General features: G+C 38.4%; 13 protein-coding genes and 2 non-coding genes across 19 annotated transcripts; 9 read left to right on the top strand and 6 right to left on the bottom strand.

The window, feature by feature from the left end:
• Positions 1–16,553: 16,553 nt before the first annotated feature.
• On the bottom strand, positions 16,554–19,894 carry LOC103025073 (dynein light chain roadblock-type 2). Its single transcript, XM_007228165.3, has 4 exons — positions 19,730–19,894; positions 19,037–19,112; positions 16,909–17,076; positions 16,554–16,791 (listed from the first exon to the last, which is right to left on the bottom strand). The coding sequence occupies exons 1-4, from the start codon at positions 19,877–19,879 to the stop codon at positions 16,748–16,750; spliced, it is 438 nt and encodes a 145-aa protein (XP_007228227.1). The 5' UTR covers positions 19,880–19,894; the 3' UTR covers positions 16,554–16,747.
• Positions 19,895–21,158: 1,264 nt separating this feature from the next.
• Positions 21,159–25,461, top strand: LOC103040546 (RCC1 domain-containing protein 1). Its single transcript, XM_022672169.2, has 8 exons — positions 21,159–21,513; positions 21,638–21,859; positions 22,558–22,723; positions 22,987–23,108; positions 23,672–23,770; positions 23,863–24,003; positions 24,115–24,144; positions 25,178–25,461. Exons 1-8 carry the CDS (start codon positions 21,285–21,287, stop codon positions 25,333–25,335), a joined length of 1,167 nt encoding a protein of 388 aa, XP_022527890.2. The 5' UTR covers positions 21,159–21,284; the 3' UTR covers positions 25,336–25,461.
• cib1 (calcium and integrin binding 1 (calmyrin)) lies at positions 25,415–29,492 on the bottom strand. The gene is made up of 7 exons (XM_007228164.4): positions 29,290–29,492; positions 28,978–29,012; positions 28,101–28,203; positions 27,199–27,352; positions 25,948–26,066; positions 25,771–25,859; positions 25,415–25,674 (listed from the first exon to the last, which is right to left on the bottom strand). The coding sequence occupies exons 1-7, from the start codon at positions 29,338–29,340 to the stop codon at positions 25,653–25,655; spliced, it is 573 nt and encodes a 190-aa protein (XP_007228226.1). The 5' UTR covers positions 29,341–29,492; the 3' UTR covers positions 25,415–25,652.
• A 1,535-nt stretch (positions 29,493–31,027) lies between these two features.
• On the top strand, positions 31,028–37,360 carry metap2b (methionyl aminopeptidase 2b). 2 transcript variants are annotated; one of them, XM_007228168.4, is made up of 11 exons: positions 31,028–31,229; positions 32,507–32,608; positions 32,747–32,806; positions 32,905–33,007; positions 33,170–33,331; positions 33,449–33,630; positions 34,395–34,489; positions 34,680–34,776; positions 34,879–34,982; positions 35,848–35,963; positions 36,374–37,360. In XM_007228168.4, exons 1-11 carry the CDS (start codon positions 31,076–31,078, stop codon positions 36,624–36,626), a joined length of 1,428 nt encoding a protein of 475 aa, XP_007228230.1. In that variant the 5' UTR covers positions 31,028–31,075; the 3' UTR covers positions 36,627–37,360. The 2 variants fall into 2 exon arrangements, with proteins under 2 accessions (XP_007228230.1, XP_007228229.1); XM_007228167.4 differs by having other exon boundaries at positions 32,504–32,608.
• A 7,152-nt stretch (positions 37,361–44,512) lies between these two features.
• On the bottom strand, positions 44,513–48,456 carry LOC103040849 (galanin receptor 2a). Its single transcript, XM_022672170.2, has 2 exons — positions 48,219–48,456; positions 44,513–46,059 (listed from the first exon to the last, which is right to left on the bottom strand). Exons 1-2 carry the CDS (start codon positions 48,219–48,221, stop codon positions 45,142–45,144), a joined length of 921 nt encoding a protein of 306 aa, XP_022527891.1. The 5' UTR covers positions 48,222–48,456; the 3' UTR covers positions 44,513–45,141.
• A 571-nt stretch (positions 48,457–49,027) lies between these two features.
• On the bottom strand, positions 49,028–52,485 carry pthlhb (parathyroid hormone-like hormone b). Its single transcript, XM_007228304.3, has 3 exons — positions 52,068–52,485; positions 51,495–51,614; positions 49,028–50,651 (listed from the first exon to the last, which is right to left on the bottom strand). The coding sequence occupies exons 1-3, from the start codon at positions 52,127–52,129 to the stop codon at positions 50,258–50,260; spliced, it is 576 nt and encodes a 191-aa protein (XP_007228366.3). The 5' UTR covers positions 52,130–52,485; the 3' UTR covers positions 49,028–50,257.
• A 12,160-nt stretch (positions 52,486–64,645) lies between these two features.
• tmpob (thymopoietin b) lies at positions 64,646–69,952 on the top strand. Its single transcript, XM_007228169.4, has 6 exons — positions 64,646–65,591; positions 66,350–66,467; positions 66,995–67,171; positions 67,459–67,562; positions 67,939–68,033; positions 68,224–69,952. Exons 1-6 carry the CDS (start codon positions 65,361–65,363, stop codon positions 68,585–68,587), a joined length of 1,089 nt encoding a protein of 362 aa, XP_007228231.3. The 5' UTR covers positions 64,646–65,360; the 3' UTR covers positions 68,588–69,952.
• A 2,017-nt stretch (positions 69,953–71,969) lies between these two features.
• slc25a3b (solute carrier family 25 member 3b) lies at positions 71,970–78,108 on the top strand. Of its 2 annotated transcripts, none has more exons than XM_007228170.4 (8): positions 71,970–72,085; positions 72,661–72,813; positions 74,866–74,993; positions 75,736–75,915; positions 76,259–76,440; positions 76,860–77,032; positions 77,151–77,261; positions 77,717–78,108. In XM_007228170.4, exons 2-8 carry the CDS (start codon positions 72,672–72,674, stop codon positions 77,875–77,877), a joined length of 1,077 nt encoding a protein of 358 aa, XP_007228232.1. In that variant the 5' UTR covers positions 71,970–72,085; positions 72,661–72,671; the 3' UTR covers positions 77,878–78,108. The 2 variants fall into 2 exon arrangements, with proteins under 2 accessions (XP_007228232.1, XP_007228233.1); XM_007228171.4 differs by lacking the exon at positions 74,866–74,993 and adding an exon at positions 74,621–74,745.
• LOC125799223 (small nucleolar RNA SNORA53) lies at positions 76,518–76,726 on the top strand. The gene has a single exon (XR_007438051.1). It is a non-coding gene; the product is annotated as a small nucleolar RNA SNORA53 (small nucleolar RNA).
• LOC125799222 (small nucleolar RNA SNORA53) lies at positions 77,411–77,643 on the top strand. Its single transcript, XR_007438050.1, has one exon. It is a non-coding gene; the product is annotated as a small nucleolar RNA SNORA53 (small nucleolar RNA).
• Positions 78,109–79,933: 1,825 nt separating the features above from the next.
• On the top strand, positions 79,934–86,593 carry ldhbb (lactate dehydrogenase Bb). 2 transcript variants are annotated; one of them, XM_007228177.4, is made up of 8 exons: positions 79,934–80,157; positions 81,240–81,376; positions 81,755–81,872; positions 83,113–83,286; positions 83,413–83,586; positions 84,312–84,429; positions 84,522–84,645; positions 85,811–86,593. In XM_007228177.4, exons 1-8 carry the CDS (start codon positions 80,103–80,105, stop codon positions 85,976–85,978), a joined length of 1,068 nt encoding a protein of 355 aa, XP_007228239.1. In that variant the 5' UTR covers positions 79,934–80,102; the 3' UTR covers positions 85,979–86,593. The 2 variants fall into 2 exon arrangements, with proteins under 2 accessions (XP_007228239.1, XP_007228240.1); XM_007228178.4 differs by lacking the exon at positions 79,934–80,157 and adding an exon at positions 80,456–80,568.
• On the bottom strand, positions 86,594–90,309 carry golt1bb (golgi transport 1Bb). The gene is made up of 5 exons (XM_007228175.3): positions 90,175–90,309; positions 89,770–89,861; positions 88,737–88,915; positions 87,465–87,546; positions 86,594–87,310 (listed from the first exon to the last, which is right to left on the bottom strand). The coding sequence occupies exons 1-5, from the start codon at positions 90,197–90,199 to the stop codon at positions 87,272–87,274; spliced, it is 417 nt and encodes a 138-aa protein (XP_007228237.2). The 5' UTR covers positions 90,200–90,309; the 3' UTR covers positions 86,594–87,271.
• A 1,057-nt stretch (positions 90,310–91,366) lies between these two features.
• Positions 91,367–96,901, top strand: slc35b4 (solute carrier family 35 member B4). The gene is made up of 10 exons (XM_007228174.4): positions 91,367–91,585; positions 91,850–91,963; positions 92,768–92,870; positions 92,982–93,031; positions 93,232–93,313; positions 94,102–94,162; positions 94,368–94,477; positions 94,574–94,649; positions 95,222–95,297; positions 95,460–96,901. Exons 1-10 carry the CDS (start codon positions 91,509–91,511, stop codon positions 95,704–95,706), a joined length of 996 nt encoding a protein of 331 aa, XP_007228236.3. The 5' UTR covers positions 91,367–91,508; the 3' UTR covers positions 95,707–96,901.
• A 1,545-nt stretch (positions 96,902–98,446) lies between these two features.
• chchd3b (coiled-coil-helix-coiled-coil-helix domain containing 3b) lies at positions 98,447–108,991 on the top strand. 2 transcript variants are annotated; one of them, XM_007228173.4, is made up of 9 exons: positions 98,447–98,644; positions 100,586–101,351; positions 102,996–103,089; positions 104,249–104,429; positions 104,828–104,842; positions 105,052–105,135; positions 105,320–105,390; positions 106,607–106,742; positions 107,706–108,991. In XM_007228173.4, the coding sequence occupies exons 1-9, from the start codon at positions 98,579–98,581 to the stop codon at positions 107,730–107,732; spliced, it is 1,440 nt and encodes a 479-aa protein (XP_007228235.3). In that variant the 5' UTR covers positions 98,447–98,578; the 3' UTR covers positions 107,733–108,991. The 2 variants fall into 2 exon arrangements, with proteins under 2 accessions (XP_007228235.3, XP_022527893.2); XM_022672172.2 differs by lacking the exon at positions 104,828–104,842 and having other exon boundaries at positions 98,448–98,644.
• Positions 108,992–111,104: 2,113 nt separating this feature from the next.
• On the bottom strand, positions 111,105–120,516 carry gpr22b (G protein-coupled receptor 22b). Its single transcript, XM_007228172.4, has 3 exons — positions 119,915–120,516; positions 117,563–118,637; positions 111,105–115,056 (listed from the first exon to the last, which is right to left on the bottom strand). Exons 2-3 carry the CDS (start codon positions 117,643–117,645, stop codon positions 113,706–113,708), a joined length of 1,434 nt encoding a protein of 477 aa, XP_007228234.2. The 5' UTR covers positions 117,646–118,637; positions 119,915–120,516; the 3' UTR covers positions 111,105–113,705.
• Positions 120,517–140,951: the final 20,435 nt, after the last annotated feature.

Raw genomic sequence — 140,951 nt, 5'->3', positions numbered from 1 at the left:
CTGAGAGGACGTCTGGGTATTTGGCATTTTCCTCCAAGCACATTTGTTGTCTGGTGATTCTGTACTAATGACATTTTCGAGAAGATTCATGCGCTAATCCTCATCTGCTTATCCTTATATAGTCCTAGTAAGCTACATTCGATATAAAATTGAAAAAAAAAAAGAAATGCATATAATTAAGTGTATATTGCATACATAGCATGCATAGTGTATCAGAGTTTACAGAGTGTATTGAGAATGGAGTGTCTAAAGTGTGAACTGTATATAGAACAAAGAGTGCATAGAGTGTGCAGACTATACAGAGTGTGCAGAGGGTACCAAGAGTGTAGTAGAGGGTATAGTGTAAGGAGAGAGAGAGAGAGAGAGAGAGAGAGAGAGAGAGAGAGAGAGAGAGAAAGAGAGAGAGAGAGGTAGAGAATTGCAAAGCTGCACTATTCTGTTTCCATCTAAATGTGCTGACGAGTAGCAACACAGGGACAAACACACATGCAGGCCCCTGAGGAGCGAGAGAGCAGGGCATGGAGGGGGGATAGAGCGAGAGAGAGAGAGAGAGAGAGAGAGAGAGAGAGAGAGAGAGAGAGAGAGAGAGAGAGAGAGAGAGAGAGAGAGGTGGAGGAAGACCTGGGCATAATTAGGATTACCCCAAAAGCTGAAACACCACACAGAAGAACATTCATCTGTCATGTGTTTTGTGTTCTCTCACAACACAGACTGGACATGTTCCTGCAGCACACTGCACTGAGGAGGAGCTAGAGGGGATTTTACTGCTTCAGGGTTGAATAGCAAACTGGTAACAAGCCTCTGTGTCATCAGAGTCCCATAGTAGTTTACACATGCCCTTAGCAGCCCACACACACATATACACACACATTCACATACACACACACACTGATGTTGTACTTACATGCAGTAAGACATAGAGCAATGGACCAGAGACTAAATTAAATCACATAATTAGACACATGTGCACATGCTCACACATTGCACACACACACACACACACACACATTCAGATACACTGATCATTAGAGCAGCTATTTTTCAAGGTGCTCTAATTGGAAAGATCACTGGCTATGACCTTAAACTGGAGATGCATTTCAGTAGGCTAATGATATGACCCATGTCTTGTTTTTAAGTTACTGAATGGCGCAATCTTCAAATGTTTTGCAGAGACATACTGTAACAGTGAGGAATTCTTTATGGCTTTATGTTTGAAGGACCATAAAAGAAATAAAATAATTATTAAAAAAACAAATAAATTACAAAAAAGGAAAAGATTTCCAGGGTTTGAACATGAAATGAAAATGAATAAACAAATAAACCTTATATTAACCAATAAATCAATTTTAAAATCACGTTTTAAATCTATGTACAGAAAAGATAAAGATAGTTACAAATAATACAGTAATAAATAAATTAATTAATATATATAAATGCAGAAAAACTGAAACCTATTCATTTATTTATTTATGTGTTTCTTTTATTTATGAATTTTTGAATTTGTTTATGCTTTATTAATAATGATTAATTATTCATGTATTAGTCTTTTTATACAATTAATTTATTTTTCCTTTTTTGTTCTGTTTTGTTTTGTTTTGTCAGGCTTAGTCCTTCATATTTATGTTTCTTTAAGAAGGTCTCATAATTTATTTGATTGGAGGCATAGTTTACCTAAAATCATTTTCATTAAGAGCAGTGGTGGATGCCTATTACAGGTTAGTGGAGCAGGTTAATGTTGGTATAAAGGTATAAAATGGTTGGAGAATTTACTGATACCCCAGGGTCAGAATGGTGCTACCTGCATTATTTAACTCTGGTAATTCAATTTAATTCAATATTTGTATAAAATCTTCTCTCTATCTTAACAGTCTGCAATCTTCATTTATTTTGGTTATAGTTTTGTATTCCACAACTTGTCCGAAATAGCATGTGTAAAGTGAGTCTTTTATGCTCAAAGCATGAATTCTTAACTCTAGACGGTGCCTAGAAGCAAGAAATGCCAATACTTGCATAAGACTGCTTTAAACCAATGACTAAAAAAATGTATACAGTCATTGCTTTAAATTGTTTATTGAACAATGTATTTTATCACATTTTGCCTGCTTTGCTACTTAGAACATGCACAGCTATACGGATGCTAAAGTAACAGAAGCTTTTCCCGTATCTTGTGGCTTTAAAAGATGATGAAAGGAAGTGTATGAGACACTGTGTGTTCCTTATATCCTTTTTGCTTGTATACAACAGGCAGCATTACTGAGCCTCACAAGTGGAAATAGACAGAGAACAAACCGCTCACACATTCAGATCAATACAAGCACTCTCTGTCTGAAAATCCCTTCACACACACACACTCACACACACACACGCTCGCTCTCAGGCATTTACATCCTTTGTAACAGCTGAAGAGTGAACCTGTGGTCTCTGGGGGCACTGAGGCTGAATATTGATTAAAGGAGGTAGAAAAGAGGAGGGGAGGTGAAGCCATGTGTGTTTGAATAGGTAGATAATTGACAGTAGTGTGTGTGTGTGTGTGTGTGTGTGTGTGTACTCCTTGACTGTATCCTTACAAAAAGGAGGTTTATGCATCTGTAAAGCCAGTGTGTGGTTGATTGTGTGTGTGTGTGTGTGTGTGTGTGTGTGTGAGGCTTACAGAAGGCCAGGTTAACAGAGCTGAGGCCTCAGTGTGGCTACTGGTATGGAAGAGCTCCAGGCTGACCTGGGTTATTCTCTCTCTTTATCATCCACACACTAACAGCCTCTGGAGCACAGCGAGCAGGAAAAGGAAGAAGAGTCAGAGTCATAGAGCAGCTCTACAACTAACACCCTGTCTTTTATTAAACGCTCATGTATCCCTATAGACAGTGGGATACCAGTTAAAATACAGCATACAAATAATTTACTCGTTCCAGGAGTAATAGTGATACTAGCAGCATTGGCGATAGTAGTGCCTGTAGTAGCCTGTAGTGTAGTAGTAGCAGTAATAGAAGCATTAGTAGTAGCAGTATTGGTTATAGCATATATAATATATAGTAATAGTAGCAGAGGCAATAGTAATATAATAAGAACATGCCTTTTGCTATCATTTTGTCCCCTGTGGTCAAAGCTGACATCACTATTACAAACTGTACAGTGGGCAAGACTTAATTTTTTTTTTACTTTTACCAGACATGGATATACTTTAGAGAATTTAGAGTTTTGAATGCATCCTGTCCTGGAGAGGAAAAAGAACACTGCCAGCCTACACTAAAAACTGATTGGCTGACTCGTGCACATGACAGGAGCTTCTTTCTCTTACTCTCCCTCTCCCTCCCTTTTCCAAAAGTGATTAGAGAAAAAAGTCTGTATCACCTGCATGTGCTTTCTGGCTCATTATAGATTCCAGGAGATTTTATTTAACTTGTGGGCATCAGGAGTAAACTCTGTAAACTCACGTAACTTCCAGGAGACTTGGGAAGTCTGAGTAGCAGTAGTGATAATGGCAATAGCTGAGGTACTTGCAATAGCAGCAATCATTTTATCAGTTACAAAGGTAGTGAGTTTAGTCTGTTGACAGATTCTTTTCCACTGACTACTGATACCATCAATTTGCAATTTCAGTGCGTCCCCCACTTTCTGACATTCTTTCTCACTGTCAGTGTGTAGTCATTTCCCCCAGGGCACCTCAGCTAAACTTGTAGATTATAGATTTGAATTAGCAACATGAAAACAAACCAAGAATCATAAGCAAACATTAGTTAAAAGTTTTGAGGCAAAAGGTCTCCAGGTTTAAATTATTTAGGAAAATTAGGCCTATCTAGACTTGGCTTTCCTTTCTTGGGGAAAATAACGTAGTGATCAAGCATCGGCTCTCGCACTTTATGATTTATTTTCTAATGCTTTACACATATTGCTGGATTGATCTATTATTGATGAAAGGACAGAAAAGCAGAAGAACTGTCAGTGACCTGCACATTACAACAATGTCCACAGGTCAGATCATCCCTTGTGATTTTCTGACCTCTATGACCTGATCTCTTTCGAATGCCTGGTAGCAGCTGTGTGTGTATATATATGTGTGTGTGTGTATATATATATATATGTGTGTGTGTATGTGCGTTCACTCTCACTCAAGGAACCTGAGTGATCATTGGCTCAGCTGCTGAATCGAAACACTGACCTAGCACACAGGTGCCCACTCACTCAAAAAGATTTACCCTTTCAAAAGCATCTTTCTACCCTGCTAGTGCTTCTGTCATCACCTGTTTCCATATTCACGTCACTCAAGGAGCACGAGGATCTGCGTGATGTTTGTGTTAGAGCGCAGGTAAGAGACAGACCCTCCCAGACATGGCATTAGTAATGTATTGTGGCTATTGACCGAAGTGTTTAATCCTGTTTTAGATAAGCCAGTGTAGAATATCCTGGACGTCTATCACCTGTTCCCCTGACAGCTGGTGACCCTGCGCCACTCTAAAGCTGAAGCACTCAGCTCTTCACTTGGTGCAGAGACACTATTGTGGTCTACACAAACAGAAACGGGGGTGAAGAATGGGATAGATCCTTTACAAAGAAACCTCCACCTGGAATGAATGATTTGAAGTGTGACCAGAACAGAATCAGGCTGTTTGTAATTTAGTTGACTCATTCCACAGAACGGGGTTCACAATGGTTAATGACAAAAGTTTAAGCAAAAAATAAAAATAAAATACACATGTACCAGCACATGATAAGCTTTTGCTGGAAGCATGTTTCAGATGATCTAACCTGGTCTAAAGATGGTTAAGATGGTTGAAAAGATGGTTGGTTATCAAGACAAAAACATACCACACACTGCTAAGCTAGCTAGATAACCAGCCATTGACCAGCACAATCTTTGTTGCATATACTGTTTGGTTGGTAACCCCACTGCCTGCCAGTGAGCTACAATGTGTGAAGCTGGGGTTCAATTCCAGGTCTGAGTGACTATGGGTGACTTGGGCAAGACTCCTAATGCTACATTGGCCCACCCCTGTAATAGGAATAACCCTATAGTAAGTCACTCTGGATAAGAGCCTCAACTAAATGCCTTGTTAATGTAAATTGTTGACTAGTATGGTCAAGCTAGATCAGGCAGGCTTGTTTCTTTTACTTTGTTTAGGTTGATCATGCTTGTAGACAAGCTAAGCCTTTAAACCGAAACACAAGCTTGTCTAATGCTGATGTTAAGGTGCTAAGCTGCAAAACCACCTTAACCAGCTTTACCAGACTAAGCCGGGTCCAAAGCCTAAATCTACTAATTCAAGTGTTTTTGTTAACTTGATATATGTGTCAATAAAAAATGTAATCTGTATTTTTTTGTCTGTAATCTGTAATCTGGCATGTTTACAGCCAGAATCAATAAATTCAAATAATCTATTCTTGAGAAATGGAGGTGAATATGCTGGGATATAAGAGATTGATTAGAAAACATGACATGAGGCAGTATGTTTTTTTTTTTTAAACATATATATATCGGTGTGTTTGTGTATATGTATAGGTAGCAATGTACTGTACGTACAGGAAAGGGGATGGGTGGATGGACCAGTGGAATTGGGAGGTATGGTAAGGGAAAGGGTTTAAATTTTGCAATGTTGTGTTGGATAACATCCAAGACACAGTATAGACATATTACAGTTTTTTCCAACCGCTAAAACACAATTTTGTAAACTTGGGTGGTTTTATTAATATACTTAACACAATTCACAAAACCACCATCTACACCCAACCTGCAAAATACCTCATATATACTGCAAAATTAAGCACTGCAACCAAAACTACATATAGCACCATGGGCGTGGTAGTGGGGGGAAAAGTGGACCTGACTACCCAGGGCCCGAGTAGGGAGAGGGGCCCATGAAAATCCTGATTTTATTTTCGCTCACTTTCCTTTGTTTACTGGCATGGATAGGGGCCCATTAACATAGAGGGTGTACAGGGCCCAGAATTTGCTGCTACGCCCCTGTATAGCACTATCAAAATCAAACTTTTACACCAAATAGCTCACACTTCATTCATATTACCAGATTTTGGCCTAACAAACTACACATTTTAGGGCATAATGAAACGCCTCTGTTATGCGGGCATTAAGACTGTAAATATATATGCTGCAAATATGTTGTATTGACTTATTTGGTGAAAAATAAAAAAATACAGCAGATACACGAACACACACATGCTGCTGTATTTTTTTTCACCAAACAAATCAGTTGAACATATGTGCAGCAGATATATTGGCAGTCTAAAAGCCCGGATGACAGAGGTCCAGCCTCTCGCATTGTCAGCCCGTAGTTGATGACATGATCAACTAAGGTTGCTCTAACTTAATTTGAAAGTTAATCCTCTTTGGCTATGAACTTCTCTACACACTCTACCCTCTGGATCCCCCTCTCTCTTCCTCTATCAGTGTTTGGTCTTTGGTCTTTTTATAGTGCTTAATTTTCTTATTGAAGTGTCAGTTAATCATTGAGGTGTCCAGGTGACGCATATATGGACTAATTAGCCCATGTTGTGTAATTTTGAATAGCAGTGTTTTGATATGGCAAACATGTGACTTTATGTCAGATTGTCGTTTCTTATGCAGAGAATCGTGTTCAGTGCATTTAAAAAGTGTCAAATGTGTATAAAATGTGCAGAAAATTTGTTAGGGGTTATACTCTCTGAATGTCAGTTTAAATTCTTGTGATTAGTATGTCATTTGTGTGTGTTAAAAAAAGACAATCCAGGTGAAACCTGGACAAGTGTCAACCCTAATTACAGGGACTAATACATGCAATTGTTCCCATACACCTCTCATTACTAAACCCTGCTATCTCAAAAACACTCTTAACCTTAATTTAGATTCATGTAAACAGTTCATGGAACATCACTTCATGATGGACCATTTCTTTTGTTCTATCCATCATTATTTTTTTCACACAATGTAAACAAAAGAATGGCAAGATATAGTACATTTTATTCTTTATTTCCTGAATATACTATTAAAAAATCAAAACAGCACCTCACCTTTTCTCCAGGCTACATTATCCAGGCTCTTAGTGAGCAGCTGAAACAGCACATATTGAGTGTGGGTAGGTGGCCATACTTTTTGCCATATGTGTGTTTTGTAAGAAAGGTTTGCACAGGACCTGAATCAATGGCAGATCCTGGTGGATCCAGCAGAAGGAGAGCAGCTTAGTGCCCTTGCAGCAAACCACACAGCTAAACAAACAGCACAGCTAACCAGAGCGGCAAACTGAGAGTGAGCCTGCCACAAAGAAAGAGCTGGGTTTAGTCTAACCAAAACAAAGCTTAGCTTGCTGCTAATCATGGCTAGGCTAATCACTGTTGTTTCAGTTAATTAGCAATGAAAAATGAATCATCATTTTCATATCTGGTAGGCTTTTTAACACAGCTAATTTGTAAGGTAACATAGAGCTTAGGGAGCAAAGATAAAGATCAATGGTTTAGAATGATTTCTTCCATTTAGACTGGTCCATTCAGCTCATCAGTTGTACAGACATCCGCAAACATTACAATGCCAGTGTTCGTGTGGCCGGTGTGTTCTGGCTTTAAATCTGAATACCTCTGTCCCAAACATACAGCACCTCACTCCCAGACCGAATACAGACACCATATTTTCAATATCTCTCTGTCTCTTTTTCACACACACACACACACACACACAGCCTCAGGCGTTGTAGCCGACAGCTTCTTGAGGTGATCTTTACTAAGCAAGCTCTACACGGAGATTAAATATTTAACAACTGTCTCTTCACACGATGTATGGACAGAGCCCATGCCATTACAGTGATGTGTTCATTGAAGCATTCTCAGGACACACTTAAACACCACATACACACACACACTCGCTCTCACACACACTCACACAGACACACACTCATGCATGCACAAACACCATCTGTGTTGCGGTAATGCGATGCAGGAAAAATACCTGAGGCATACTCACTTATTTATAATTTACACTCTCACACACTCACTCACTCGCTCACTATCACACACACACACACAAATGTGATAATGGTTAATAGATTCCCATGAGCCAGAAAGGCAGACACACACACACACACACACACACAGACAGGTTAGAGTGAATAAAAGACCATTCCAGTGCAGTAGTGTTACTGCATTTGGTTTTATTGCACTCTAAAGGTGCCTTGGCCCCATTAGTAGCCCACTCTGCCCTCTGTGTACAGCAGTGCTCCACAGCATTCAGCAGTCAGCTAATGTGCACTGCTATAAAAACACCTCATGCATGTACGGGCCTCGGGCCATTTCAGGAAAATAACGATGTCTCCAGCAACACTATACATTTAGTCTGACAAGTCGCTCTATTTTCCATGCAGGGGTGAAGCAAGCGCAATGCAACAAATAGTACTCTCAACATTATTATTATAATGTTCAATAAATGAACAATGAACATTATAGTCTAGTTTTGAATGGCCTGGGTATGAAAGCTCATACACTGCTCAGTCTAGCAACTATGCTTCAATACAGCATCACAGTATTGATCTGGGGGAGTTTTCCATGCTTCTGTTGCCACTGGCTTGTTCAAAAGAGGCTAAAACCCAGGTCTCTATAATGTTGCTCAAGGCACAGCTTTCCAGCTTTGCTTTTTGCTTTACAGAAATAGCTTGCTCTTTATTTTTTTATGTATTTTATCACATTTTACTTTGTCCAGTTTATTGTTGTTATTAAGTGTAGTGCATTTATTGCTGCAGCATCCAGGAAGCAGGGAGAGTTAAGGGTCTTGTTCAAGGGCCCAACAGTGGTGGCCTGTCAAACTTAAGTATCAAACCCACAACCTTGCTGTTGATGTCCCAGTGCCCAAACGGCCACTGACCAATGTTAGATGTGGCCCAGGTCCGTTCCACATTACAGTTGTGATCAGGGTTGGGCTGCTGAGGGTAAATCAAGCTGATTATATTATATTATATTTAAGCCACCTTGACCATCAAGGATCTACCTTTCTACTTTATTTTTTTGGAATTTGCCTTCAACTTTAATCATTTTTGCAGGGAATACACATACACACTAGGGAGCACACTCAGAACACACACAGTGATTTTGTGAGAACACATGCTCAAAGCAGTGGGCAGACACTGCAATGTCTGGAGAGCAGTGAGGGTTAAGGGCCTTGATCAACTGCCCAAAAAAGGCAGCCTGACAAACCTCTGTAATAAACCCACAACCTTGTTGTTGATGGCCCATAGATCTAAGATTCTCTGCCCGAACCCGATCCCAGGCCCGAACTCGGGCCAGGTCAGGGCAAGGTTTCCCACCAAATTCCTTGGGCCAGGTCGGGCCCAAGAAAATAGTCTATTGTAGGCGTCTGTCTTTTAATGCTATTTTTATTTTATATAAAGCTATTACATGATAATCACAATACAGTAAAGTAACAATTTAAATTGTGTTTTTTTTTTAAGTACAGCGCACAGTTGAGCTTCTCCGCTTTTCTGCATTACGTGTTTACTACTATATGCTTAAAATAAAAATAATTAGTTTGTTCTGAAAGTATTTTATATTTTAAAACATTGTTCATTACATTAGAGTAGACAGGGATATCATTTCCTAATAAACGTCTATGCTTCTTTAGTGTTGCAATGTTAGTTAACATCTTTCAGAACGGATTTCGCTGATTCAAACAGCCCAAAAATGGTAGTAAGCTCTACTTACTAAAAATGTCAAGTTTAAACTGGGCTCTGTCTCACAGAGACAGTTTATGGGGCGGATCGGGTTGGTCTGGATTTTTTGGGCCCAATCTAAGCTCTAGCCCAGTGCTCTAACCACTGAGCCACCACTGTCCAATGTCAGATGTGATGAGCCACTTAAAGGAAGATGTTATTTCGTTAAACATTCAGTAAACTGTGTAGTACCTTGAACCTCTGAGAGCGTGTAAACACTATTTCACAGGACAGTTCATAAAGTTGTATACATTCTATGAAAGTGAAAAGTGGGATTTTAAACCTGAGAAAGAGGCAGTATAGGAATAAATGGCTGAGTGACAAATGAAGTGTAGCAGTCTCATCTGTAAGCTGCCTGGCAGATTGCTCTCTGTCACAACTGTTTGAGTAACACTCCTCATCTCTCACCTTAAGATAAGCATTAAAGAGAGAGGGAGAGAGAGGAAGAGAAAGAGAGAGACAGAGCTCCTCAGTCACTGAGGCACATTACAGGTGATTTGCTGCTTTCACTGTCACCTTTAAAGTTATTTATACACTTAAGAGGGACAAACCTTGCGCAATGTAATACATTTTTATAACACCGCTCTCTCTCACACACACCCACACACTCTCTCACTCTCTCTGCACTCAGGTAGCATGTTTGCCAAAACCACTTGCGCCCTTAATTCCACTAATCGACCTGGTTGTTAATTATTTGCTTAATTGCTTTGCAGTGACAGTGCCTTTCTAAGGTTGTGGCGCCAGAACCAGAGGACCAGCGAACCTGAGAGCCCCACTGCCACCTGCCAACAGCACACACACAACAAACACACACACACACTGGCAGAGAGGTGTGCAAAGAGCAGATGGCATTCGTTCAGGGTTCAGCGCAGCACAACAGCACGACCATAGAGCAGTAAGACAGAGGAGGCTACAGTGGCTAAACTAGAAGTGTACGATTCAGGTTTTGGAGGCCTGGAATCCAACACATCCTGCCAACCTGCTCATGTGGGGCTCCCATGGGTGAATCATGGGCTGAGGGGGTTCCAGTTGGGCATGGTCTCTCAGTTGGTTTGTGGTTGCTGTCACTGGGATCCAGTTGGCCTTCCCAAATGGGCCCACCCAATTGTTACAGCCTGCCTTAATCTCAAATGGTTCCATATTGGCTGTGTGTGCAGTCTTCAATGCAGATTGGGCCCATGTTTAACCCCACATGGTCCTATCACTGACCACTGATCCTGAGAGGATTACTGATATCCATATGTGGGGTCAACATGGAACCCACAGGCAAGACTTCTGGGTCCAAAAAGCAAGACATTTCTAATGTTAATGTGTTAACAGATGCATTTAATCAGCAAATTGCAATCTTTTAAACTTTTAATCATTTTCTTTTATTGTAGATAAAAGCTGGACTACACAGCTGGACTACACAGCTACACATACTAGGGCCTGTATCTCTTGCCCTAGTGCATGGGACCCAGAAAGTTGTATCCATAAATTCCATGGTGGTCACATATGAATATCCTTAGGATGGTTCTGACAACATACAGCTCTGGAAAAAATAAGAGACCATTTAAAAATGATGAGTTTCTTTGATTTTACCCAATTGAAAACCATCACAAGCCATCAAACCAAGCTGAACTGCTTGAATTTTAGCCCCAGGAGTGGCATAAAATTATCCAAAAGCAGTGTGTAAGACTAGTGGAGGAGAACATGCCAAGATGCATGAAAACTGTAATTAAAAAACAGAGTTATTCCACCAAATATTGATTTCTGAACTCTTATAACTTTATGAATATGAACTTGTTTTCTTTGCATTATTTGAAATATGAAAGCATCTTTTTTGTTATTTCAGCCATTTCTTATTTTCTGCAAATAATTGCTCTAAATGACAAAATTTTTATTTGGAATTTGGGAGAAATGTTGTCCGTAGTTTATAGAATAAAACAACAATGTTCATTTTACTCAAACATACATTTTTAAATAGCAAAATCAGAGAAACTGATTTAAACTGGCTCTTAATATTTTCCAGAGCTGTAAATACAGCAGTTAAAAAGAGTTGTTTTCAGTAAAGTTACTGATACACAATTATATATATATATAGTATTGCTAACTGATATTTAAGTAGTTAGCTAGTTCCTGACGTTTTTTGCGCAGTAGCAAATAAAACTAGGCTCAAAATAAAAAGGCCTCAGGGAAGCCTTTATCAATAAATGAACAAATGAATGAATAAATGAATGAACGAATGAACAAATAAATAATTCAGAAAGAGGGTTTGTATATATGTATGGCATATAATTCACTGAAGAATGTGCTATTGATGTAATGAGGGGATATGAAAGAGAGGGAGAGAAAGGGAGGGGTGGAATGAAAAGATGAAAGATGACTCAATTAGAGCAGAAAAGATGAAGCCACCCTCTTCCGCTCATTTAAGAGACAACACACCTCCCTCAGGCGAACAGGCACGCATCTCAGTAAAGCGTGTGTCCCACTTTAATTCACTGTGTTAACACTCTCAGTGGAGTGTTATCACGATCCGCGCTGTGATATCAGCAGAGTGAGAGGCTGAGTAAGAGTGTGTGTTCAGTACTACAGAGCATTACACCAGCATTAACTTAATCAGAAATGACACCAAAACTGCATTTAATCAACAAAACCTACAGCTGCCAGGCTTCACAGTAACCCTAATGAACCTTTAATTAAGCAACGAGCACCACGTGATGCCAGCCAGCATGAGAGGAGCAACGGCAACTGGCTAACTAGCTATGTTTGCAGAGTTTGTAGCTGGTATGTTTGTTTCTTTAACCCTTGTGTTGCCTTGCGGGTCAAAAGTGACCCACTACCAAGTTTAGCTGTAAAAAAAAATACCTTAAACTATCTTTTTTCCAACTTGAAATTTTATGACTTTTCATAAAATGAGTGATTCTTTGTTTTTGTTTATGTTTTCATGTGGGCCACTAGGGTACAAAGATTGTCTTATGGGTCATTTTTGACCTATGTACCTTATAAAAGCATTCAAACACCAGAAAAAAGTATAAAGGCCACACAAAAACTCTTTCTAATACATACAGCATCAAACATCATAAGGATGACTCATGATGTCCAGCACATTTCATCCCATCTATCTTTCTCCTGTTCATCACACAAGCCATTGAAAAACTCATCCGGGAGAATTTAATTAGGCTGCTTTGTTTTGGGGCTTTGGTAGGGCGGGCCATTTTTGACCTATAGGACAAGCGGAGTAAACAGAATGTTAAGATCGCATAAGGGTTAACAGCGTTTAAATTATGGCGGAATTATGGAAAACCTCATTCAAATTTTCTTGTTAAAGAAGGGGCGAGACGAAGAGCTTACGTCCTCCATGTCTTCGAATATTCTTAGGCGAGTGAGCTGGATCCCAGTCCCACCATACATGACTAGAAACCAGTGGATGAAAGTAAGGAGTAATGTTTAGCTTTGTAAATTTCCGCCTTGCTGCACATGTTGCGCAATATGTACTTAAACATTCTGATTGGGGATCTAATCAGGTACAGGTATTTACAAGGCTATTATTATAGTATTTAACAGATTATTTAAAGGATTATCCACCTTGTTCGATCGGATAGAAATTGATTTTGGAATGAATAGAGCACATCCATGTAAACACCTCAGTCGGATTAAAGTATTCCAATTACATGTTTACATGAACGTGCTCTATTCAGATTGAGCTATTAGTCCGATTATTTTACGAATTATTAGGCTGCATGTAAACGTAGCCACTGACATGGTGGTGGTGCATGGGGTGTCAGTGTGTGTTGTGCTGGTATGAGTGAATCAGACACAGCAGTACTGCTTGAGTTTTTAAACACTTGTTTTTCACTCACTGTTTTTACTGTGTTAGACACACGTACTTAGCTGTCTCACCTTGTCAATGTAAAATAAGAGACAGAAGCTCTGTAATCTGTTTTTGAACAGTTTGCATTGGCCCTTTATTGGTGGACTATTCTCAGTCCAGCAGTGAAACTGAGGTGTTTAAAAACTCAAGCAGTACTGCTGTGTCCGATCCACTCATACCAGCACAACACACACTGACACCTCATACACCACCACCATGTCAGTGGCTACGCTAACATGCAGCTTAATAATACGTGTTAATTGGACTAATACCTCAATCGGAATAGAATAGTCCACATCAGTGTCACTGCAAAGCTGAGAATGACCGACCCACCACCCAAATAATAGCTGCTCTGTGGTGCTCCTGTTGGGTCCACCTACATAACATGAGTCATGGTTGGGTAAAAACCTGAAACATTATTGTACAGGATTATTCAGCATGCTTCTCTTACTTTTGCTTCATTCAGTGATGATTCAGATTCTCTGCCTCAGCTTGTCCAGAAATGCATGTGTTAAGTGTGTCCATTTTTTTTTCAATTCCTGCTTGTAGGGGGATCCCATGAGCAATATATATTCTCACATAATGGTGCTTTAATTCAAACAACTGTTTAAAACCTTTGAGTACTGAAATTACATTAAAACATTTATCTACAGTTATAATATATTTTTGTTGTTTGTTTTCAAAGTATCTTTATTCTCTGTTGAAATCTGCTGGTGTAGTGAGTAGAATAACAGCTTTATGAAGCTCCATTGCTGAACCTAGGCTGGTGGAACTCCGAGGAAAAGCAAATCAGTCGTACGAGTCTGAGGCCTGAGCAAGGCCAGGTTTCAGATGTCGTTTGCCCTGGCCAAGGCTGTGTCACCAGAGTGCTCTGTACTGCCACACACCACAGCTGCTGGATATGAACTCTGATATTGAATGTACCCCTCACCGATCAAATTATAGCAGGCATTTAATTTATTAATCTACCATCCGTCTGTGAAATCTGTCTGTGTGGAGTCTTTCAGGGGGCAAAACAAAAGAGGGGGTCTCCCTTACACCCTCACACACGGAGCCTTAATACATAAGAGAGGAGGCTTTAATGTACTAATGTCAACAGATTGAGATCACAAACTGGTGGACCCAGCCCCACTAGGGACCACCTCATTAATAAAGCAAATGACAGAGATAAAAGAAGCAGTGGATCCAGCACTGCTACAGAGCTCCTGCTCATTAATAAAGAAGAAATTATACGTACAAATTAGGTGTGAATTAAATCATTTTGTAGAGCTGGATATACAGATGAATGAGGTGCATTAATGTAGTATAGAGTAGTTATTATTATTATTACTATTATTATTATTATTATTATTATTATTAATAATAATAATAATAATAATAATAATAATAATAATAATAAAAACGTCCACAGACTTTGGCTTAATTATGCATACCAAACAGGGTGGGGAGGCTACAGAAACGTGGTGTTTTTGAAATACAGTATCAGGTGGTGTTCATTGGCTATGTTCACATTACAAGCCTCATTAAACAATTTAGATTATTCGTTCAGATCAGATTTGGCCATCTTGATGGTTCACGTTCATGAACCAAATGTAAGTGAACTGTATCCGTCTGTAATGTGAACATATCTGTCACTAATGCAGCACACATGCACACATCGATATAGGTTTATGCACATCAGCTCTTTCACCAACTGGTGCTGACTGACGATGACAAAACTAAGCTCATTCATACAGGCAAAAAAACACTGAACTGAACAGTCAACTGATTTGACTGGTAACATTAATACTCTGTGAAACATTTAATTGGGATTTTATCTGGGTTGTTGTTAACTTGCAGTTTCTGAGGCTGGTAACTTAGCTGGTAATTAATCCTTTGCAACAGAAATTACTCTAGGTCATCCATTTTCTGGTCTGATGAGATCCAGTTTGATCATAACATTTTATAGTCTTTTTATAGAACTTGAGGATGTTTTCTAAGTTCTTGGATTTTTTTTTGTTATTGACTGACCTTCATTTCTTAGAGTATTTTTTTCTTTACTTAATTAAGTAGTAGACATAATATGGAACACGTAAATAGGGCTATTAACTGTATACAAACTCTACTTCTTCACAACTGTACAACTGATGCTCTCAAACACATTAAGAGGCCAAGAAATTTAAGCAATCAACTCTTGTTCAGCACAGCTCTTAACTGAAAGCCATTTCACGTGACTCTACATTATAAAGCTGAAATGCAGAGATGTGCAAAGCTGTAATTTAAGCTTGAGGTGCTATTTTGAAGAATCTAAAATATATAACATATTCAGATTTGTTTTACACATTTTTGTTTACTAAATAATTTCATATTTTTATTCATAGTTCGAGTGAATTAGAATTACCCTACAATACAGAAAATTTCATACTAATTAAAAAAAAATAATAATTTAAGATGTGTCCAAACTTTTGACTGGAACTGCATCTTCAGTAGTTGATTTAATGAATTCATTAATTTACTCCTATTGCATATACCTTTATTTACATTTTGTTTTTTTACTGTATATTTTATATTTGATGTTTTTATTTTCTGTTCATAGAAAGTGTATATTTCTCTATAATTTAATTGAATTTATTTTAATTAAAGTTTGGGTTTGGCATCTGCACCAAGGGAAATTACTTGTACACCTGGTTATTTGGTGTATAAAGATTTTGATTCTAATGAAGACACTCCACTGCCACAGACCTGCTAATATCAACATACAAGCCAATTACCAAATTATATATACTAACCATTTCATTTTATAATCCATCCTTCTACAGGAATTCTGACCGTGTGGAATTCCTGTATGGGAAAGTTATGTTTACATCCTGGGCCTTGATTATTCGCATTTATGGAGCAATAGCTCCCTCTAGTGGGGGGTTAAGTGGTCTACACCAACCCTGATCACTCCATTTAACAAAGTCAAGAAAGCATGCTGCAATAAACACTATAAGCCCTCGAAGATCTTATAATTCAGTTATCTTCAACGACAGATACAACAAGTGTTAATTCTCATGAGATTTATTAAATTAAAATGCATTTTCTATAGGAAAACATAAGGCAAATACAAGTGTGTGACTGACAGGAACGTGACAGTTCAATTCAAGAGGCAAAAGACATGGAAAAAAGGCAACTCAAAAGACAGATGACAAATGTAAGGTATGTATGGAATGTGCAAAGCTGGTACAGTCCCAGAATACTATTCACTCGGGTTCTGAATGACGATCAGTAGGTATTCTTTATCTGTGAATAAAAATAGATAAAGAAAACTGCTATTAGAGTTCATTTCATTCTTCTCTGTGTCAAAATCAAAATAAAAACAATGTTTATCACATACGACATGCAAACTGATTCACATACCAGGTGCAACCATGATCTCATGCTTCTTGGATCTGATGCGTAGGAATGTCAAGTCATTCTGAGGGTCTATGTCCCTGACTGTGCTCCTGGCTTTCATAGTAAGCTGATGAAGCAGTCCAGCGTACTGTACTGTGGTGGAATTGTCCAGGGTTGTTCTAATGGGAATACCTTGAAGATCCGAAGAAAATATCACTTTTAAAGCCACATGATGATAGTTTTTAATGCAAAAGGATTTAATCAGCAATACCATTCAGCTTGTTTTTGCCATTAGGGCTGTATGATAAATCATATTTTTTCTTTATCAACATTTTTAAGTTTTTAATAAAGTTTTCAAGACAAACAAATGGAAAGATCTGCAACAACCCTTAAATAAGACAATTACAATGTATTACTCATGTGCAGCAACAGAGGGAGCTATACAGGTTACAGACTGTGCTTATGTAGGCTAGTAGGCTGAAGACAGAGTGAGGTACAGGACATGGTGAATCTCACAGCAAACTATTGTTGCACATCAGATTTTTTTCATATTAGGCACCCCTAATATATTACATAGGCATGTAATATCTTGCAAATAAAATTTTGTAAAAACTACATTTGTAAATTAATGCAGTGGTAAGTGGAAACATTGCTCTGAGTATTTGATTGCAATTAAAATGGATGATTAGTTCTGGATCACCCTCAAAGTGTATACAATCTTATCTGCAAAGGGCAAATGTGGCTGCAAGTTTTTATTTTAAACAATTAGCAGCACAGCTGATTCCAACTGTTTATTCAGATGGCCAGTCATTAAACAACCGATCACTTGATCACAACTGTATTAGACAGAGCTCCATATCGATTGCTTTAGGCTTAAGATTATGCAAGATGTGTGTGCACAACATACAACATATAGCTTTTAAAAAGCTGAATACTTTAACAAAACTGTGTGGATAGTTTGAAATATAATAGGTGACAGGAGATACCCTTTACTTTTAGAATATACTGCTGCTGTCCAATGAAATACAAGTACTTCCATTTTAGTCTAGTTTTAGTTTACTACATAATCTGAATGCACAATCTGTTACTTAAGCAATATCCAGACAGGATTAGTTTCTCAGTAGGTTTCTCAGTAGGGGTAATTTTCTCTTTTACGTGTTGTTCCTTGTGATTTTATTCTCGTCCAGAATAACCATGTATGTGTTTTTCTCAGACGTCCTCTGAGAAAATTACAGGCTGAATTACCTACTGTTTTTCACTGAACTCTGTGGTCCTCCGGTAATTTTAGTCCCATCTACACTCACACCTCACGTCACTTTGTGTTTAATAAAATAGCTATTTGTCCACTGCCACACACCGTAATTACACTTTAGATGTGTTTCCACGGAGAGGCAGGTAAACACAACAGCGAGTGGACATGAAGGGGCTACTGAACGCAATGTCATGTGACCGAGAAAGACAAATGAAACTCACTGGTCCTCCTGAGAAACTAATCCCATCCAGATAAGGCTTTATACTGTTTCAAACATATCCTGAGGAATGGACCAATACAAATTTTAAAAAAATTACATGAATTAAACTCTTAACTTTTTGAACGTCTTAACTAGCTTCTGTAAAGGAGATACAGGTCCTTATCAAATAATGAGAATATCAATAAAAAGTTACTTTATTTTAGTAATTCAATTCAAAATGTATCACTGAACTGACTTTGGACTTGTAAGAACACAGTGGATCAACACCAGCAGATGACATGTCTCTCCAAACCATCACTGATCATCAGTAAATTTTACATTTCATTTGGAAATCAAAGCATTAGAGTCTGGAGGAAGAGTGGAGAGACACACAGTCCAAGCTGCTTGAGGTCTTAGTGTGAAGTTTCCATAATCAGTGATGGTTTGGAGAGACATTTCATCTGCTGGTTTTGGTCACTGTGTTATATTAAGTCCAAAATTAGTGCAACGTTTTTCCAGAAAATTATACAGCACTTTGTGCTTTCCTAGGCTGACAACATTTATTTCAATTATATTTTAAGTCTTTGAGATGCACCTGCACATGTTTTTCATTGGACAGCTATGATACCCAGCTCCACTGCAGGCTGTCCATCAGTGATGTTCCCAGCCATATGCATGATGAAAAATACACACGTGTTTACCTTCAGCATTTACTACTATTGTCCCTATGACCCCTTTGTGGGTCTGGATTCTCTTCAGTGTGTCTTCTACTTCAGCCTGGAGTACGACATGATAGGAAAGGTTTGGAAGACATAAGAAACAATGTCATTTAGAGACAACCAGCACAACACACTTCCTTACTTCCTTCCTTACTTACTTATTTATTTTTTTTACTATTTTTTAATTGTCTGTTTGCTAGGAAATTACTGGTATATTAAGCTAGAACTCCTGTTTTTTTATTTTTATAAAGGACCTTGCTCATCACCTTAAATACAACCCAATTTTAGCTATGTATAAGCTACTCCTGAACTAATATTTCTTTTGTTACTCAAGGAAAACGAGATTAACATCATATGTGGACAACAATGTAGCTAGCTCAGCTAAAATAATTACATACACACTAAGGTAACATAGTTAACTAGCGTAATGTTAGCTAGCTCATAGACATATAATTTATACATACATTTATAAATGTCTATGAAATCGCTGGTTAACTAGCTAGCTACCAAGCTAAGCTACATAGAGAAGAGAAGGCTATGCTAAGGGTGATATCAGCTATCAGTTATTATATCCGAAGTATTAAAAACAACAATTCAGACTGTATCCTAACAGAACTCTCTCTCTCTCGCTCTCTGTTATAAAGAAGACTGAAATATGTATAACAGATATTTCACCATAGCTCCTCCGCTCTGTTTCCTCCGTTGCTGTTTCTCTGATGTGCTTTCCGTTGCTATGTGGAGACGGAAGTGTGAAGCCAGTAGTAGTGTAGAAAGATTTACCACAGCTGGTTTATGGAGAGACTGCCCACTTTTTAAATCCACCATTATAATCGGAAAATGACCAAGACCGCTAGAGGGCGCCCGCCAGTGAATCCGAAATGAATGCGGGCGAATGGAGCTAAACGGTTAAAGGCTCAATTTAAAAATAGTAACTATCAACTTGTCAAGAACATTAATTTCTAGAACATAGAATGATGCATTTTGCTCTGAAAGCAAAGAAACCCTACCTATGTATTCCGTTTTTTCTTCATTGAACGAATTGTATGCCGTAAAGGCGCTAGCATTACTGCCACTGTGAGCTGAGTGATTTCTGATCTGATGCTGAGCTGAGTTACAGTTTAAAAGCTTTAAAATATGTATGTGGTGCTAAACCATTTAAAACTGTTCTGTGTTGAGAAAATCAGTAGAATTCTCAGTATAAAATGATCTTACATTTATAAACACTGATTTTGCTCAGTTGCTCCATTTGAACTTTAATTTTGGACTCACTCGGGAGCGCCCTCTGGTGGACTAACGAACACGGGAGACTTTATTATTAATTGGGCATCCTCCTTTCTATTATTGATTCTCTAGTATTACCAAAGAACTACAGAGGAGAATACCCATTTAATAATGTTTTAATAATATGTTTGTTAGGCCACCAGAGAGCGCTCCCGAGTGAGTCGAAAATGAATAGGTTCCTAAGAAGTGATATTTGATTATTTTTTTATATATAAAGCATGTACTTATTTCCTTAACGCAGAACAATTTAAAATTGTTCAGGAACACAGACATACATTTTAAAGCTTTTACACTCCAGACACGCCTTTTAAACTCAGTGCTCTGGCTGTAACTCCAACATTAGCTCACTCACCAGTCAAGCAGCACATGGTAGCAGTAATGCTAGCGCCTGTACTGCGTAAACCCCTTTACTGTAGAACAATTAAAACATACAAGTAGGTTGTCTTTGCTTGTTTAGAGAAATGCTAAATTTACTTTAAATTAAAGGAATCTTCTGAACAGGTAGTTACCTACTATTTGTAATTTGAGTTTTTAGCCATTAGCTCAATTCAGCCCTATTAATTGGGCACTCCCTCGCGGGCTCCCTCTAGCGGTGTGCAGCCGTTTACTGATATAAGTGGTCAGACTCTCTCTAAACCGGCTCTGATTTTACATTTTTAAGAAAATAAACATTTTCCTTAATTTAGTCTAAATGTTTATATTATTAAAATAATAAATATACATACACATATGCAGACGATTCAGAGATTGTATTATAATTATCATATATATATCATACATAAATATCATTAAGAATGACTTTTATTCTGTAATACTGTTTGCTGCTTGTTTCTTTGACGCCGACAGTTTACTAAATTTAACTTGTCAATTTCAGTGTTATTTCTGCTATACATCAGCAAGTAAGGCCTTTAAAATAAACATATGTTGTGTTTTATAAGATAATAAGTCAATGAAGTGGTTTGGTTTTGGTTTTAATGGCTTTGGGCAAATATTTCCCAGAGTAAAAAGTGAATATAGTGGAGACAGCTCTAAAGTGTTGAGTCCAGCTGCAGTGCTGAGTTTGTGCTCCTGTGGAGAAAAAACAAGCTTCAGCCCCAAAACCAAGAAAACAGAACCAGAGGACCAAAACATCAGGATTACTGCAGCTTGGAGCCGAAAAGCTGCCATCCACATACATGGTGAGATTTATTTTACTTTAGTTATGCTTTGTTTAACTTTGTTTAGTTTTATTAAGTGATTTCCCGCTTATTACCTCAAGTTCTATTATAGTAAATCACTAATTGTGTGTGTTATAAACTGCAGGTGGTAAACACGTGTGTGTATCAGGGCTGAGAGGTGATTCAGAGCAGCAGGATGAGGAGTTCAGAGGGCTGGTTGTGGAGAGTGAAGGGTGTGAGGACGCTCTGATCACTGAGAGGTATCTAATCCTCAGATTTGCTGACAGAGTGGAGTGCTGGAGCCAACTGACGCCTGCTGGAAAAGCTCTGGCCTGGAGCAGGGTGTGGGATAGCCCTGATAATACTGGTGATGGAGCTACACTGTACACTGAATCACTGCTATAACCCCTAGATACATTTCATTAGTCTCAGCACCACATTTATTCTAGGTTTAATCAGTGGTGGACAAAGTGCCCAATGTATCATGAAGTTGAGTTATTATTGAAGCTCATTCTCCCCACCTAAAATAAAAAAAAAAAAATCCAGCACATTTTATTCCTTATTATTAAGTAAACCGCTATCTCATTATTTTAGGATACTAATTCATTATTTTGAGATATTAAGTCATTATTTTATGATAATAATTCATTATTTTGATATAGTAAGTCATTATTTTTATATACTATCTCATCTCATGAGTCTTTTAAAGGTGTAGGAAACAGTTCTCACCACTCCATGGCTTCATCTGTAATTTTACCAAAGAAAATACTTATTTTTATTATTTTTAAAAATACATTTCCAGGGCTCAGTTTATTTCCATTGCTACATTTTTTTACAGTATGCATTATTTAGTTTTTCTTTCATTTATTTGCCCTGCCAGTTTACAAATATATAAAAGGGTAAATTTGGGGTGTTTATTTCTTAAACAACACTGCACCAATAAGAGTCTTTTGGCAAGACTCAAATAGCTATATTCACCTACATATCCAATATGATTCAAATGTTGTTCTAGATAAGACCATCAACCAGTTGCAAATGACTATTTTTGTCTCTTTTCTCATAAAGGTGATACTGTAACATTACCACTGGTGCCAGGAGGATACATAGAATCCAAACCTCCGTTCTTCAGACCCCTCTCTACCGAGCTGTGTGCCGTTAGCTTGGCGCTGGGCACTGAACATGCTGTTCTTCTGACAACATCTGGAACTGTCTACACCTGGGGATCTGGCAGGTAATAGCCAAAAACAATCCTCAAATGAATGATGTCCTATCACTGATATTTGTGTGTTTTGGAATTTCTGACAAATTATAGATTAATAAACAGTCTGTCTGATGTATAAGGATTACTGTGCTGTGATGTGTGGTATTGTTGCTAATCCACATTAAGATTAACATAGATGGATAAATGGTGGCCCTGATTACAGGATAAGATACCCCATACATTGTGCCTTCTTTATGTTTTTTATAACCATGTTGTTGTGTTTGGTTTGGCAGTCATGGTCAGCTTGGTCAAGGCAGTGTGGTTTCAGAGGATGAGCCTCGAGCAGTAGAAGCTCTGTGGGGTGTCCCTATGAACCATGTGAGTGCAGGGGGCTGGCACTCGGCATGCATCAGCGGTAAGATTATAACAAATTATCAAATTCAGCATTTAAGCAGCCGTCCTTAAGATTTCTGAAGACAGTAATATTCATAAGTTCAGAGGAGTCAAAATATTTTAATGAATAATGTTAGGGTCCTGGCATTGCCACCCCTGCAATGCCTAATATATTCATTTTAAATAGAGAGTGGCCTGGTAGGTTTGTTGGATGTAATTGCTCTCTACATTTTGACAGTATTTTATAAATGGACAAAATGAATGAAACATTGTACTCAACTTTTTATTGTTGTCAGGACTACCAAACTAGATATACCAAAAATCAGATTTAGGCTGGCCGGCTGAACATAACCTATGATTATAAGCTAAATTACTTTAGAATAAATGGGTATTTGAAAAAAAGGTTTATTTTTGAATGGCATTTCAGTCCAGTATCTTGAATTTTACGGGTCAGAAAAAGCTATGTCATTTCAGATGTTATATAAGCTTATAATGGATTACGTAACATCTATGCAACATCAGCAAATAAAACGAATGAATGGTTTTGACTTGAGCATTTGATATATGATATGTTAATGTGTGCAGCTGGTGGAGACCTCTATATATGGGGCTGGAACGAGAGTGGACAGATAGGCCTGCCATCAAAAGGTCTTAACGATGAGAGTCAAAAAGGACAAAGCACTGGTGAGTCCATCTTAGAATTTTGAATAAATGCTTGAAATACTATCTCTCCATGTGTTCATGTCCTTCTATTTTTGACACTTGTTTACCATTAGGTAAAGATAAACGAACTATGAATAAAGGAGAAGATGATATATTCATTTCAATTCAAGCCTTCCCTGCCCTTGTGGATGTTCCGGAAATGTGTGAAATCAGGAAGGTGAGCTGTGGATCCCGCCATACAGCCGCTACCACAAGTAAGATTCGTCAGTGCTTGTTATTTTATTAGTAGTAATAGGTTAATGAAAAACAGTAGTATGGAGAAAGAAGGATGTGACTGATAATTTAATTGTTTAACTTCTTTTTAGGCACTGGAAATCTGTACACCTGGGGATGGGGTAAAAACTTCACTTCCCTTTTGTTCACTGATAAATGTATACACAATTGTTAGCTACCTTGATCAGCTGAAAATTGACACCACCTTTGTGTTTCAACACTCATTGCCATTTTTATTAGGTCAACTGACCATATACTGTAGAAGCACTCTTTATTTCTGTAATCACAGACAGTAGTCCTTTGTCTTTCTGCATACATTATTATCCTTCTTTTACCCTGAGAGCAGGTATTATTTTGGTGATGGGTCATTCTCAGCACCGCAGTGACACTGGCATTATGGTGGTATATTAGTGTGTATTGTGCTGGTAGAATCTGATCAGACACAGCAGTACTGCTGGAGTTTTTAAACAATGCAGTATTACTGTTAAACTGAGAATATTCTACCATTCAAAAATATCCAGCCACGGGGGGCTCCGAGTGGTCCAGCGGCCTAATGCACTGCCACTATGAGCGGGAGGTCGCAGGTTCGAACCCCCGCTCATGCAGCTTTGCCATCAAGCTGCCGGTGCTTAGAGGGAGCAAAATTGGCGCTTCAAGCTGCCGGTGCTTAGAGGGAGCAAAATTGGCTCTGCTCCCTCTGGGGTGGGTAGATGGCGCTCTCTCTCCACATCACACATAAGGTGGCGCTGGGTGACACAAGGCGTCTGTGAGCGGATGAATTGGAACCTGGCCGCTGTGCTTTCCTCCGAGCGCGCTAGCTGCTCAGGCAATGATTCATCAGCAGCAGCTCGAAAAAAGGGGTGATTGACTTCACACGTGTCGGAGGAGGCGTGTGCTCGTCCACATCCTCCAAGGGTCACGGGCGTCACCGGTGATGGGGACGCACAAAGGGGTGGGACAATTGGATATTCAAATTGGGAGAAAATGGGGAAAAATCTGAAATAAATTTATAAAAAAAAAATATCCAGCCACCAGCATCATATATGGTCAGCTGATCTGATTAAATAGACAATGACTGTAGAAACAAAGAGGGGATGTTAAAGTTATGGTTCATTGATTTATATTCTAACACTTTGCATTTTTTCTCTGTAACAGGTCACTATGGCCAGTTGGGTCATGGCTCAAAATGCAGTTCAGATCAACCCAAAGCCGTGGAGTACTTCTCAAAAAATGGGATGTTTGTAGAAGATGTTGTCTGTGGGCTGTGGAATACATTTGTGTCTGCTGTTCCAAAAGAGCATCGCTTCTCATGACCCCCAAACAAAGGGATCTATTTTCTACTGGAGTCCTTTCAATTGTGATGGACGATCATCAAGACAGCCATAATAAATGTAGGGAAACAACATGCGTTTATTAAATATAAAATATCTCCAAAAATACAGGTTTAGAGTAAAGAAAGGTTGTGCAGAAAATATGTACAGATTTCTTTATAAATTAGAAAAGCATAGAAATACTGATAAGAGTATATGTCAATTAACACCTACATTAGGACTGTTAAGAAAAGAGGAAAGTACTGTTGTCCTGTCGTGAATGCATCGGACCACAAAATGTTTTCAGTGCTTCTGACGCTTCACAGCACAATCTTGAATGAACTGCAAAATATGAGATGATTAGTCAACAAATGTCATTATTACTACAAACAAGAATTAATATTACGTTTAATAGTGTTCAATTATAGCATCTCCTACCTGACAAAGTCAGGAGATCTGGAAATGACGTGCTGAAACTCAGAAAGGTTTACTGTTCCATCTTTGTCGATGTCTGACTCCTCAAGAATCTGCAGAAACACAAAATTAGTTCATTTCAATTCATATTTTTGAAGTTTACTTTATTTCGATTTTTTTTGGTGTGTGCAGTTTTCTCACATTGTTTATAAGTTGCTTCATTTCCTCAGAAGTGAGTCGTGTGTCCTCTGTCTCTCCAGTCAGGCAGTTCACCAATTTCTCAAGATCTCCAGAATCAAGGGTCCCATCATCATCGAAGTCTGGTACATTTAAATAGGAAATAAAATCTTAATCTATTAGCAATGGCGTGTACATAATTCCACTTCTACCCACTGAACCTTATTGACATTTCAGATCAAATTTCTTTGTAAATACAATTAAACAATAGTACATGTAATGTGAGATACTGGTGCTGGCAGACAAGTGTTGAAGATCAATATGCCAGTGTCAATATCTTTCGTTATAGCATGAATTGAGATTATTACTGCAATAATATCAGTTCCGTTATCACAGTTTACTGGTAGATTTTAAAAGAAAAAGAACGGTAAATAGTTTATGAATATTCCACAAGGTAAAATAGTTCCATTCCATCAGACACCCCAGTGCACTGCCAGAACAGCATCACCACACTATGTCCTTTACTCACAATAGTCAAGGAACAGTTCATTATGCTTTGTTACAGGTTATGTTAATCCCATGGATCACAAACTGAAAAGGCTGTTGAATATTAATAAGCTGATCTTTGTTTTGTTCTTTCCCACTTTGTATTCCAAATATCCAGTCAACCTTAAATGGTGCAGCAGATCATGTTCCCTCAGATTTGCTGATCCAATTCTGTGTGTCAAACCTACCTACCCAGCAATAGTGTTGCTCTGTTTTAAACCCACATACTTGCTGTTTTTAGTTTATTTCAATGTGAAATCCAAGATTAAGCTTTAGTTTAGTTAACTATAGTAATGACACTAACATTTTGCTAGTCTTTTACTTGTATAATTATAACAGTACTGCTTTGTTATAGCTGGTGTTTTTGAAAGTGCTGGCATTAGAGTCATAATAAGATGGCCAGTCAGGATGCCATTATTGTGCAATATGTGCACTCCAAGAATGTATACTTAGCAGAAGATAAACATTCTAGCTGTGCTACACCTTTACCTAAATTACATTCTTAACAACTAAATATATTATGTTCTCTTTTTATTTTCCCTAACCCCTAAAAAGTTTTTATTCAATCCTTACTCTGATCCTAAACTAAGTCCCAGACCAAAACTGAACCAGATTTTAAAACATTAGAACATAGATTATTATATATGGGGGGCTAATAATAAAAATAAAGTGCAATCAAAAGAGGTAATATTTTAATTTTAAAGTAATGATTAACTTTGGGGTCCTTACCAAAGATTCTAAACGCATAGTGAGATTTGATTTCAAGCGTTGCTGAATCGCTGAAGGCACTTAGGAGATCCAAGAAGTCTTCAAAGGACAAGCTCCCATCCTTTACATCAGACGTTGAGAAAACATTGCAGATCCTTTTTCGGAAGGGATTGGACTGGAGTGAAGGAAAAGAATTAAAGGGATAGTGTTACAGATTGTATATTTTTTCATGAGAGACTATGAGATCGCAGGAATACAAACACATTAGGCATGCTATTCTATTTAAAAGTGGACAAAAGCAGAATTTCCACCTTGTGTTAATGTTTTCACCACTCTTAGAGCATGCCCTACTAATAAGCTAAATAATAAAATCCTTATTAAGTTAAAGTAGATGTATAAATGCAGAAAAATACAGTACAGGATTAGGAATCTATAGTCTGGAGCATTGGAGCCAACCCTGATCCTGCAGGCCTGCTGCTCTGCACATTTTTGTGTGGTTTTCAGTCCTCCTCCTAGAGCTCTACCTTCTTGAAGGTTTTAACCCCATCACAAATTTACTACAACAAATTCAGCCACTATGAGAATACTGAATCAGTAACCAATAGAGGTGGATTTAGGATGAATCCAGAAGTTGTTGGATCCAAAATAGCTCTACAGGAGCAGGTTTGGTGACCAAGTAGCCACAGGCGGAGAGGGTTGAAACCTGAGCTGTTGAATAGTCTAAAGCCTTTTGACAATAAAGCCAACTGATCATAATTCGAAAAGGTACAAGTCAATCAACCTTTATTTTTACTATTCATACTCAGAATACACTGAGGGTGACTCCTATTTACAACATGATATATTACACTGAAGCTAAAAGCAGTTTTTCCTTGTTTATGGGAAAAATAATTAATAAAGTCTATTATATTTGTGTTACTTACCTTGAGCTCAGGTAAAGTAAGAACTTTAGTCATGGGTACACGAGAGTTGAAAGCCTGCTGTCTGTCTCCTCGATCCAGGAGTTCAGTGAATCTCTTATGTGCCCTGGACAATGGTTATACAGTGATGCACAGAGATACAGTCATAAGGAAATATAAAAACCACTGTCAGTATGTCACTCTTGTAGTTATTAAACCTAGCTATTTACACTCACTGCTGGGTGGTGCTATAAATCAAAGTTCACTTTTCTAACTAATTAACCCGTAAGAGTTTAGGCCCATGTCTGAATATTGAAACCAAATTTTTAAAAAATGATAAATTCAGTGAGCAGCTCAATAATGTTTTTTTTGGCACAAAACAAAACAGTTTAAGGCTTACGTCCTGATGTAACACAAATGACAACAGCAATTTTATAACTCAACAATTTTTAACATTTTGTTCTAAAATTTGTTTCAGAACTAGCTATATAGAGAGTAAATCATTTAATTAAATCATTTCAATTGTTAAATGGTTGAAACAGACCTGTTGAAGCTAAAATAAACTTTTAAAATGAGCTAGGTTTATCTCCAGCACGCACACAATCTGTAAATAAGGTTAAATAAAGGTATACACATTCACACGCAGTCCTGTGGTGCTCTTAGGATGTTCAGTATGTGTCACTTAGGAACTTCATAAGTTAAAATGCTGTAGGGCACTTTATACAGCTTTTAAAGGGTCTGTGACATATGTCAACATGGGCTCTTTTGGTTTAAATAAATGCCAGGGTCGTTAGCTACCAGATATAGCTAGCTTAGTTAATCTAGCTATTTATTAAACTAGACACAACACACCTAGTTAGTGAGGTACCTGTTACCTGGTGACATTATTTGTTTTACTTACAGGAGAATTTCTTGCTTCGTGAGAAACGTGAGCTCCTGGAAACAAGCAAACAGTTAAGTTACCTGACTAAAACATGGAAGCCAACACTTCTAGTTAGTTACAGTACGAATAGCGACGTTAGTGAATACAAAATGGTCCTTTATTAAATATTTCCTAAGTGAGTAAGTTAACTATGTACTAGTAACACACAGAGTAACCCCAGAAGACATTCAGTACTGTTTTTACCCAGAAAGGATCTATATAGTTATCTATCTATACAATAACAGCCGTTAGCAGTGTAAGCGCTCTATAGAAATGTCGGGTTTAACTTACCTGATACTCGGACAACAGATCTTTCGGTAATTTACTGGCTGCTGTACCCATGGTGTTGTTTGTCGGGTAGTGTCCGTGCTGGCGGTCAGCTAATCGATAAGTATCGATTACTGAACTTACTTTGTGTTTTGGACTAAAAAAAACTTCTCAAACACGACCTACACTTCCTCTTCCTGCTCGACGTGCTAGTTTCTATAGAAACGAATTTGCATATTAGTGCGAAGTCCAGTAAAACTCTAACACCAGTAAACAGGGGGCGATATTTCCCCAGTTAACAACCCCATTAAACGTTTTTGCATTAATGATGTATAAAATACTACCGGTGTTCTGTCGAATTCTGCTACCTTGTCGAACCGTGCTGCCCCAATGTATATTTAACTGTAAAAATACAAAAGAAGCACTATTTTAGGGCATGTACCCAGTGATATTCCAGTAGATGTACGTTATTAGATTTGGATTGCATAATTCATTGTACCATGGCAAAGTTATAGTAAATATAGCTCATTACAAACTGCTTTTGTATTTATTTATGATAATAAGTGTAATTTTTAGTTTCCATTTACACTTTTGTGCAATGACAGTGCGTCCAGGTCGTTTAATGCATATAAACCCCCCTAAACCCCAGTAATTATACATAAAACTCGAGAAATAATTAAATTGTGTAGGTCGGCGCATGCGCAGTACCTTTGGGAAGCATGTATCGATGGGTAGGAAAATTCGACAGAACACCGGCTTTATAGTGCTGAAATGTTTGAAGCCCCCCAGATTTTACTGTTTATCAGAATTGGGAGTGTTGGAGGAAGGTAAAACAGGACATGTGCAGGACATAAAGGTTTATAGATATATAAACCACTCTCAATTTAAGAAATCATTCTCTTAATTCAAGTTAATTGTCACTGCAGTTAAACCTTTATAATTAATTTCCTCAGTTTAGAGGGAACAATTTAGCAAAATTGATGGAACGATTTATAAAACTGAGGGAACAATTTATTTAAAAATTGAGGGAATGGATTGTTAAATTAACGGAGTAATTTATTCAATTAAGCTATTAAACTATTAAAGTACATTATTAAATTAGTAAATAAACTTATTAAAAATATCACTTAATATATATATATATATATATATATATATATATATATATATATATATATATATATATATATATATATATATATTTTTTTTTTTTTTTTTAGACATTCTAAAACTACTATATGCACTAAATTGATACACAAATATTTATACGCAGAATATAGTAAATTACCATTACCACAGGGTTTTATGCGTCTTTATTAAAAATGGTGTTGTCTACATTTACGGGGTAAAACAGTGCCATAGCTCTAAAATATAAAGCTAATTTTAAACTTTTCTGTTTTGATATGAAGTCCATTTATGCATAGAGAATATGAAAATGTTTTCAAAAGTATAATTACTAAATCCTATTATTCTTATCTCAAATGTATTAATAATATTATATTATAATTATATATTTATTGCTTATTAAACATAAATAAAATAAAATACATTACATATTTGGTTACCTAAACCTAACCTGGACTGTTCTCAGTAGATACATCACACCTACATCTTATGTCTCTAAATTAAACAGTACTAAAAAAAAAACATATAGTTAGTCTGTAAACCCTGCAGTGTTTAAAACTACACGTGGTGTTGTGCCAGAACGTGTGTTGGTGGTTCCGGTGTTAGGGGAAAAAGTCACAGGGCTAATTTGGGCAGACATTTCCCACAAGTCTGTGCTGCGGGGCGGCCCTGCTGCTGGTGGATCATGGCGGATGAGGAGTTGACAGAGAAGGGAACTCCGAAAGTGGAGATTCTTCAGAACGGAGATGCGCACAAGTTAAAGGAGGAGGGGGAGCAGGTGGAGGAGGCTTCTAAGAAGAAGAGGAAAAAGAAGAAGAAGAGTAAAGCGGCGGCTGAAGGTAAGGAGGCACGCGGCACTCCGGCTGCGGTGGTGAGGCAGATCCCACGCCGCTCAGCTCCTCCACACCTGCAGCCGCGCTCTACGGATTAACCCACAGACCCCGACTATAACCCAGCAGATGTTTAAGCAGACCCGCTGTCTGTATCCTGCTGACGGGCTCCAGTAGCTGGAGTTTTACTGTGGGGTGATTGCGTGTGCCGTTAGCTGCAGTAACATTAGCTGGCTCACTGTTTGCCTGTGTTATGTGAGTGTAGCCCGCTCGGCTAGCTCACCTAGCTTTAGCTCGCTGCCTGTGTGTTACAGTGAGGAGCCTGGGCTGTAGGCCTCAGTACGCAGCGCCAGGCTGATCACCTCATGCTCCTCGTTTCTCCGTTTTTACCAGCAACTATTTTACAGTAACAGTGTGTCGTTTAATAGCTAACTATTCATAAACACGGGGATACAAGGTGCTGAAACTCTTCTTTTATAAGATTGTTTCAGTTTGATGTTAAATATTGCGTTAAATTAGTCCAATGAGTAGAAAAATTATTTACTGCTGATTTGTAATTCTAAGAGGAGGGTTCGGATGGTCATGAAAAACCTGGTAAAAGTAATGTAATTTGAAATTGCAATTTCGAAGTTTTGGAAAAACTGAAATACCCAGAAAGTTTTATTAAAATCATAACAATTTGCAATCTACAAATGTATTTTTCTTTTATCAACTGGGAAAAGCAATTTTAAGTTAACGGGTACATCAGCTCAGAGTTAGTTTAGTAATATAGCCCTACACAACCTTTAAGTTTAAGACTGTAGATTCGGGTAAATTGGGCACAAATAATCAATTAAAGTTAGAAAATATATAATATGAATATTATACCTATGCACACATTGATTTCAGAAATAGAGCTTAACAGGTAGCTTTAAACTATTGATATTATTGTGCAGAGGAGCCATGTCAATAAAGTGTGTAGTATTGAGTTAACAGCATTGATAAAGTGGCCATCTTTAGGCAGAAAAAAAAACTACTAAAAGTTTAGCTAAAACTCAGTTTTAGGCCAAAAATGCTTTGAATCAACCAGGACACATTTGGTGTTTTCCACAGGAGTTGTAAAAGTCATCCCTTTAAACCTGTAATGCAGCTCCTGGAGCTGATAGAGCTGCCATATTCTTTATGGAAGTACAAAGATGTTTTCCTGCTGTTAAACTTAGTAACAGACTGTATCCTGTAAAAAACATACTGACTGGCTCAAAGGATCATGAGTTATCAAATGTTTTTTGTGTGTGTTCTGTCAGCAGTGAACAATGATGCTGAAGAAGCAGCTGACATCAATAAGGTGACGAAACAGTTGGAGCAGCAGGCCTTGGATGACCAAGAAAAGGAAGATGACGGCGAGGATGGTGTGTTTCTTCATTTTTTTTCATACCCAATAATTGAATACAAGCATTCTGAATGTGATAAATTGATTATAGGCTAATGTGCTTGTTTTTATGGCATTTAAACAAATTTGTGAATTTGTTCTTCACATATTTTGTCAGATGGAGAGGAAGGAGATTCAGCTGGAAAGAAGAAGAAAAAGAAGAAGAAAAAGAAAGGATGTGAGTTGTTAATTAGACTACTTTGCATACGTTCAGGTTTCGCAAGTTAATCTACAGCTTTTGTAATTCAAGTTTTTTTTTTTTTTTTCCCTTTTCAGCCAAGGGACAGACAGATCCTCCATCTATTCCTATATGTGAGCTTTATCCAAGTGGAGTTTTCACCAAGGGACAAGAATGTGAATATCCAACTGTGCAAGACGGGTACAGACCACATTCTTTCTTTTGTATTTTTTGATCATTTAGCAGAACCTTGTAGTGATAACAGTAAAATGTATGTTTGATATTTGTTCACACACATTAATTTTGTCTAAATGGTTTGATGTTAGGATTTATTTTATTTTAAATGTTTTTGTGCCCTCTCAGCCGTAGTGCTACATGGAGAACAAGCATTGAGGAGAGGAGGGTGTTGGACAAGGCCAATGAGGAAATGTGGAATGACTTCAGGCAGGCAGCAGAAGCTCACCGGCAAGTCAGGAAGTACGTCATGAGCTGGATTAAACCAGGCATGACTATGATTGAGATTTGGTAAGTTTGGTAACTTCTTTTTTGATGTCTGTATTTGTTTTATTACAGTTTAAAAAGGTTTAAACTGTAACTGTAAACTGTTTGTTTTTCTGGGTTTTTTAAATTGTATCATTACAGTGAGAAACTGGAGGACTGCTCTAGAAAACTAATCAAAGAGAATCGTCTAAATGCTGGTCTTGCTTTTCCTACTGGTTGTTCCCTCAACCACTGTGCTGCACACTACACCCCCAACGCTGGGGATCCCACGGTGCTCCAGTATGATGATGTCTGCAAGATTGACTTCGGCACGCACATTAATGGTGTGTATTTTAATCCTCTTATTATGTTCATTTGTCAGGAGCAGGAGTAATGTTTCAGGGTCATTTTGAACCGGTGCATGTTTAATTATCAAAAAGATGTCTGGAAAAAAGGCTTACAAGCAGTGTAATTATATATTTTTTACTAACTCCATTACTAATTATTCTGTCAATATTTAGTGCAATGTTGTTACTTACCTCTAACAGGTAGTGGTTCAATTAGGATAATTCACTCGTTTTCAAAAAACAAAATACATGTTCAAACATTTTTGATGTTTCACTACTTTATTACTTTTGAAAGACCAACATATAAAATAATAGTTTTACATAACACTAAAATATAACGTTGCAATTTTGTTTTAGCTTTAGTTTTTGCAGGGGTGGTTGCAAATATGTGAAATGAACCATTTTCATATTATATGTTGTTTACACTAATTGAGGCAAGCCGAAGAAGTTTCATACTAAAAAAATGCTTTCATTAATTTTCATAGATCTTCATACTTTAAAACGGGTCAAATTTACCCGGAACATAACATGTTGGTCTTTCAAAAGTAATAAAGTAGTGAAACATCAAAAATGTGTGAACATGTATTTTGTTTTTTGAAAACGAGTGAATTATCCTAATTGAACCACTACCTGTTAGAGGTAAGTTAGAGGCTGAGGCTAGAGTACTGAATTATACATCCACACATGAGGTGCTACTTTCCTGTACCTTTCACTTTTTCTATTTAATTCAATAATTGCTTAATTTGATTTTTGTCTTGCAGGAAGAATCATTGACTGTGCCTTTACTGTCACCTTCAACCCAAAGTATGATAAACTGCTAGAAGCTGTTAAAGATGCTACAAATACTGGAATTAAGGTAGATTTTACCCCAGTGTTACACCAGTTGTTTATAGGCTGCGTCCCTGTTTAATTACTTTAAGCACATAGTTGCAGCTTCCCAAACAGGGATTATCATCATTGTCTGGGAAGCTGCTTCATAAAGTTGAGAAATATGTGGAATTTTTTGTATTAATATTAACAATAATTTAAATTATTTTGTTTGCCAGTGTGCAGGAATAGATGTCCGTTTGTGTGATATTGGGGAATCCATTCAGGAAGTCATGGAGTCTTACGAGGTTGAGCTAGATGGCAAAACGTATCAAGGTATGCTGCCATTTCTGTTCTGCATTCTATCGTTCCTGACTAAAAGAATATACAGTTGGGATGGTTGCTTGTAATATTTTGTTTCTACATTATTTCCTGTAGTGAAGCCAATCCGGAATCTCAATGGCCACTCTATTGGACAGTACAGAATACATGCTGGCAAGACTGTCCCCATTGTTAAGGGTGGTGAGGCAACCAGAATGGAGGTTAGTTGCACGTTCAATTCATGTCTCTCATTTTTTCAGTGGTTTGTATTATTACTTGATTAAATTACGATTTTGTTGTTTGCCGTCATAGGTCTGTGTAGTCCCAGACTAAGGTTTATTTATAACCAGATTTGTTTAATAAAATTATTAATGTTGTCATTAGTTCAGTCATGGGTGTGCAGGTGGGTGTGCCTAATAACATTATCATTACAGCCATACTGGGACAATAAGCTATCAGTAACTAACAGCTCCAGAAGGCAGAGGTGTGGTTAAAATGACTGACCTAGCAGGCCCCTGGGTTTGGCTGTGCTTACAGTCTGACCTGTCACTGGCCAAAATATGAATGGCTGTTTTTGTAACACTGTGTGGTGTCCATTTACAGATGAAGTGCCGCACTTTAATCAAACAGAGCCAGTCATTTTCTGATCAGATTGATAATCCATAAACAGATTATGATAGCATTATACAGTAGTGCTAGTGGGGAAAGCTCCAACTTGATAAAGAGAGCTGTGCAAGCACAGTAGCCAGAGCAAGCTAACAATCATGGCTTTGTGCATTTATTAAGTCAAATACTTAAACCTAATGTTTTATCAGATGTTATTTTAAACATTCCTTAGAAAAGATCCTTTGACCTTTTTTGATTTGATTATTCAGTTTTCCCCCCATTTATAGAGATCAGACTCTAGTTTTAAGTGACTGGAAATAGTTGGTGTTACTGATCTAGCTCTAAAGTATGTTGCTGTGTAAATTCCTTATGGGCAAAAGCATCTTCTTTTTTGGCATTAGAATTTTCTTACATTTACCACATATGCTATACATTTTTGTATACCCGAGTTTGACTGTTCTTTTTTTTTTTTTTTTGCAGGAGGGAGAGGTGTATGCCATCGAGACCTTTGGAAGCACCGGAAAAGGCATGGTGCATGATGACATGGAGTGCTCACATTACATGAAAAACTTTGAAGTCGGACATGTGCCAATCAGGCAAGTTTCTAACCTTTATAAACCTATCAGGCAAGATTGTTTCCCTTTTAGACCAGAAGAGGTGTGGCTAATGTACTGATTAACCAAAAATATGAATCAACAGCCCTAATTCTTATTTTTGAACGAATTTTCTGAAATTTGTTCTTGAGAAAACTTTTAAGAAAAATCTACAGTATATTCCTTTTCAATCCTTGTAAAATGAACAAATCCTATATACAAGATGTGAATCTTTGCAGAGTCTTAAATTTGTTTTGTCTAAAAATAATACCTTAATTTAAAAAGTGGTTAAACAGCTTAAGTGGCTTTAAAGAACAGTTTGTGAATGAGGCCCATATTACATAATAATGGGCCATGGAATAGTACTGTTAAACCTTGTTCTTAATTTCCATCCTTCCTTTTTTCTCTTACAGACTCCCAAGGGCCAAGCACCTCCTGAATGTTGTTAATGAGAATTTCGGCACATTGGCATTTTGCCGCCGCTGGCTAGACCGTCTGGGTGAAACAAAATACCTGATGGCACTAAAGAACCTGTGCGACCTGGGCATCATTGACCCCTACCCGCCTCTGTGTGACACCAAAGGCTGCTACACTGCTCAATTTGAGCACACCATCCTACTGAGGCCAACCTGCAAGGAGGTGGTCAGCCGTGGCGATGATTATTAGAGCTTATGCTCACCAATTTCTCAAAATTACGGACGCACTTGTGTGTTGAGTTGGGTGGGAGGTAAATGCTTGGCTAGCCTGTGCCTGTCATGTTGACATTTATGGTATTTCTGGAGGATTTGGGGCTGTGAGACTAAGAGGTTTGTCTGTTGGCATTCTGTATGCTTTTGGAGGTTCAGGACAGACAGTTTTGATCTCCTCACCCTCCAAATTAGCAAGCGTTAAATTTTGAAAAATTGGTGGACGTTTCTTAATGTAAGCGCACCATGTTAGCCAAGGGAGGTCTAATGTTGAGCTGTATTACACCACCATGCAAAAAAGTATTTAGAGGGGTGACGAGAAGGTAATGTTCACTGATTCTCTATTTTTCCTTTCCTTCATATTGGGAACAGCTTTGTTCCTCTGCAGCTTTCAGTTTTAGTCTTATTTGATTAAATTTTGGATGCATTGATAGGATGGTGCAGAAATTGGATTTTTTAAATTCCTGTTCACAGGAATAAGCCAGTATAACAGTGTAGATACATCTTAAACATGCAGCTGTGCTTTGTTGCCTTTACGGAAAAAGTAATAATGCTTTCGTCACTTGGACAACATCTGGCGATGACTCATAATAATCTTGCATGTTTGGGCTGAGCTGTGTTTTGAGCTGAATTCAGTCACTTCTCTGGATAAAGCACAATGTAGTGTTTTATTTTGAATTACAAATAAACTTTGTAAGAAATGATTACTTTCAACAGTTTAGTTGAACTTGTCTTATCTCTCAGCATTGGAAACAAGCTATAATAAAATGTGAAATTTAATACCTACAGTTGTGGTCAAAAGTTTACATACACTTGTAAAAAAACATAATGTTATGGCTGTCTTGAGTTTTCAATAAGTTCTACAACTCTTATTTTTCTGTGATAGAGTGATCGGAACACATACATGTTTGTCACAAAAAACAGTCATAAAATTTGGTTCTTTCATAAATTTATTATGGGTCTGCTGAAAATGTCACCAAATCTGCTGGGTCAAAAATATACATACAGCAACAAAATTTGTCAATTTTGGTGATGTAGCGAGTTGTGTCAATCAAATTAGCTTCATGTCATGGCCTCTTCACTTCTTGTAAGTGATTCTGATTGACTACAGCTGTTGACTTCTCATGAGCCCATTTAAATAGGGCTCATTTGACCCAGTGATTAGACTCAGCTACAAAAGCTACAATGGGAAAGTCAAAGGAACTCAGTGTGGATCTGAAAAAGCGAATTATTTGAACTTGAACAAGTCAGGGAAGTCACTTGGAGCCATTTCAAAGCAGCTACAGGTCCCAAGAGCAACTGTGCAGACAATTATACGCAAGTATAAAGTGCATGGAACAGTTGTGTCACTGCCACGATCAGGAAGAAAACGCAAGCTATCACATGCTGCCGAGAGGAGATTGGTCAGGATGGTCAACCAAGAATCACCAAGAAGCAGGTCTGCAAGGATTTGGAAGCTGATGGAACACAGGTGTCAGTCTCCACAGTCAAGCGTGTTTTACATCGCCATGGACTGAGAGGCTGCCGTGCAAGAAAGAAGCCCTTGCTCCAGAAAAGGCACCTTAAGACTCGGCTGAAGTTTGCTGCTGATCACATGGACAAAGATAAAACCTTCTGGAGGAAAGTTCTCTGGTCAGACGAAACAAAAATTGAGCTGTTTGGCCACAACACCCAGCAATATGTTTGGAGGAGAAAAGGTGAGGCCTTTAATCCCAGGAACACCATGCCTACTGTCAAGCATGGTGGTGGTAGTATTATGCTCTGGGGATGTTTTGCTGCCAGTGGAACTGGTTCTTTGCAGAAAGTAAATGGGATAATGAAGAAGGAGGATTACCTCCAAATTCTGCAGGAAAACTTAAAACCATCAGCCCGAAGGTTGGGTCTTGGGCGCAGTTGGGTGTTCCAACAAGACAATGACCCAAAACACACATCAAAAGTGGTAAAGGAATGGCTAAACCAGGCTAGAATTAAGGTTTTAGAATGGCCTTCCCAAAGTCCTGACTTAAACCCCATTGAGAACATGTGGACAGTGCTAAAGAAACGGGTTCATGCAAGAAAACCATCACATTTAGCTGAACTGCACCAATTCTGTCAAGAAGAGTGGTCAAACATTCGACCTGAAGCTTGCCAGGAGCTTGTGGATGGCTACCAAAAGCGCCTAGTTGCCGTGAAAATGGCCAAGGGACATGTAACCAAATACTAATGTTGCTGTATGTATATTTTTGACCCAGCAGATTTGGTGACATTTTCAGCAGACCCATAATAAATTTATGAAAAAAACAAATTTTATGACTGTTTTTTGTGACAAACATGTATGTGTTCCGATCACTCTATCACAGAAAAATAAGAGTTGTAGAACTTATTGAAAACTCAAGACAGCCATAACATTGTTTTTTTACAAGTGTATGTAAACTTTTGACCACAACTGTAAATGTGAAGGTAACTAAAGCCATATTGTACATTAAAAAAATATAAACTTCATAAATGTATGCATTACACTTGAGTAACTAAAACAGGTAAACTTCAAATAAAGAAACTGCAGGCCCTGTTGCTCTAAAAGGGCCACTGTTAGCGGGATTTTATTTGTGTTCCCAAAGGATTCAGAGCATGTCATCAGCTTTCATCCAGTCTACAACATATGAACATTAAAGGAAAACGTGGAAGTTAAGAGAACCTTAACTTAACTGAGAACCTTGCTTTATATAAATAAATATTAATAAATGCCTTCCAAGTTACCCAGCAGACTTATGTGATGCCACAATTATGTTAAGGCAGCTGTTTTGAATATCTTCTAGTTACACTGCTTGCCATCAGCAGCTGGAGTCCAAAAGAGCACAATTGGCCATTCTCTCTTTGGGTAAGTAGATGGTGCTCTCTCCACAAATCACTCTCAAGTTGATGTCTGTCAGCACAGGCATCTGTGAGCTGATGTATAGGAGTTGAGTCACAGTGCTTTCCTTCGAGCATGCTGGCTACTCTAATGCTGCGTCAGTGGCCGTTTGCAAAGAGCGGCGGTTGACTTTGTGTCAGAGGAGGCATATGCTTGTGTTCATTCTCCTAGTGTCGGAGGCGTAACTAATTGTAGTTGGAGTGCTGTTGAGTGGGTGGGGTAATCACAATAGCTAAATTGGGGACAAAAGCAGCATAATAAATAAATGCAAACCCTTTTGTTGATGTCCACAGTGGAGGGCCAAGAAACAGATTACACCTCATAGCCTAATGCTGTTGCTTCGGTTGTGCTTGTTCTTTTCACATTCTATAATGCAAGAGTGTATAAGGTGCACAATATTGGAGGTAGAAAATAAAACTAATTTGAAATGGCTAAAATGAAAATGCAAATACATTTTTGACACTTTTCCACACATGTAAAAAATGACAGAATTCAAAATAAAATGAATTTACTTTATTTGCCATTTTATTATTCACGCAAGCACAGGTAATCTGTGCCAAAAAAAATAGCAATTTATCATTTCATTTTCATTAACATGCTGGTATTTCACAGTCAAATATGAAGCTTAATGGAAAAAAGAAAACCCAAACCTCACTTCGGCTTTGCTTTTCAAGAGCTGTATAATAAATGTCAATATTAAAATGAAAATGGAGTATGCACTTAGTTTTGTCTTTTTAAGATTCACTTTTTAGACTCAAAATAAAAAAGTGAAAAATGCTGATTTACTTTTCATTTCACCATTTTCATATTCAAGCTGTGCATATACAAAATGTTAATTATTAGTTTATGGGGCGTCCTTGATGCAATCTGGTGTTCAGGGAGTAATGTCAGAAACTGCTAGCTAGAGAAATCATGAGCTCTGAGTGTCTAGTTAAATGACTGTATACAGCTCTCACTGCAGTGGTGAGAATGACCCAGCATCTAAATATAATAGCTGCTCTGTGGCGTTCATGCAGAGTCCTGACCCATTGAAGAACAAGGTGAAAGAATGAAGTACGCAGAGAAACAAATACAGGACTACAGTCTGTAATTATAGAACAAAAAAGTAAAACAAAAAAATATGGATCACTGAAATTTGGGAGACTGTTTAAAAAGCTGTTATATCTGAAATTTATTAAATCAGTCTTTAGCCCTGGATGGGTTTAAGTTCTCAGTGGGGACGTCTGTGAAAAATAAAAAGTGTGATTACGGTGCATAGCAGTGGACAGATAGCTGTTTTATTAAACGCGAGGTGACGAAAGTCAGAGATGTGCATCCGAATGGGACTAAAATTACTGGAGGACCACAGTAATATATTAGATTTCATTTCATTTTCACAATTTTTTAATTTACACTTAAATATCCAAAATAAAAACTTGTGCCTTAAGAACAAGTGCGATTAATCGCAGTTAATCCCAGAATATTGTTGTGATTAATCTGATTAATTTTTTTAATCGATTGGCACCACTATTATGAATATGACATTTCTGGGAAAAGGCAGAATTTTATCAAGCAAACTCTCCCTGCTGGCACACAACCAACCTTCAATGCTGAAATGTGGTTAAGATATGACTAAAGTAATGTCTGTTGTTGTTTCAACGTTGAATCAACATTTAATGTTCAATGGTTGTGCTGACGTTTAAATTTTAATGTTGAATCAACATAATCTCCTCAACCTTCTGCCTTTTGAATCAGCATTTTACATTTCATCACCATATAATTTATAAAAAAAAACGGTTGGATGGAGGAATGAAAGTGTTTTACTTCTATTTGCAGTAACTGCTTTTTAATTTAACATCATGTTCATGTTCTAATAGTTTTACTGTTTTAGTGTTTTTGAGATCAGATGTTGAAGCAGATTGGTAGTGGTGGTAACATTCTTTATACTCAGCTTTACTACAGTGATGTAAATTTATTGTTAACACTTTGTTAATCATAGGATTTTCTCATTTTAGTGAGCTGAGGTTGAACATATGACGTTGAAACAACGTTGCTATATCAATGTTGATTCAAGGTTGAAATGCCAGTTGGGTCTCTTTATCACTTTCTCTTTATCTCTGTCTCTCTCTCTGGACTTGGGTTTGTGTGTGCCAGATTCTCCCATCGCTCTTAGTGCTTCTGGTGCTAAACTTGTAGAAGACTAAACACACCCATTAGCTAATTAGCTCTGAATGTTTAGTAAATGATCATCGGGGAAAGAGCGGCTCAGGAGCAGCGGAGCCCCACTTAGCAAAGGCAGGAGCAGCAGCGCCGCCCACCGGACGCTCGGTGTAGAGCTGATGAGAAACATTATGGATGATTATACAGTATATAGAGCTCTAATCAGTCAACAAATACTCAGCAACCAAGTCACCAATTTCCTTCGCCTAAAATACAGAGCAAAAATATATAAATGCATCTATATAATAAATGAATAAAGCTATAAAGCCCACTTTTTGGGGTGGGACAATTTTTATTGTTATCAAATACACATTAGTTTTTGGAGTAATTTTGTTTAATTTAGTAATGATTTCTAATTACAAACATAAATGAATAAGATAACCCGTAACAGAGCATTTAATATTTTAGCCAATTTTAGTGAAAGAACAAACTGATGGGGAAAGGGAACAGTTCATCCATTAAAAAGGTGCAGCTTTTGTTCAGGTAAGCTGTATTTTTAAAGTATATTTATTAAGCATGGTAAATTTGTTTTTTAAAAAAAAGCAACACACATGTAGCTAGCTGCACAACATTTACAGCGAGAAATTGTTAGTTAGCTTAATGTCTGAGCTAACACTTCACACAACTACTTAAGCACATAACTATACTAATTTACTAAGACAAGTAAATAGCTTTCCTAGCCTAGAGCTTGATTCTTCTTTGTCAGCTTTTTGAATGGGTATTTTTAAAATGTTACAATATGGATAAAGTTTTTTGGTCAAATTTATTGACAAATATTTTCTTCTTACTGACAGTATGTTGTTTTCTGCTTTGTCTGATAAAAAGTATATGTATTTTGGAGAACATCATGGAGCTACATTTTTTAGACTGTCATAATAGTGATGGCGTTCTCACAATGCACTAAAAATGGGTTGATGGAATACCTTAGCTACAAACAGCTAAAATTATGTTTATCATCTTTTAACTTTTTTGACACTACTAAATTAATCAAATTGGCAACATAACATTTTTATACTGGAGAATTAAATATCCATGGAAAATATATCACTATATTTCACCATTTGTATTGAAATGAAGAGTAAGAGGCAGACCTCATGCCCCTTTTTCCTTTGCTATTCAGTGTTTGATGAAGAGGAGGAAGTGGCGCGGGAAGACCGGCAGCTAATTAAAAAAGTGAATCAGTCTCACTACATAAACAGAAACTCAAAAACAGCTTAAATACTCTTGTTATATATTATAACCAACTGTTTTCATTACTGATGTTATTTAAGATATGTAAATTAGCTCTGATATAATTATTGCCCTATGTAATGCCTTATTCTAAAATTAAGTGGGAAAATGTATTTATTTCCTAAAGGCAGGTCATATCAGAAAAAAATACATAATATTGTAGAATATTCTTATTGTCAGAATATCTTGTTTTGTCTGTTTGTGGATAAAAAAATCCTAATAAAGGTCAAAGTTTTTAAACAGCTGTGTATATGTGGTAAAATGCTTGTAGCCTCTTTACAGATTGGGCAGCAGATCCACTGGAACCTCTTTGTTCCCTTGTAAAAACCTGTACCGTATATGTCCAGGAAACCCTGATGGGCAAAAGAGAAGATTAGCTCATGGTTTAATTCAAGGTAAAACAAAAAAAAAAAGTGACAATGACTCTCCTCATTTCCAGTAACATATTTGTGCTAGCTAATTTCCTGTCATGTTTTCTCATTGTGTGTGTGCATGTGCTGTACTGTATGTGTCAGGTCAAGAGCATTATTTCTCAGGGTCTCGAATTAAGGACAGGCTGTCCTTTCCAAGCCAGGCCTCAGTCTCCCTGTCTGGGCCTGAAGACACTATGTTGCAGTTTGAAGGACGAGTGGCAATCTTCTGCAAGCACACCAAGTGTAAGAAAAATGTGCTTTGTTATGACTGTGCAAAGCAGTTGAGGAGATACTGAATACTGAAGTTTGTATTTGCATTGTAGGATAAACAGTACAGGCTGATTAGAAAAGCAGCTTTTTGCACATGATGTTACAGGGTGAATTGAACATTGTAACGTTGCAGTAAGCGACATCAGTGTAGCTGTGCAATAGGCAAAGCTTCAAAAGTTAGTTATGTACAGTTACATGCAAATGTTTGGGAACTGGTATTAAGCAGTTTAACTGATCTTCAAAAGACAAAGTTAAATAAAAAATCTTAATATCTTAAGCAAGCATAATGTAACATTTTCTGGACTTCTTGCTAGATGAGTTGCCTGACCCAGCACTGCTCATGGACAAGTTTGTGTTTAAGCTGGTACCCATGCTGAACCCAGACAGAATGATAGTGAGAAACCATTGCTGCTCACTCATGGGCAGAGACCTTAACGGGTACGGGTCAGACTTCAGAGCCTCCAGAGGTAAAATTATTACTACACTAAATAAGCATTCTACTTTACTGTATTGAATATACTCCTACAGAACTAGCTTAAAACCAGATTTAAGTGACCCCAATGTGCATCACATGACACAGGCAGGTCTTCTGCAGTATTTGATACTAAGTGTTCGCTTTTAAGTCCTGTAGATCACCAGGTGGGTGGCCATTACCCTTGCCACCAAACACCAGACGGCAATCATATATTACTTATCAAAGTATTTTTTGAAGCCATAATTTGAGATGACAAAGGTTGCAATAGTTTTGTTCCCCCTTTTTTCCTACTGAGGTTCAGAAAAAGGTATCTCAACAAATAAGCAAGCCTGGGTCAGTTATACTGGTATCATCTGTTTGCATCAAAGGAGTTAAGTAAAACACAGATATGATTCTTAATTCTCTGTATTGGCTCATGCTCAGGACTTCCCGAATTGGGTCAAATTACACAGATTGTTGCAGCTAATACAGAATTTTTGTTTGTCTGCAAAATGAAAGAAAAAAAAACAGGACAAAGGTACATGTTTTATACAGTATCAAGATCAAAATTCATTAAAAGAGTGGAGCCGGTGCAGAGGAGAGAATTCAAGTCATTTTTTCACAGTCAATAGCTTAGTCCTGTTAGAGGAAGAGCCATGGCTTTTACCATGTCACAATCCAAGCCCCCATCCTAGTCCCTCAACCAGTCTCTGTCACTATTCGAGCCCCCATCACAATCCCTTTCCCAATCCCCATCACTCTCTGGGCACTAGTTTTTCTCCCAGTCCCTGTTACCATAATTGTCCAAGCCCCCAACCCAGTCCTTTCACCAGTCCCGGTCACCCCGGTCTGGGCCATGTCAGAAGTGGAAATTTTCCTATTATCTTTGTAAAAGGAAGCTTTTGGGAAACCCAGCCAACATCAGTTTTCTTAAACCAACATCAGCATTATTAATAAATTAAATAGAAAAACAAAACATTATTTCAAGCTTCTTCTTTAAAAATCTTCAGATAGCCATGAGTACTCATGTTTTTCAGTATCAGAAGCTCTCAGTCACACTGATGATCTGAGGGTGCACCTTGTTACGGTTACAGTGAAACAGCCAGACTCCTGGTTGGCTCCGGTAGCGCTTGGATAGCAGCACATACAGAACGGGGTTAACACAGGGATGCAGGTACTGAAGCACAGTGCAGGTGAAGTAGAACATCTCCCAGGACTGGCCATGCATGTAGAGGCCCAGATATACACACAGCTCCAGGATGTAACCTGGCAGCCAGCACACAGTGAAGGTCCCAGCAGCAAGGAACACCATGAGGGAAGCTCTGCGTGTGTTCCTGGCACTGGCTGTGGACATCACAGGGCTTTTGTGTAGGAACAGAGCCAGGCGTACATAGTTGACAGCAATTACCATCATTGGTATAAAGTAGTAGAGCACAAACTGGCTTAGTACCACTTGGTAGTGGTGCTCCTGGATGGTGGGCAGGCAGAAGGTATAGTTGGTCAAACCTGGCACCAGGCTCTCCTTAGTGGCAAAAATGCGCAAGGGCAGACTGATGAAGAAGCTCAAAGCCCAGGCCATGACGAGCATCAGCACAACCAGGTCTGTGGAAGGAGGCTGGTATGGGTTGGTGATGATCATGAACCGTGCCATCGAGACTGCACACAGTGAGTAGGTGCTGGCAGCCAGGGAGAAAGCCAGCAGGAACTGGTAGATTTTGCAGGACGTGTCGCCCAGTGGCCAGGAGAAGCTGACAGCAGAGTGCAGGGTAAAGGGGATCAGGAGCAGGCTGAAAAAATCTGCCAGGGTCATACTGAGGAGGAGTGCATCCAGGCGGTTCTTGCGCAGGGTGTTGTGTTTAGCGAAGAGGGAGAAGACCAGGAGGTTGGCACCAAATCCCACGCCCATGATCACACCACAGGTGCAGGCAAAAATCACTCCATAGCGGTTGCTGTAAACCTGTGGGGTAGATCAAGATCAGACACATTGCAGTATACTATCTTGGAAGTGTTTTACCTGAATATTATTTCTATAGTATTTGTTACATACGGCACTGTTCCAAAACATTTTGGTTTCCAGAATAGGGATTAAGCCTAGTTGTAGAATATCCAGTCAAAATGGTCTAATCCCTGTCTCGGAATCTGCCCCATGGTGTATAGACAACTAGTATAATACATTAAGCACTGTTTCCAATTTATGAACAATAAGATAACTGGTTCTGATATACTGTAAATATAGTAGTATATGTTTAATTGCATTTTAAGCATGTTTTCTTTTTTACATTTGTTTACTCAAATAATTTACAGTCCGGTCCATTAGGATTTTGACGGTGATACAGTTTTTGGAGTTTTGCCTCTGCACACAGACACAATCACTTTTAAATAAAGCAACAAATATGTGATTGGAATGGTGACTTACAGGGATTTAACAAATAAACTGACATGCAAAAAGTCATGTGATATGCAACCTTACTCAAGATAGCACCTAACATCTTATACATGTGTTGGCACGTCTAATGTTTTCTGATTTAACACTTGATCAATTTATATACTGCTGTCCCATGACTTTTGGTATGTCTGTGTTTCCTGTGTGAACTGTTATGATTTTTATTAAGCAATTTATTAACTGCCTCTCCATTTTATTATGCCGTTTTATCCCCAATTTGGAAGGCCAATTCCTCCACCCACTCATTTGGACGCCCCCACCACTAGAAATGCCCCCAACACTAGAGAGTGAGGACTAGCACATGCCTCCTCTGACAGATTTTGCAAGCACCGCCTTTTTTCGAACTGCCACTGATGTAGCATTACCGGTAAAGCGCACCGTCCCAGCTCTGATACATCAGCTAATAGATGCCTGTACTGACCAACATCACATGGCAAGCAGCATAACCCATGATTCAAAACAGCGATCTTTAAATCATAGTGACAGCACCTTAGATTTAGTATTGAAATAAATCTTGTGACTTTGCCGAAGCTTATTGAAACAATGCCACAGCGAATGTTTGCCACAATCAAAGCTAAAGGTGGTCTAAAATTAAATATTTTTGGTGGTGACTTTTTTTTTGGCCAGACAGTGTATCTTTAGTAAGTGAAAATCTCCTCAGTGGGGGTGGGGTCAGGTGATTCGCGCTGCCTTTTAAGAACATTTACATTACTTTGCCTTAAAGCTTTTGAGTCTTTATTTATCTACACGGCCAAGCATCATCCTATTAGCTCTACAGAGTTTGATTAAATCTGAGTACAGTAAAGTACAGTTCTATACACTTCATCCTGCTATTTCTATTGGCTCTTACGTCACCAAAAAATCACAAGTGAACCAGTTTCATTGACAGCCTATTAAATGCAAACCCATACTCTTAACTGTGGTTTTGCAATATTTTATAGATGATGTGGTATTCTTCAGATCAGAATTTTCTTCTTAGCTTCTTGGTTTTAACTATCCAAAAAAATTTGTACTAGAACTGATCAGACTTTTTGAGTTGTTTTTGAGCAGTCTTATCTGGCACATCCACTCTTAAATGTAAACCCTCTATTTACACTCATAAAGGCATCTGTTGGTTGTAGACCTTTACAGTATCCCTCCCTGAAAATGTGTTCTGGACTTGACTGGATATAAAGTAAAGAATCATCATACTTTAGTTGTTGTCTGTACTGACGTTGCCAGTGCATTCTTTCTTTTACAAATAAAACAGATTGTTCGCACTGCTAATGTTTCTGCTTTCTCTAATAGTTAATTGTTTTTGACTGATAATGACCTTCTTCACTTGCAATGACAGTCATTTATTTCTCTTGTTGAAAGTTCCTTTAAAATCTCCAAAAGGCAATTTAACACTTCTAATAAACTCTCAATTAAATTGATTTAATATATCATAAATTAATTATGGAACAGACACATATTCATAGTGCTGCTTTTTTTATTGTTTCATTTAAAGCCCATTGTTTTGGTGTATTCGAACAAAATTGTGAAAATTGTCTTGTCCTAATCTGAAAATAAAAGTGAGGTTATTAACAAAATTAATTTCAAATAAACTCAACATTTAAAGTTAGAAGTGTACAATTTCTGTCTAAGTTCATGAGAAGGTTAAAAATCCATCATTTTATATAAACGTTACTCACCATAGTTGATGATCAGTGTAAGAGAGATTCCTTTTTTGCCAAATTACAATAATCCTGATCCATTGATGAAATCATAAATGCCCTATCATAAATCATAAATTCTGAGGAAATAAAACATTTTTGCTATAACATGCGCTACAGGTGCTCTGTACCAGCACACAGTGTTAGACGAATTTGCCGGTCAGGTTGGTCAGGCAGTTAGTTCCAAATGAGTTGGTGACATTTAAAGAGACAGAGTAACCTTTACCCTACAAAGACAAGAAAATCCAGCAGATTTTCTGGATTGTATTTAAAAAAAAATTTATTGAAAGACTGGATCTTTTGGACTTGGAGTTGTTATTTAGTGTTTGTCATTGTTAGATAAAATCGACATTAATTTTTTTTTAACCCATCCTTCTCCTAAAAGAGACCAAATATACATATATATATATATATTTTTTTTTCACCCATCTGCCTCCTGTATTTGAACCTCCAGCAGTACAGTACTACTGTTAGGCTGAATTGATTTCTGTTCCTGTGCCCGAGGGCTTATCAGCCTTTGCCTTGATTTCTGCGCTTTTATGACTCTTTAAAGCGAAAAGCTAAAACACTCAGGAAGTTGACACAGAGGTGCATTACGCCTCCCTTCCATTAGCTTGTGTGATTCAGTGCATGGCTGTGCCGGCACACCTTTAATCACACATTAACACCAATATATATTTGACTTGAAATATAATGTTTATTGTCTCATATAAACTGTATAATAGTTAATATTACAGGGATTTCATTGCTGAGTTTTTGAAGCATGTCTTTGAAAGTCACACTTTGCATTTTGTTATTGCTCATCTTTTTTTTATTGACAAGATTTAAAGAAATTGAAGGCAGAAAGCCATATCTACAGTATTTCTGTACCAAAACGGAAAAGGAAGACATAAAACAAAACACTGAAGAAAACACTAGATTTAAAGATACTGATGTACAGGCGTATAGCACAGCTGTCTAAAGTGCATTGTCTGAAACTTGTAGAAAAATCAGCAGCATTGTGATACATTCACAGAATAAATATTCACCTTTCTAATCAAATAAATAAATGCAAAGATGTATGGATTTAGTTTAGTTTGTTTAGTTATATAAAATGAAATGAATCTTGATTTTGTTTCCATATAAAATACAGAAACCAGACTTGTATCTGTATTGTCAGGCTTCAATTGCTGTGTTTGGCAATGTGTTTAGACCCTGTTTACACCTGGCCCCTTTACTGGCTTGAGTGGGGGGTGAGGGTGGGTTTCTTAAAAGCTTCTTAGCACAAAGATGTTTCTTAGATCATGATTCTTATATGGTCAAGTGCACATCATACTAAGTACTCTCTCTCCCCATGTTAAGATATTCTGTATGTAAACATGCTTTGGGAAACTGGGTCCAAGATTATATCTGAATTAGGCCGAGTCTTATTCAAATCAAGTGTAAACACACCCAAGACACACATACAACGGATACAAATCTGATCAATCAAACAGGAGGTCAGAGACACATTTAAGCCACGTGTTACACAATTGAACAACCAAAACTCTTTGCAGTATAACTGAAACAGTAGTAATATTTGCTGTTTAACAAGAGAGTTTGCATATTTCGTCAAGCGCATTACAGTCTAACTAACTGGAGACACATTGGACTACCAAGTTTAAATAGAGGCATGTGGCCAGAATCGAATTAGTATAAAACCCAGATATGAGTTATTTTAAGTGACCAGGTGTGAACATGAGCTTAGTCTAAATCCTATGGTCCAGAAGCAGATTAAGAATAAACTGAATAGACTGAAAAAAATTCAATGGTAAATCACTATTGACATTTAAAAAAAAAAAGAATCTTTGGACTACGTTTAAACACCTCTACGTCTTTAGACAGTGCATGAGATGATGCAACACATCATTATAAAGTACTGTACTTTATTTCTGCTGGTCACAGACATTAGCAGAATAGTTCAGAAGCAATTGTCCAGACACCAGAGGGGTTGATGGCTCTTTGCACACTTGTCTGAATCTGCCAATAGGTCTCTCTGGTCATGGACCTCTCATTGGTCCTGAGCTGTAGCCTAAGCATGGCCATCCTCTTCTTCTTGTGCCATCTCTCCACTTCCCCAGGCACACTCTCTTCTTTCTCTTTGCAGCACCTTGCAGAGTCTGCTCCTTGTTGGTCTCCTGCAGAAGAGTGTCAGTGCTGCCTGTGCTCTCTGGCTCAAAGTCTACAGGAAACTCCTTTGTGCTGCTGGCAGGCTTGGAGCTGTGGGCACCCCAGGTAACAGCGTGGAGGCCAGTGTCACTGTCTGAGGGAGTGTCCCATACATTGGCAGTGTGCACCTGCTTGAAAAGCTCCTGCAGCCACAGACGCCTCTTCCGTTCCTGCAGGTACCGTCCTCTATCGTGCATCAGCTGAGCGTGACCCACAGATCGCCTCCTGAAAGAAGATCAAGGGGTTGCAATGGAGTCAATATGAATATGACATGCCTTTTTTGCCTTCAGAATAGTTGTTTAAATTACATACAAACACTGTGTAAAAATACATTTTTCAAAAGTCAGTGGCAACGTTTTAGATGGTTCACCCCTTTGCACATTTCCTTACAGAACAACAACAAGAAAAAGAACATATTTACTTGTTATCTGATGGTTGTAAGGTTCCTAGGTTACATAGGCTAAAAAGTAGGTTCCATAGGCTAAAAAGTATTTGCAACAGAAAAAAAGATATAATATGTGCAGGACCACAGTTGAGAAACTGGAACTGAACAGTAAGCTTCAAACCTGCTTCCATTTCTAATCCACAGGACCAGACTGACAATAATTACTGACTTCAGAAGTCATTGATTGGCTTAACTTAGTTGTGTTAGATTTGGGTTTTGGTTGAAATTTGCAGAACGTAAGCTTTCTAGGAGGAGGTCTGGAGGCCAGTGGTACATATATTTTATGGAGGAGCATTCATAGGCGTTCTGTAAACTTAAAAAACCTACAACTCTAAGATCCCATGCTTGTTAAAGAAACAAACATTGTAATGTTCTTTTATCACTGTTTGGAATCCCCTTTTTGACGAATGTAGCCTAATACTTACAGTTTGAAAGAACCATTGAAATATACAGTCAAGGTTTAGAACTACAAGGCTACAATTTTAAGTGATTAATGTCAGCTGGACATTAATTCATCTGATAGTTGATGATAGAGTAAATATTGCATTTGGCTGTGGATAATGAGCTTGACTTAATATTTATTTTTTTATCAACTGTGGCTTTAATAGAACAGCAAAACGTACAGTCTGTGGCTGAGAGCCTGGATGGGTCTCCCTTGAACAGGTAGAGGGATGCTCAGTAAGAGCACAGCAAAGCTCCACTGCCTCAACATCATGGTTATCCAGAAAACAGAAGACTCATATCTGGAAAAGAGCGATAAAATGCCAAAAATTAAAAGCACAGTTGATGATTTAACAGTGTATCCTTAAAGCATTTCATGTAAAATAGACCAGGGGTGTCCTATCTTATCCATAAAGGGGCATGTCATCTGTTTGAAGAGTGACTGTGTGATTGGTTAAATCAGTGTCAGATGTGAATCAGTTTAGACTGAAAACCTGCAACCACCCCAGCCCTAAGATTGAACACCCCTGAATTAGACCTTTTATAGAAGGATATATCTTTCAGTTTCAGCTTTCAGTATTCTGTAACATTAATCATATCATTAATCAAACATAAACTGTTATTAGTGATTAGTGTGGCAAGTTTGATACATTCTTAATAAATACCTTTATTATTTACCTTTAATTTACATATAACCCCTAAGCAAGTTTTCTATATACAATCTTCTAAAATATAACAAAAAAATGTATACTCACGTATTCTCCTGCAGTAGATTATCTGTTGACCATCTTGCTGCAGAGCATAAAACCTCAAACATGTCTTTACTAAACCATGTCTGGATCTCTTTAGTTAGTTGCTAGATGAATGGCAGCATTTCCCAAAGTAGAACGTCCAGAAATCCCTCAGTCAAGCTCAGGTGAAGTCTTCTTCTGTGCCTTCAGGTGTCTGCTGGAGTGAAAGAATGACAGGAGGTGAAGCTGCTGGAAGCTCAGGGTGCTGAAGGAGATTTATGGCACTCACTCCAAGGTGTGGGTGTCTCTGATGCTGCCCAGTAGTCCACTAGCCAGTGTAACAGAATGAGCAGGAAAAATTAGAGAGAGTGCTGCATGCTCAACAGGCGTGTGTGTGTGTGTGTGTGTGTTGGGGTGAATGTGTGAGTGTCTATGCACATGTGCCTTCCTGCCAAAGTGTACACCAGTCTGACACACAAACACACACACACCTTCAGTGGAAAAAGGGTGGCACTCAGGCAGCTCTCAGACAGGGGAACATTAAGAATAGACAGGAGGGGGCGTAGTAGCTTAAAGCCCTCAACCCTAACTTTCCTCCACCTAGCTCTTAACATGAACTTCAGTTACCTTTTTCACGTTAATGCTGCCCTATTGTTTTCTACATTTGCCCAAAAACTCCAGTCAATCGAATGATCAATTGCCTTCTTTACAAGACACCATACAACACTTCACTGAGTTTATTACAGCCACGATTAAAGTGAATTCCCCTGCATTTACAAACTCACCCTGAACTCCTGCCCTAAACAGACTGAACTGAAACAGAATTTAAGTGAAATGGCCAACATCCAATGGAAATTCTTAATGTGGCATTTTACCGTCAGAGCTGGTAAAAAGGTTTACACACTGAGTGCTGAGGCCCTCCCTTCCCAAGAGATGTGCAGAACTGGGTGAAAAAAAGCAAACAGCCTCGGCTGACCACTGTCCCAAGAGAGCCTGACCATAACCTCAATGAAATCAAGCCTGTGGGTAGGTCTCCTACCCTTCTAAGCAAACCTTGTAGCCATGTAATGGTCAGGGTGGTTTTTAAAGATCCCGCGAAACAGTAACACTTCATTTTAAAGGATTATATTAACTGGTTTAATGATTATACATAAACATAATAAAATAAAATAAAATGGGATTAAATATCATCATTTTTAATCCCATTACAAATACAGATGTTCTGTCCTAATTTAATTTCTGCCCTTACAACCATGTAATGACTACAGGGAATACTTACATTGGAAGTAATTAAAAATGTAATTGGACATAATTGGTAAAATAAATAAACACAAATTTGAATAAATTAGTACAATTATAAGTAATTAGTAAATTATCTCTATATTACTAAGTTTTTTTCACTTTACAATAAGGATAATAAATAACAGTACTTACAACAGTAATAAACATTGTTAAATGTCTGAGAAAAGAGAGGGCTTGTTAATTAGATCTTCAGACAATTTCTATATGCCTGCTGTCTGAAAATAGCCGTAGTATCTCGCAATGCCATGGAAAAATTTTGGTTTAAGTCTGCTTCAGCTTAGCAACAATTTGAAGTATTTAAGTTGCTGCACAACATAGGCTGGGACTTTGGCTGGACCATTGCACACGGTTGACTTGCTTTTGGATCATTGTCTTTTTTGTCTCAGCTGTTGAGTTTAAGAAAAGAAGTTGACCTGATGTTCTGTTCAAGAATTCTCTGATACAGAGCAGAATTTATAGTTCCACCAGTAGAAGCTTCACCATGTTTCACAGTTGGTATGGTTATTAATTCTTACTTTTAATCATTTCAAAACTCCAATTGTTAATTGTTAATTTATGTCATGTCAAGTTCTCCAATTACTTGGTGAACTTGACATGACATAAATTGTTCTTAGGTATGCACAATGCACAATACTGCAGCCAACATGTACACGCAGGACTTATGGGTGGATTGTGGGTTATGTTGGTTTCAGGTAGGCATGGGCTTGAAATGGATTTGTACATTGAATGCTGTATGTATTAATTAGTACAGGCTGCACATAGGCTGAATTTCACAGGTGTATATGAAGGGTTCTCATAGAACAGCATTCTATGAAAAATGCAGCCTAGAAATTGAAAAACAGCTAGTGTTTTTTATACAGTGTCAGAACCCACAGCATGTCTTGGTGTCAGGGCTTTAGGACTGACCAGACATTTGCAGATATAAAAACAATGCAATGATTTAATGACAAAGTTGGCAGGTAAAATATTAATTATACAGGACACATAGCAGACTTTAAGGCATTAAGACATACGCAGCAAACAGACAAAAACACTCTGTACCCAACAATTCAATTCAATTCAATTTATTGTCATTATACAGTAAAACGAAACACTATTAGGCTAGATCTCCAGTGCAGACAAAAACAGTGTAAGACAGAGTATATAGTGCACAGACACACAGTGTATGGGAAAAAAGTACAGGGGACACAGACAATAGATACAATTAATATTAGTATGTTTGTGTTTATGTGTGATGAGGTACTGTTAAGGTAATGCTTCGCAAAAACTATAGGTTGCAACGGAGTATATATACACAGGCTACACAGCAGGAACACAGGTGAACACAATGATTAAAAGTCATGTTACTAAGAACACGGGAACTGTTTCAGAGAGGTCGGTGTGAAGCACATGACAGAAATGTCTTTATTACTGGAAGTGGAGTTCCTAAAGTCCACAGAGCCACTGCTGTCACCTTGGCTTACTTGTTGGAAGCCTGAGGTTTCAGACCTGGATTCCTGGTACTTGCTCAGTTACAGATTCTGTTAAGAAAAATATCAGTTAAATGTAAATGAAATGGAATTCAGGTGATTCTGCCATTTATTCACTGGTGAAGACAGCTGATGAATAGTTTTCTGTTCAGCAGTGAATGTTAACGGAGACACCTTTCACACATGTTCCGTCCGTCCTTCAGGCTCCCACCATTTTGAAAGCAGGTGCTACTTTCAGTTGGGTTTGTGGCAAGAAAAACATCTACAAGGGTTCCAAACATATCATTGCTTCTTCATCTTATCAGTCCCAGCATGGTTTGCTTATGATCTGGTTAGTGTTTTTCTTTCTTATATTTTCCAGTTCTCTCCCCTGAACACACATGAATAGGTGACAAAGGCTTGACCTTGGCAGAAAGATGTGCCGAGAGCAGCTTGGCTGCTGCAGGCCTGAAGAAGTCCAAGTGTAATCACAGGTAATTGAACTCTGCTACCAAGAAAAGCCTTTTTGTGGAAAAGGAGTTTCTGTGGTCTGCGCGCTGAGACAAGTAAATGAATAAAACGTGTCATTTAACACCCTCCGTGTTACCCCATTGGCCACTGGCACTTGACCCTCTCAGCACTTGGACTAAGTCTGATACGGCACCTGCACTGGGTTCATTCTTTTCTCTAAACCAGCTCTAAGTGAATGATATGTCACTTGAGAAAGAGCAGGTTTGGTCAACCAAACCACCCAGTATGCCATCTCGCTGTGAAATTATTAAGACTGATGTCCCCAGCAAGGCCAATATTTTTTGTTCTACCACTGAACGTCGGCAATTTATCATCCAAACATCCCACTGGTTTGTGTTGTGTAGGTACTTTTGGACCTCAGTTCGGTGGGTTTGATTCTGTGCCAGAGACAACATGGCCACCTTGCCAACAGACCGTTTAGAGCCCAAGCTGTGAATGCTTGTCTGAGAGTTACAGTAAATCCTTCTGCTAGCAGCACTAAGAAGTTTGGAAACCTACAAGGCTGCTTCCCCCCACCCTCCCCAAACCTCCCACCAGCTTTCTGCTGCTCAGTTCTGGCTTCTGTGGGGTAACTATTTTTCATTTCACTGGGGACACAAACATTATCAATAGCTTTAACTGATGCAACCATTTTACTTGCAGATAAAACTCACTGAAATCCCCCTATTTCTAACATCATTGGGATTCAAACGCTGGGCAATATGAATGCAGACAGTGGGCTTAATTGATCTCAGCAGCATTCTAGTAAACTACTTTATTTGAAACCCTGGCTGCTCTGTAGATGCTGTAAAACATTTATGATTATTAGACAAATGGAAATTGCCTAAAATTGCTTAATATTAAATCTTATTACAGCAGTGCCACAAAAGCCTTTAGAGCAAAGTGTCAGACACTAAAAGTGTTTTGTGAGCAATACATTACATGGATATTCAGTACTTTGCAAAGGTTTTAGGCACCAAAGCAAATTACACTAATTCACTTATCTCAGCAATATGAGTGTTTTTACATGAAAAAAGGACCACATATGATTTAAACAGATGCAAAAAAAAAAAACATACATACAATAAAACGTAACAAGGAATTCTCATTTTTAACTAAGTATTTTATATTCTGTGAGCCAAGCTGAAGAACAAAGTGTAGTTCCAGATTTCTCCTGGATGCTCCTCAGCCAGCATGTGTATATTTTCAGTTCTGTCAGCAGCTCACCTGATTTACCACATTTACCAATTTACCAAACCAGGTGTTGATATGATGAGAACTAGAAATAACTCAGAATTAAACTCAGATGAGGAGAGATTATGAGATGTTTTAAGGAAAACAGTGCTGTAAAATCTCTGCTTTTTGTGAAATTGCTGTTTGTATTTATTGTAATGTCGAGTGTTTTGTGTTTGTCTATTGTGTTTTATTGAGCTAATAAACACTTACTTTACAGATAAGAAGCTTTTTCTTTTCTAAAATTCCCGCAAGTGCCTAAAACATTTGCACAATACTGTCAGTATTAAGACATATGCTTATTCATTGTTTCTTTCAAAATCAAAAGTTTTTAAAAAGACTGTCTTTACTTTCCAGGAGAACCTTTCTAATAGATTACGAAACATTACTGTGAGGATTTAGTAAGGTTAGTTAGGTTAATGTTTACCTGCACCAAAGAGTCATATTTCATTGGCAATACTTCTTCATAGGGTTCCTGTGGCATTCAAATGCATTCAAATGAATGTAACAAGGCTGATGTAGAAGAAAGACTAAGAGCAAATCTCTCAGGTTTATTCATCTCTTTAGAGGGGTTCATTGTAGTGGCATTGTGTACAGTATTTGTGTAAATCATACCGAAAATTGTAGTTATTAATATAATAATATTAATATAATAATTGACAAAAATATAAACAGGTTTCAAATCACAAATTCTGTTAACCTGATGGAGCTGAGGGATGCAACACTGTTCTATAAAATATTAGAAATAAGATATTAAATGATAATTTTAGGGTGAAATGATCCTTTCATTTAAAGATCAGAATTTCTGTATTTCAAACTTTCTGTCTTTTTCCAGACTTTTTTGTTGAGAACTGTACAGCCATATATTTTATACATCATTATATATATATATATATATATATATATATTTTTTTTTTAATAGATACCCATACAAAATATGAACTTTCATAGAACCCCTGCCACTGCTCAATAACCTTTCATTGTCCTCTAGGATAGAAGATGCTTGTCCTGTCATAGATTAAGGGAATAATCATTAACCTTTCCCTTATATTAATTATTATGTAGATATACCAACCATGTATCCTTTTTGGGAAAAAAAACATCTTTTCTCTTTTATTTTATTTGGAACTATTGTGCAAAAAAAACTAAAATGTGCTTTGTGTAGACTAATTTGTAAATAACAAAAGTAATTGAATTCTTAATGTTAAGTGATAAAGTACTGTATTACTAATAATCATTAGCTTTGCCTTGGTTCTTTAGGCCAGATGTCAAAATATGGCAAATATTTAATGTAATAGCATCAGAGACATTAACAGATTTTTAACCCCACTTGTTTCAGAGATGAAGAGCAGGTGGCATCCTATGAGGTCTGTCAACGTTTCAGTGGTGAGCGAGCTGCAAGCACAAACATGTCTTGATTTTATCTAATCGTCTGGAGGGAAAGTCCTTCCAGTAAACGGTCGGTTTGTTTAGCAACCCACCATCCAACCATACATAAACTACACAAATATTTACTGCATAATGGAGGTGGATGGAGTTATTTTCTAATGTCCCATCTATACTAAATCATTTTCACAGCAGACCAATTGCGGGACACACCACAGCTGAAGTGGACGAAGACGCATGTTAATAGCTGATCTATAATGGGGTCCAGAATTCAGGGGTGAAAGGCAAGGGAGTTCAAGTAGGGTTTGGGGGCTCATACATCATGGGTATTGCTGGCCCCCGACCCCAGTCCTCTGGGGCTGAGAGAGGGGGGGCTGAGGAGAAGTCTGGGAGACGGCACACCAGAGCTGTGTGTGCTGCCACACAGTAAGGCCTTTTGCTGGCTGCCATGGCGTTGGCGACCGCAGAATTGCAGTGTTTACTTTAAAGCTGGTGTATAAGAGAACAGCAGACCACCGGCAGCCGCCACCCGCTGGGCCCTGGGCAAGGCCTACGGCTCATCTTTGTTGAAAATGGCTCAGGAACCTGCTGCCTGCACAGGGCCAAGCTAAATTTAGCAACAAACTGAAAAACCCTCCTCATTCTTAAAAAGCTGTTTAAGTTTCCATTGAGAGAGGGGTTCAGTAAGGGACAGGAATAGGCTTTTTTTATTTGTTTATTTTTCTGTTATCACTGGGTCATGTTACAGATGAAAAGCCCCTGAGCCTACTGACTGAGTTTGACCCATTCTTCTTCTACTTTCCTGGACATGCCAGATGTCATGGGACATATGACTAGATCGCTGCACTGACCTGCGGGACCCGTGGGTGGTAAGGCCTTATATGTTGTATTCCAGGTGCACACAAACACTGTGGATCAAGGAATGTTAAATGCCTGCACAACTTCAGAAATGGAATGTATCATCTATCTGGCACTTACCATCAGGTCTCGCTCGAAGTCTGATATTTCATGTCAGCTTGCTATGAGCACATTGGGGAGTGTTCAACCCTACTCACAAGGTAACATCTCACAACTTATACAGTTGTAAGCGTTCCCAAACCATCCACTGAGTTAACACTTCATGCTCAATTGGCACCTACTGCTATTTCATGGCTTTTAGCATGTCAGTGTATAATAAAGTGCTTGTTTTTAAAATCAAGACTTAAAAATCATTAATATATCAGCATTTACTTGGAAGAACAGGTAGTGTTCAATTACATTTGTTGGTATCCTAGCACAGACCAGACTTTTACGCACAGCCTACATATTTTCAACAGGGTTTAGGCCAGAATTTATTTTAGTTATTTTAAAAGTTTAATGTTATCTTGCTTCATATATAAGACACTACACACCACCATATTTCACATATACTTATGTACAATAGCTTGAACTGCCAAATATTGCTATAAGATTTATGCTCGTAGTTAGTGTATGTACACATCTGACCACAACTGTATATCCACTTTTATTAATACATCTACCACTGTATATTTACATTTCATTTGCAAATAATGATCAGTAGTATAAATGTAGTTTAATTTAAATTAACATATATAAAAGTGGTAAATACTACTCAAGTCAGCAATACTGCAGTATAACAGCCTATGGTCTGTGTAGCTTGATTCCCATAATCAGGCATGCTGAATCAATCAGCCGCGCTCACTGTTTCAGAGTAACCTGTGTGGGCCAGACCTGTGCTTTGGGACGGTGGGCCTGTTCTGGTGGTAAAGGTAATTGTACTTGGCATCATGAGTGCATACTTTTGTGCCAAGCTCTGCACATAAGATCCCCAATGTGGAATATCTTCGATAACATGCGGAAGTCACAAAAAAATGAATGTGGCCATATGACATGACTACCCCAATGGATTCAGTCGCCTTAAACCAGCAAGCGCACACAGTAGGTGGGCATGGGTGTGGGCTTCAACCTATTCAAGGTCTTCTAAGACACTTCTGACAAAGTTCACGTTGCCTTTGACTGTGACCCAATATTGACATGAATTGACCTTCACCAATTGCTGCCAAATATAACAGTGCGATGGCTCAAATAATAATTGGACAAATACATGCAGAAGTTGCTTGGCTTATGGTTCGTGAGGAAGGTGGGCTGCCAGGGTTCGGGAAGGGGCGTCTCACTTTCCCTGCAGTGAGAGATGTTGACATCGTGGTGTGTGTCCTATAAGTGCAGTTTGGACTGTCAACAGGGGAAATATACTGTGCAAGGGCCACAGGATTGGTTTTTCCATGCCAGGACAAACCTATTCAACTCATGTGAAAAGCTACCGTCTCCGTCTGGCACCACACCAAGAGCCTGATCTTAATTAGTTATGAATAACATCCTTTGAGGAGCTTGTTGCTGTAGGTTTGTCAGGGATAATGTCTTCACCTCTCATTTTGCACCACAGTGGAGTACTCCTTAAGAGACTATTGAGTATCACTGCCATCCTAGCTCCCAGGATCCAGTTTGACAAACCACACATACAAGGAATAGTTTTATGTCCAACCAGAATTCCACTATAGGGAACCTTGAACAATCATGACAAAATAGTTTTTTAAACTTTTTTTTATTTCCCGAAAATGCCGCAGTAACATGCAGAGCTATTAAAATAAAATAATACAATAGTCATATGAAAGAACATTCCATTCCAGTTCCTGTACCCACTTCTTTCACAGCCATGCCTTCGTAATGTGTGCAGCATATGACTTTGCACCGAGTTGTTAAAAAAAAATTGTTGTATTAAAGGATTTCAATACATGTGCATTTCTACCCTTTTGCTGCCATCAAACAGGTGGACTGACACAATCATATAATGTAACATACCTTGGCTTTTGGACTTAATGCTGAGAACAGTTGTTTTTGTCTTTGATCCAGAATAGCCAGCATCCACTTCTTCCAAAAAATATCTGGAATACTGATTTAGTCTGTCCACTCAAAACAGGAACATTGGGTTCTTACAAAAGAGCTATGCATTCTTTTTTATAATGTATTCTTTAATTGAAAGAAAATTTACAAACACAAAAATGTACAATTGTCATTTCACAGAGTCTGAGCATTATGCTTATATATACACACAAATGTTGATAATTCCTCTTACTGAGGGCACCACTGCTATGCTTTAAGACAACATATGGGCCATGAAGCACTGTCTAATGGTCTGCAGGCTCATCCTATTCAGTAATAATTTAGTATAGATAAAGTCAGAAGCTCTTTTGTGTTCAAACTATAAACATATAATATATTCAATCATTGAAACAAACAAAAAAAACACTTTGTATCCATATTTAAGGCAGGCTAGATTTTAGTAGTTTGAGGCAAAGCAGTTAATTTAGGCAGCCAATTTAGATAATTAGTGAACAAACACTGGTAACACTGTTTGTCAGAAAAAATTGCTATTGTTCAGAGCCTAATTCTCAATATTTTATTGTCAGCACTTAGGAAATAAAAGACAAAATCTATTTTACATTAAAAAAAATAAAACAGGTGGGCAATGAGGTGGAAAAGGTTGAGAACCCCTGGTTTTAGGAGATACTTTTTTGTTATTTTTGGCCTATAGAGTGTTTTCTGTATAAACAAAAAGGACTGAAGCCTAAGTGGGTGTTACTTGTAGATTCAACATTTTTTAAACATCAGTCCCACCACTTAATTGAAACCCCACTCTTAAAGAAGCGAGACTAAGCACTAAATCTTATGTGGTTCGAGTCAGAGCGTGTGCATCACTGCCACAAGCTTAGCTATATTCTAGAAATTGAAGCCAGGTCAGAGGGATGTGCCACCTTAAACTGTTCTCACGATAGAAATGCAGAGCTGCTAACCACAGTAACCTGAAGAGCAAAAAAGACCAGACAGTGGTCAGAGCCAGAACCCACACACGCATACATACTCAGGAATCAAGTTTGTTAAACGTGTGTTGGCTGTAAAACAGAGCTGAAAAGAACCGGGCTCAGAAATTTGTAGTATTTGATCAAACAACAAACTGTGGATAAAAAGATTCTAAGCATAGTTCACTGAAAATATTCAGAGCAGCATTTAGCATTTTGCTAACTAGCCTGATAATTTCAGATACATCTGCCACTGTGTTTGGGATTGTTCACTTTTTGACAATTTAGTTCATAGTGTACACTGTATTGTTAACTGTCTGAAGAAGGACAATAACACACGTTATTTGTTGACAAATAGCACAATAATTTTCTTAACAAAATTGTGTTGGTCTTTTAGTTTGGTGTTATTGAAAATTGGTGTTACAGTAAGTTTGGTGATGAGTTTTATAACACTGATTTCCTTACTGACAGTTTAAACATTTTAAAAATTCTATTACTATTCAAAAACATTTTTTTTCAGCAAACAATCTTACAGGAAACAATTATGTAATACATCACCTTTGTGTCCATCCTCCATCCTGCCTTGAAATTACCTATACTTACACATCATTTGTTTGCTGCTTTTCTGATGCTAACAATTCTCTTTTCCCTCCATCTTTGCCACTGCCAACCAGCTGGTGCCGTCTAGTTGCCAAGGGATTGTCTCCTTCCTTCTACTCATGGCAGGATCTGTAAGGGTTCAGCTACAAGGTCTGGGCCAAAGACAGGCCCTATGCCAAAGACTATCAAATTTAAGTTAACATTTTGTTCTAAACCTTTTTTATTTTGTATGTTCGTCTCTGGTCTTCTATTAAAACTACAATACCAAAATGTTATTTCCATCATTCAGTAACAAACCATTTGCATGTACCTGTTTTGTTTCCATACTGTTTTTTCCGGTAAGAAAACAAAACATTACAGACAGTACAGAGAGTACAGACATGTTGCACAGTCCAGTTTCCCATAAAGTAGTAAACCTTACTAAGATAAGGAGGCATAATTGTCAAATACCCCCAGTCATCCAAAAATATATTGCTAGTTTTCACAAATCAAACAGAGGCAAACTTTCAAAAACTTTATATATAATATATAAATATAAAAAATAACAATTTAACAACTTCTTTACAAAATCCTGGACCTGGATTAGCCTTCCAGTAAGCCACACTCTTCTCCCAGATAAATCTGCAGTTACTCCAACAAAAGCAGAATTAACTCTATTTTAATACTAACAATTCAGAAGAAACAATGAATTAGCAGGTGTCCAAATTATTTGCTCATATATCAGTAAAAATAATGCATCAGTAATGCAACTCAAAAATTCTTAAGATTTCATAAAAGCACTGTGTAACAATATTTTTTTTTTCAAGATTTACTCTGAATAAGCTTACTGTACACAAATTGCTGCATGTTCAACAACTTATTATATTACCCTGATAAAAAACTCCAGATCAGCTGGTCAACAAGAAAAAAAAAAAAAAAAACATACCCTATGCTGTTTGTTCAGCTTGTTAACTAGCTCTTAACCAGCACAAGGAATGTTTTCTCTGGATGACCAGCTGTAAATTTTAGCAGGGTAATTTCATGTAACATTTCTCATATTGTTTCCATATTTATCTGAGGTAAAGCTTAAGCTATCCACCCTATTGTGGTTAAATATCAAGGTAACTAAACTATTTTATGAACACAAAATATCTCTTTGAATCAGAACAATATAACACATCTGCAACTCCACCTTCATCAAATGCCAATTTTTGCTTAAATGACACAAAGGCATGATGCAGCAGATCTTAAACAGCAAAATATTATGCCCCGATCTGAAGAAACTCAAAAATAGATGAGAAAACAAAGTCACTGACATTTGTCAATCAGAAAAAGTTACAAAGTTCTAAATCCTTGGACTCCAATGGACCACAGTAAGAGTTATTATTCACAAATGGAGAAAACATGGAACCCTGGTGAAGACAAAAAGTGTAACTTTTTGGAAGGTGTGTGTCCCGTTACGTCTGGTGTACAATTAACACATCAAACCAGCAAGTCCACCGCATAATGACATAATGACAAAAAATTAAGGTTTTGGAGGTCACTGACCATCAGTAAATTTGGTATTTCATTAGGAAATAAGATAAGATAAAATAATCGTTTATTAATTCCACAGTGGGGAAATTCACAGTACGACAATAAACAATAAAACACTAAAAATAGATCACTCTGTGTGTAATACATCTATACAATAAATGGGTTTCATATTTTGAACTGAATTGCTGAAATAAAATATATTTTCAATTATATTCTAATGTTTTGAGACGTACTAGTGTATTAGTCAGTCTGTGAAACATGGCTAATGCCGCCATCTTGAGGAGATTTTGTTCTGCTGCAGTCAGGCAGACTCGACCATGCTGCTCCTCATTCATACAGACTGACATAAATACACATATAAACAGGAGCAGAATCCAGTTAAATGGATGTGCAGCATTGTATCTAATTGATACACATCTTATTTTATATTATATGTTAACGTCAGTTTTTTCTCCGTTAAAATTAGCTGTTACAGCTGTGTTAAGGAGTGGTAGTGTGGGTGTGTGAGACGGTGTGTGATATTTAGGCACCAGCAGGGGCTCTTCAACAAAGCAGAATTTCTGAGATTAATAGGGGTGGGTAACCCAGATCCAGTAAGTAAAAACCCACCTCAGGGTTTTGTACCAACTTCAGCAGAGCCGCCCAGGCAGTTGGTACAAAACCCTGGGATGGATTTTTACTTTCTGGAACTGAGTTAACCACCTCTGAAGACTAGCATATGATATTTAACAGGGGATGGGATATTATCTTTTCTCATGTGGGAGAGGCTACACTTTAGGATTTAGGATTAGTGTATGTGTATAAACTGAGAACCTAGCGTTAGTTAGCTATCTATCTTTGCTCAGGAACCCTCCGCTCTCCTTCGCTTCTTCTTCTTCTTCCTCTCGGCGCCTCCATCGCGCTCTTTGTTGTGGCAGACGGCTGACATTTGTCCTCCACCAATAGGAGAGCGCCTTATTGAGCGGAGGCTGCCAATAACGTGCGACCTCATTGGGAGGTGGCGGCTGTGGCGAGAGGCGCGCAGGCGATCGGGATACGGTAAAGCAGCGAGCGGGGCATTTGTTCTCGATTCCGGTTGGAAAAGTGAAGCTAACTCCGCGCCTTAGCTGCAGTATTTGGCGAGGCGTCGGTGCGGGGAGTCGGTGTGAGGCGGTATCCGGGAGTAATCGGTAGCTGAGGTCGTCGTGTGAAGCGCGGGAACACATTCAAACCCGCCCGCCCACCGATCTGACGTGTGTCCGCGGAGCCGCGCTGCGGGACTCGGACCCACACCGGAGAACTAGCTTAGCGCGGTTAGCACTGTTAGCTGACCCCGCTAGCTTTAGATAACAGCCGGGGGAGAACTCATATTTACACAGTTCTGCCTTCAGTTCAGGGCTCTCTCCTGCCCGCCCTGGCCCGGTCCTGAGCTCTGAGCTAAAGCTAAGCTAACTTGGCTAACTAACTAGCTAACAAACAAACAAAGCATGGCGGAATTCTTGGAAGACCCGTCGGTCCTCACCAAGGAGAAGCTGAAGAGTGAGCTGCTCGCCAACGATGTTCTTCTGCCCAGCGGAGAGCACAAGAAAGAGGTGTATATCCAGCTGTACCTGAAGAACCTCACCGCTCAGAACAAGAGGAAAGCTCCCCCAGCGGACACCTTCTCCAGCGACGAGGAGATCACACCAGTGCTCTCCAACAGGAGCCGCTCTGGAAAGGTAACGTTACTTAACTTAGCTAAGCTTCCCAGTGCAGCAAAGCCAGCTGATCTCCAGTCACTGCCCATTTATATAAACACCATGTGTAGTCCACATGTCCTCTTGTCTTTTCATAGAATCACAGACTGTGAAACTGATATTCTTTTTGTTGAAAAAAAAAAAAGGTTTTCTCCCCACACAATTTGGCCAGTTTCAGTATGTATTGGTTGTGTGAGATTAGGGGTGAGCGATATTACATTACATTTGGCAGACGCTTTTGTCCAAAGCGACTTAAAATAATGATGTACATTTAGTATTAAAAGGACATAGAAGTTCAAGGTAAAAAAATCATTTAAGATAAACATATGTGCAATTGTGAAAATGTCTTTAAATATTGTGATAGTTAAACATGTAACGTTATATCACCCAGCCCTGTACAAGAAATATTTAGTAGAAAGTCTTTCTCTGACTTTTATTTAACCTATGTAAAATGATATGATGATGGAAATATGATAAAGAAACTTTGTCAGAAAGATTGATGCATAGATTGGTTGATTCCTTTATTGTCATTCTACAAGTACAACACAGTTAAGTGGCACAAATTCAAGCAGCAATACAAAAAATATCATAAGGTAAAGTTGGCATATGTAAAAAAAAATATTTACAGTGTGTAATAGCAAGTCGAAACCTAAATATAATTGTGATAGTTGGACATGAATTGATTAGATGATTCATCTGAATTGCTGCTGTTGCTCATATGCCTGTGATTAATTTTGCAGAAAGCGACAAAAAAGACGGATAAAGCTCGAAAAGAGGAGGTGGATGTTTTCAGTCTTACTGATGAAGACCTAAAGGTTCAGCTGTTAAAGTATGGAATCAATCCAGGTCCCATTGTTGGTGAGTGTTTTTTTTCTCCAACCTGTATACATATTATATTGGTCAGTTCATTATTACATTTTGACAAAATGCAAACAACCTGATTCACAATATAATAAAAGCCTGCAAAAATTGAGATGCAAGGTTTTTCCATAACATTGACCATGTGTAAGCTTCATTTTAAGCTGCCGTCAGGGTCACACTTAATGCTACTGTTAGTGTTATGGTAATATGTAGATACTACATGTATCTAAATACTTCAGGTGGATTATAGTTACAAAAATATATAAATGAATGTACAAAATGCAGTTTGAGTTAAAGTAAGCCGCGATAAAGTGTCTTGTGAAACCTTTTTCTGAATCTAATGTTCAGTTGCACTTTGCACAAGAAACATGAACACATTGTTGCTTTCTGTCAGTCCAAAACATGTTCAGACTGCTTCCTTTAATTGTCTGCTGTGTGGATAGACAGTAATAAATGAATCATTTCACAGACATGGAGGAATTGATAACATACAATTGCTTGTGTTATTCTGCTGTTCTATGTAGCTTCAACTCGTAAACTGTATGAGAAGAGACTTCAAAAGCTGTTGGATCAGCCGCCGTCGGAGACCACACCACCTGAACCAGAGACTGCAGTTCCAGAGACGGTCACTCTGAAGGCTGATGGAAATCAGAACGGCAACACAAACTCTGTGGAGGATCAGTACAGTGACAAGGATGAAGGTAAGTTTATGTACATGTTTTAAAAGCAAATAGCCTCTAGACAAATACCATTGTTTAATTATAAAGCTATTAAAAGTGTTGTGTCAGTGTTATCATTTATTTAAATTGATCGGATTAATACGATTTAATAGACTACATTTTGAAATAGAAACTGGCATATTCGAGCTTTCAGCATTTAATAACTTTTCTAGTGTTGCTTGTATATAAATCATATGTTTTGGTGTTTTGTCTCTGTATTGCATTTTGTCAGAGTTGTAAGGATTCTTAATTTTTGTTTTTTGTTGTAGCTGCAGATCCAGAACCAGAGCCAGTTCCCGTAGCCAGCAAACCAGTGAGAAGCAGAGGAAAGACACCAGTCACCACTAGGACAAGCAGCAGACAACGCAGCAAGGTAAACAAGTACATTGCTTTTATTATCAGGGAGTCACCTTATGTCTGCTTCTGTCTGCATTTTTTAAAGCAAATAGTGCTTTTCCTGCAACATTCTGCATAAATATTTTGGCTGTCTCAATGGTCCTGCTAACAAACAACCACATTTAGAAGTCGTACCTCTTTTGGTAGGTGGTGACAAAATTAAATGAATCCTTTATTTTATTTATTATATTCAGTTAATTGATTAGTTAATAATTTATTGATTTAGGAGCCATGTTATCCAGAGTTTGTGGTCTGACTATAGCCTTTTGAATTTGATTTCATTAATGCCTATGGAGACATGGTAATTGCTTGACTATTCTTCTTGCCTGTACTTCTTGTGTGTTGGTGTGTAGCTGGTGGAGGAGACACAGCAGGCAGATTCTGTGGATGGACGTGATCTTTTAAAAGATTTGTTCCCTAATGAGCCTGCTACACCAACAGGCATTACGTGAGTATACTTCTCTGTAAACTATTTACTTGGAACTATTTGGCCTAGTTTGTGCAGTTTGTTTTATCCATCATTAAAATTATTTATTGTGTAGTTCATCTATATTATGAAAGAACATTACAGCATTTTACTCTGTATAAAAGCCAGAATGCATACATATAGATAAGTAACTACTTATTCCTCTGCACAGTGCAACTTGCCGAAGGCCAATCCATGGAGCAGCTGGACGCCCAGTGAGGCCAATGGACCTTTGGCCGGAGGAGTCCCTCCTACAGAAAAGTGTGTACACCACCACCACTACCACCACCAAATCATCCCTCATGGACAGTCGTAGTGCTCCATCTTCTGTCACTCCTCCTGCTCGTCGCTCCTTCTCCATCTGGCTGAAACTTCTGGTGTTTCTCACATTAGTGGGCACTCTTTTCTACATCTTCCAGAATGTGACCCCTGAGCAGATTGACACCTGCAAGCTCTTTATACAGGACAGTGTGGTCAATCCACTACTCAGTGCTATTGGCGTCGTTGATCAGGAAGAGAGTGGTGGTGGCAAATAAGCACTGCCACTGTGTCTCCAGAACGTGTGCATGAGCTGTCTTTACCCTCAGACTTTAGTTTCAACCCCATACCTGGTTGGTTGAAAAGTCAACATTTTTGCAGGGTTTTTGGTTATCGCAGTACAACTTCGCAGTCGTGTCTGAAAATACTTGTTTTTAAGTAGTCTTTAAATTTTGTGTGAATTGTGTTTTCATCATGCTTTTTTTGTTTTTGCTGTTTTGTAGCAGGTAATATGAGAGAGGAAGGAATAGTATTTGTCTAGCCTTGTATCATGGTGAACAGTTGCCAGTATGTCAGTAGCACTTCAAGGACTTCCACCCCCTATGAAGACACATGTTTTGAAAATCAACAAACCTAAAATGGTTCAGTGTGTGTTGAACACGGGTTGTATGAGCCTAATGTGAATTTAACATACCATACCTGTTAAAAGGCAGAACTTGTGTGCATTGGACTTGAGTTACAATTACTGTATGTACATAAAATTTGAGGTTTTAGGTTATTTTAATCTGACAGGTTCAGGACAGCAAAATGTCTTGTTTGGAAATAGTATCTTTTACTAAGCAGTTAGCTTCCATCTAAGTGTATTGTAGCATTGAATTGTGCTCAAACTAATAGACTACCAGGTCAGTTATGCAGTTTGCTTTTAGTGCCACATGAAGTTCTGGTCTTCACCAGAGTCTGGCCCACAGCTCTGCTCTCTCAGGCAATAGATGGCGTTTCAGTGCCATTAACTGGTTCATTTTGTGATAGATGACGGCTCATTTAGTGTGTCATAATATAGTCGTCATGTGATGTGAGTATATAGCTTTGGAAATGCTTAAATCTGTCATGACACTTTCCATTGTCAAAAAACACTGTTTGTTTTTTTGTTTTTCCTCTTCTATTTTGCCCCTGGTCAAACACTGGTTATCTGGCCAAAATATGAATTGATTTATTTGCTCTAATTTAAAAGTTGGCATTAAGATACATTTGCCAAGCATGAAATTCCTTTTACCTTTTCAATCAGATGAATACATTTGTGGTAACCTTTTGTTCTGAAGTTTTCTTTTATATTTTACTACTTGGAATTAAAGTGCTTTTGCTTTTTTAACTGCAATATTTTTCTAATATCTCTTCTTAAACAAGTAAACTGAGTGGAATGAGATGTGTACATCTCAACAAATGCTGTCAGCATTTGTTTCTACCTGCTTTCCAAAGGCAGAAATGGTTTTTAAAAATGGTGAAATTTGCACTTTGTCACAGGGCAGCTAACAGGTAAAAAGGTAAATATGAAATTTGGACGTTTTCCTTCTGATTAAATTGATTGTTTTATCATTTGGTTGAATACAGTAATGGTGTGAAATAAAACATGAAAGACAGCTTAACCTTTTGTTCTCCTTGAGAGTGAATGTGAACTGTGTGTGTGCGTGTATGTGTGAATGCATACATGCATGAGAGGAATGCAGTCAGTGTATAGCCTAAGCTTTAGGCATTAGTCTTTATCTGTTATCTTCCCTCTATTAAGATTAAAAAAAGGAAAACCTCTGGGCAGGTCCTAGTCTCATCAGACATGCAGACACCTTGCTATTCATTGTGTTAAAAGTTGTGGGGCAAAGCATGGTCAGTATATAAATGTATGCTCATTGATGGGGGGGATTTTACATCAGGGTCATTTTATCTAAGTAACATTTAAGTGGTTATGTTAGGATCACAGTGGTGTTTTGCTCAGTGTGTGAGGCTCAGGCTTTGCACTTCAGTTGTGTGGACCCTTGCAAATTCCTGAAAAGTGGGAATTTCAGCTGCATTATTTCTGCTAGTGAGGGGGCTTAGGTCATGCCCTCTGCTATTTTTGGGGCAGCCGTGGCCTAAGGTTAGAGAAGCGGGCCTGGAACTGAAGGCTACTGGTTTTAATCCCTAGGACGTATAGTCATTAATTGCTTGGACGCCCATGAGCAAGGCACCCGACCTTTATTACTTCCAGATGGTGAGGTGGCTGCCGAGGAGGTGTTGAGGAGGTGTTCTCACTACCCTGATCAATATTGTGTATGTTAAAAAGGTTTTAATTCTATTGAGTTGCCTTGCAATGGGTGATCATGCCACTTTTTTTTTGTTTGAACAGTCCTCACTTTTAAATGTATGCTGGACTTGCACCAAACAGCTTTTTAAGTGATTTTACTCAATATATTTCCAAAGTTGGAATAAAATCAGTAGAGTTTTGCTAGAGTTGCAGCACACTGCTGTCATCTTGATTATTTGGTGTAAGGTATTCAGGATGACTAGTCTTTTTATATGTTTAATATTACCACAGTTTGTTTGTCTTTGCACAAATAAACTGTGATGAGGACACTGATAGCCAATGCAGTAGTTTAGAGCTCTCCGGCAGTTTTGTGTGTGTGTGTGTTCATTTGGTTTAACAGTGTCTCATACATTTACACCAAGAGTTAATAATCTAAAAAAGAGAGACTAGTATTTGCAGTCTTGAAAATTGCAAGATTCTCAGTCTTTGCGGAGTCATGACATTGGGCCTCATTAATGAAACATCTTGGAGTAAAAGTACTGATCTAAGAACCTTTCATCAGCTGTCTAATATAATTCAGTTAATAATTGATAATATTTATAATGCTGATCCAGGATTAGACTGATAATTGTGCAGGATCACTCATTTCAAGACTACAACTAGTCTCTTTTTGAGACAATTTCCCATCACGTTCTTGTTGTAAACCCTCTATGGCACGAATTATATATATTTGTGAAGGAAAATATTTCATAAACATCTTAGCCTATGAAAACAATGAAAATATGATTGACCCTCCACAAAAAAGTTTCACATTTTTAATATATTTTTATTTTCTTTTTTTATTAAAAAGAAATTGTAATGCTTCAAAACTTTTAGGGATCTACCAATTTGTATTCAAAGAGCATTGATTTAGTTGTTTGCAAAAATATGTATAAATATAATATTTTGCCTGTATTATAATACAGTAAATAATAAATTATTAATTAAAATGAAATAGAGGGTTATTAAAAATGTAAAGAATACAGTGACTTTAAGGGGAATGTCTTTACCCATTTTTTTGTTTGTTTCTTTTGCTGAGCTGAAGGACGTTTGTGTTTTAGAGTTTTTAACTTTGTCTATGTAGTATTTGCCAGTATCATAAGTTTGATAATAAATGATTCATTAAAAAGAAATAGATGGTTATTAAAAATATAAAGAATATAGTGACTTTTAAGGGGAATATCTTTACCATTTTTTTTTTTGTTTCTTTTGCTGAGGTGAAGTACCATAGACGTATGTACATGTATAAATGTCTATGTGAAGGACGTTTGCTGTGTAGGACTTTTATTATCATTTTTTACGCTCTTAAGACACCCCGCCCACGCGCTCGCCTGATTGGCCAGCTGTTCCGTTGACGTTGCGGTCTCCTTCCTCCGACATTAGTGAGCGCAGAGCTCTCCTCGGTCTCTACGAGCGGCCGGCTGCGGAGGACAGAGGCGCCATTTTGAGTCGACCTTAACAAGTAGGAAGGTTTTCCTTAAAGTTATGGCTGTTTTGTGTGTTTGTAGGGAAACAGATGCGGGTGTTTCCCTGTTAAATAGGCTGAGGAGCGGTCTGTGAAGTTGAGTTTTTAATACGTGTCCTTGGACCGGGTCTGCTTCTGCTGCGGGGCCCTCCCGGGCCTCTGCTCTGAATGACCTGAGGGAAGTGTGAGAGAGCCGGTGCAGCTAGCTGAGCTGAGCTAACTAACGTGGTAGCTGATTATCGGTGTTGGTAGGGTACGTTTTTAAGGAAGAATTCCAGAAAGGAGCAGGCTAGCTAATACATTTTTTCAGCTCCTTCATACACCCGAGTTTACCACCTTCACCCTCACTGCTGCTGCTGATTTAGTTATCTGTAGCTATGTTTTAAACCTGATATTGAAAAAAATAGCGTTAGTTATCTGGTTAGCTAACACTAGCTTATTATCCAATGTGACTGACCTGTAACGTTAGCTAGCTAACAGGTATTAACAGGAAACTGCCTGTCTCTCCTTTTAATTCGATTTTTCTAAACAGAATTAATCCGGACTGTCTTTTTTTTTTCCCTTCCTCTCAGCTACCTTCAATATGTATCCCACCACATTAACGCAGCTCGCCCGGGCGAACCCCTTCAGCGCCCCCCTCTTCACCCTGCAGAAAGTGGAGGAGCCCTCACAGACAGTCTCCACTAAAGCACAGAGCCGCAGACTCGCTGCAGCTTCTACAGCCGGTAAGATTATCCTGTTTTTACTTAATATAAGCTTTATTTGTCTAGAAAATGAAGTTACTAACAGCTGCACACGCCTAGTTATCCACTGGTAATGTTGGTAACTGACTGTATTGCCTTTTCTTATTTTACTTCTTCAAAACATATTTACAATTGTTTTTAAATGGATATCCAGGACACTGGAGGATCAACCTCGTTGGCAACGAAAAGGTCAGAAATGAAAGCAAGTTAGCCAACTCTACCTACCTAGCTGCTGAGACCGGCTAGCTAGAGCTATTAGCTAGCTGGCTAATTAGCTTAGTGGCGAGTCTGGTTAGACCTGATCCCCTTTCCTCCCTGTTGTGGTGTTTCAAGCTATATAGGTAACGTTAAAGTGCGTGGGATTGTATTAGATACATGGCTAGCTGGCTAGTGTTTCCCCCCTTTCCGTTTTAAAGAGCTCCTCGCCTTTAGCTTTTGCTCAGTCTCAGAGTTTAGGCCGCGCTGCGGTTCTCCATGGAGGGCAGTGAAGGACAAAGTTGGGTCAGCCGAGCGCGCAGTGAAGGATCTGGAGGAAAGTTCATGTAAAACTTGCCCTGGATGACCTGCAAGACATGACCTACCATTCAAACACAATGCTATCTAATGATCTAAATGACATTAGGGGAGCTGGTTGGCATGGTGTTTTTAAAGCGTCCTAGGCACATGACCGCTAGCTAATAGTGGGCATAGCAACAACGCAGGCTGCCATTGGTTCCCATCACAGCTTTTATGAGTTCCTATCATATATCCAGTACCCAGTAGTGCCCAAGAGTCTGTAATAAATCAGCTTTTCCCAGGCTGTTCCAGTTGGGCTTAAGTAGTTATTTTCCCTCAATTAAAAGATTGTGTATGTGCATTATTTTCTTTTTATAGGAATGTAAGAAATTATCATATCACAATACTGTGTAAGTTTTAACAATAGCATAGATTTTTAAATGATTAGTTTTAGGGATGCACAGATGTGGGAAATCTGGGCCAATGCAGATGTATCTGATTTCACGTGTGTAAATATGTGTCTTCTGTTTCTGATATACACATTAATGACTTGCCAAGAGACTACCCAAGTATAGAAGACTTTAGAAACAAATATAACATTTGTTTGCTTTACATTTGATCATTTTGTATCTTTTTCAACCAGTTTTATGCAAACTAAAATGAAGGGTGTCTCCTGAGAAAAGTATAGATCTGTTGAAACAAGTAAAAATCACAATGTATAAAAAAAATCATTATTAGGTGTTGCTTGGTCATTTTCTGACATACAGTAAATACGTCAGCAAATATGTTTAAAGTATCTGCCACATCTAGGCATCTGCCTGATGCCGAAATCAGTTATCGGCCAGTACAATATAATTCTGACATCATTGTGCATTCCTAACTCGTTTACATCTTTTAAGAATGTGGTCATACAGTGGCGTTGTATTTAAACAAGTTACGTTATTGTGATATATTGGTTTGTAACCGCTGTATCATAAGTTTTGTAAATACACAGCCCCATCTTTTTGATTTATGTAATTCTCCCTTGTGTTGGGCTTTACTTAAAAATATTTAGATGGATTAATCATGGACACTGTGAAATGCCACACATCATTCTAGGATGCCTGTTTTTGTATAGCTGAATGGAAAACTGCACTTTGCCCCAGTCCAGTACATTCAAGCTGACTAGCGTTGGTTTGACTTTCAGTTGTAAAGGTCATCCTTTGCTGCCTGCTACCTTTTCCACTAACTTCCTTCAAAACCTTCTGACATTATGTGAGGTGTCGAATGAATGCCGTGCCCTGTTTCTCTTTAGAGGGAGACAGCTGTGAGTTTGGCTCGCAGAAGTATTTCATCCTCTGTGGCTTCGGTGGGATTCTGAGCTGTGGTACCACACACACAGCAGTTGTGCCTCTCGACTTGGTCAAATGCAGGTTGCAGGTCTGTTTGTGTAAATGTGTGTGATTGCTGGTGTCCAGGATGTGACCCCAGCACCCCAAGCATGTTTGGTATTGTCTTGTGATGCATGAGCATGAGTGTGTTGTGTTCTCCATGTAACAGACACAGGTGATAGCTGTGAGTTTGGCTCTATGAAATACTACGCCCTCTGTGGCTTTGGGGGCATCCTGAGCTGCGGTATCACTCACACAGCTGTAGTGCCCCTGGACTTGGTCAAGTGTCGACTGCAGGTCTGTACTCACAACCCACTCACCAACAAGGTTATAAATATTCATGTTTGATGGGGCACAAAGGAACTAAATGCACCATACTATTTTCTCAGCAGCATACTGTTAGATTGTCTTTTCAATAAAAAAAATGTGAACTGAGGTATTAAAATCTGATCAGTTGATCTAAATTTTTGCAGTGATGTTAGCTTAACAGACAGTTGCTCTGGCATCACTGCAAGTCAAGGCATCTAACTGCAAGTTAGCCACGCATGTAAATTACAGATTAATGGGCAAAGTTTACCCATAACAGAGTGGATTGCAGTTTTATTGCTGCTAGGTTTTTTGTTTGTTTGTTTTTGTTTAAGTAATTTGCCACACATTTGAAACAATACCTCTCTGGTGTGTCAACTAAAAGCATTGTTATTGCTGAACCCAAACATGATCCAGTCCGTTACATTTGTAATCCATTACAGCTCTAGTAAAATGCCCCTTCATGCCCTTTTAAATGTGCTTTTTTTCCCCCCCCGCCTCCCTCTCAGTGCTGCTGGCACTATAAAGGAGAGTAAATCACTAACCCTATTATGGTTCTTTTTCCCCTTTTTTAAAACATTGTGAAACCAGCATGTTGATACCATTTGTGAAGTGATGACATCAGTGTATTCACCATTACCAGCCAGTTTACAGAATGCCAGCGATTTTTCCGAACCTTTTAATGTACATGTTGTGTTCACACGGCTGCTCTCTAACAAAGTATTATGTTTAGGTGGACCCAGCTAAGTACAAGAGCATCTTTACTGGATTCTCAGTCACAATCAAAGAGGATGGTGTGCGAGGCCTGGCTAAAGGTTGGGCACCCACTTTCATCGGCTACTCCATGCAGGGTCTCTGCAAGTTCGGATTCTATGAGGTGTTCAAGATATTGTACAGCGATATGCTTGGAGAGGTAAGTTTTGTATATATTTCACAAATAATATCTGAGACCTATTCTCATCAAGAATGGATGTTGTAATTTATAAGCCAGCTTTAAGAACTAGCTAGACAGTATTTTATACATTATTGATTGGCCTGCAAATACACACATACATTTAGGGTGCATGTATGCTTAAAATAAATCCTGTAGCTCAGAGTTTGTATGTAGGTAGTTTATGGTCTCTGTTGATTATTGACATGGTTAATGGTTTGGTAAGATTTTTAGCTGTACTTGTGGCCATTTTCTTTCGCTTTATTAATGTGTTCTTGGTAATTGTTGGTTAGTCATGTCTGATGGTTCTCCCTTGCACCCACAGGAAAATACCTACATGTGGAGAACCTCTCTGTACCTGGCAGCATCTGCAAGTGCTGAGTTCTTTGCTGATATAGCTCTGGCCCCTATGGAGGCGTGTAAAGTGCGCATCCAGACCCAGCCAGGTTATGCCAACACCCTGAGGGAGTGTGCCCCCAAGATGTATGCTGAGGAGGGTCTCTGGGCGTAAGTGTTTGATTACTGTTTTTGTTTGTGTTTTGGTGAGCATGTCAATCACTAGTGAGTGTTTCCGAGAATCAATTCACACGTTCCTTAGATCCACCTCTGGGGAGACTTCTAGCTCTTGGGCTGCAGCTCCAGACTGGAGTCTCCTAACAGCTTTTCTGGCTGTACAGTTGGAGGTGCTTGAGTCATTGGCGTGTGAGAGCAGTCTATCTGCTTTTCAGCTCAGTTACTGCCCTGGCACCCTTGCTGGACTTTACCAGGGCAGGCAAGCTGGAGTGCGGACAAAATTACTTATTCTAAAATGAACATGTTGAAATATTGGCTCCCTTAAAAATACAAAATTGGCAATTGTTTTTTTCTTGTATAATTTAGCTACCATTTATTAACACGACTGTACTTGTTTCGTATCTTCCTGGCAGATTCTACAAGGGTGTTGTCCCTCTGTGGATGAGGCAGATCCCTTACACTATGATGAAGTTTGCCTGTTTCGAGCGCACAGTTGAATTGCTATACAAGTATGTGGTGCCCAAACCCCGCAGTGAGTGCAGCAAGCCTGAACAGCTTTTGGTCACCTTTGTAGCTGGTTACATTGGTAAGTCACTTTGTTTTCAAGTGTTTTAAAAAAAAAAAAAAACTGTACATTCGTTTCTCATAAATTATTAACATCGAGTTGTGTATTGACCAGTTTGTTTTTTGATCTCTTCATGTAGCTGGTGTGTTCTGCGCCATTGTGTCCCACCCTGCTGACTCTGTGGTGTCTGTGCTGAACAAGGAGAAGGGAAGCACAGCAGCTCAAGTACTCAAGAGGCTTGGACCCATGGGTGAGCATCATGTTCTTTATGTTTACCTGGCAGCAAAGTCATTTAAGTAAATGAACATTAGGGTGAATACATTGCACTAGAAATAGTTATTTGATTTTTACTTAAAAAAAAATCCTTATACCATTATTTATTTATATATTTTTCTGAGTAACACGTTCCTTAGATCCACCTCTAGGGGGTGCTCTTGCTCTGGCACTGCTCTGTCTCTCTGTTTGAGGCTCTGCAGCTCCAGAGTGGAGGCTCCCAGCAGCTTTTGGCTGTACAGTTGGAGGTGCTTGAGTCATTGGCGTGTGAAAGCAGTCTACCTGCCCATTCAGCCAATAGCTGCACTGGCACCTTTTGTAGGTCTTCACCAGGGCAGATGAGCTGGAAGGCGGACAACAATGTCCAATGTTATGTGAATGCATAAGATTTTTTTTTTTTTGTTCTCTTGCTTATATTGTGACTTTTTCCAGGTGTGTGGAAGGGTCTGGTTGCCCGTATCATCATGATTGGTACTCTGACTGCCCTGCAGTGGTTCATCTACGACTCTGTCAAGGTCTACTTCCGCCTGCCCCGTCCCCCTCCCCCCGAGATGCCAGAGTCTCTGAAGAAGAAGCTGGGTCTCAGCGAGTAGAGATCATCTCTGCTCACCCTTCCCATCCCTTAATAGCAAACTTCCCTCCTGTTTTCTATATTTAAACTCTCACGGCTGCCCTGTTGCTCACCTGGCTGCTGCTCGTCTCTTCCATCTGTGTGGTGAGAGGAGCTTCCAGTGGAAGTTCAGTTAAACTATGACGTGAATGAATGCCACCTGGTTTTAAGTATGTTTGTCAATAGAATGATTAAAAGATCATGTGGAAATATGTGAAGCTGTCCTTTTCTTTCCTGTCTAGATGTCATTTTGCACATTTATGTCCTGATTATAGAGAATTTATTTAGCGATTAATGCAAGGGACCCTGATGGTCAGTGTCGGTAGTATTATGAACATCACACTCCACACTCAGAGCACAAATGTGCATTGTCTGGATATTTGTTGACTAAAGGGGATGAAATAAAGAAATTCAACTGTCAATGTATCAGTCATTTATTAACATATTTAGGAAGTTTTAATTGTTGGCATAACTTTGGAGTAATTGCTGCTTGTCATCTGATTACTACTCCAAAGCATATAATACATTATGACTGCTGAAAGTTTACCATTGCTGAAAAACCTAAGTTTCTCTTTGTACCTCTTGGATTTAAAAACAGAACTAATAAATGCATACGAAACTCTGCATTTGGAAGGTTTCAAAGCCAGAAGATCTCAAAACTGGTTGGCAAAAGTGGCATTCCATTGTTTGTCTATACCAAAAATAAAGGTGGTGAAAAATGCCTCTGCAGGCAAAGACTGTCAGACTGCTAGAATAGACTGAACTAGGCAGCAATTAACTTTTTTAATTATTATCTATTGTACACTTAACAGTGCAGTTTAATGTAGTGCCCATGTTGGGCTTTAAAACAACAAATGATCTAATACATTCATTTGGTTTGTTGGTCTAAAACATCAGCACAACATAAAGTTTAGGTCAGTTTACCTTAACATTATTATTTTGATTATTATTGAATTTCTTTATAACAGTAGTATTATTGACTATCAAAAAAATAAATATATATATATATATATATATATATATATATATATATATATATATATAGCATTTGTACTTTACAGTAACTGTAACGAATGCACCTGTTGGCTAATGTTCCCTGGGAAGAGATGCTACGGGGTGGGTAGCTACTTACATTGTCTTCCATAGGGAAACACACAGGAGACAGTCGGTGCAGTGTAATGGAGACCATCAATTGGGCTTGGGATCACCCGTAATCACCCACCCTAATCACAATCCAGAAAAAACAGTCAATATACACAAGCCTAGAGCTAACCACCATGCATGCATGCATACCTGTTCACATGCACCTGGTTTAAAGCTCTTGAAGTGGCCGTTACAAGGGAGGGCAACACTGGGCTCATCATGCCAGAATCTGCACTATGTTACTCTGGTGAAGTGTGAAGAAAAATGCTCTTATTTTTGCTGTCAGACAGTACTGTATCTTTCAGCATGAACAAAAATCTATCCTTTAGGGGAAGCCAGAGAGCAAGACACATACTTCACATACTAATGCTTTAACAGTTATGTTTTACTTGACGCATAGCAATTGTGTAGAAAAAATGGTTGGCCATGCTCTTTCTGGTTAAGTAGATGTTTCTCTCTCCCCTTATCACTTCCATTATGATTCTGGCTGGCACAGACTTATGTTGGCTGATGTATCAGAGCTGGGGGTCTGGTGATTTCCTCCAAGTGTGATGGCTTTCTATTTGTCTTGCATTGGCAGTAATTTGAAGCAAGGCAGTGACTGACTTTGCAAGTGGATTAATTGGGTAGAAAATTGGGGGGAAAAAAAGCTATTTTGTCTGGTGGCATTCAAATGTCAACCTATTAATCATAGATAATGGAGATCACTGTTTAAATTAAATGCCCAATTAGCCCACCATCACCTCCAAAAAAGCCTCAACAAGTTTTTACTCTTGTTACGCTCTGTTAATCTTTTCAAGTCATGTGAGAGAGCAGGCCAAACAGATGGGAAGTGTCATGGGATTACAGTAACACCATTAGCTGTCTGCAGACAGGGGTAGGCACCCAGATTAAATCATTGCTGGAGGAGGAGTGGAGTGGCTGAGACTCTGCCCTCCTCTCAGCTCTCACTTTCCCTGCTGCAGCTCTGAGGAAATGACTGGCTGGATGGCTCTGAGGGCACTGTGACACACTGCGACGCCACTGCCAAAGCAGTCACCTGGTGTTATTCTTAGCTCCACTGTCATGCTGATTACATGGTGGTACTTATACCTGGGGGCTCAGAACATCTACAGACAAGGTAAGTGCTTAATCAATGCTTTTGTTAGAGCAAAGGCTTTTATAATAGAACTGCAGGACTGCAATGCATGTAAATATTTCAGTGGGCTGACCTGGATTTCCAGTGTGTGTGTGTGTGTGATAGCAGAGGGTCTGATTTTTTATTATTATTCGAGAAACAGAGATGCAGAGGCAGAATGTGTGTTTATATTTGGCACAGAGAGAGGGGGAGAGCAAAAAAGAGGGAGTCTCCATAGTGTGGGTGTGTCGTATATGTGACCTTGATCTAAGGAGACTTGGATCAGATAGTGACTGAGCAGGTTGTTATTGCAGTTGAGAGGATTTTCCGAGGCCTGCTGCACACTTTACTCGCATCCTGTGCATGTAGTGTGAGTGTCAGAAAGTAGGATCTTTCTAAAAACTGTTTACAGAGGTATGTCACATATAATCTCTCTCTCTCTCTCTGTATATATATATATATATATATATATATATATATATATATATATATATATATATATGAAGTCTTGTGCATGTTCAGTTTTGAAATAAGCTCTGTGTTGTAACTATTCTTATTTAGTTAGAAATAGGGATTCCTGTGGTTACTAATTTTTGTTATTTATGTATTTATTTCATTCACCAGCTATCAGATTATACCCTTCATAAAATTACTGATGTACAAAAACTGTGTTATGGAAACAGTAAAAATGCCAAAAAAAAAAAAAATACTATACAATAAAAACATTGATAAAACTTATGAATAATACTGAATGAATGTATCATCAAAAACTCTACTCTTAAAGAATTAGAGTATCTATAGTGTAAAATATATATTACACTTATTTTATTTTTTAATATGCCTATCAATTGTGAAAAACCCACAAAAGCCAAACAACGGTGAAAACAAAAAGGTAAACAACAATGTTCTAGGAACATCCTGAAATCTTGACAAATTGAATGTTTTAGAAAACAAAACTGACAGTGATCAGAACATGTATGTAACTATCTATATATATATTGAATGTTGGGTGTGGGTGTAGTGGGTTAAAATCTGTTTAGGGTTAGAAATAAGTTTTAGTGTGAGTAAACCTTTTTTTTCTGTAGTGTTGAACATGGCATCGGTGCTACAGAAGCTCCTCACCCCCCTGTTCAGTGGCCCCGCCGAGCCACCAAGGAACAAAGTGACAGTTGTAGGAGTGGGTCAAGTTGGCATGGCCTGTGCTGTCAGCATCTTGCTACGGGTAACTTTTTCCAAACTTTTTCGACCTACTGTTAACTTACCACTTACTACTTTCACTGTTTTCACTACCATATTTGTTTGGCACAGATACTACTGGTTTGACATGGATAAATACGAAATTAAAACTATAAAGAAGATCTACACATTGCTGCTTCAAAGGAAAGCCATTATAGTTTCATAGTCATTAAACTCACTTGGGTGTGACAGTACATGTCTACACCTCCAGACCATAATCTTATACAGTAGACTTAGGGCTGTGATACTAAGTGAGTAATCTTCTTTGGCCAATTAGCAGTAAATCAGGGACCTGCCTCCAGGTCCAGCCCTGAGCTTTGGACATCATAAATCTCATGCTATCATGTTTCTCCTGACTTTGTAGGAGCTTGCTGATGAGCTAGCTCTGGTTGATGTGATGGAGGATAAGCTGAAAGGAGAGATGCTGGACCTGCAGCATGGAAGCCTGTTCCTCAAAACTCCTAAAATTGTCTCGGGCAAAGGCAAGTACTGTAGGTCAGCAAAATAGCAAAAAGATACTAGCCTATATGGGTATATCCAAGGACCAATCCCATTTTAGCTCTTGGCCCTACCACTTACCCCTAGTACCCCTTCTTTTCGAGTGTAACCCTTCCCCTTGGAACAGAGATAAAGCTAAAGTTCAGTAGCCTAGCTGTTGGTAGGTAACTAGTTATCTTTAGGGTATTGTGTGCTTTCAGAAAGGGGGGAGATGGTCCAGAAATGAATTATAATTGTCCATTTCCTTAATTCCTCTGTGAAGGGAAGCAGAAATTATCTTTGATTAGCTTTTATTTTATTTTATTTTTCCGTTCTGCCTTAAATGCTGCAGCCCCTGCCATCTGTTGCACCATTTAAGGTGGAACAGGAAAGTTAGCTAGCTAGCTACTGAGACAAAATACTAGCAATCTTTTTTATGCTTGTTATGAAGAATTTGGCCATAAAAACATTGAAACTACACAATAAACTATGGTAATATAGGGCTAATCGTCACCTTTAACAAGGAAAATATTTGTGGGTGTCTTACCAGGGATTCTCATACTCCTTAATTTGAAGTGTGCGTCTAAAAAATCTCCGTTTGAAGGGCTAACAAGCCCTATCCCTTCCCACTACCCCTCCAGCCTAACAAGAATCGGGACATCCCTACCCCTCGACGTGCATGTGCAAAACAGGGAGTATGGGTAAGGTGTAGGGCCAAGGGGTAAAATGGGATTGGGCCCAAATCTACATCTTCACATAGATTGCATAATCGGTATTCAATCAGGTTTTGGTTATATGAATTCATCCTGAAGAGGCCCCAGTCTAAGAAAATAGAAAAATCTGATGTTGCTCTTGGGATATGGTAAAACATTGTATCATGCAGTCATGATACATGATATTTATTGCAATATAGGCATCAATAGCAACAAAATAAAAAAAAACTGTTCAAATATTCACCCATAGTTAATACAGTGATAAATAATAATAATATATTTTATCACAAATGGACAAAAACTTTTTTTGGCATCCAGTGAACCTAGACATTGTTCTTTAAATTCTGTCAAAATATCATAAATGAGTGGACTAATATAAACATGATTAAAGTTCTTTATAAAGATATTTTCCACATGCAGTTGTTTAGTGTTCATTAAGCAGTTAATTATATCTGTAGTTTGCTCAAAAAAGTACATTGTGTATTATGATAAAAATGATTAAGATGTTTCACCTTCACTCACTTTTCTACAGACTACTCAGTGACAGCAAACTCTCGCATCGTGGTGGTGACAGCAGGTGTGCGTCAACAGGAAGGTGAGAGCAGACTCAATCTGGTGCAGAGAAACGTCAACATCTTCAAACATATCATCCCTCAGATTGTGCGATACAGCCCCAACTGCATCCTCATTGTGGTGTCCAACCCAGGTAAACAATCACACTTTCTAACACAAAATAATCTATTATTTTTTTTATAGTTTTAGATTTTATTTGTGAAAACTGACCTTATTACACATACATTGCACACTCTAAGGCTTGGTTTTGTGTATGCAGTGGATATTTTGACGTACGTGACCTGGAAACTGAGCAGGCTCCCCAAACACCGTGTGATTGGCAGTGGCACTAACCTGGACTCGGCCCGCTTTCGCTACCTCATGGCAGAACGTCTGGGCATCCATCCCACTAGCTTCAATGGCTGGATCTTGGGAGAGCATGGTGACTCTAGTGGTAAGACAGCAGGCCTTCAAAATTCTACACCCAGGGATTCTGAAAAGCACAGACATCTAAGCATTGTTCATTGATCATGGTTCATGGTTTGATCCCCAGTGATGCTACCATAATAATGCAAACCATAATAGGATGGCCTTCCATCTTCCAGTATCACTTACTGGAAGCCAGTGTGGGTGTCTGTTATCTCCTGTAGCAGAATTAATTGAAGGATTGTTCAGTAGTCTATTGATATTGGATTAGCAGCAATTTGAAGCAGCTGAAGACTTTGCAGTTTACCTCAGGTGGTTTAATTAAATATTTTATTGGTGTTTTACGGTGAATTTATCACTGTTCTCATTTACCATGACTGTTAGTGCTGTTAGCAATGTCAGTAGCATTTTGCACATCTACCATGCATACACCATGAAACACAGTTGGTACTATATTTTGTGCTGATTTAATAAGACACAGATTGATAAAAGTACTCATATATTGGATAATACTACTGCTTTTGCCATTTTGGATACTGAACTCCAGATTTATAATATAGGAATTAGGAATAATTGGTAAAACACTGGTATAAAAAAAGGAAATGATATTTTCATTGTATAATTTTCTTATTTGCAGTGCACATTTGTCAAAGCCTGCTTCAGAAAAGTGCAAATGTATTATTGTGTCAATGAATGTGTTTGTCTTTGACTGTCCATTCATTCAGACACATAAGTCTATAATGTGTTTTCTAGTTCCTGTTTGGAGCGGCACGAACGTAGCAGGAGTCAGCCTGCAGAAACTGAACCCAGACATCGGCAAAGAAAATGACCGGGAGAACTGGAAGGAGACTCACAGGATGGTAGTTAATAGGTACATCAAGCATTTGTCTTTAGAACTGCAACATACTGGTTTTAATTCCTGAAGTATTTTAATTAAACTGTATTTGTGTTAATGGTCTGCAGTGCCTATGAGGTGATCAGACTGAAAGGCTACACTAACTGGGCTATTGGACTGAGCGTAGCCGACCTGACAGAAAGCCTTATTAAAAATCTCAACAGAATCCACCCGGTCTCTACAATGGTGAAGGTCAGTCATAAAATACACCATAATTAGTTATAAAAACCAAAGAGATTATTATTGATTTGTTACTCAGTTCTAAAATCTAGTTGAATAAAAATATTTATTTCTCAACAAAAACATGTAAACAAATGCAGCCTTTTCTGCAGCATTTAGAAAAAAACTCTACTGTGCTTTTGTATCAAGTAAGAAAGGTATTTTTACAGGTAATATAATTCTTCTGCTTTCCAGCACAACAAACATTAATGAACATTATGCCTAATATTAGAAAAATATCCTAAGGCAGCTAAAAAGAAGTAGCACAAAAACACATTTTATTTTAACTTACAGAAAAGGTTTCATCTTTAGCCCTGTTTGAACAGGATTATATTTGCTTGTGGTAATTCTCTCTTTAATTGGACTGTCCAGATGGACCATGTCTATGTTTTTCTTATTCACCCTCTGAGAAAATAGGATGAATTGCCTTCTGTTTTTTTACAGCATCATTTTTGTCGTTCATTTATAATTTTTTAGTACCAACTAGATTCACATCCTCTCCCTAATAATGTTCCAGTTATCTGCTGCTGATGCACTGCAGTGCACCACATCCTAATTTTAGATATCTTATTTTATAATTCATATGGGCATGTTCTAACTTTTCCTCAGTAATTATATTTGACAGAATATTTTTAAGACTTAGTTGTCTTTTATTTTACTTCTATCTCTCAATACTGTTTAATGGAAAAACAAATGTGTATATGTATAACACAGCAGTACCTAAGATTTTTTTTTAAAACTGAAAATAGTAGTATTGCTTAGTTGGGATGGGAAAAAACATATTTTAACTAATGGTATCAGTGTCCTGGCATGACACTTCTTGCCATGTCTAATATGTTCTAAAAAAACAGAGTGGTCTGGTAGGTTTGCTGGATGCAATTGCTCCCTATTATTTTGACAGCATTTAATATATTATCTAATTAAACAAAACATTATACACAATAATGCAAAATTCCACACTGTAATTTAAATATACATTAACCTGTATTCTCTGTGCAATTACACATTCTCACCAGAGAGGTCTCCAAATCCTCAATACATAAGAACTGTCACATTAAATATGTTAAAAAGACAAAGGTTTTTATCTAGTGTCCTGATTTCTTCATATGACTGTAGATTGTCTCATGATGTCCCACAGGGCATGTATGGGATCAGTGATGAGGTATACCTCAGCCTGCCATGTGTGCTGAACAGCGGTGGTGTGAGCAGCGTGATCAACATGACTTTGAATCAGGATGAAGTGTCTCAGCTGAAGGACAGCGCTGACACGCTGTGGAACATTCAGAAGGACCTGAAAGATCTGTAACACACTTCAGACAGAGCGCACTTATTCACATCACCACATCAGACCAGCACCTGTAGTCGTAAAGTAGCTTTAGGAAGGAGTACTGATCCAGTCTTCTCCTCCTTCATTCATAATACTGCTATTAATGCAGCACTTTTATCTTTAATGACTTAAGAAATGTATAACACTGGCTGCTATGCGAGATCAAGCTAAACTTTTAAGCTCAGTTGTGTGCAATTTTGCTTCTGTGCAACAATGTATCTGAAATGAAGAATGTAGGTTTTTACAAAAATGTCATTAATTATTTTTAAATGTGATTTTTAAATTAATTTTTTTCATGACATATTAAAAGAAATAAAGTTTAAAATAAAAGTTTATTCCAAGTGCCAATTTTGCATTTGGAAGCTGTTCATTGGAACTCTCAGTATGAGGTTCAAACACGATGTCATGATGCTACAAGTTGAGGAGAAAAATCATTTCAGAGAAAAATAATTTGATGTACAGACGCAAATTTACACAAATTGTGTCACTATCTGAATATTTAAGGACCTGACTGTATGTACAAAGACACTTTGCATCCATGTTTTGATTAAGACATGACTGAAGTTCAAAAATAAAGACTTGAAATAAACTGAATACAGATATTGAAAGTTTTATTAAAGTGTGGCTTTCTCCATGTAAAAATGTACAGCAGTCTTATACATTGTTTAAAATACATATTTACAAAGTGTGTGTTTCACAAAGGCTACTAATTGACTGAGCTGGGAAAAAAAAATGGAGTGACATAATGAGTTGATGGGTTGTGGCTCGTCCAGTTTAAAGCACTCGTAACACGTTCAACACAGCACACTTTAAAAAGCAGTTGGCACCTTAAAGCGTCACAAGGATCCAGTAACACCTTCATACAGAACATAAAGAGATCTCTATGTAACAGCGTACAAAAGAAATAGTGAATGTAGCAGTCCTTTCAGAAGAAGCAGCCCAATGGGCCATGATTATACAGTCAGTCAATCAAAATATGCCCTTTGTTGGTTCAACAAGTCCATGTTACCTCCATGATGGAGGTAAGCAAAGTAATAACCACATAACTGGGCCCAATTTGGGCTGGTGGATCAGTTCCCAAAAATAACAGCTCTCCATAGGTAACAACTTGTGCCCAATAAAAGCACCACCTCCTCTCAAAGATGAGAGTTTCTCATGTCTGAGATTCACTGGGAGTGTTACCAGAAGGACATCAAATTATACATCAGAGTACAGCTGAAAACTTTAAATAAGTGGCGATCACTCCTAAGATGAAAAATATTTCAAAGTCCGTTATACCATTGTGTTGCTCTCGCCAACTTTATCCACCAACTACAAGAAGAAGAAAAAAAAGAAGATAAAATTACTATTACTTGTATTTTATCTCTTCATTTATAAGAAAACTACAAATACAAGTTAGAATCAAGAAATTTAGATTTTGTCAATATGGTTCACTACAAGTAAACAATATCGATATAGTACTTACACCACTTATTCCAGGGAGATTGAGCAGTGATCCAAGAATTGGTATTCTTCTAATAAAGCCGACCGCGACTGGGAAAAAGCCCCTGAATAACACAAAGCAGGGATGTGTTAGTCCAGTTGCATACAGTATACGACAATGTAAACCTCTAAAATCACAACACTTACCATTTCTAAACGTCCTGAGCATAAAAGGCCAGTCATATGAGTGGGTCTGTTGCATGAGCCTCTCTTCCATTCAGAAGAGACAAAGGGGTGGATACAGTCCAGTACAGTATAGTTTTAAGATTTGGTGTACATTTTTTATTTTTTATTTTTTTATTTTTTCATTTTTGGCATTAATTTACCTTTTGTTGAAATTAAACACTTAAACACTCTTTTCTATAACAATTCACTGAATTATAGTTTGGTAGCAGCATTAGCAACTAAACTCCTATTCCTAAATACACAGTTCCCACAATACAATGCAAATCTGTGCATACTGTCTATTCTCTGTATGGCTGTGTGGATCAGGTGTAAGTGTGACAAAGCATGGTAAAATATCAAGTATGTTTTATGACTGGCCTTTTATGCTCAGGATATTTAGAAATGTAAGGGTTGTGATTTTAGAGGCAAAATGTTTATTCACAGAAGTATATAATTAAAGCTGTCTAAATTCAAAACATTGTCACCCATAAAATATTAAACATTTTACCTTGACCTTAACAGTAAACCCCGAAGTCACATTCTGTGCTTTAGAGGCTTCCAAATAATTTCCCTTTCCACACTAACTAAATAACTAAGTAACTAACTAAGTAACTAACTAACTACTTTAGGATAAGGTAAGTCAGTGCACAATTTGCTTTATACTCATTTATAAGGATTTGAGGTAGATCAAATACATTATTGGTTAGAGAAGCCTTCATGACTCCTGAAAACCAATTTGCTGGACTGATTATACTGGATGAACAGCACACACAGTACAACACAAATCAGTACCTATGGGTGTGGTTCTGATTTTCCAAAAACAAAAGTGCTTGCTCCTGGTGATGTAACCAAGTTCCATCCCTTGATTTAACACACATGTGCCCATATTCACAAACATTTGTTGAGCAAAATTTCTAATTTAGGATCTGGCCAATTAAATCACTGTAAATCAAAGAGGATTCCTAGATCTTAGATCAGTGATCCTACTGTGATAAGCTTTAGAAATCAGCACAGCTCCTCCTACACAGACTCCCAGACAAAGTTTATTTTTGAGAAGTGAGCCAGCAGGGTAGATCTGAAAAAAACCTACCTAAAGAGAAGGAAGAACCCATAAACCTCCAGGACCACGCCGATGATTGGCCACCCGATCAACACCACAAACACGCCACCCAGGAAGAAACCTGTAGCTTTCATTTTGTGCCGCTGGAAAAAGAATCTGAAGGTTCGTTCCAGTCCAATAACAAAGGAGAGGCCTGCTACAAACAAGATCTGAACACACATACACACAAAATTTAGCCTTTTCCAGAATATCAATAAACATCCACAATAATAATTTTAATAGGAAATATATTTGTACACAACCCTGATCCTAAATGACATTTATTCCTACATGTTAGTGGTCTCCTGCTCCAACACACAGCTTGATAAACAAGCTAAATCAGTGGTTCTCAAAACTTTTAAAAGCAATGTACCACCCATGATTAAACCAAAATGTTAAAGTACCACCTACTGGGGGCTACTGTGTGAGCTTTACCCACTCTGCAAAATGTTGATTATTGTTTCTTTTAAATGCAGTGAGATAACAGGAATGTGAGAAAATATAGTTAACTACAGAGTCTACATGACACCCCCTTGAACCTTAGGCTAATTATTTTGATTTTATTACTGATACATAAACTTTGAATAGTGGAGTTCCACAAGGTTCAGTTGAAGAGCCTATGAAACTATAAAGAACTGAAGTGTGAGCTTACATACAGGGCGTACCAGGTTAAGCAGTAAATAAAAAACAAACCTGGTGTTGTGACAATTTGAGGAAAATGTTTCAGATTTATTTAGAGTTATTAATATTTGTGTACATGCATCTGGTGTACCACCCTGAAATTCTTTGCATACCACCAGTGATACACGTACCCTAGTTTGAGAACCACTTAGCTAAATGGTTAGCTGGATCAGTTGTTGAGTATTGTGAACATAATAATCACTAGAACAGTGCAGGACTGATCCTGGGTCCTCCAGGATCTCCAGGTGCATGGTTGTGAAAAGCCACAGTGGTAGCTAGCTAAAGTTTGAGTTACACCCAAAAAATATCACTAGCTACATCTACTAAACACCCACGCACTCACATTCCCTATGGCCAGCAGAGCTTTATCAAAGAACAGGATCATCCCAAAGAAGAGGAAGAACACGCCGAAGCCCGTCAGACCCATCCCGATCTCTGCAGAGACAAAGAAAAGGGTTTCAGCACATGATCAGGACTACACAGACACACATATCAGCACACACTACCTGATGAATCCCCTCTGAAGAAGCAGGTTATGTGAGACTGTCGGAATAGCTGTCTGAATTAGAGAGAAGCTATAGTATCTGTATATATGGAGGAGGTGTGAATTAGCCCCGGAGCTGCTGCAGGCCCAGCCATCACCACTCATTCATTCAAACTGCCGCCCCCTGAACACTCCCAGCCCTGCGCCGCTATGTACACACACCACACCGCTCACTATCAGACAGACAGTAAAGGGCTCGCTCACTCTGGGAGTCCGTTAGGGAGATCATCTTCACTCTGTGAACTTTGTTTCCGCGCTGACTGATAGCTGATAGCGGAGGAAAGCGCCGCACCGACTGATTTCAGCTATCGCCACGTCTTCCGGAAGCACGCACAGACGCAACAGTGCCGAGGATGTGACAGAATAAAAGTCCCTCAGCCTCACAGACAGATGCTTTTCTTTTTTTCATTTTTTAATGTTTATTAAGATATTAACACCTTATATTCAGTGTTTTTTATTCTTTAAAAAAGAATACTAAATTTATGGAAACTACAAATAAAACACATGTTTTTTTTAAGTAAACAGTAAGTAAAAAATAAGGTGTTAAACAAACCAGAATATATATTATATATTTTACTTATTTATTCTGCTTAGATTAGACAGATTTAATTCTGAGTCAGACCAGGAGTCATACATTAATAAGAAGCAATGATTAAAAAAATTATAAATGTTCAATTAAACAATTTGTTAGAAATATTAATAATGGTTCAAATTATATTTTCATACTGATAATATGTAGCTAACTATATATTAAACAATAATTAAATAATTTGACTTAAACAAATAACTGTTCATATTATAGTTTTTATATGTTGATCAAATTGAACTTACTTTGTATTATTTTTTAAACATCTTTAAACATTTTTATTATTTTGATTCTTGAATTTTGATTCAGTTACACCCCTTTAGCCAGCAGTGTAAAGGTTAATCGTGTGAAGGTATTTAATCGTCAGTCAGTTTTTAATTACGCCACTTAATTATTGACAAAAGGAAAAATGAAAACATTTTTTAACAAATAAGATTTTATTATTTATATTTTCTTACTAATAGAATATATCTATGTGTTTGAATTGCCTTTATACATTGATTAATTTTGAGTACAATTAATGTAGTCTTTCAGAGCGAAATTACTGCGTTTTACGTTTATTGTATTTTAATATATATTTAACTATTTTAACTATTTAACTATAAGCTATATGATTATTCATTTTACTATTGAGAAACCTTTTTATGAATATTAATTTTTTTACTGATCACATGCTTGCGGCAGGAACACACCTCTTGCGCTAATTTTGTGGGAAATGTAGTTTTCTTTATTCCCGAGCGTGACGGTCATGCATAGTAAAGCACAGTGAGAAAGACTACAACACCCAGCCCTCCCTTATGTTTGAACTACAATGAAGCCGGGATACGTGTTCAGCGAGCAGTTCTCGTTTCATTGAAAAGCTCTGGTAGTGTATTTATCAATATGCTGTGGGTCGGTTTGGTTTAGCCAGTCAGTGTAACGCGGTGGGGAGCCTCGTTTGGAGTGTGTAAAGATGAATACGGCCTTTGCAGTGAGTTTGGTGTTTGCTGGGTGCTGCAGTAATGTTGTGTTTCTGGAACTTTTGGTGAGGTAAGTGTAACTTCTCTAAAGCTGCAGCTGTGGTTGGCTGCAGAAGCTCTCTGAGAGATTATTGTGGTGGAGGCTGTAGTGTCTTAATTACCACCTTGCTTCCAAATACAGCCATAAAGACTACAATAAGTGTTTAGCGTGTGTCTAATTATAACAGGCCTGTGTACTGAATGGAAGTGTTTTAGTAAGTTTGCTGTGAAGTTCCTCAATAACGTGACTTAATGTTAAGAGCCGATTTAACTCATGTGTGATTCGAAACTGCAGGAAATTCCCAGGATGTGGAAACATCGTCACGTTCGCCCAGTTTGCCTTTATTGCCCTTGAAGGCTTCGTCTTCCAAACGAATTTTGGACGCAAGAAACCTGCCATACCTATCAGGTATCAGACACATCAGCAAGAGCATGCCAGCTCTGTAAATGTCAGCTGCTGTACACATAGCTAGCACATGTAGTCTGTGTAGCTAGTCTGTGTAGTACAAATGATCCTGCCATGTAGTTAGTGAATGTTGTTTTAAAAAGTCCACTATATTCTCTTTATGTACACTGCCTGGCCAAAAAAATATTTTGCTTTTTTTTTTAGCTTTAATTGCGGCATGCATCCACTGTGGCATTGTTTCAATAAGCTTCTGCAATGTCACAAGATTTATTTCAATCCACTGTTGCATTAATTTTTCACCAAGATCTTGCAGCATTGATGATGGTAGAGTCTGACCGCTGCACAAATCCTTCTCCAGCACATCCCAAAGATTCTCAATGAGGTTAAGGTCTGGACTCTGATCTCATGCTCTCTGAACCACTCTTTCACAATTCCAGCCCCCTGAATCCTGGCATTGTCATCTTGGAATATGCTCGTGTCATCAGGGAAGAAAAAAATCCATTGATGGAATAACCAGGTCTATATTCAGTATATTCAGGTAGTCAGCTGATCTCATTCTTTCAGCACATACTGTTGCTGAACCTAAACCTGACCAACTGCAGCATTAACCCCACATCATTTACTTAGTTATCTCCAGGTAGTGATCCACTTTTTCTTTTGGCCACGCAGTGTATTATCTTATCAGAGCTGTATTGTTGTTAAATATCCTTTGATTGACTTGAATGACTCAGCCTAACACATGGTTTTATTGGTTTAAGCTTGGTTAAGTTGTCTGCTAGATATTTACTCTCTGTTTCACTTTTGCAGTAACTATGTGATAATGGTGACCATGTTCTTCACTGTAAGTGTGATCAACAACTACGCCCTGAACTTCAACATCGCAATGCCCCTGCACATGATCTTCAGATCTGTGAGTCATGTCTCTTGCATATCTTTTTTATAGACAGTAATCTAATTAATTGGTATATGTGTCTGGTTTATTAATTAATTTTATAATTGATGTAAATATCTTCCTTCTCAGGGCTCATTAATAGCCAACATGATATTGGGTATCATCATATTGAAAAAAAGGTTGGTTACATATACTGGATACATTTTCTTTACCCACCTAATCCAGTTTCAGCTTTATTTATTAATCATCTCATTAATTTAATTATTGGAACAATATGTGCAATGCTTTTATGTCTGTCGTTTTTACATGTAGGTAATTATACCATTTGATGCATTACAGTGTACTTTATTACTTATCAAATGATTTCTTTCTAATAAAGGTATTCAGCAAGCAAATACCTTTCCATAGTTCTGGTATCGATAGGCATTTTTATCTGCACGATCATGTCTGCAAAACAAGTGGTGAGTATTGCATACACTTCCATTCAGTTTTACACTGTTCCTCTTACACTGTGACTAAAATAAGTAAATGGTGCCCTAAACAGTAGTTTGAGTGTTGTTTTTTTATTTTGTTGCTGTTGTGCAATAAATCTAGATTTGTTTTATTATTTTTTCTTGGATTGTAATGTAAATCTTTTAATATTTATGCTTCCTTTAAGTCATGGTTTAATGATGAATGGATCAGTAAAAATAGAAATGCTCAAAGAATACTTTTATTCAAAGTGTAAATTTGCCATTATGAAAATGCAGTTTTTGCTTGACAGTGACAATATATCTTTGATGCTTTACCTTAAAAAAAACTTGTATGTCTGCACCTGTTCTGTTGTTTTATCCTTGTCTTGACAACCAGATTGTTTTTTTTTATGTGTAAAGTCAATCTAAAATACTTTGCTCGATTTTTAGTTAATGACTCTTATGAAGCATTGTTTCATAAGAGTTCTTGTTCAAAGTTCTTGTTTTTCTGTTGTCTTTAAATAAGTGTAGTTTAAATTTTGCTGTGTCTAAATTGTCTTCTGTTTTTTTTATGAAGTTTTACATTTTAATTATAATAGAAATCACATGTTTATATTTAATAATATAATGTTTTACCTCTCCCTGGCACAAACTCCACCTATCAATAAACAAAAATGAGCTAACTTAGCTTGCACTTCCTTAGCATGTTTCATTCAAAAATATGTTTAAAAAAACAAAAAAAAAACAAGTTAATTATATTATGGCAAGTAAATGTTGACTTTAATTCCGTTACACAGAGTGCACAAAAGGGTTCTACAGAAGAGGACGGAGTTTATACTTTCCTACAGTGGCTTGTAGGTAAGCACTTTGCGGTGAATTTTATTATTTTATTTATCATGAAATGCAGGCATAATGTAAGGATCAAATTATGTAAAAAGTGAAATATTAAGAGACATTGTTTTTGTTACAGATGTATTATTATTATTATTATTAATAACAACTTATTTATTTATGTATGGCATTTGCATGTTTTTGCTTGTAACATTTTCTGTATTTATGTAAGGTATTTGCATGCTGACATTTGCGCTGCTAATGTCGGCAAGAATGGGCATTTTTCAAGAGACTCTGTACAAGCAGTATGGAAAGCACTCTAAAGAGGCTCTCTTCTACAATGTAAGTAAGATTTCAATTAATTGCTTTTTGTAAATGTATTATGTTTTTTTTTTTTTTTTCATTTTGGGTTTAAAATGATCTTTCTGCTTCTTTCAGCATTGTCTTCCATTGCCAGGGTTTCTGCTGCTCTCAACTAACATCTATAACCATGCGATATTCTTCAGTCAAAGCAGTGAGTCTTTTCCCCAATATTTTTTTCAGCCGGGTGGGCTGTTAGCTCCTGGGGTGGGCTCTGGAGCTTTAGAGTTAGATCACAGCAGGGACACGGCTGGATCTGGATGTCCACATGAGCAAAATTAGCCACGCTTACATTGCCTGGGAAACCAGCACAATCCCTGCACTGTTCTGATGCAGACCAGAATGTCATTTAGTGGCAGTAGTGATCTTCTATGTACTGCTGCAGAGGTTTACTTAATAAACATATTATTTTACATGACCAAATATTTGTGGACACAATTTCTAACGAATTCAACATGAGCTACTTTAAGTTGCACCTATTGGTGACATAGTGCTGCTGTCCCAATGTCATGTAAATATGCCACAGATAGAAGATAAAGTTCATATAACTTAACAGCAGGTTGGATTAAGATGGTTGGATTTAATTTTTTTGTGGTTTCATTTTATTTTTGTTCATGCAAATGTTATGGTAATTTATGTTCGTCATAAATTACAGCAGTAACAAACGTACTGTAAAAAATTGTAAACCTACCTAACACTGTTTTCTCCTGTTTACTTTTTCTGAAGCTCCTGTGGAAATCCCTGTGATTGGTCAACATGTACCAGTAATGTGGGTTTATTTACTGATGAATGTAATTACACAGTATCCTTTGATATATAAGGTAGGGCTTTTCAGTATTGTTTTTAGACTGTATGCTGTATTAGAAGAAATTCACAGAAGACTCAGGTGTGGTGTGACCTTTATGCATCTTTGGATTTGTACACTCCTCACCTGAACTTTGTGTTCCTTCACATTCCTGCTCAGATATGTATGCATTCGGGGTGTGTTCATTCTGACCACCGAGTGTACGTCCCTAACTGTAACGCTGGTAGTGACGCTCCGTAAGTTCCTGAGCCTCATCATCTCTATCCTGTACTTCCAGAACCCATTCACAGTCTGGCATTGGGTGGGCACAGCGGTGGTCTTCTTGGGCACATTGCTATACACAGAGGTGTGGACCAGCATCCGAACTGCAATGAAAGGAGACAAACTAGAAAAGAAAGCAGAGTAAAGAAAAAGATTAATATAAACAGGATACCTCCTCTAGAGTGTGTGTGAGAATCTGTTTGTGTCGGCAGTAAAGTTTCACTGCTCTGAAAGTATGCCTGCTATCGTGTAAATAGGTCAGGACTGTAGAAAGGTGTGTAGTCTGGCTTTGTGTGTAGAGTCTGATTGATCGCTTACTCCACGGCCTTTTTTCCACTGCTAAAATGGGACCAAGGCTGTGTTTCAGAGGAAGGAACAGAACTAAGCTTTGCTCTTATTACCAGTTGTGTGAGAGGACTACGAAAGGTAAAACAAAACAATTTCCAAAATCCACTACAGTAGATCTGCCACCAGTAACAAATTTTTGTTTAGGCACTGTATGGTCCCAAAAATAATTGCGGTAAAAAGTATTTTTGTCCTTTTAAGGTAATTTTATGCCTCTGATCTAACGATAAAATAATAGCAATAAACTTTTAGCTATTGTGAATATTTAGACAATGGAAATATAAATTAATAAAACTGTTTTTTGAACATACCGGCCCATTTGCATTGATGGGCTCATGTTGCTAAAAAAAACATAATGGGCAATTTAAAGATCAGCAAAAAATTATTAAGATTTTATCCATATATTGTACAATAAGTCAGTAACTCAATTATTTTGACAGGCCTACGCTTCATTATTGATCATTTTAGGGGAGATACGCAAAATGTATGATACTTAATGGCAAACAGTTAGTCGTGGCTGGTTGGTAGTTTGTCAATATGTTAATGGTTATTTAGGGCTTTTATTAAAGAGTATACAATAATGGTGGTGATTGATTGCTCTGCTGGTATAAATTAAGAACATGTAGAGTAGCCTACATGTTGACATGTTTCTACTTTTATTTGTGATTTATTTTAACTGACAGGGCAGTTTGTATGTTAGACTGTCTTTTACTTAAGAAAATGAGTACTTCTTTTTTAAATTAAGGGCCAAGATTTTGGTCTGGCATTTCTTTTAAAATTTGATTTATAAATCATAATTTTTGAATCATCATTTTGAAGACTTCATGTACTGTATATTTTTGTATTTGGTCCTCTCAGGATGTTGTTTTTACACTATGAAGCTCAACTGACAAAGAGCTTTGGCATCTCGTCTCATTGCACTGCTCCCCATATTATGTTGTTCACTTTTCCACATTCTCTGTTATTAAATTTAAAATGGTGTGTTTCTTAATCTATGACGGTGTCTTGTCACTTTCTCTGCTTTTAAAGGAATAATGTGATATGAAAATAAATGTGCACAATTTCCTTTCTTCACCCACATTTCTGATTTCTAAGGTTTGCTTCATTTATTATTTATTTATTCATGAGCATGCTGGTCAGTGTTCACCCTCGCTTACAAGATAAAACCTTACATACATATACAGGTGTGAGCAATTAGCATTCCCAAGGCATCACTCCCAAATATTTCGCAACCCTGGTCCTGGTGGCCCACTGTTGTGCACGTTTTAGTGTACCTGATCCAGCTAATCAACTCATTTTCTGTCCATTATTGAGTGTTATCACAGTTCAAGCAGTAAAATTTGCAGGGCAGGGTTCTTTATAATGTACTAGATGATCCTGCATGACCCTGCACACAACAACCGAGGAACGGCAGGGAATTATGAGGAAATAAATGTTTAAAAGGAAATACTTATCTATGCTTTACATATTATTTACACGTTTTATTAAAATATCTATATGTGTCCAGGTCATTACAAACAGTGATGAGAAATGACTGTAGAATAGACTCTTGAAATGTTCCCTTGGTCTATTTTAGTTTTTGGAGTTATATTACCCTATAATATTAAGCTGTAATGTATTATTGTTGAATGGGTGAAAAAAACCCACTTGCACCAAAAAGTATTCAGAAAAAAAGATGTTACTTTTTTGACAGTAATGTTCAAATTATATGTATATACCCCAGTTTAATCACTTTTTATTTTATTTTTATGTCTGGGCATGCATGCGTTTCTTAATACAACTTGAATGAAACTTGGCATGTGATTAAGTTCTGACAAGGTTGTTCTAATACACATTGCTTTTCTACAATTATTTTTATTAATTAGCTCTAGATATTTGTCCTTGACTGGGTGGAGAACTAAAGCTTGATCTCAACGTATGTTAATAAGGTTGTGATGTCACTAATATGTAATATTATAATATAATATATAATAATATATATTATATAATATAATAATATTATATATTTTTATAATATAATAATATAAAAAAATTATATAATATATTATATAATAATATAATATGTAAAAAACATAAATGCCACTTTCTTAAAGGAGCTGTTATCCATATATGACAGGGTGGACAGGGCATTTTTAGATAGGATGTGTAAAAAAAGAAAAAAAAGCTAAATTAATAATTTAAATGCACACCAAAAATATAATAATGTAAATCTATAAAATGTGTTGTTATATAGTGTTTGTAAGCTGTAGACACAGAAGGCACGTTGGGATATTGGGATATTGACCCCAGTGTGTTGACATTAGATTTGACCCCATAATTCCATGGGGGGACATGTTACCCTACACCACTACTAGCAGGGTCCTCCTCAGTGAGGAACATGCAGTAGCTATGTATAGTGTGTTGTTTTTTGGACTGAGAAAGACTCGCTCCAGTGAGTGTGAAAGATCTGCTGCCCTCAGGCCCATTCCTGCTGGAGACCAATACACACAGTTATTACAGGCGCTCAGCTCACTCACCCAATGGGGAAAGCTTTTATAGAGAGGGGGGGCAGGGCAGGGTCTGGGGCTCCACTCTGGGTGCAGGACCTGAATGTGTGCAGTGTCAAAATCTCAACACTTTTAATCTTATGTTGAGGTACAGAGGGACCTGCTGACCGCCGCTTCACACATAACATGGGGGGAAACAGCAGCTCGAGACTCGAGGATGAAGAGGTTATTACAGTGGTGAAGGGCATCCGGGTGAGTTCCTCACTAAACAACTTTATTAAACAGAGAGAGGCAGAGTGAAAGCAAGAGAGACGGAGGTAAAGAGAGAGGCAGAATGAAGTAGGGAGAGTGAAAAAGAAAGAAAGACAAACCGGGAGGAGGGAGAGAAAGGTAGAAAGAGAGTGGAAGAGAGAAAGTAAAAGAGCAAGTAAGAAAGGGAGAGAGGCAGAGGGGGCAAATAAAGAGAGGGAGTGAGAAAAAGAGAGAGTGGGTGAGAGAGAAAGAGAGAGGCAGAGTGAAAGCAAGAGAGAGGCAGAATGAAGTAGGGAGAGAGAAAAAGAAAGAAAGACAAACAGGGAGGAGGGAGAGAAAGGGAGAAAAAGACAGAGTGGAAGAGAGAAAGTAAAAGAGAATGAAAGGGAGAGAGGCAGAGGGGGCAAATAAAGAGAAGGAGTGAGAAAAAGAGACAGTGGGAGAGAGGCAGAGGGGGCAAATAAAAGAAAGAAAGAATATGGGAGAATGAGAGGGTGAAGCAGACAGTGAGAGAGAGAAAAAGAGAGTGGGAGAGAGAAAGGGAGAGAGGCAGAGTGGGCAAATAAAAGGAAGAGAAAAAGGGAGAAGGAGACAGTGGGAGAGAAAAAAAGAGAAAAGGAGAGAGATAAAGGGAGAACGAAAAAAGAGAGAGGGAGAAAGAAAGATAGACAGGGAGGAGGGAAGGAGAGAGAGAATGATGATGAGTGGGAGAGAGGCAGAAAGGGCAAAATAAAGAAGGAAAGAAAAATAAATAAAGAGAAAGGAGGAAAGAGGCAGAGTGGAAGAAAGAGGGAGAGGGGTGTGTTCAGACAAGTACAGAGTGCTCTGTTTAGCACAGTGATCACCCAAGTGAATAGTGTCTATATATGACACAGTCATGTAACAGTCAGGACTGTGCATTTCTAACACCCACCAAGAATTAAATATGTATGTGATTAATCACAATGAAAAAACAAGTTTAAGACACTAACAGTGAGGATACGTACCAGTAGAAGCATATTCTTAAATCACTATGTGATAATTACACTGCAAGAACTAAACTGTCCTATACGCACCTGTAAATAGCAATGTAACCTCTATATATTCACATTAACATACTATCCCTCTCAATTCACCCGTGCAATATTGTATTTGTATGTTTGTAGTGTAAGTTAATGTGTATATAATGAGTTAAGTGTGTATTTTCTATTTTTATTTTACTTTATGTTGTATATTGTCACTGCACAAAAAAAAAACCTGTATCTCCAAAACACGAACTTTACGGAAGAGAGATACAACCTTCCTAACATTTAATGGAAGTCAGTGTTTATTCCAGGTCATTTTGGAGACTTTCTATTGGTTCAGTCATTAAGAAATGTTGACACATTGTAAGGGACAGTTTGTGTTTTTAAATTGTGTAGAAAACAAAAAATCAGCAAAAATTAAGGTACTTCTTTTTCATTGGAGAGCGATGATATATTGTTTTCTGTACACTAAGTGGGTTCATGCATTTACAATTTTAACTCACCTGTACACCTGCACTTATGTAAAGTGACAATAAATCTAATTTAATATTTCTTTGTAATGAAATGTGCAGTTCGTCAGTGTTCATTATTCAGTAAGAATACCCACAAAATTCCAAGATACATGTCTATCACAATGACATTTATCACAATAAAATACTGCAATATTGCCCACCCATAAACACACCTTTCTGACATTTTAAAACTCAAGAGTTGTAGTTTTCCAGCGAGAAAAAGTCACATATTTCTTACTACACCTAAAAACATAAAAAGAAAACAAAAACAACTTGTTTGTGGCCATCCATCAAAAAAAGAAGATATTGATTGTTTTGTAAACTTATTATTCAGTTTACATGATACATGTAACTCATAGGTTAGGCTGTTTTTCTAATGTGAACACATCTTTTATTGTTTTTTTTTTATTGTCTTTTATTGACAGCTAACAGATCGTGTGATTGATCGTATGAAGGAATCTCCTAAAGCAGCAAAACAACGCCCTCAATCAAATAAACAAGCACATCCACCTCTGAATCTTGGCGTGCCTTGGTCCCCTACTGAGCCACTGGGACACATATTGCCTCATCATCCTTCTTATGCCAGTTCTCTGGTGACACCACCTCTCCAAGTGCCTGTACCGTTTGCTTCTGTGAGTCAGGAGACTCCTGCACCACCTCCGCCTGCAGCTCCATCTACAGTACCTACTGTAGAAGCAGTTTTGTCTTCTCCTTCATCTCAGGAAAGTGCAGCAACTTCTCAGCATACAGACTCCTTAAGAGGAACTACAGCTGTCCCTGCTGGTACTGGAGTCACACCTCCTTCATCACATGAAGAATCCATAGTCCCACCTGCAACTACTGAGTCCACAGCTGTACCTGTTGAGCCTTTCCCTACAAACACGCTTGCTGAAGAAATTGCTGCATCTAAAACTCCATCTCCTGATGCACCATTCACTGCACCAGCACCAGTGCCTCCTCCTCCTGTTACAGCTGAATCTGTGGAGGAGCTAGCACCCCCTCAGTCCTCTTCTACACTGGTCCTACCTTCTGAACTACCCTTTATGGGGCAGAGGGGACCAACTCCCACTGAAGAGACTTCAGCTCCACAAGCTTCTGCTCCTACTGCAGAGCCTGATGTTCTCTCTATGCTGACTCCTCTTACTGATACGCTAACTCCACTAGCCTCTCCATCATCACCCCAGGCTGTAGGTAAGACTGGGTTTGCATTTATGTCTTAAAAACATTTATGCACGTAATGTGCCCTAAATGTAAACATCCAATATTTAAATTAAATAAATAATTAGTGTTTGTACAAGCCTTAATGAAAATGATGTGTTCACATTCAATGCACCACAGGTCATGACAGTTATAGTCTATGATATAGTCTATGCTCTGTTATCTATTGACACAGCATAGTTTGACACATCTTTACATCGTCAAATAACATCCAAAGCTGCCCAATCCAGCTCTAAATGTGCACTCTTATTTTAAAAAAAAGTTGTTATATAGTACTAATATAGTGACCAATAAGAGCCTAAGTAGGACTGCCTTTCGAGGACCCATCCTACCATCTGCAGGGTCAAAATGATACACACACTGTAAAAATTCAAAATAACTTACTCTGGAGAACAAAATACAGCATAATATTGTGTACAAAAATACTCATTTACTGTAAACAAATTACAGAGTATAACAGCCTTTTAGAGTAGGTTTTGGCATAAATAATTACATTATAATGCTGTAATATGTTTTTACAAAAACATATGTATATGAAATGAATTGACAATTAAATACTGTAAAGCTATTACTAAAATATTACCATAAAATTATAGCATGCAACACACTGTACGTGGACAGTAAAATACTGGCATCAGGAATGCTGCAAAGTTACTGCATTGCTGTTCTAAGTTAGCATAAAGTCCTGCTTTGCAGTAAGTGAAGTGGCAAATTTAGGTTATATTTACTTAAGATATGAACTCTGCCTCAGCAAGTGGAGTTCAAATTGTTGCTTTAAATGTACTGAGAAGATTCTATACTGTATTTTACTTGCAGTCTATTATTGGGTATAATTTAGGAAGCTTCTGATTGTAGAGGATTTTATATGATTTTAAATTCATGGGAAACATCTTTAATCTAACCAATTGTTTTTTTTCTTCTCAAATGTTGCTGTACAATGTACAGCTGGCAACTTATTGTATAGGGCATCCCTAGAAGCATTGTATTCTTCAGTTTTACTACGTGACAACATTAAACAATAAACATTATCAATTATTATTATTTTATTATTATTATTTCATTATCATTATTATTTATTTACATTATTATTTATGTATTATGCAGTATTTAGTTAAATGTTTCTTTTGCAAGAAAACTGTTTGAATCTGACCAGGTTGGTGTGCTTGAGTTGTCGCTGATTGCAAACAAATCCTCACAGCAATGCTACAAAATCTAGTAGAAACCTTCTTCCCTGGACTGTAGCGACAGTTACTCCCATAACTACACTGTAAACTCTTTTCAACACTCTTCATTTCAGAAGAAACTATTAAATAGGCAGATGTTTGTCCAGTAAATAATTTCAAGAGTTTTTGAGCTGCCATCTTTTCATATACAAATGTTTCCTTTACTTAAGAACCCTTGAAGAACCCATCTGTAAGAGCGTACATTAGGACAGACACTTGTTTGATTTAAAATAGCATGTTTTGCCTCATTTTATGAGCATACACGCTTTCATGATTAATGACTTTCCTGCACACATCAATCTCTGCCAAGAAAACACACCCACAACAGCCAATAATCTGCACTCTGCTGACCCTGATCTACAGGAACAACCACTTTCCTGTCTCTTTCATTTAGTAAATGAGGAGGAACTGAGGAAGCAGATCAGGGATGAACTGCAGAAACAGCTGGAAGAAGAGATGAAGACAGCCAAGCTGAAGATTCAGCAGCAGTAAGAGGAGCATCTGCACACGATTAAAGCTGTGTGCTTATGTTGTGTTTTAAAAAAAGTATATCGAAACCTTTTCAAGCACATGAATATCATAACAATTTTGGGCTTTTGTGATTTTTGTTTTTGTATTGGTGCAGAATGTGTACAACATATATTTTCAAAAGAAAAAAAAAATCAGTGCCCAAGTTATATATTTAGTTCAGGGAATGTCTGGAATCAGCACAAGGGCTGCCTAACTACCTACAGTAGGATGCCAGTCAATGTAAAGGCTGCATTTCTCGGATGCTACAGTATAGAAGGCTCTTTGTAAGTGAAGGACCCTTCATATACAGCAGGGAAATATTACACTTATTTCCCTGCTAATAACTTATCCTAGTTATTTCTAGGATACAGTTGATGTGTCTGTCCCAGCCCTTGGTTACCCACAGTTGTCTGTGCTTGCACAAGCAGGAACAAAACAGCAGAATTGAAACAGAAGTTGCCCAAAAAATGAAGCCTCCAGGGCAGAGTTAGTTAACATTTTTATTTTAATGTAAATAATTCCACGAATAAATAAAAGAACATACGCGTTTTGTGCCGCAATCGCAAAAGGCAGGACCTTTCTGATGGCATCATCATGCATTTAGGACCCGTCCTTCCGGCTGCAGCCAAGGCCTTGGAACACAGCTAGGGTCGCAATTATACATAGAGTGCCTAATATTTAGTACAATGCCCATTGTCAAAGTCATCAAAAATATTTTGCCAGAATTCAGATTTAATTCCTGACCAGGTTGATGTGCTTGATTAGTTAATTCTTCTGATCTTGTTGTCCTATTAATACATCAAATTATGTCTGGCTCATAGATTAAGGTTATGCTAAAGATTTTTTAAATAGTCCACTTTTTACATTATTCCATCAACAGAACATTATGCTACCACCACCATGCTTAACAGTTGCTACAATCAGTGAACTTGCAGATGAGTGTCTCGAGTATACTCCACCAAACATACCTCTGGTTATCTTGACCATACAACCTATTTTTTGTTCTCAAATTACAGTTAAAAGAAAATTTATTTTTGAAAGCCCAATATTGCCGCAGCATTCATGCCTTCATAATGAGCTTATATAAACTTCCATCCATAACTGTATGTATTGATGTGTGTATTTGTTTTGCTCTAGATTGGAGGAGGAGAAAGCTAAGGCGGAGGCAGAGGCCGGGGCCAAAGCTCAGCTGCAGATCCAGGCAGAGGTTCAGAAGGTTCTGGAAGGAGAGCAACAAGCCCTTCAGCAGTCTCTAAAAGATGCTATTATGCAGGAGCGCATGAACACTGAGGATGAGCGTCTTGTAGCTCAGTATTATGTAAGCCAAACTGAGGTCGGAGCAGCTGCACAATACATGTGTGTGCGTGGGAGTCTGTGTGTGCACTTCTGTGTACTCTTCTGTTTCTGCTTTTGTGCATATATATTGTCAGTTTTACACTACAGCTTGTATAACCTTCCATCAGATTGTTTGCTAATGGAGAGATTGCCTTTAATTCTGTCTAATCTGCATAATCTAATCTACAGCTACACTTTAATTGCTTTGTTATTGCATCTTACATCTTATGTAATTACGCTTTGTTTATGTAACACCTTTAGATATTTTTACTTCATTAGTGGCTTTTGGTCTGGCTCATAATTTTCTTGGCTCTTTCTGACTTTTCCTTTGTTCTTTATTTTTATTCTTTTTCTTTTTCTGAAAATGCTGCTGTATTTCAGTGGATGGAGAGAAAGGTAAGCATTGTTGACTTCTCAAGTCCATTTACTGAATTTATTATTAGGCATAAAGCCTAGTAATAATGCAGCATGGCTTTCAGATATATTGTTACATATATTTTTATAGAGATTGCAGTTGTTCAGTAGACTTTTGTAGAGTCTCAGCATTTTCACAGCGATTTGTGTTGTTTTTATATACTGAAAAACCTCTCTTCATTCCAAAACAGATTCAGAAGGTGGAGGAAAGAGAAAAACAACTGGAAAAGCAGGATATACTGTACAGAAATCAGATTACCAAACTGGAGGAGAAAGTAAGAAATAACATTTCTTTAGCACACACAACTTCTTTATTTTCAAACCAGTCAAATGAGTCCTCAATCAGGTTCAATAATCAACATACCGGTAATATATTGATGCTTTTAGTATATGTTTTCCACTGTAGCCCTTATGTTCATGGTCTTACCTGGATTCCTGTCTCTCTTTCTCATCATGCAGACTGCACAGTTCACCAGAGTTACAGCAGAAAACTTCAGAAAGGGTTTGGAGGACACTCACAATCGCTTCAAGTGAGTCAGCCATAATATGTGCTCTGTGCTCAAAATAGCATATTCCCTTGGAAAGCCACTTCAGTGTTATTCAAATCTGAATATTAGTTCATTACTTGTCTGCATAACCAGTGGTGAAGTACAGACGTCAGAGTATTCCTTTAAGTGCTGGTGCTTTTCTTGTATAGTCTTAAAGGGCTCATAGCCAGCATTTTATGTAACAGTCATAACTCTTTATTTTTCTTAGATTAGAAACAGGTTTTTTTAGTTGTGCATGTGTAATAGATAGATAGAAAAAAATGTCCTCTGGATTAACTAATCTGTATTTTGCCTCATTCAATATGTAGGCCAGACTGAAACACTTCCAATAATGAAAAAAATCGAGTGTGCTAACCTCGGATAGAACGAATATTCGTAGATTATATATTGCTGAAAGTATTTAGACCCTTTCTGTATTTCTACAGTTTCAAACTCACATTAAAAGTGATTCCACTGATTGTTTGTCATCAATCTACACACAAAACTCCACAATAACGATAAAGCTTGGAAAGGTTCTAAAAAAAAAAAAAAACGAAAATATTCTATTTACATAAAATATTGAGACCCTTTAATGACACTTGCACTTGTAGAGCTTTGGTGCAACTTAATTGTACTGTAGTCACCAGGGATGTAAGTTTGGCTCTATAGTTAGTTAAGTAATAGGTATGTGTAATGAGTATAGAGAGTGGAATTGTCTGAGAATTGTCTGTTTTCTGCAACATTGACTGAAAAACTACTCAGGATAAAATAAAACATGCAGGCTGAATAATATAGAGAGAAATATATGGGTCCTGCAAGGGTCTGGACCAAACAGACAGCCAGCCCAACAGATAATCTCTGGTGAGATCTGAAAATGGCTGTCCACTGGCACGTCTCATCCAGCCTGGTCAAGCTTGAACAAATTCTCCTAGAAAATTGGAAGAAACTTCCAACAGAAAAATGTGCCAAGCTTGTGAAATCATTTCCAAGAAGATTTTATACTTCTGTTGCTGCCATTGCTTCTGAAGGGTCTGAACACTTATGTAAATGGAATATTTTATAGGCCCTTAAAATCCATCCTGGGCAACTGCATTCTTATTATGTGCACAGAACCTAAAGTACCTTTGCTTCAGCTGTATGGAAATTGCACTTTGCCAAACTCTCTCTCTCTCAATCACTTTATAATGCTGCCTCCATTTCTCATATTCTGTCACCCTAGGAGGTCCCAGATAAAGCCAGTTTGCTCAGAGCTGCAGAGTGAGATTTTGAAATGCTACATGATGAATACAGGCAAGACTCTGACTTGCTCCAACATTGCTTCGCTCTATATCCAGTGTGTGGACAACGCTAAACAGGTATACCCCAATTTCATGCTCTATTTTTCATAGGGATGTTTGGGAGAGATGCTTTTTTTCCATTGACCTACTTTTCTAGTTCTGCTAACACCTGAATAGGTCTGCGCAAAAAGTTAGACCTGTTTTGTATATTAATGACTACCTCCATGATTACTTTGCTTTCAAACTTACTGTATATTTATTTTTTCAGCTCCTCTGAGCACATGAAGCATGACATAGCAGGTATTACTTAGGTAGTGGATCATTATCAGCACTGCAGTGACACATGATAGGGTGTTGGTGTGTTAGTGTGTGTTGTGCTGGTATGAGTGGATCAGACCCGGCTGTGCTGCTGGTGTTTTGAAACACCTGCTATCCTGTGAGAGCTTCCTGTAGGTAGCGTCCTGTGGGCAGCATCCTGTGGCCACTAATAAAGAACTAGAGGACGACCAACATTTCCTGTGCAGCAGCTAAAGTGCTTCATTGTCTTTACATTGACAAGGTGGACATGCTAAGCATGCATGTGTTATACAGTTGACAGTGAGTGACTGGGCACAGTGTTTAAAAACTCCAGCAGCACTGCTGTGCCTGATCCACTCCTGCCACAACACCACCATTACATCACTGCAGTGCTGAGAATGACCTAGGCTAGCAAAGTATACAGAGAAACAGAAAGACTGATAAATTAGATAGTGAGTGTTATAGGCGAGGGGTTGTCATTAAAAAAAAAGGGGCAGAATCAACATTTAGCTCTCTCCAAGCATGTTTATCTGTTCGTAGCTGTTACAACTTGAGAAAGCACATGCTAGCCATCACCCTCCCTGCACTGGTTGCACTGTGTGATGGAGGGGTCCTAGCTTGAGGGTGGGAATTGGAAATGAATGAACTGGGGAAACAATAAGGAAAAGGTAAAAAAAAAAAAAAAAAGCATTAAGGAAAATATTATATTCCCAATACTTATTTTTCTTTGTTCTTTTTTTTCAGAACAAAAAGGTGAGCACAGGTGGTTAATAACTGATTCCCAAGATCAACAGAAATATTATCATGAAATGAGAGCACACACCACCTGAACAAGAAGAGCCTTACTACCAGCTAGACCTTATCTTCAATCTGTGAGTGAGAGTGTTCCTCTCTCTACTGCAAGAATGTGAAGAAACTGGCCAAGGAACAACACTACAGATATTTTCATACGGATTATCTGCATGACAATGCAATGCAAACAAGGCTTATTCTTTACTTTCCACCCACCAGTCTGAGGAAATATTTTGACACTGAAACTACACTTCCAGTCAGCAGGAAGAATAAAGAACCGTGCCTTTTTTTCTTTTACTTTTATCACGGCTGAAAGAGCTGAGCCGAAAGCCTATTTTTTAAATTCAAGAGATGTGAGAGATATTGCGTGCCAAGGAAGGAAATGAAATACCTTCATTAAGGAGAGTAAAAATCCTGTCATTTTTCTCTGTGAAATTGTGAGGATTTGTGTCATTTGCAATTTAAAGTAAGAGTGTGTGTGAATGTGTGTGTGTGAGAGTGAGAGAGTGTGTGGATGACCTATATTTCGAGGAGAGAGAGAAAAAGAGAGATCAATCTAGCCTGCCAAAAACTCATTCCAAACACAAAAGCTCTGCCCCTCTTCCCCACAAGGGTGCGCTGTGGTTTCAGAGGTTTTTTTTGTTTTTTTTAGCAGCCATTCTAAAAAGTCCTCCAGAGTATTTAGGCATATCAGGGTCCTTAATCACTTCTGAATGACTAAACCAGCTTCTATTTTGCATCTAAAATCAGCGCTGTAGCAGAAGCCAAACAGTAATCAGAGACTGTGCAATGGAGTGTTATGTTTTTCCAAGAAACAGCTGATGAAATCCAATAACCTGACGACGGCAGTGACACAGAGCTGGCTTAAAGGAGATAGAGTGATGTTACCTCTCTGCCCTGTGAGACTCTCAGAGCTATGGGGCATTGTCCCACTCTGCTCCCTTTGTGTAACACCCTGTCACCCTCTGATAAAGCTGCCACACATACACACACCTTCATACACAGAACAATCACAGAAGATTACACAATCCCATCAAGTCCCGCTGTATCTCTTGTGTTCCGTCTCTCACTCCTGCTCACTCTTGCTCGCTCTTGCTCTCTCTCTCCTTTATTCACTTCATGGGTTTATGCACTTATAAAAAAAATGAATGGCTGCACCCAGAAGGAATTGTCGGATTGCAGGGCTATTCTGAATGAAGATTACCAGGAACAATAAATGATTGAAAATGTAGACTGTACTGATCAACCCATTGTCATATTTATTGAGCTACACATATAGAAATAGTGTGTAACGCGTTTGTAACATGTGTAACACTTGCCAGGTGTCCCGGCACGGAGATGTAGAGGTTCCTAATGGTATCCTGCGACAATCCATCCCATGCAACTTGAATGTGCTTCCATGCAGTTTCTGCAGATTTTGTGATAGGGGTAAACTGTTGAAGAATGTCCAATACCAGCCCCACATTTTCAATTAGGGATAGGTATGGTGAATTGACAAACAATTGAGGCAGCAGCAGTATTGTATATAGTATGCAGCATTGTCCTCTTGGAATAGCACACCAGAGTGTATGTTCAGAAAAGTTTGTACCTAATGCTGGGCTGTTAAAGTACCTATAACGAAGACCAACCAGCCAACATCCAATCTGGCATCGGATGAAATTGCTTCCCACACCATGACATCAGGACATCTTCTGGACATGTGAAAAAAAACTACTGATCTTGGCACTGACCTCAATGCCGCCACACACAAATTCATTGGTCATCTCCACCAAGACAAAATCAGGACTTCAGTAGCTCCATGACAGTCTGAGTATCTCCATTACAGCTTGACATGACTACCCACTAAGCCTCACTCCTGTTGGTTGATTCCTTCTGGGTGCAACACTTTTTTGACGATAAGTGTACATGTACATACTCACTCAACCAAGCCAAATGAGCTCCCAAATATGCTTCATCTCTTTGTGTCCCTCTCCTCTTTAGCTGAAAGTGGCAGGAATGGAGCTGTGTCTGACATTTAAGCACTAAGCCTGGTAAACATGAGGTAGGGGGGCTTTGCTTTGTGTTAATGACCTTTTTTGATTGCTCTGAAAAACAAAGCTTATGAAAGTCAACAGAGGCCATGTTGCGCAGACTGAATGCCTTATTATGTTTTTTCGAGTGCTGTCAAAACAGGAATGACCTTGATCAGTTGGGGAGCTGTGGCACTTTATTGGGCGTGCAGCACACCAGCTCACAAAACAGCTGCGCTCCAAATAGGAAACGGGCCCCTGCGGTAGAGACAAAAGCATTCGCATCTGCATTTGTCTGGGTGTCTGCGTCATTTGTGTGTGTGTGTGTGTGTGCATATGCTGAACTGACACTGAAGAATCTTGTACAGCGCTTGTTTTGTGTTGAGGGGATTGATTATTGAATTTTTCCCCCCTGCAATTCATGCTCCTGTGGGTGCCAACACTGAGCCTCCACCTCCTATTCAGCATTGATAATTCCCCGTGTGACGCAACGCCTGTGTCCCTTGGAGCAAATACAGGACAAGCCAGAGCCACGTGGCATACTGTAATATTGATGTGGAGGGTTATCCTAAATTAGACTGTTTTACACTGTGCACTCAATGCTCAGCACTGAAAGTAAAGTAAATGCATGTAAACTTCACTATGTATGGAGAAAGTAACTGCATATCGATACCCATAAAATACACGTTAGTCTTAAGTCTAAAGGGTTTGGAGGGATACTGTAGAAAAAATACTCTTAGTTTCACAGGGTCACTATCAGAATACTGTGCTATTTGGCCCTTAAACCCTAAAATATACCTTAAGATTTCAACTTATTTTGACTATCATATTTATAAGATGTATACACAGACTACACAGAAAGTTTTCCCAGCTTAAACACTTTGTATTTTAATTTTTATTTTCTGGACAGTGTTTCTGAAAACTGCTTTTTGTTGAAATTCAAACATGGTGACTTTGTTCTGTTTCAATGATACATTTAGATTTTTTTTTTCTTTTTTTAATTGCCGCAATATTTTACCACAACAGGGTGGATAGCTTTACCTCAGCTAAATATGGAGCTAATATAAGAAATATTAAGTAAAATGAAAATTATTAATTGTTGAACATACAGCAAATGATTAATTATCTTATCTGCAAATGGCCGCTCTGGATGCAGGATTTAATTCCATCAAATTGGACGCACTTGATATTAAGGTTCTTTGCAATTACATACAGCTCTATTACAGACATAGTCTTTCATAGTCTTTGGATCTTCTGTGCCATCACTTCATGACCCTTTTGTTGCATCCTTATTTATAAAGGCATATTTATACCTGCACATTAAAGTGTTAAAATGGGTTCATTGTTTTTTTTTTTTTTGGGCAGGTGTTAAAACAGTATTTACACTCCGATGTGAACCAAAATAACCACAACAAGACCCATTAGAGGAGTTTTTGGTGTGTTTCATTTGTGGTGTGAACTTGCAGCTGCAGCTTTAAACAAATTCCATCTCTTTTGTTGCTCTATGGTAAATGTTACAGAAATATGCATTCATCTATAACACAGCGCCTTCTTCCTGTATTTACTTTCTTGCTCCGCCCCAAACAGGTCTGACCAATAAGCAAAGAGAACATTCTCACATGGTTTTTCCCTGTGTGAAAATAAACCAAACCAAGAGGGGAATGCTCCATGTTTAAAGACTCATGGATGAAAGCGAACAAACTATGGGTGTAAAAACACTCACAAAGAGTAGCCTTGAGGTCCTACAGTGTTGAAGTGGGCCAGATATTTCCCTTGTGTACATTCAAGGAATTTGAATATGTTTTACATGTCCTCAAACAACAAAGTGCATATTTTCAGATGGGGTGATGGTAATATTTTCTGACTGATTTTTGTCAGTCAACCCCTGTTACGATTGTATTTCATCCAGATTACAATTGAGCTTTAGCTGGTTGGCTAAAGAGCTTACTACATTTTGGGGGATGGGTTGATATTCTTTCCCTCCCCCAGTGGAAACTATGTCTATGTTTAAGTGGCCTGAGTTGTAAGTTTGTAACTGCTTGTAGCTCTGGTCTCTTATGAATTTTGCAGTCCCATTTCAGGCTGACCTCTTGGCTTGAGCTGCTGTATAATAGCTCTACAGGAGCAGAGCCAGAATGTGAAATAAAACATCAGCTAGGGTCAAAGGTGGGCCGCTTCCTTGTGGACAGAGAAGCAAATGTATCCGTGTTGAACTCCAGTCGTCTCTTTTGGCCTAATTTATTACAAATACATAGATATATTCTGCCTATGAATCCTAATAATGGTACATAGAGTATTTCATATAGAGTATACTATACATCTCCAATATTGACTTATATACAGTGTTACAAAAGCATGCAGTGTTTCTTTTTTTTCAGCACAGTGAATGTCATCCTGTCATACTAAATCTGAAGTTCATATAAATAGTAATAAACTGACACTGTATTCTATATGCACATCTAATACACTTCTGTCTACATCAAGACCTTGTATCAGTCTCTTCCTACTTTGACAGACTGAAGACTTCTGAACGTTTTGAGGCAACAAGTACAGTCTCATGCAAATGTTTGGGCACCCTTGGATTTTTTGTTATTGTTGAGAAATAATAAGCACAGCCTTTAGTTTGTGGGAAAAATCCTAACGCACTGATACGTTGTCTTACAGCAGTAAAATGCACATTGTCAGTGTGGTGTGTGAAAATGTTTTGACACTACACATTACAAGGTTTTTGACCTTGATTAGCAAATCAGGCCTGAGGCATATCACCAATGATAATTAGAAACTGTCAGCTAAATTCAATTTCCAATACAGTCTTACCCTTGTAGTAACAGGCATCAAACACATGCTCTTCTAACCACTGTCTAAAGATTTCAAAAAAAGGTCTCAGGCTGGTAATACAGATAAATCAAAACACACAAGAGCCTGCAGAAAAGTGTAGCCAAGTTGAATCGAGAAGGTTCTGCACAGTAAACAAAATTATATATATTTGGAGAAAAAAGAAACTGCATTTCTTAAAAAGAACACCTTGCCAACTGTGAAGCAGGGGGATGTATCTACCATGATTTGCGGTTGTTTTGCAACCAGTGGCACTGGCAATATTATACAGGTGTAGAGAAAACTGAAGTCAACAAAATAGCAGCAAGTCCTGCATAAAAACATCAAACCATCTGTTAAAACACTAAAGCTAGAAAAAGACTTCTGTAACAGGACAATGAATCAAAATATACCTCAAAATCCATCGTGGACTGCCTGAAGAGACACAAGCGGAAGCTTTTGGAATGTAACTCACAGTCTCCTGACCTCATAACCATAGCATATTTGTTGATTGAGCTTTAACAAGCCGTGCAAGCAAAACAACACAAGTAAGCCACAAAATCTTAGTCCTTCTGTAGAGAAAAGTGGGAATTAATTCCAACTAGAAGAACTGACCTAACTATAAACTGGGTACAATAAGCATTTACAAGCTTTAATTTCTGCTAAAGGGGGTGATACTGTTAAATACTGACACTGTAAGGTGTCCACACTTTTATCATTATTATTTATTCTTTTTCAATGACATGAAAATGATGTAACTATGCATTAGGAATTGCTAAAAATATTGTGTTCATCTATGTATGTTTGATTTGTACACAGGAATTGTACAAAACTGTCCGGTAGGGTGTTACCATGAACGATACTTTTATTAAAGGTACCTTTATTTGTACTTCCTTGGCAGTAATCTTCCCCTGTATTTAAGGGACACTGCTGTACCTGAAGGATCACGCTGTTCTAGTGAGGAGGATATATTTGCACTGTTTGTACTTTGGTGAGCAAAATGTTCCTTCACAGTCCCTATTTCTAACAGTGCAGATGTGTTTTCTACTTCTCAACAACAAAATGTGGCCAACGGTGCCTGAACATTTGCATAAGACTGTATATTTCAATGTCTACAAGTTATAAGTTCCTAGTCAACATCTTCTGAGGACAGACACTTCTGCCTGGCTTCCTGATCCTCGAATGTCACTTTTTTATTCCTCTTGGGGTCAATCCAGGAATTCTTTATGACTGAATTGGTGGGTAGTGGCTCTGCCTCAATGATGGACACCACCCGCTTCTTCATCTTGCTCTTGAGGACCTTCTGGAACTTTTGGCGCGTGAAGGCGTAGAGCAGCGGGTGAAATACCGTTGTGCCGTAGGCCATGACCAGGAGGCCCAGGCGCAGCTTGACGGTGAGGTCGCTGGGCCCTGCACTAAGGATAATGCTATTCAGCACGGTGATAGGTGTCCAGCACAGCAGGAAGGTGGAGATGATGAGCAAGGACATGCGGAAGACGCGTTTCTGCCGCTCGCGCCGCTCCCGGTGCCGTTTGACCGCACGCCTCAGGGCGATGATTACAGACACTGAAGTGCGCATGCCCAGTGGTGCTGTGCCCCGGGTTGTGCCACTGCTCTGTGAGCCGTCTGCTGCCTCAGGCTGCTGCTGAGGCGAAGCGGCCATGAGCGACATGTCCTTTTTCCACCGTGTGGATCCATTCGTCTTCTTTTTCTTCCTCTTCTTCTTCTGCGAGCCATGGTGGAAGCGTGTGCCAATGCGGATATTGAGCGCCTGGAGAATCTTGGAATAGGTGACCAGCATGACCACAACCGTGAAGCAGAAAATAGGTATTTGGGCCACTAGGTGGTAATAGAGACCCAGCTCAGTGTAGTACTCATTGACGTGTGCCACGGCCGTCTGGTTGGCCATGGTGGGCTCTGGTCCCAGGAAGCCCACCTCCACAAATGGAACCAGGAAGCTGAGAAAGGAGAGGACCCAGATAGCCCCCAGCAATGCAGCGGCACGGCCCATGGTCAGCACGCGGTTGGCTGGCTTGACAGAGATGTCATAGCGGTCTAGCGTGATGGCCAGCACGTTGGCGGCTGTGGCCACACTGGCGAAGGACACACAGGCCTCGTGGAAGCAGCAGACGAGCACGGTGTCACCCTGTAGCGAAAGCAGCAGCACCACGATCGTCAGTGGGATGCAGCACACGCAAACCAGCACGTCAAGCACGTGCAGGTTCATGGTGACCAGGTTGCTGACTGAGCTGACCAGGTTAGACTTGGTGCAGTAGAGGGCCAGCACTGTCAGGTTGCTGCTCAGGCCCAGCACAATCTCCAGCATGAGAAAGCCGGTGAGCGACACCTGGAAGCTGAGGGGATACGGGTGCGGCTCGTCCGACGCCATGCCTGGGCTTGCAGACTCGGTGATGTCCAAGACTGTGACGTTGCTCATGGTGCCTTCCTCCTGTGCCGAAGGAATAGGCTTGTGCATTATCCTGCACATAGGAACAAGCCATAGGAATAAATGAAGCAGAATTAGAAACATAAACCACAAACTGGAACAGTGGATATTTCCACTGCATGGTACCTACACAACTTGATTCATCTCGACTCAACTTAACATTTACATATCCCATTAGGAAAATGTGTTACATGGAACCATGCTTGTGTTTCCAGTTAACCTGACCAGGAACTAAAATAGAATATGTAAACATTGAGGTTACAGAGAGAGTTGTCACCTTACATTACACAGTGCAGACATCCAGCACAAACAATTTGTTTTTATCCAGCCAAGAATATCTTGTAAAATTACGATTACATTCTTTGCATTGGTGATCAATGAAAGAATCCAGGAACAGTAAAAAATCACAAGCTACAATTTGGGAAGAAGCTGTGGTAGTGGAAAACAAATCACATTCCAGGTAGCAAAAAGCAGGTAGAGTTCAATAGAGTCAAGCAGTGTAGGTATGCAGTGAAAATCTCAAAATGATAGATGTTGAATAGACACAATCATGCTTAGGTGACGCTGAACCACATCTAGAAGAACTGTGAGATACACTTCAATTTTAGTAGGTACTACAAATGCCAAAATGGGTACTATTCCTGAAGGTGAAGGAGGCAGCACAATTTCCAAAAAAAATCATAGGTGTTGTTATTATGACATTATGTCTTTTTTTTTAGTAGTGCCTCCATGAAAAAAAAACATTTCTTATTGTAACTCCAAATCAAAAAAAGTGGGACAGTATAAAAAACGCAATTACATTTTTCCTTACATTTACTTTGACATTTGTTTAATTGCACTTGTATTTCATGTTTTTTGTCAACCTCGTTTTTTAATATAGATCAATTCCAGAATTTCAAGCCTGTAACTGGGCAATTTAAGGCTAGTGACAAGATAAAAAAAAAACAATACAATAAAAGGTCTTATATTTGAGGAGTGTCACACTGTGTGATCACACTATAGTCAGACAAATCAATATTCCAGTTATATTAGATTTAATATTTAGTAAATCAGTATATTTTTTTGGAAAATATGGACACCATGCAATCTTAACCAAAGACATGGGTCTGTAATGGTATAGGTTGGATCAGTGCATGTATGTGATGTAAAATGAATGCAGAAAAAGTACATTTAGAGCTTAGGACAATAAATACTGCCCTAAATACGACACCTTGTCCACCTTTTTTTATGCATTTTGTTAACAAGAAAGTTTTTTTTCCCCATACTTTCCCAGCTTTTCCTGATTTGGGTTTTTATTTGACTCATTAGGAAACACAACACAGGGAAAAAGAAGATGAAAAGTAAAATAAAATAAATCGAGATCAAAAGAACAGAGTCTGCAACAGCAGATAGTTTGAGGGAAGTTCTCTCAGAAACAAGAGCTACAATTACCAACTGTCAGTGATTTGTTGTGTAATTTGGACTTTCATCCTAAATTAATGTTTCATGAGCTTTTAATCATTTTTGATCAATCCTGCCCACTTCACTTATAACATATGTATTATGATGTATTAATCAAGCATGTTCCTACAGCTATACACACTGTGCAAGTGTATATCAGTGTAAGCTTCACTAGCCTTCCTGAAATACATCAAACTGTTGACCACAACTATGGTGTTTATGGTCTTAACATAAACATTAATTTGAATTTGCCGAATTTATTATTATGTTGCTTTTATATATGAGTGTGCTTGCAGCATTATGTCCAGCATTGTGTCTGTCAAACAGAGAGGAAGAGCGATAGAGAAATGGGGGTGGGGGTGGGGCATGAGGAGAGCGTGTATGATGTAAAGCTGCTTCAAGGTCGCTGCATGAACAATGACGTTCATATAGCTCTCCAGGTGACATTTAATCTGATGAGGTGTTGCTGGGAATTGTAAGAAGATATAAGACTTGTGGTCAATCTGGGGTGGAAATTGCTTCAAGTGTGCAAGATGTCCATCCGTTCTTTATGACACTGGAGGGACATTTGGGAAGTAGAATTTTCCTGAAAATCAAATTTTAAATTATGGTGGCTTGTTCTTTGGGAATTTTCCCTGAGACCCAAACATTGAAGGCCATGTTCAGACTGAAGGCAAAATGTATTTGTTTCTGGCTGTCCACACTGAAATTTGTAGGTGATGAGATCAGGTTTTCAGACATCATTAACATATCTGCATGGGTTGCTGTGGTGATGAGGTTTGGGTTAATAACTGGGTTAATAATTGGGTTAATCTTTCTTTGGCACTCTTCTTTTTTACTTTGGATTAATGAGGTCATTGTTTGCCACATTGTGAGTAACGCAAAAGACACATTGAAATCTGATTTGAGCATTCAGGCTGAGATGCACCTGTACAAATCTAATTGTAATCACAGTTCACACTACCTCCAAATATGGTTGGGATCCAATTTACAAAAATCTGATTTCATGCTGTTTCTGGCTGGGGGTCTGAACATAGCCTAAAACCTGTATCATTCTCAGATCAACATGTCTCCTATAAATACTACTCAATAGAACTCACCCCTCTCCAGAGCTCTGTCTTTCCTCAGTCTCCGTCGTCTGTGGTTGGCCCAGAAGACTCTGGGTGGAGTCCAAGTCGACCATCAAACCCAAGCATGGCTTTTCAAGGAAGTGTTTCGCACCCTGTAATCCTTATAATCCACCAAGCCTGGAGCTTCAGAAGCAGTCCTCTATTAATTTCACAAACTTAAGGTCAGCCAGATTCCACTTACCCATCTCTGTCTCTCTGTGTTAGTTTAGCTTGCTGTAGACTGGAGGGAAGATGGGCAGATGGACTGCTTGTACTGCTAGACCTGTCCGCTTGTCCATCTAAACCTACTTTTGTGCCACTTCAATAAAAGTTGTTGAGTCAGAGAATTAAACCAGGAAAAAAAAATCTGATGAAATCAGATAATTTTACCTAAAAATTTGCTGAGGAAATTTGTGCAATTCAGAGTAAATTACTTTTTACAATTTAGCAAAATTAACAAAACTTCTACCCACCATTAAAGAAAGCCTCAGATGCAACTCACAACACAGTAGGTATTTAAACAGGTCTGCTCCATCTCAAGGTGCCTTTTTCTGTGGGCTGCATTGTATTCCCATAATTAAGATTTTATGGAGCAACCTCAGCGATAAATACTTATTGATTTGCTGATGTTGATTTACATAAGCCTCCACCACACCAGCAGCGAAGCAAGGTCGCAGATCTGGAGAGGTCAGCAGTCGTGAGAGTGTGCAGAGGTCACTTCCAAGAGCCCTTGTTAACAGTGTCCATTCGAGCCTGGTTTTAGCATCACTGCTGGTGAAGTGTGAAGTGTAATCCGTGGCACTCTACTGGATTAAAAATGAGGTTGTTGTAGTCATTTGTGAATCCATTCTTCTTGTGCGTGAAAACAGTTCACATGTTCCAGTGTAACGGGTTGTTGATTCTGTAGCTTTAGGTACTTGACCTATTCAGGTAAAAGGTAATCGAGAAGTTCTTTAGTTGCTGGTCCTGGTTTGGCAAGTGTCCAATGAGGGATTGGACCAGAGCTTGCATGAACAGTACCGTGCCTCAAAAGCCCAGTCTCCTTCAGATCCATTCCTCCAGCACCCTAGCAGAGACAGAGAGAAGAAAGAGCAGAAGAGCCTAGATGAACAAAACAGACTGTATTAAGCCTGTCACCAGACCTGGACGTGGAAGCGCTGCCGTGCATTAGCCGGCTGGCCGAGCGTGCTCCTAGTGCAGGCTGATGAAGTGCATTGCCTCTGGATTTGATTATGTTTGTGCTTTGTGTTAAGGTAAGAGAAGGGACAGCTGCAGGAGATAAGGACCAGAAGCTTGCATTAACTGCACATACTGCACAGCTTCCAGATCCAGACCCAGGTCTTCCCTTTTTAGGAAGGAAAGAATATTTGATCCACATCTGAAGAACGTGATATGAGGAAGATTTCACTTTGATTCAATTTAGTTTTTCAGTGGCGAGAGAACTGTCGGTTTTCCCCCATTCAATTTTTAATTTAGTTGTGATGTAATGTGAGGTTATTATTGGATTAAATTGGAGGTTTATCACAGAGATGATTTACCCAGGTCCTGTTAGATTATAGCAAATAGAGAGTGTGATCCAAATAGAGAGTCTGCCCCAAATACAACACACAGGCTTTGATCAGAGGCAGCACAATCGGAAGCTGAGCACAGGCAATCCAATTTAGAGCTGAAGATTGGTTCGCTGGAAATGTGGATTGCTGTATTTGTAGCTGTATTAGGAGGCTTGCTTTTTTAAGTGTCTACAAGAGGCTTATCACATTCAAGCAAAAAAATCATACAACATAAGGGGAAAGGGGAAAATGACTTTTTTTATTGCATCTGTCGTTTCTTTTCTTTTTTTCTCTGCATCTTGGAAGAATAAGAGATGTTGTATCCATGGGAACCCAAGTCATGTGCTGCGTTTCTGTTTTCTCCAATACCGGCTAAATATATCAGTTCACATCTGGTGTAATGAAACGAGTGACTTTCTAAGACATGCCTAATTAGACCAATAACAAATGTTCATAACTTAAGTAGCTGTCCATAGATAAACATGTATCTCCATTTTTGTAAAATTTTAGTTTACAAGATTTCTACATAAACTGTAAAAGTCATCAGCTGTTCTTTATATATATATATATATATATATATAAATATATATATATTTTTTTTTTTTATCTTCAATGGATAAACGGAAATGTTTCAAATTAGCTTGGAATTAAATCTTTTGCATTGACTCCATTGAAAGTTAAAAAGATTTTCTTTCCTTCTCCTGTGAAGTTCTCTATTTTGGAGATACATGTTTTTTCTTTGGACAGCGACAATATTGATTAACACTCAAGGTTGTTGATGTTGCCAACTTACCTCTGTATAAATGGAGACCTCCAGTAGTTCCAGCAGCAGGTACCCCCAAATTACTTCAAAGCTGTTTCCACAATTTTCCAACCGCTGATCCTATCTAGGGGTAATTGTGCCCGAGACTACATGCTGATATACTGCTTGAGGGTCCGGCAAGGTAATTCCCAGAATTCCCTGAGGTTCCAAGAGTTGCCCCTTGGAGGGGAGCATTGAAGAGAGGAGGTGTAAACAGTCAGAGTCTTTTCCTCATCCCCGTGAAGAGAGTGTCAAGAAGAGCAGCTGGAAAAAATGAGAATATGCAGGCAAATTCAGGCAGTCCTTCCACTTTCATTCACTGTCCTTCTTATTCTGCTTTCTATCTCTATCTCCCTCTCGCTCACACAGGCGTATACACACACATAATCAAACATACACACACTCACACACTCCCCTCCTCTCCTGGTCTCCTCTGTGTATGTGTGTGGGTCTCTCTCTCTCTCTCTCTCTCTCTCACACTCACACACACACGCACACTCCCTCTCTCTGCTTCTTCACTCTGTGGCGTGTGTCAGTGGATGTGTGAGCTTGGCTCATCTCTAGCCCAGCACGCTGTTGCACACTCTCTCATCCATCCACACTCCTACTCTCTCTCTCTCTCTCTCTCCCTCTCTTTTTCTCCCTCTCTCACTGCGGAGGTTTTGCAGTGCTACTCTCTGTCCTGATTGGTTTGTTGTAATGGGGTTTTGTCTCCGCTTATAGGAAGGCACTCTTTGCATTGGGTTTTTCTTTTTATAATGGATGTGTGGAGATATTCAGACATGCAGACGTGCCAGTGTGAGGCTGGCACTATGATATTGAGCACACAATATTGTGCTGTGCTGATATTTCTGATTGCTTACTTCATGAGCAAAATGAATAAGCTTCTCCTCAGGGGTCAGTGCTGATGACTGATGAAGAGATTACTTTTCGATAGAGTGTGTGTTTGTGTGTGTGTGCATATGTGTTTGTGTGTGTATATGATGTGTGTGTGTGTGTATATGCCCTAATACCGAGAGGGTATCTGATTGATAGCTTCAATTACGTTGGCCTGTCAGTTGGCAGAGAGACCAGTCAACCTCAATTCATTTTGTTTGGCTCATTTACCAGGTGAGATAAAAGACAGGCTGGGGGGGTGAGGGAGGGGGGTGGCTTCCCAGCTAAAGAGACAGTTACAGCACACCAGTGTGTGTGTGTAAGAGAGTGTTCAGAGTTTGATTTAAAGCTCTGCTAGCTGTAAACCCACGTTCTTCCACCCACTCTTGGCTCTCTCCAACAGGAGTTCCGTGCCTTAAAGTAGGCGTGAAAAGATCTCACCACGAGCAGCACCAGTGCTGCTGCTGCTGCTGCTAATCTGATGCTTTACAGAGAAGCATCCTCGTACAAAGCGAGCGATGCTATCTTGACAAATTCAATGATTCGAACTGTATACGACAATGTAGCTAATGCCAGTATTCAGTAAGTTTGTTTAAATATTAAGGAAAAAAAATATTTTAACTTATATAAAATTATATTATGTAATGAAACACAATTGTTACATAAATACTAGAAATTAAAGCTTTAGGACTCCTGGTATACCCGTGACACGCTCACTTTTCTGCTTTCAGATGCACCGTATTTTTTCCCTTCCTTCCTTCCCACCACCTTCAGGACGCTCCCACCAGTTGCCACAGGCGAAGGCTCCACCCCCTGCCATCTACGTACAGCAGGGTCTGTGTAAGTCTAGACATGTAACATTTGTAATCACATGACATGCAACAAAATAATTTTAGGGATGCGCAGGTTGGGTTTCACTTAGTGTTTTGTTACCGAAAAATTTATTTTGTGTTTCCGTCCAATTTAGGGCTGATAATGAAAACAAATTTAAACAATACTTTATTTAATAGTTTCAAACAGGTCATGTCAACAGGTGATTATAATCACATCTTTCCTATGTCAACAAATGCATGAGAACATTATTAAAATTGTTTAAAAACAATGTTCCCCAAAAGAAAGATTGGAAAATGTAATATTATTAAATAATATAAGGAGTCGGTAGTAATGCGTAAAAGGCAGGGGTGTACACCTAAACTAAACACCTCTGATCTCTAGTCCCTCAGCCAGCACTGCATCAAGTACCATCATTTAACAATAGCTGTTAGTTTAAGTGTGCAGCTCAGAGGCATCTGAGAGGGACCATCATTTGTGGTCAGACCAATCAGTATTCAGGAACTTTTTTCTTTTCAACAAAACAATGCAAACACACATGTTGCACGCATTACAAAAGACATGGCTGTGTAGGGCACAGGTACTAGACTGATTTAGCTGCTTTGACCTGTTCCCAATAGTTTCCCAATATATTTTTTGTTGCATTTTCCATACTGTCCCCTTCCATACCTTTACTGATTGAGCTGTAACTGTGTATATATAAGTGTGCGTGTGAGTTGTACCTTTGTTGACCAAACACGTGCATTTTTATAGAACATAGAAAGCAGCTTTTAGGGTCTCTCAGGGCCCTTGTGGAGTGTGCATGGTGTATTATTAAGTGGCAAGCCTTCTTCTATAGAAAAGCCAATGCACTCTCCCAAACCTTTCACTAAAGAGAGACTCAATATTTCATTCCCACATTAATATTTCAGCTGGATTTTTCCTGCAGTCCCCAGACACTCCTGACTGATATTCTGTTATTCTGAGTCATTTTTCTTGCCTTTGCTGTTCCGCAATGAGTGTTGGTGAGTGAGAGAGAGAGAGAGAGAGAGAGAGAGAGAGAGAGAGAGAGAAGAAGAAAGAAAGCAAGAGAAAGGGAACAGCAGTAATAATCTTACTGGATATGTTCAATCATGTATGCAGTAAGTGTGCGAATGGATCTAACAGTGTTTTCTTTTAACTCGCTCAATATATACACTCAACATATGTTCTAGACATGTGCCTAACATGGCAACTGGAGCAATGTCATCCTTTGAAATCCTTTGAAACCTTAAGTTTAACTTTAGTAGATTTGTATTTGAGTTTCATTTAGCATGCTACTATTTATTTCACTGTTTGCTCTATTAAATACAAATCATGGGATAGCAGTGTGTAAATTCAACATAAATTGTAATTCAGGGGATGACTTGGGAATGCCCATACCTGTATAATGTGAGTATGAGCGAAAACCTGAAAAAGGTGCTAGATAAATAGGACATTCCACATCTGAAGTTTTGCAGGCATTTAATGTTTCTTTATTGACATTGTCACATATGTACATATGTACTGGGAATACAATGGACAGCACAGTGGACGATAATAATCATAGCAGCATTTGGTTAGAATTGTTAGTGTGAACAGTAATCGCATCCGTATTTAATGCAGGAGGCACCACTTACATATCCCACAGGTCAGTTCAGTGTTCTTTAGATCACGGGACATCTAACTAATTGAATGTTCTTGCCAGTGTACATAATGTGGAGGTTCTTTTAAATTAGAGAAAAAAAGTCATAATTTCACACTGGGCAATATAGTGGCACAGTAGATAGAGTGTGTGCCACACAGCTCCAGAAGCCTGGGGTTGTGGGTTTGATCCTAGATCTGGTCTCTGGTCTTATTCTGTTTGTGAGCAGCTTGGTTAGTGTTTGTGTTGGTTTCCTCTGGTTATGCTCTGATTTCCCCCCTATTACAAAAAACGTGCATAGTAGGTGAACTGCCTGTGATAAATTGGCTTTAATTGTGAGTTAATGGATGTGTGTTGTACACTGTTGTGTATTCCTGCCATGTGCCTAGTTATTGTAGGAAGGCGTGGTATAAAGGTCAGGACAAATGCATGCTTCCTTTGAAGTATGTGAAGTCTGCCACTGCCTCTTTTTGAACTGCTGCCAATGCAGCATCACTAGGCATCCAACACACTCAGAGGAAAGCACCGGATCCCCAGCTGTGATACATCAGCCAACACCTGCCTGTGCCACCTAGTATCATAATGGCAGTGATAAGGGGAGCGAGTGCCAATTGTGGTCAATTGTGGTCATACGGGCTCTAGTTAAATGGGTGCAGAAGACCCACAAGAGGAGGTGTTCTTAATGCAGTACCAAATGAACTTTGGAGCATATAATTTGTGGTGGGAATGTTATAAAACCATAATTAAACCAGTTATAGTTGAGCAAATTTGAGCTCAACTTCTCTGCAGATGTAGCTTAGCTTAAGATTGTTCAGATAAATACTACATTTATGATCAAATGCCATTTCTCATTCAATGCCCAATTGCGCGGAAATGCAGTATGTGCTAGTCTGTGAACAGGACCTTCTTTCTGTATTTACTTTCTTGCTCCCGCTGCAGAGAGCTCTGACCAATAAGAGGAGAGAACTCACGTGTACTAAAGTATAAATGTTTATATACTCATTAACTGATTCAGACCAGAGAAAACTAACTATGTCTGAACATGCCTCAAAAATGCCTCACAAATGGCATTTCTTCACAGAACTATGTATTCAAATGATTTTTTAGAAACGTGGTTCTTCTCTGGCCTGGCATTGCTCCAAATAATCTTCTTTTTTGGCACCGTTTATAGTGTGCTTGAATACTTTAAGATAAAGGTGTCGAGTTGTCACTCACAGAGTACAGGAACAGTTCTGGACATTCTGAATATTATGACAGCTGCTCATCACCACACATACAGACTCAGATCAGACTGTAGTCCCCAGCCTCCCTGTAAGGATCTGAATAGCAAGGAAGGAAGGAGTGAAAGAACATTTCCTAATGCTAACTGCTAAAGTACTGTACTTTCCTGTTAATAATTTAAAGGAACTACTTGTATTGTGTCTTTCAAAGTGTTTCTCAGCATCCTTACTTCTACTCAATCCCTCCTGAAAGCAAAAGCCATTTATTTCTCTCCACAGGGTAAGTCTTTTGGTCCATTCATGGCCACACTGGACATATCCGCTCTGTTCAAGTTTGAAGTTTCCAAGGAAAGCAGGAAAGTAGTTAACGATTCTGATGGAGTCTAGAATTTGTTCGACCTTGCTTTTGATTTTGTCAGAGCCACAGCCGGCTGGAGTCTTGTAGCAGAATGTGAGAAGAACTGTAGAAGTTCATGTGCATGTTTTATCAGTGGGACTGTGATGAGTCAGCTACAGAGCGAGGCAGCGAGACCAGCAGCGGGCCTTTTATCTCTCCCCTGCAGTGGCTCTCCTGTGCTCTGAAGCCTGGGCCCGCACGATCCCCTGTAGATTAGCCGCCCGCTAATAGAGCTGCCTGCCTTTTGTATTAGTGAAGAGGCAGACTGTGTTTTAATCAGCGGGCACTTAATACCCGCTGTAAATCTGACTGTACTATCTGAAAGAGCCAGCCATGGAGTGAGGGGGGGCAGAGACAAGAGAGCAATGACATTTTAAACGTCGGAGAGAGTGGGAAGAGGGAAATATTGGACTGCACTGAAAACGTTCACTAAAAGGGTATTTATTTAGTTATCTTTGGTTAGTGGAAGTGAGTTTAAAATGGCAAAATCTCTGCCTGTTTATTAAATGCTAAACAGTGAGTCATTAATACACTCTTTGGATGTATTAACGCTAAAAAGAAGCAGTTGCTTTGCTTCGAAGGTGATCTGAAGTCTCGCTGTCTGATACATGATTCATTCAGTACTCCTGCTCTTGTTCCTCATGTTCCTGTTGTTTCACGTTGTTAGTTCTGACATTTAGAGGTGTTTCCCGCTTTTGCTTGCAGCAGAAAGCCAAACTTGAGTGATAATATTGTATTGTCACCAGGGGTAAAGTAACACAGGAAGGGGGACAGAGAAGACTGCATATAAGCAGTAGTCCTCTCATAAAATGCAGGCCTACTGGTAGAGACCCTAATGAAAGTCTTTATAGGCAAGTCAGTTAGTTCACTTGGCGGCTGTCTGTGCAACGCCACCAGGCAGTCCATCTCTTTGAAAGGACAGAGGCTAAAACCCTCTAAACCAAAGGTCCAAATACAGTTTAATCAGCATTTTATATTCCTGACAAAATCTGACAAAAACACAATGAACAGTATTCATAATGCATTAAAAACCTTTCTCAACTTTTTTTCAGCTTGGAATACTGCGCTGGCATAGATCTCCTTATCAAGGAGCATGCAGACTCTCCACTACTTGCAGTTCAAGCAGCAATTGATTGGCGGGACGTTATCCTTGAACATACTCTACGTGTTACAAGAATTTCTTATTAATTAATAAAATCTCTGCACTTGTTCACCCTATTACCCAACACCAGTGTGAATAATGCCCTACCAGTGGAACTGCCAGAACTAAACTAAGTAAATGCAAACAAACAATGCAAATAGGACCCCCTAAAATATAACACACACAAAAGCACACCTAATAACAGAAAGAGCTCCTAAGAGCCAGCTCCCAAACTCAAAACTGCTACAATGTAACTGGAAATTTAAATGTTACCAACTTGGCTGAGGAAAACAAGACAAAAAAAAGGAAGTTGTAGATGAAGATTTGTAATATATTCTTGGATCCTGAAATGATACATTCATTTTTTAGCATCTTAAACTGGAGCTGAAGTCCATCGTAATCTATTCTGGAACACAGAAACCAAGTCTGGTTTTTCGGGAAGTGCTGCACGTCCTGCTTCAGTAAGCTGTGTTTGTGTTTGGGTGTGAGGGAGCAGGGGAAGGCGTGGGAAAGGTCCGGCTGCTCCTAGCGCTGCAGCGCCTGCTGCAGGGGGCACGCTCACAAGGTCATCAGCATTACCCCCCTCCCCCCCATCCTCCCCAACAGCCACGTCTTCCTGGGCCAAGTGCACTGTCATGCCTGCGAAAAAAAATAAAAAAAGCTCTGAAGTCATCACTCCAGGACCGAAGACACTGTCCTGCATTCAATATGCTGTTGGCCTACTGTGGTGGTGACGATGACTGCCAATTATTTTCTCCAGTGTTTTTTTTTTTCCTCTCAAACGGTCTTGATTTGCTGATGGAATCATGTATGTCTTATTTTTTGCTAATCCTTGACTATTACAACTTCTACATGAGAGCCAAAGATGTTTGCTCTGGCCCTTTTGCATGTTTGGCCCTTTTAATCCCCAGCTCTCCTGAAACAACAACATTATGAAGCACGGGATCATGGGAGCATATTAGGCAGCATGTTGAAAGAGGCTATGCCTGTGCTATAAGTGGTGACTAAAGTGAAGTTGATGAGACGTGGGTTCATCAATCATCTTGTCAGACGGACGTAGGAAGCCACGTGTGGTCGGGCCACTGTAATCTCCTGCAGAAAGTCACGTGAAGGTCTGCTTGTTTTTCCGCTCTGGGGACTGAGGGGGGCCTTTGTTTGGAATCGTGGGGGGAGTCACGGAAATATCACTACATCACTACAAACATCTGACACATGAAGATCAACTAAGGGGGTCCTGAGAGGCGGGTGGGTCTTTTTTTTTTTTTTTTTTTAACTTTCTCACACTAAAGAAGATAAGATGAGCTGTGAGAAGACTCTGAGAGGACTCTGAGGGGGCTGCTTAAGTGGTTGTGATTGTCAGTTATCATGAATTGGCATCCTTTAGCTTCCCATTTCAGGTGGCAGCGCTGTTACGGACCTAAAAGATGAATCTTTGAGGCTGCTTTGCTGCTTGTACTAGCATAGTATTGTATTTTTTTCTTCTGTTCTTTTTTGCTCAGGTTTTGATTTATGTTTCTGATCATCTACTCTGGGCTGCGGTCGATACGGCTGAAAATAGAGCTCTCTGAAACATGATTCTCACACATCCCATACAGACAGATGGAGCGCTTTTCGCCATGCATGCTGTTGCCTCGTAGTGGTCTAGGTGCCATTACCTTTCAGTAGAGTGTTAAAATTTTATAGCTCCGTGCCGCAAACAGTGATGTATTAGTGCTGCCCACACAGCATGTGTTATATAACTTAAAGTATTGGGACTCGTTTGTCCACAGCACCATTCAGCCAGCCGGGCTGACTGCATCCTCGAAGACATCTCCTTGGCTTCTCTTCAAAGAACTCTTGTTAATATTCAATGAGAACTATCTGCCACACAGAAGGAGAGCGAGAGAGAGAGAAAGAGAATAAGCCAAGTCATGCATAAACATACACCGGGACGTAATTATATTCCTTGGTGAGGGCAATTGAAATTGCCATATGCATGGTGTGAGGGAGCAAAGGGGAAATTAGGTTTTGGAAGCACCTGGAATTTAATGCTTTCTCGAGGGGATTTTGTGGGCATTAGGATTAGGACGCTTGAGCTGGCCAGCTTTTTCACAAACATGAAGCGTGTTAAGGTCAACGTCTTTCTGCAGAATCAGGGGAATCGAAGGTGTGCGATTGGGAAAGGTTGAAAAAGGAGTGAGAAAAAAATGTGTCGGATTCACCTTCAAACACCCTTCTCTTAGATAAAGAAGAGTCGAGGTGTGATTAAGAAAGAGGAGGGAGGCGAGCACAAAAGGTGCCTTGAAGCCTGTGCACTGTTGTGCACTGTTTGTGGACGTGAGCGGCAGGCAGCCCTGTAGCATTTCCCAACAACAAGCAGAGCGGCGTGGGAGCATGGTCAGAATGTGTGATGCCTGCTGGAGCGGAGCAGCAGAAGCAGCAGCAGCAGAGCTTTAGTATTCCACACAGATGGAAGCTGCCTACCTGAACCCAAGGCCCAAAATCCAGCCCTGTAAATAGCAACTAAATTAGCCCTGCCTGGCAGTCCAGCTCAGAGCAATATCCTCACTCCTCTCTCAGTATAAAATTGAGAATGTTGTTTTTTATGTATTTGGTTTGGAAAGACCAGAGACACATGTGAAAGGCCATTTTCTTACCTGAAAGTCTGGACCAAGGTTCATGTTATTATTACATCATATATGTTTGATTCAGGTAGTTTGGTTTTACATTGAAACTTAGTCTCACAGAGACAAAGGTCCTTGTGTGCTGTCGTGGCTCATTTTTCTTTTTTTTCTTGTTCCTTTTCTTCTTCGTTTGTTTAAAGATAATATAAGAGAAGATCATCCTTTGTTAAACCCACAGTGAGGAACTCTGTAGTGTTACTGCACTGTGTATGAATATCAATATGGTACTACATGAAAGTCTGGACTAAGGTCTAGACCAAGATTCATGTTTTTATTACATATAAAACATGTATACGTCTGATTAAGAAAGTTTTAGTTTCACAATGCAATTCAATGAGTGTACAGACAAATATAATGATCTTCATTGGCTCCCTAAGCTCATCTTCACTTCTTTTCTTGTTCCTTTTGTTCTGGTGCTGTTTAAAGGTGCTCTGTATGATATCAATCCAATACACTTTGTGTAAAATTCAATTGTTTCCACTCTGGAAAAAGGCAGCAGTACAAGTAAAAAAATCATGTTTTATTGAGCATTATTGAGCCTGTCAGTCCTGTCATTATCTGTCTGCCTGCCTAGTCTAGTCTAGTTCTCTTTCTGAAGACTCTTTTTCCCAGAATGCATCTAACCTCCCGGATATGCTGCATCATGTGACGCTTTGGTGTAATGGCTCAAGTGACTTTGAAGATTGCCATTTCCTGTCTCCATTTGTATAAATACACCTCTGTTTTTGCAGAGTATTATCCCTATATGCCTAGCTCTCCCACCCTGCATTTTCTTTAGTTTTGCTATTTTGTTTCAGACCTGTTTTTGTATTTTTGGCTCTTGTATTGTTTGTGGATTATCCTGTTTATGACCTCATTGCTTGTTTTCTCTGGTACGTTGTATCTTGCTGCCCTGTTTACCTTGTCTTTCCCACGTAACTCTTGCAAATTTCACCATTTTGCTAATAAACTATATGTTAAGTACCTCGGCAGTACCCTGCATGACAAAGTTAAACACTACACATATCCAATTAATTGATTGAATCAAGAAATTATCTGTTAATTAATTTTGACATGATAAAGATAAAAAACATAGGGGAATGGGTTGGGGAAAGGAATTAGACATGTGTAAACATTGGTGAGGCATGTGGACAGAGGAGAGACCCCTTAATGTTGTGGCATGAAAATGGATAATGGATGATGTTGGTCTATTCTTGCTCTGCAGGTAGGTATCACACACTTATTTTGGGTCAGTTTGCTCAGTAGCAGCAATTATTGTAACAACAGTTGGAAAAGCTGTGCTTGTTGTACTGTTGAGTCTTAATATCAACATTCTACAGAACTGTATACAGTAACTTCAAAGCCACACAATGTGACATTTTTTACTAAAAAATAACAGATTCAAATCATGAAGATGCTCCACTGACCTGTAATAGAATGCATAATCCTGATTTCGATGCTATGCAAGCCAGCAAGTCTATAACTGGAGAATAGAGCTTGGCTCTTCAGTTTTCTTTTGAAGGAGGGCTGAGACATGTCCAAACCAAGTCTGGACCAAACAAGGCAGGAGTAAAAGCAAGCAAGTCCATAGCTGGTTCCTCAATTTTCTATTTCAAGGGGGGCTGAGACATGGACTTTGATGGACCCTTTCTCTTCACACACTTGCACACATACATACAGCTTTATCCATCATGTGAAAGGTCACTTTATCACATTTCCTTCTTACCAGCCACTCTCTCCTCATTTACACCCAGCTGGACCTTATTTCCTAATTCTCCTTCCTCCTTTTTCTTCCTCTCCATTAGCTGAGGGGCATAACCTTTACTTTAGACCTTTACTTTAGAAAGAAGAAAAAAAAACAAGTTTGGGTTGTAAAGGAGCCTCGGCTACAATTAAGCCTATTGTTAGGGTGAAGGGCTGGTGTGCAGCCTCTGGCAGGCCAGGCTTGTTGTGGAGAAATGCTGATGCCAGGTTCACTCCATCACATTGAAAAGTTAAACAGATGGATGTTTCTAATTATTTGTATAATATTTTTTTGATCCTCCGTAAAACTAATCCTGTTGAACGTATCAATTAGATTCGATGTAACCAATTTGATGTAATGCAAGTTTAGAAAATGTTTACTCTTTACAGCTCTTAGGAACAAAAGGCCTATTCTCTTCTGCCTCCTCTTTCATCAGTATGTCATTCAGTGCCAGTGTGGATGTGGTGTCACAGATGGTATGTTCTCATCTTCAGCTGACTGCAGACCAGCGTCCAGCTAGGATCCGGTCCAGCTCTAACTCCATATTCATTTTGAAACACTCCACTGTTCCCATCCAATCAAATCCTGATAAATACAATTTGTTCCCACCCACGTCACTTACTGCTCTCACTGTGCTTTCAGATGCATGTCAGGCGGTACATCAACTGACTTGTTCACATTTATATTGTTGAGTTGGTTGTAGATTTAAATTTGTAGAATTATTGTAGGATTAAAATTGTTTGCAGTTTAAAAACATCTTTATCTTCATAATTTGCATATTACCCCCCTAGAGTCTTACTCCAACATCTTTCCATAGTTTAACTGTTCAGCCTTGTTGGATCAGACTAAAAGGGTAAAAAAGGAAAAAGTGTGAAAAAGTTTATATTTAAAAAGGTATTTTTTATGATTTAGTTAAAATCTAACCTTTTTGTTTGAAATAAATAAATATTACTATATTTATTACTATATAAGACGAAAACAAGCATTCAACCATACTAATATTTGGAACAAAACTAATATTTGGGAAAAACTAATATTTGTATTACTGCTGTAAAATTGCAGTGCTCATCCAGCACTCATCCAACTCAGCAAAAATGGTAAAATGGCCACACCCTATATGCAAATAGTGGTGTCAGAAGACAATAGGAAGAGTGTGAGAGTGCCTGACAGAAAAACACAAATAAGAAAAAATGAAAACTTAGATAAAAGTCAAATAATGTATTTTAAGATTTTTTAATAGGATTTTTTTGCCTTTAGTTTTTTGCCTACGGGTTTGAACAAGAAATCAAATTTTATTATTAAACAAAAATAAAAATACAGGGTCGTTTTTATTTTTTTCCTATGAGTCTCTGGTGCTTCCTGGTAAAAAAACTAATTTTTCTTATAAAACCATCACCACCTGAATGTAGCATTATTCTGTAGAAATGTGAGTTTTTTTTTTCTTATCTGTTCTTTCTACTTAATTAACATTTATTCGGTTAATTATGTGTTACCACACATATTTATTTTTTCAAAGTAGTTCAGAAGAGTCAGTCTATAGAGCCTCTACTCAGCAGTGCAGTTCTGTTACTGCAGACCGTCTGTAACAGAGTTACTGGTGGAAGTGGACGACGTGAGGAAAGAGATAAAAGCATCCAAAAGGAGAGCTTAATGTTTATTTGTCTTATGTCCCAGAGGATTCCAGTCTAAATTAGTTTGTTCTGTACATTTCTTCCCTTCTTTCTGAATTTAGTGTGTCTTATTTTACTTGTAAAGCACTCAGAACAGAGTATATACAAACAAATACACAGTATATATACAAATCAGATTAAAGACACAGTAACAAAACAGCCTGTTTAATTCTGAAGGACAGAGTTTGGAGAATAATCATTTAAAAATCATTTAAACATCTGGACTATGTTTAAATGGGTTACAGGGGAAATTAAAGAAATACAACAAAAATGTAGAACCCAAGCTATTTATTGTACCAAACAAAAATAGTGCACTTGGATAAATAGTTATTTAGCTGGTCCACTGAAGATGTTTTGAGGACATTTGAGGATATCTACCCGCGGGGCAATTTACATCCCAACATTTAGCAGACACTCATCCAGAGCGACTTAAAAATAAATGTACTTTAAATGGTTCTTTGAAAAATGCCTTAAGAACGAACTCTATTTTTTTTTTACCTAATAGAAATCTGCCAGTTGTTTTTATATTGTGTTGATTGATGAATGGATGAACAGACATGTTCACACTGGCTGGGAATAAAAATCTTTATTAAGTAAAGAAGTCTTTAGTATATCTAAATGTGAAGGTTTTAAATACCCAAATACATTTAACCTCTTGAACTGTATGCTAATTGTTCAGTTATGAATACTAATGCATAAATGATATTCTGAATTATTTATGCTAAACTAACAATTAATTGAGCATATCTTGTGGCCTTCTATTTTAGAGCATGTACAGTAAATATGATGTTAATTATGAGTATGGAGTAGATAAGAAGGTGAGATAGTGTGAGCTTACATACAGGGTCTAAGAAAGTGAAAAGGAAGTTTATTTAAGAGCATTAAAAGTATGTTCAAATTAGGTAAAAAATAATAAAAGTGCACTTTCAATTTAATATACTTAATATATGAAAATACACATTAAATAAACTTTCTTTGTAATTTCCATAAAATGTATTTTTAAGCAATATGCTTTAAATTATGCATTGTTTTGATAGCTTGATAGTTTTGGTAGAGGCATTAAATACTGCTTAAAGTGCACTTAAGTGTATTTTTTCCAGTAGCATTAAGGTGTACACAGTATGTCCATCAATATGCAAAGCAGTACATTAAAATCAAGTGTATTAAAAATGTGAATCTACTTATGTTCGCAGAAGAAGAGAAAAAGCACTCAAAAGCACAATTTAATGCTTTAATGTTGTGTTTAATTATAGCTTAATTGCAACTGAAATATACTTAGATTGCCATAAGTTGTTACAAAATAGTACATTTCGTAGCATGGAAAAAGTACAAGCTATGTACTTTTTCCATGTTAAGTATACTTTTAAAATACATACTTAATACATTTTTCTTTTACAAGGGCTGGACCAGGACATTTATCTAATTCTTTAACTTTCTAATACTAAATACTAAACTAAAGAACTTAATCCTAATTCTTACTCTTCACCTCATTCCAGTCTTTACCTAATACATGTTAAAAACTGAAGCATGAGAACATGAACATATTGGCTATCATTTTTGGTCAGACAGAGATTAAACCTGTTCTTGGATTGCACAGCATTTTTAATTGAGATTTTCCATTGAAAGGAAAATATAGTCAAACTTAATCCTTAAGAAAATAAGAAACTGCCCAATAGCAAATCTAAATAATATTTTATTATGTTTTACATGCAACTTAATTTAATTTCTACTGCAATATATTCCTTTCTATACCCTGCTATGTATAACATCTAACCTTATGTAGGATATGTAGGATATGTTCAGATATAAGGTTAATAAAACTCATTTTAAATCTCAAGAATGTTAAAATGCATGCAGCTCTGTCTGCTAGTGGTTTGGTTTTAGTTTGGTGGCAAATAATCTGCAAAAAGAAAAAACACAATCATGACAGTATGCAACTCACAGCAACTTAAAATAGTCCATTGTCATGGTTACCCTTCAGCACAAAATGTCTTATTGTAAGAGTGTTGAATATGTGTGTGATGTGCTGCGTGTGTGTATGTGGTCATGTCTCACACATACACACTCTTCATTAATACCTTTTACCTCAGTGGTTTAGCTTTCAGCTCTCGTGAGTCTTTATCAGTGCAGGCTTCTGTAGCGTGACAGTTGTAATGAACCTATTAGCCATGAAATTGAGTTTTCTGATCTAGAGAAGGAGGAGAAAGGGTGGGAGTGTACATACTCTTCATATTCTGCACTTTTTGTTCACAAAATGTAATTATATTGGGCTATTTTTGGGCACTTGTTATTAACAGAAGCAGGATTTATCAGCATTTTAACAGCTTGCTTTAATCTGTTCGCTATTTGAAATAGTGCACACTCTACACGCTTATTGAGTGGCTCATTTACTTTCCAGGATTAAGAGTTAAACTAACTCTCTTGACAGGGGAATATTACATGTGTACGCTCTATCCTGTCCTGGGTCTTCAGATTTATAAAGTACCAGTCAAAAGTTTGGACACACCTTCTCATTTAATGTTTTTATTATATATTAATATATTTAATTTAATATTTAATATTTTATTTAATATATTTAATTTTTAAATTTAAATTTAATTTTAAATTAATATATTTATCTGATGTGCTCCAGCAGTATGTGCCAAACAGAACTCTCAGGTCATCAGGAACTGGTTCCTGCGGCCTAAAATAAAAACTTAATATGGAGAGGCAGCGTTTAGCTACTATGCTGCTCTTAAATGGAACCAGTTGACCGAAAGCATTAGAAGAGCAGCAACACTAAACACTTTTAAATCCAGACTGAAAACCTACAAGTTTGATCAGGCCTTTAGCTCAGCTTAAAACACTGCAGCTCTGCCCACTTTTATTCTGTAACGGCACTTTTGTATCATGTTTTATTCATGCTTTATTCTTATTTTATTTTTAATTCCTTGTTGTTCTTTTACATGTTTTTAATTTTACTTCTCTTTGATTTAATCATGTTTGAATCAATCATGCTTTATTCTTATTTTAGTTTTTATTTCCATTTTTACTGTTATTCTTTTACATGTTTTTTTATTTAACTTTTCTGTGTATTTTCTAATTGGTAAAGCACTTTGAATAAACGTTGTGTATGAAAGGTGCTATATACATAAACTTGCCTTGTCTTGCCTTGCCTATTTTTATTTTTTCTACATAATATAATTATAAATTAATACTGAAGTCATCCAGATTATGAAGGAACACATAAGGAATGTTATACATTTTTAGGTAGCTCTTATCTGGGGTTCTGTTAACTTGTGGTTTCTGAGGCCAGTAACTTATGAACTTATCCTGTGCAACAGAGGTAACCCTTGGTGTTCCTTCCTTGGGGCGGTCCTGATGAGAGCCAGTTCCATCACAACATTTTTAATGGTCTTCACAACTGCACTTGAGGATACTTTTAAAGTTTGACATTCTGTTGGATTGACTGACTTTCATTTCTTAAAGTATTTATTTTTTTCATTTAATTAGTGGATAATCTAAAATGTAAAACATAATCTGGTTTGTTTAGCACTTTTTTGTTTACTAAATCATTTCATAAGTTTTTTTCCTCACATTAGTATTAATCTACAATGCAGAAAAGTAATGAAAAACCTCTGGATTTGAGGTGTGTCCAAACTTTTGACTGGTACTGTACCTGTTGTATGTATAGTATGATGTAGGGGTGTGCCATATTACCATCACTCTCAACATACTTGACAGTTAAGTGTTTGTAGCAATGAACAAACAAGGCAATAATGGAAGACAGATCCCTGCTAGTGACATTTAGCAGTGTCATTTAGTCACCTTTAACATGGCATTATTACCCGGCCATTGCCTGTGTCTGTATTGGTATGAAAGCTATGCTAATAGCATAATAAAGTTCTATATTTTCTGGTGGTGTGTGTTTTATTTAATTTGTACGTAGATTGAAATCATATGTATTAAACAGTAGTTTGAGGGTTGTTAACTGTCAGAAATGTGGCTTAGAGAAAAGGCAGCACATTTTTTTTATCTACAAATGTGTGAAAATGCTGTAAATGCATGAAGTAACTTCTATTTCTCTGTTGTTGTTTTTTTTGTTGTTTAAAAAATCCACCTCAGCACTTTATTTGTTTCACATTATGTGATGATTAATGGTGAAATATTCTCCTGTTAGATATTCACCTGTTTTGACCTCCACTGAATTTAAAATATATAATTTTACTAAACACAGATCGTATACAGGTTAGCCAACTACTGGTGCTGTTTATTTATAGCCTAAAAACACATGGGGGCATCAAGAAACTGACAGCATACTAGAGCCCCTAGTGGTCTGGCACGGCTGGGCAATTGCCTTTCTGTCTGTGGCACATCACTTGCTGTTAGGACACTGTGTTACAGGACAAAATAGGTATGCCAAACTGGGAGGACACAGTACTCTAGGGGGTAAATTTCCTATAACAACGTCAGACCAAAATGTTCCAAAATATTTTTTTTATGAATATAGAATTTACTGTTAGATTTTTTTTATTGCTGAGTTCTTTCCCTTTAATATTTCTGTTCCATTTGCAGAAAACACCTGCCAGAGCCAAGTGTGTTAAAGCTTTGCAGTACTGTCAGAATTAGTCATGTATCACATAAGTAACAGCTTGTTCAGATTCGACCAGCAGTAGTGGACAGCTTGACCAGTTATTGGACACTCTGTAACTGTCAGTCAGAAAGAAGAAGAAAGAACAGTCAGTTTATTGTGTTTTATTTCTTTCTCTCTCTCTTTATCTTTCTTTTTCACTGTGTGTACTGCCTACCTGTCCTCATTGCTTTTTCCTGCTGGTGCAGTGAGGGTGCCCCCCTGCAGGGGCAGGGCTTGGCAGTGTCTCTCTCCCTGCCCCTCTCCTCTGCCATCTGACTCCCCACCTGCCACACATACTGACCTCCATCTGCCCGCTCACACACTGCCTCCGCAGCTCAGCATCTCAGGATCAGCTTCAGAGAGGTGTGTTCACAGCTCGCTACTGCGAACGCCACCGCATCGTCTTTAACACCTGTGTAGCTCGGTGTGCTGCTGCTGGCACGCCAAGCCATGTGTGGAGGATTGCGGGTTTAAAATTGCATTGATTTCAGACAGCTCAATAGTGCTCTGATAGATCACTGATTTGTCTCCCTTTTCATGCTCTCATCAGCACCCTTATTCAGCTACTGCGGTTCTGGCATTGTGTTTAGTGAAACGGCTCTCCTGTGTTGCTACAACTGCCTCAGATCACTGCACTATAATAGAACTCATAGGTGTGCAGCGGCGTGTTAGTGGGAGAGAGAGAGATATACAAAATTAGCCATGTGCTCTGCCCTCATTCCTGCATATGACTCACAGGGAGAGAGAGAGAGGTGGAGAGAGGTACACATAGAAAAATAGGACAGAGAAAAAGAAAGGATGGGAGAAAGAAGGATAAAGGAATCAAAAGATAAACAGAAGAAGAAAGAGAGAGAAAGAAGGAAATGGAGTTAAATGTGAGAGAGGGGGGAAGAAATTGAGAGATAAAGGTGGTGAGAGGCAATCAGAAGGAAAGAGAGAATGTGAGAAAGGAGGTTACGCATGAGAGACAGAGGGAGAGGTAAAGAGTGGTCTAGAAATAAAGAGATACAGGTAGAGAGTGATAAACAGGGAAAGAAAAGGAGGGAAGTGAGGGAAGGATAATGTAAGAAAAGTGATAAAGATAATAAGAAGTAAACAGAGGGTAAGAAGGTCTAGAGTAAGAGAAAGAGACAGGTAGAGGGGAAATAGAGAGAGAGATAAAGGTGGAGAGAGGTACACATAAAAAATAGGACAGGGAAAAAGAATAGAAGGGAGAAAGATAGATAAAGGTATCAAAAGGTAAACAGAATGAGAGAGAGAGAGAGAGTAGGAAAGGGTTTTTAGTGTGGGAGGGGGACTATTCAGAGATAAAGGTGTTGGGAGGTAAATGGAACAAGAGAGAGAGAAAGTAGGAAAAGACGTTACGTGTGAGGGAAATGTAGAGAGAAGGGAGAGATAAAGGTAGAGGGAGGTAAAGAGAGAATTAGAGAGAATGTGTGCGAGAGGGAGAGGTAATGAAAGAGGTAAAGAGTGTGGGAGAAATAGAGAGACAAAAGTTAAGAGAGGTAAACCAGTAAGAAATACTACAGACAGAAAGAAAGAAAAGGAGAAAGAAAGATAAATGTGTCAAAACGTAAACAGAAGGAGAGAAAGTAAGAAAAGGGAATTAAGTGTAAACAGAAGAAGAGAAATTGTGAGAAAGGAAACTAGGTGTGAGAGAGAGGGAGAAGTAGAGAGAGGGGGTACAGAAATAAAGAGATAAAGGTGGTGAAAGGTAAACAGAGCTTTAGAAAGAATGTGTGCGAAAGGAAGAGGTAAAGAAGAGAGTGTGGGAGAAATAGAGAGAAAAAGGTTGAGAGAGGTAAAAAGGGAGGAAATACAACAGAGAGAAAGAAAGGAAAGAAGAAAGAAAGATAAATGTGTCAAAAGGTAAACAGAAGGAGAGAAAGTAAGAAAGGGGGGTTAAGTGTGGGGGAGATTTAGAGATAAATGAGTTGGGAGGTAAATAGAACGAGAAAAAAGTGAGAAATGAGATTAGGTGTGAGAGCGAGGGAGAAGTAGAGAGAGGGGACAGAAATAAAGAGATAAAGGTGGAGAGGGGTAAAAAGAGCATTAGAGAGAATGTGCGTGAGAGGGAGAGGTGAAGAGGTAGAGAGTGTGAGAGAAATAAAGAGATGAAAGTAGAAAGAGGTAAACAGAGGGAAAGAAAAGAGAGGTGAGAGGAGGGTAATGAGATAAAGGTAATGAGAGATAAACAGGGAGTGACAGAAGGAAAGAAGGTGTAAAGTGAGAGAAAGAGCGAGGTGGAGGGAGGGAATAAGAGAGAGGGAGAGGCACAGAGAGATAATGGTAGGGAGGTACACAGGGATAAAGAGGATTTGAGAAGGGGAAAAGTAAAAATAGAAGAAGGGAGCAGTAGAGAGAGAAGGAAATAGAGATACAGATGGAGAGAGGTAAACAGGGGTTAGAGAGTTAAAAGAGTGAGATGGAGAAAGAGAAAACAAACAGAAAAGGAAAGAAAAGTAAGGTAGAGAGAGGCAGAAGAAGAGAGTAGCAGGGAAAGAGGGTGGAGAAAGAGAGATAAAAAGGTGGAGAGAGGTAAACAGGAAGAGTGAGAATTTGAGGTGTGATAAAGTGAGACAAAGAGAGAGAATAGAGATGAAGGTGTTGAGAGATAAACAGAGGGAGAGAGTGAAAGTGAGAAGGGAAGTAATGCGCGAGACTGAGGGAGAGGTTGAGAGAGGGGTGAAATAGAGAGATAAATGTTTAGAGAGATGTAAACAGAGCGAGAAAGGGAGAGAGGTAAAGTGAGAGAGAGAGAGGCAGAGAGGGAAAGTGTTAAAGGTGGGAGGTAAACAAGGCATAAGGTAGGAGAAAGTGAGAAGGCTATTGTGTATGTGTGAAAATATAAGAGAGAGAGAATAGGAGAGAGGGATTACGTTTCTTTAAAGAGGTTACATGTGAGAGAAAAGTGAGGGAAAGAGTAGGGGTAAAAAAGAAAGAGGTAATGAGGGGAAAAAAGGTAAGGAGAGATAAAGGTGGAAAGAGGTACACAGAAATAAAGAAAAAGGGGTGACGTCTGTGTGAGAGAAAGGGAGAGAGTAAGGGAGAGAAAGAAAGTGGTAGAGAGAGGGGGAAAGAAATTAAGGTGAGAGATACAGGTGGAGAGATGTACACAGAGAGAAAGAGAGAGATTCAGAGGAAGAGGGTGGTAGAAAAAAAGAGAAAGGGAGAAAGAGATAAAGGTGGAGAGAGGTACACAGAAAGGAACAAACAAGATAAAGTGTGTATGTGGGAGAGAGGGGGGATAAAAAGAGAGAATGAGAGATAGGATGTTATGTATAAGAGAGACAGAGGTAGAGAAAGGGGGAGGAATAGCGGGAACATGAAAATGGGTAAAATGAGAAAAAGAGGGAAGTATAAGAGAGAAAATTAGGTGGTAGTGAGCAAGAAAAAGAGGGATGTAGAGAGAGTGGTGCAGAATGAGAGGGGGACAGAGGAAGAGTGAGAATATGAGGTGTAATGAAAAGTGAGACAGAGAGGGGGGTGAAAGAGATAAAGGTGTTTAGAAGTAAAACAAGGAGGGAGCAAAAGTGGGTTTTTACGTGTGAAAGAGAAGGAGGAGCGAGAAGAGCGAGAGAGTGCAAGAGGAAAAGGGAGACAGAGAGACAGAAAGAAGGAGAAGAAAGTCTAAAAGGCAGGGAAAGACAGAAAAATAGAGAAAGATGAACAAGATAAACAGAGAAAGGGAGAGGTAGAGAAACTGGTAGACAGAGGTACACAGAGAGAATTTGAGGTGAAGAGAGGAAAACAGAAGAAGAGAGAACTGTAAAAGATGTAGAAAACAGCTTAAGAGAGAGGCTGAGAGGTAGAGAGAGAGTAAGAGTGATGGCAACATGTAAAAAGAAGCAAAGATAAAGAGGTTGAGAGAGACTGAGAGGGGTAGTGAGATATAAAAGAGACGTAAGGGAAAAAGAGAGGTGAAAGGAGTAAACAGTCTGGGAAAGAAAGAGAGAGAGGTAGAATGTGAGAGGTAAAGAGAGAGAGAGTGAGTGGGAGACAGAGAGAGGGGGAAGGGAAAGGCGAGACAGGGAGAGGAAGGGAGGTGTTCGGTCCCTGGAGTGATTATCTCTTCAGTAAAGTGCTGATTGCGCGCAGGCACACAGTCATTAATGAATGCTCTAATCAGCCCTGAATTCTCCTATTATATAACACATTCACATCTGAGCACTCCGTGATTTATCCGTTTCCTTTTTTCTGCCTGTTTCGGTGAGGCTGGATATTCAGCCGCTGCCAGTGTAAACGTCGCTGGA

This window comes from Astyanax mexicanus, chromosome 2, assembly GCF_023375975.1.
Source record: "Astyanax mexicanus isolate ESR-SI-001 chromosome 2, AstMex3_surface, whole genome shotgun sequence".
NCBI lineage: Eukaryota > Metazoa > Chordata > Actinopteri > Characiformes > Acestrorhamphidae > Astyanax > Astyanax mexicanus.
The sequence above is the reverse complement of the archived record's forward strand: the minus strand, read 5'-3'. Positions and strand labels throughout refer to the sequence as shown.

Coding starts and splice junctions, on each gene's coding strand:
- golt1bb (XM_007228175.3), bottom strand. CDS start 90,199: ATGATCTCCCTAACGGACTCCCAGA. Junction 89,862..90,174: donor CTCCCTAACGGACTCCCAGA/GTGAGCGAGCCC, acceptor TTGTCTCTGCAG/AGATCGGGATGGGTCTGACG. Junction 87,311..87,464: donor ATCTCCCTGGAATAAGTGGT/GTAAGTACTATA, acceptor TTCTTCTTGTAG/TTGGTGGATAAAGTTGGCGA.
- gpr22b (XM_007228172.4), bottom strand. CDS start 117,645: ATGGTCGACTTGGACTCCACCCAGAGTCTTCTGGGCCAACCACAGACG. Junction 115,057..117,562: donor AGACAGAGCTCTGGAGAGGG/GTGAGTTCTATT, acceptor TCCTATGTGCAG/GATAATGCACAAGCCTATTC.
- LOC103040546 (XM_022672169.2), top strand. CDS start 21,285: ATGAAGTGGTTTGGTTTTGGTTTTAATGGCTTTGGGCAAATATTTCCC. Junction 21,514..21,637: donor AGCTGCCATCCACATACATG/GTGAGATTTATT, acceptor TATAAACTGCAG/GTGGTAAACACGTGTGTGTA. Junction 22,724..22,986: donor TACACCTGGGGATCTGGCAG/GTAATAGCCAAA, acceptor TTGGTTTGGCAG/TCATGGTCAGCTTGGTCAAG.
- slc25a3b (XM_007228170.4), top strand. CDS start 72,672: ATGTATCCCACCACATTAACGCAGCTCGCCCGGGCGAACCCCTTCAGC. Junction 74,994..75,735: donor TGGTCAAGTGTCGACTGCAG/GTCTGTACTCAC, acceptor TATTATGTTTAG/GTGGACCCAGCTAAGTACAA. Junction 77,033..77,150: donor CTTTGTAGCTGGTTACATTG/GTAAGTCACTTT, acceptor CTCTTCATGTAG/CTGGTGTGTTCTGCGCCATT.
- LOC103025073 (XM_007228165.3), bottom strand. CDS start 19,879: ATGGTGGATTTAAAAAGTGGGCAGTCTCTCCATAAACCAGCTGTGGTA. Junction 19,113..19,729: donor AACAGAGCGGAGGAGCTATG/GTGAAATATCTG, acceptor GTCGTACTCCAG/GCTGAAGTAGAAGACACACT. Junction 16,792..16,908: donor TGAGATCATGGTTGCACCTG/GTATGTGAATCA, acceptor TTTTATTCACAG/ATAAAGAATACCTACTGATC.
- tmpob (XM_007228169.4), top strand. CDS start 65,361: ATGGCGGAATTCTTGGAAGACCCGTCGGTCCTCACCAAGGAGAAGCTG. Junction 65,592..66,349: donor ACAGGAGCCGCTCTGGAAAG/GTAACGTTACTT, acceptor TTAATTTTGCAG/AAAGCGACAAAAAAGACGGA. Junction 68,034..68,223: donor GCTACACCAACAGGCATTAC/GTGAGTATACTT, acceptor TCCTCTGCACAG/TGCAACTTGCCGAAGGCCAA.
- slc35b4 (XM_007228174.4), top strand. CDS start 91,509: ATGAATACGGCCTTTGCAGTGAGTTTGGTGTTTGCTGGGTGCTGCAGT. Junction 91,964..92,767: donor AAACCTGCCATACCTATCAG/GTATCAGACACA, acceptor TCACTTTTGCAG/TAACTATGTGATAATGGTGA. Junction 95,298..95,459: donor CTGATGAATGTAATTACACA/GTATCCTTTGAT, acceptor ATTCCTGCTCAG/ATATGTATGCATTCGGGGTG.
- cib1 (XM_007228164.4), bottom strand. CDS start 29,340: ATGGGTACAGCAGCCAGTAAATTACCGAAAGATCTGTTGTCCGAGTAT. Junction 27,353..28,100: donor TTACTTTACCTGAGCTCAAG/GTAAGTAACACA, acceptor CCTTCACTCCAG/TCCAATCCCTTCCGAAAAAG. Junction 25,675..25,770: donor AGATCTCCTGACTTTGTCAG/GTAGGAGATGCT, acceptor CATATTTTGCAG/TTCATTCAAGATTGTGCTGT.
- ldhbb (XM_007228177.4), top strand. CDS start 80,103: ATGCTGATTACATGGTGGTACTTATACCTGGGGGCTCAGAACATCTAC. Junction 80,158..81,239: donor TCAGAACATCTACAGACAAG/GTAAGTGCTTAA, acceptor TTTTTTCTGTAG/TGTTGAACATGGCATCGGTG. Junction 83,287..83,412: donor CATTGTGGTGTCCAACCCAG/GTAAACAATCAC, acceptor TTGTGTATGCAG/TGGATATTTTGACGTACGTG.
- pthlhb (XM_007228304.3), bottom strand. CDS start 52,129: ATGTTTGAGGTTTTATGCTCTGCAGCAAGATGGTCAACAGATAATCTA. Junction 51,615..52,067: donor AATCTACTGCAGGAGAATAC/GTGAGTATACAT, acceptor GCTCTTTTCCAG/ATATGAGTCTTCTGTTTTCT. Junction 50,652..51,494: donor CAGGCTCTCAGCCACAGACT/GTACGTTTTGCT, acceptor ATCTTCTTTCAG/GAGGCGATCTGTGGGTCACG.
- chchd3b (XM_007228173.4), top strand. CDS start 98,579: ATGGGGGGAAACAGCAGCTCGAGACTCGAGGATGAAGAGGTTATTACA. Junction 105,391..106,606: donor GACACTCACAATCGCTTCAA/GTGAGTCAGCCA, acceptor CTGTCACCCTAG/GAGGTCCCAGATAAAGCCAG. Junction 106,743..107,705: donor GTGTGGACAACGCTAAACAG/GTATACCCCAAT, acceptor CTTTTTTTTCAG/AACAAAAAGGTGAGCACAGG.
- metap2b (XM_007228167.4), top strand. CDS start 31,076: ATGGCGGATGAGGAGTTGACAGAGAAGGGAACTCCGAAAGTGGAGATT. Junction 32,807..32,904: donor GAAGAAGAAAAAGAAAGGAT/GTGAGTTGTTAA, acceptor TTCCCTTTTCAG/CCAAGGGACAGACAGATCCT. Junction 33,008..33,169: donor TATCCAACTGTGCAAGACGG/GTACAGACCACA, acceptor GTGCCCTCTCAG/CCGTAGTGCTACATGGAGAA.